General features: G+C 38.1%; 4 protein-coding genes across 11 annotated transcripts; 3 read left to right on the top strand and 1 right to left on the bottom strand.

The window, feature by feature from the left end:
• Positions 1 to 516: 516 nt before the first annotated feature.
• LOC121430730 lies at positions 517 to 25,705 on the top strand. Of its 5 annotated transcripts, none has more exons than XM_041628102.1 (16): positions 517 to 597; positions 2,573 to 2,678; positions 3,214 to 3,299; positions 4,503 to 4,621; positions 6,661 to 6,751; positions 7,618 to 7,779; positions 9,356 to 9,467; positions 11,251 to 13,074; positions 13,926 to 14,051; positions 15,996 to 16,127; positions 17,389 to 17,462; positions 20,297 to 20,334; positions 21,155 to 21,317; positions 23,273 to 23,350; positions 24,327 to 24,570; positions 25,230 to 25,705. In XM_041628102.1, the coding sequence occupies exons 2-16, from the start codon at positions 2,621 to 2,623 to the stop codon at positions 25,286 to 25,288; spliced, it is 3,366 nt and encodes a 1,121-aa protein (XP_041484036.1). In that variant the 5' UTR covers positions 517 to 597; positions 2,573 to 2,620; the 3' UTR covers positions 25,289 to 25,705. The 5 variants fall into 5 exon arrangements, with proteins under 5 accessions (XP_041484036.1, XP_041484033.1, XP_041484034.1 ...); XM_041628099.1 differs by having other exon boundaries at positions 546 to 628; XM_041628100.1 differs by having other exon boundaries at positions 546 to 628; positions 20,300 to 20,334.
• Positions 25,706 to 41,380: 15,675 nt separating this feature from the next.
• LOC121430842 (ATP-dependent RNA helicase DDX24-like) lies at positions 41,381 to 66,043 on the top strand. Of its 2 annotated transcripts, none has more exons than XM_041628262.1 (15): positions 41,381 to 41,648; positions 47,232 to 47,682; positions 48,638 to 48,792; positions 49,387 to 49,929; positions 50,716 to 50,826; positions 53,548 to 53,666; positions 54,481 to 54,602; positions 55,166 to 55,284; positions 55,795 to 55,964; positions 56,925 to 57,036; positions 60,848 to 60,965; positions 61,917 to 62,091; positions 63,338 to 63,402; positions 63,927 to 64,025; positions 65,681 to 66,043. In XM_041628262.1, the coding sequence occupies exons 1-15, from the start codon at positions 41,415 to 41,417 to the stop codon at positions 65,812 to 65,814; spliced, it is 2,727 nt and encodes a 908-aa protein (XP_041484196.1). In that variant the 5' UTR covers positions 41,381 to 41,414; the 3' UTR covers positions 65,815 to 66,043. The 2 variants fall into 2 exon arrangements, with proteins under 2 accessions (XP_041484196.1, XP_041484197.1); XM_041628263.1 differs by having other exon boundaries at positions 47,235 to 47,682.
• A 10,352-nt stretch (positions 66,044 to 76,395) lies between these two features.
• On the bottom strand, positions 76,396 to 93,136 carry LOC121430551 (p21-activated protein kinase-interacting protein 1-like). The gene is made up of 9 exons (XM_041627858.1): positions 93,050 to 93,136; positions 84,263 to 84,437; positions 82,679 to 82,799; positions 81,852 to 81,979; positions 81,386 to 81,531; positions 80,338 to 80,447; positions 78,777 to 78,894; positions 78,149 to 78,293; positions 76,396 to 77,047 (listed from the first exon to the last, which is right to left on the bottom strand). The coding sequence occupies exons 1-9, from the start codon at positions 93,134 to 93,136 to the stop codon at positions 77,007 to 77,009; spliced, it is 1,071 nt and encodes a 356-aa protein (XP_041483792.1). The 3' UTR covers positions 76,396 to 77,006.
• Positions 93,137 to 93,174: 38 nt separating this feature from the next.
• LOC121430552 (rRNA-processing protein UTP23 homolog) lies at positions 93,175 to 110,147 on the top strand. Of its 3 annotated transcripts, none has more exons than XM_041627859.1 (4): positions 93,175 to 93,263; positions 105,255 to 105,459; positions 106,476 to 106,664; positions 109,079 to 110,147. In XM_041627859.1, exons 2-4 carry the CDS (start codon positions 105,286 to 105,288, stop codon positions 109,478 to 109,480), a joined length of 765 nt encoding a protein of 254 aa, XP_041483793.1. In that variant the 5' UTR covers positions 93,175 to 93,263; positions 105,255 to 105,285; the 3' UTR covers positions 109,481 to 110,147. The 3 variants fall into 3 exon arrangements, with proteins under 3 accessions (XP_041483793.1, XP_041483795.1, XP_041483794.1); XM_041627861.1 differs by lacking the exon at positions 93,175 to 93,263 and adding an exon at positions 103,809 to 104,022; XM_041627860.1 differs by lacking the exon at positions 93,175 to 93,263 and adding an exon at positions 103,811 to 103,978.
• Positions 110,148 to 110,367: the final 220 nt, after the last annotated feature.

Raw genomic sequence — 110,367 nt, forward strand, 5'->3', positions numbered from 1 at the left:
AAGGGAAGTAATCCTGAGAACCGACAAGAGTCATCAATATGACTGATTTCAGTTAAAATTTTCAACAACAAAAAAATCAACTCGCGCTTCGCTTTCGCATTGTTGTTCCAGTTCATGTACCTAGTACCCAGTCTTGTTGTAGAAAAAAAATATCATGTATTAACTGCAGCATTCAGAACTATCCCATTACCCTGGCCCTGAAACCTGTGGGGCCGAGGAAAATAACTTATGGCATATCTATCAGAAATTATATGTTTTTAAATTAAAATTGTAAAAAGTGAGGCTCGCTCGCTTGCTTCGTCCGCTTAAATATTTTTTTGTCTTACTTTCCTCTTTACATCATGTCTGCCCCTCTAAACTGGGGCTTATTTTTTTAAGACTCACTACGCCACTGACCTCCACCCCCTTCAATAAAAAAATCCCCTCACAGAGAACCAAATCGGTATGTCAGTCATCCCGTCATCCCCACCCCTTCTCGATCTTGGACTGATCTAGTATAGCGCCATCTGCGCCTACAATCTGCCAACTTTTCGACCGCGGTACTGTATATTTCAAAAGTTGGACGAAATCGACTCGACGAACTAGTAATATCAGGCGGTAAGATTTGCTAGTAGCTACCATGATAAGAGTAAGATTAAGAAAAATTAAGAAATTCTCTCAACTTCTTCCTATGTCGATTTAATGAGGGGAGTAAAAGAACAAGTGTGCCGGAGGCGAGTGAGACTGAGAGTAAAAGGTTCGTTTCTTGATTCACCGTCACGGGGGTCTTCCTGCGGCTGCAGAGAACACAAGCTTGACCGTCGGGGATTTGCGGCGTCGGGGAGGACAGTTGGGTTGGTGCGGACCGGAGCTGAGGGAGAGGGCACCGGTGCTCTTTCGCATCCAGCACTCGGCAGTCGTGTTTAGCCAGGTGGCTTCTTGGGACTGAGAGTAAAAATAATTTACTGATCATGTAGGCTTACTCCCAATGAAGCCAGGGATACCTATCCATTCATCATGTTCATGTGCGTGTAGGCTGCCAAAACCTTAACCCAGGCCCGGGGGGGGGGGGGGGGGGGCACTCGACCAAAAGGCAAAAATGTGGTGGGGGTGTGCCACGGGCGAGACAAAAAACAGGGGCCTTGGATCGGGCTTATTGTAAAAAGGAGGGTCCTCGGAACGGGCTTCGGAACGACAAATGTTTGTGAAAACGGGGGTCCTTGGAACGGATTGCCAGCGTGTGACTGTGAGTGCGTAACTGCGTATGCATCCCTATGGAATTGGAACGGTCATGCGTGCGCGTGCATGATGCAGCTAGCGCGGCCTCCGCCGGGGGAGCTCTGCGGCCGCTTTTCACCAAAATTCGACTCATTCAATGCGATCGGAGCGGCGTAACGAAAAATATGCGAAGCTTTGGAGCGGATTTCCCTCTTCTTTTTTCTCGATAAGAAGAAAATGCTATGCCTTGGAGCGGCTTTCTTTGTTCTTTTTCTCAACAAGGCAAAAATGCTATGCCTTGGAACGGAAATTTGAGTGTGAAAATGGGAGTCCCCTCCGCGGCACATACCCACTATGCATTATATACTGAGTGCCCCCCCCCCCCCCCCCCGGGCCCAGGGAACTCCCGCCCGCTATGCGGGCGGGAGCCCAGGATCGTACGTGCAATTTGGCATACTCACCTGACAAGCGTGAAGTATGGTCAAAATAATTCTCCGAATAAATAGTTAAAACAGAAATCAAGCACTTACCACGATTATATGGATGAAGGTCTAACGAGTGGCAGTTTCCTGACATCTGGGCACAAACTGGAACCTCAAAAAAACGAAAAGTTCTCTCCTACCCCCGTCTCGATCGGCCATTTTTGTTATGAATTGCAACAAAATGGCCGATCGAGACTGGGGTAGAAGGAGAGAACTTTTCGTTTTTTGAGCATGTTGAGGTCCAGTCTGTGCCCAGATGTCAGGAAAACTGCCACTCGTTAGACCTTCATCCATACAATCGTGGTAAGTGCATAATTTCTCTTTTCACAATTCATTTGGAGAAATATTTAGACCATAAATCATGCTAGTCCCGACTGTCCCGTGAGTATGGTCAAATACACGGTAAGCCCCTGGGCTCCCGCCTGCGCAGCGGGCGGGAGCTCCCTGGGACTGGGTTACTCTAGGCCTAGATCTAGCCCTAAAAATCATGTACATGGGATGCAACTTCATTTCCGACATTTCTGCGCCATCGATTTTATTTTTAAACAAGAATTCATTAAAAAAATGAGAAAAATATCATGACAAGATGGAAGAGACTTGTCCGATGTTAACGCCGCCATCTTGTTTCCTATTGACTATTGTTCTTCACCAACGTTACAGACGTGTGTGTCACGTAACGTGGGTGAAGAACAATAGAAAACAAGATGGCAGCGTAAACATCGGCCCATGGTCTTGAAGTGAAACAATCGCCCAAACCAAGTCTATTGTCGATTTCATAAAATTGAGAGGCATACCAGGGCAATTCTTTGAAATATTGCAACGACTGGTCAGTGGTCAGCCAAATTTGAAAACTGCATTGTTTCTGTTCAAAAAGATCTGATACTCTATTTCAGGGAGGAAGGAAGATTTCTGTTGAGACCTTTGCTGACGATGCATTTGTGATGGAGAGAGAGGATGACATCCCCAATACGCAGCAGGTTGATGATCGGGTGCTCAAAGGTATGAAGACTTTATTCGATTGTTGGCATTTGATATGTGCTTCTGCTGTACGCTCCCTCTAGTCGATCTTTGATGAGTCGGATACTCAATCAAGTCAAAGCAATTTTTTGTAGACCAGGGGCCCGTTGCAGAAAGAGTTGCGTTTAAACGCAAGTCAAAAAATCAATCGCAAGTCCCAAATGCGCGCTGTTGATTGGTTGAAAATCAAGTTGCGCATGATTTTTAGAGTTGCGATTGATTGCAACTCTTTCTGCAACGGGCCCCAGGGGTCCTTTTCATAAAATGTTACAACAGTTGTAACTTTGTCATGTCAACTACCATGGTAGCAGGGCTCAGCAGCCAATCATAATGGCAAAGTTACAACAGTTGTAACTCTTTATGAAACGGGCCCCAGATCGTGCAAAACACATTATAAAAAGTTATAAACCTCTTCTATAAAGTTGAATTTCTTCTAAGTCGAAGAGTACACTATGAATATTGTATATAGTCTTATCTTAAAAAGCAAAGATTTTTTTTTATTCACTTTTTCTTGAAGATGTTGTTGCGTATATTGAAGTGAGAACAAAGACGGAGAACCGATCCAAGGGAGTCTCTAAGCAATTAGAGATTTTGGGTGCAAAGGTGAGTTAAAAAATCCTGTTATATTTTGTGTAACTGCCATAGTCATACCAGAAAAAAACAGTCCAGGGGGGTGATTCACTAAGATTTAAGTATGACTTAGAGTCTCACTTAAATGTCTAGTTGGGAGCAGTATAAAAGGCATGACATCATTGGTCAGATCATGCCAAGATGACGCGCACTACTGCGTATTGATAAATAAGATTGCGCGTTGCATATCATGTACGCGTCGACATTTAAATGCGACCTAAGTCATACTTAAATCTTTGTGAAACACCCCCCGGGTGGGTGTTTCATAAAGCTGTTCGTAAGTTAAGAGCAACTTTAAGAACGACTGGTGATACTTTCTTGTGGTAAATGGTATTGAATTGACGATTGTTTAGCGCGTATGAGAAGGGTTCGCCAGTCGTTCTTAAAGTCGCTCTTAACTTAAGAACAGCTTTATGAAACGGCTCCCTGTTGAGTGTTTCATAAAGCTATTTGTAAGTTAAGATTGACTTTAAGAATGACTGGTGATCTCTTCTTGTAGTAAATGGTATATTCATTGGCGATGGTTTAACACATAAGAAAGGATCACCAGTCACTCTTAAACGATGTCACATTATTACCAACGGTACAGGAAGTAGACTATCGGTTGGTTTTAAGACTTTCGTAGTGTGACTGTGGCATCAGATTTCATCTCAACAGGGTGCTAAATAAGCACTTGCCCGATTGCCCGGGGGCAAGTAAAAGTTTAGATTCAGGCAAGTGTTTTGAAGTAAAGACCAACACTAATGACCAAATTAGGGTCGATATGATATGATATTGACCCTAATTTTGGTCATGGCAGGCAAATCACTTTGGAAGAAGAAATGCAATAACAAGGTAGATCAGTTCCCGCCAAAAGAGAGAAAGAAAATCAATGGTTTATAAAACCACAAACCTTTCTTTTCAAGAGGTAAATGTTTTTTTTTTACAAGGATTTTTTCAGGCAAGTGAAATATATTTTTGGGTAAGTGTATTCCAAGTATTTATAAATTTACTTGCCTGTCCGGGCAAGTGCTTCTAAAAAGTTATGTAGCACCCTGCTCAATTTTTTTTCTCATTTTTTTTGAGGCAGAAGGTTTTATCAGACAACGACCGGGATATGTACTTATCTGTCAATGTGGAGGAAATTAATTTGTATGTCGGTACATGTTTGTATTCTTTGTTTCCTCTTCTCATTAGATTGAGAAAAAGTTCACCAACGATGTCACTCACGTGGTATGGAAAGACGGGAAGAAGTCCACAAGAGACAAGGCAGTCAAGAAGGGTGTCAGACTTGTGTCTGTACTCTGGGTTGACAGGTAAGAAATGGTGCAGTCACATTTCCTTTACAGCGGCCGTACGGCGAGTCGAAAACAACCGTTTTGACATTTTTTGTACTTGCTACATACATAGGCGGTGGGGGGGGGACAGGTCCCCCCAAAAAAATTTGAGGTGGGGGGACCTAAATTTTTTGTTGTGAACCTTTATTTTTAAATTAAAAAAAAATAAATTTTTTTTTGCTTGTCAATTTTTTTCCTGCATCCCCCCAAATTCAGGTGGACCCCCCTGAATTTGTTGTGGACCCCCTAAAATGTAGCTTGATAACCTTTTTTTTTTCTTGTCAAAATTTTTTGGTGGTTCCTCCTGAAATTTTGGTTGATAACTTTTTTTGGGGGGCTAGTCAATTTTTTTACCTGTCTCCATCCCAAATTTCAGGTGGACCCCCCTAAATTTTTTGCCTTCCGCAGCCAATGGCTACATATAGGTGGTTTGAATGAAAATGAATGAAACAGCTGTTTCTGACTCACTGTATGGCCTCCGTAGGGGAAATGTGACTGCAACATAAGGGGGGGGGGGGGGTTCCATGACATGTGCTCCTTCCACAATTGCTCTGATTGGAAGTCTGCACATTCAGCCAAACATTAAACCAAACTCTAAGCCAAACTCTAAAACTGAATTTAGCCAAACTCTAAAACTGAATAAACCCTAATCTTTATCTTTACATCATTGTGAACCAAAAACTCTATTACAATCCTAACTCTGACCCCATGCCCTCTGAGAAATTAAAGGGGAAGTTCACCCTGACAAAAGGTTTATTGCAAAAATAGTAGAAAAAAAATAATAAAAAAAATGCTGAAGGTTTGAGAAAAATTCATCAAAGAATTAAAAAGTTATTCGAATTTCAATTACTTGATTTGTGACGTCATATGCGAGCCGCATTCCTACATAGCGAATGGTAAAAAATCAATGAAATGTCATTTTCTCAGAAAATTGAAAATGGTTTTCACTGTACCTTTTGTATATCAATAGACAAATCATTTCACACCCGGTCATGAATAGAAAACAAAATTAAGTCATCAGGAACCATACAAAATTTGAAATTCATGCATTTTATATTACATAACATATGGGGCAGCTGCTCGTTTATGACGTCACAAATACAAAACTTTGAACTATAATAACCTTCTTAATCTTTAACAGATTTTCCTCAAACCTTCACCGCTGTTTTTTATTATTTTTTCTGCTATTTTTACAACAAAGTTTTCTTCAGGGTGAACTTCCCCTTGAAGACCGGAGCAAATTTCACAGAGCAAATGTTGTGTCACTAGAAAGGAAACCAGGGCCCTGTAGCACAATGCTTAGCAATCGATCATAGAGCAGTGTTGTACCTGCTTGATTGCATTGATCATAATTTGCAAGCGATTGTAGTAATCTTCTGATCAATCAATGAAGGCATATGACAAGCCTCCACACTAACTTTTTTTCTTTGTGGCCAGAATGATCCACCAAAATTATCAATTTCACATTTTTGGTGGCCTGCAAGGTACATTTGGTGGCCCTTAATATAAAACATTTATCAAAATTTTGGTAGCCCAACTGGACCAACAAGTGTGGGCTTTTGCAGAATTTTGGTGGTCCTACTCTCAGTTTTGGTTGTCCCGGGCCCCTGCTAATGTCGAGCCCTGCATATGATTTAGAAGCTATACAAAAATGCATAGCAAATTGGGATTCGTAGCTGATTCGAATCCCAAGCTAAGCCAGGGTTATAAAAATAACAGGGCCCACAGCAGTTGGGAGACCAGTTTTCGGAACTAAAGTGGCTTTCCTGGGTAGATGTACCATTATTGTTATTATTCAATATTAGGAAATTTAATTATTCTTTTATAAATCAAGTATGATTAGAATTATTTGGAAGAATGTTTTGCTTAGCAGTTACACAAAAAGTGTCTCGCAAATTGTGATTCAATCTTGTGAATTTTGTTCCCTTTATTCCACTATGATCAGGAAAACAACATTTTGAGCAAGCATATATTTTGTCAATTGATGTGATTGTCTTTTTTTCTTCTCATCCTGGTAGTTGTAAGCAGAATCAAGAACATGTTGCGGAATCTCTCTTCCCCATCTCTGCCCCCGATGATAAAGATATCATTCAGATCGGCAAGTTAAAGGTAAACAAAAATATCAGATTTAAGTCCCCCCCCCATCTTCTGAGATATCAGTCCCAGTTTGCATGGTCATGACAAAAAATGGCATGATGGTATAAAATGATCTAATGTAAGGGGTTACACATCTAAATTTAAAAAAATCTATTAATTTTCCTGAATTAGATATTTATAGTTTATGCATGATTATAATTTAGCTGTAATAACATAGCCCTTAAACTGATTTTGCTTTTTGTATGGTTAGGAATTCTTTTTGGGATTCTGATCAAATACATGTACCCCACAAATGGCACTTATATGATTCTTATGTACTTCATTGAACTATGTTATCTATGCATGATTATAATATTATCGCAATAGAATATTTCTAGATAGATGGCGCTATATAAATGCCTATTATTGTAATTTAGCTGTAAAATCTATCAATAATTCCCTTTGTATGTTTAGAGATTATTTGTGGGATTCTGACATATTTGATTGTAATCATGTCTCAATTTCAAAGAAAAACAGTGCAAAAATTATTAACAAGGTCTATAAATGAAAAAAGAGTAGCAATGAACACCAAGGGAGTGTTGTCATGGGTTCGAGTCTTAGCCATGGCGTGTTTTTCTTCAGCGAGAAATTTTTCCACACTGTGCTGCACTCGACCCAGGTGAGGTAAATGGGTACCGGCAGGAAGTAATTCCTCTTAAAGCTGTGCGCACCAGAATTGGTAGACTAGCTTAGCCGGTGTAACATAGGAGAGCCTTGAGCACCTAGCAAGATAGATACGTGCGCTATAAGAATCCTATATTATTTCATATGGTTTCTTATTTACTTCATGTGTTTTTGTTTGGTTGTTATGTTTTACTTTGTTACTTTGTTTCTTTCAGCGAATGAAATCCATGCAGCCGAAGGATGTTGAGGAGGACATCCAGAGGAGTGCTGGTTGGGGTACAAGGAAGCGACGGGCGAGGGTACCCCACCCATCACCAGCGCCCCTGACTATCGTCAACCCGGCTATCCTGGTAGCAGAAACACAGCCAATGACACCAGTGAGTGCTCATTTTTTTCTTAGTGAATCAATAATTTCTTTTTATTAGAGTGCAGAGCTATTTGTAAGTTAAGGTGACTTTAAGAAATACTGGTCAAGCTTTCTTATGCCCGGAGTAATTACCAATGAACATTTAAAGGTCAAGTCCACCACATAAAAATGTTGATTTGAATAATTAGAGAAAAATCAAACTAGTATAACACTGAAAATTTCATCAAAATCGGATGTAAAATAAGAAAGTTATGACAATTTAAAGTTTCGCTTATTTTTCACAAAACAGTGATATGCACAACTCAGTGACATGCAAATGAGACAGTCAATGATGTCCCTCACTATTTCTTTAGTTTTTGTCTCACCTGCATAGCAGAGTGAGACTATAGGCGCCGCTTTTCCGACGGCGACGTCAACATCAAATCTTAACCTGAGGTTAAGTTTTTGAAATGACATCATAACTTAGAAAGTATATGGACCTAGTTCATGAAACTTGGCCATAAGGTTAATCAAGTATTACTGAACATCCTTTTAGAGTTTCATTTTTTTGGATCTGATTCATGAAACTTGGACATAATAGTAATCAAGTATCACTCAACATCCTATGCAAGTTTCAGGTCACATGATCAAGGTCAAAGGTCATGTGAGGTCAATGAATTTTGGCAACATTGGGGGTATTTGTTGAATTACCATCATAACTGTCCGGGCTGAAAATATTTATATCTTAATACATAGAGTAGAATTCACTGAGCAAAATGCCGAAAATTTCATCAAAATCGGATAACAAATAATAAAGTTATTGAAGACAAGTTTAAAGTTTAGCAATATTTTGTGAAAACAGTCGTCATGAATATTCATTAGGTGGGCTGATGATGTCAAATCCCCACTTTCAGTTTTCTTATGTCATTACATAAAATCATAATTTTTTCATTATTTCATACTTGTGTGAATAATATGTCTCCCTTATAATGAAATAAGTTGCAGCAATAAATATCTAATGCACTAAATCAGTTGTCAATTCAATTTTTCGAGTTCTTGGAGGGAAAAATTTGAATAAACCTAATTTCAATACAGAAGAACAAGTTTGGATGTGACATCATCAGCCCACCTTGTCTCTTAACCCCATCTCTTCCCCTCCCTCGCTTTCCTCTGTAATCCTTATATTTATCTCCCTTTATCTCCCTCCACTCCTCTCTGTGTCCCAACTCTTTCTCTCCCCACCCCCTTATCTCTACATCTCTTCCCCTCCCTCGCTTTCCTCTGTAATCCTTATATTTATCTCCCTTTATCTCCCTCCACTCCTCTCTGTGTCCCAACTCTTTCTCTCCCCACCCCCTTATCTCTACATCTCTTCCCCTCCCTCGCTTTCCTCTATAATCCTTATATTTATCTCCCTTTATCTCCCTCCACTCCTCTCTGTGTCCCAACTCTTTCTCTCCCCACCCCCTTATCTCTACATCTCTTCCCCTCCCTCGCTTTCCTCTATAATCCTTATATTTATCTCCCTCCACTCCTCTCTGTCCCAACTCTTTCTCTCCCCACCCCCTTATCTCTACATCTCTACCCCTTTCCCCACCCCCTCTCAGGTAACCAATGAGGTTCCTCACACCCCATCCCTCATCCCTGAGACGCCCTCTTCCATGAAGCAGTGTCTGGATCTCTTGGATAGTATCAAGAAAGGAAAGGGATCGGCACAAAGTAAGTAGGAATAGCAATGTCATCAGCCCCGCTCCTCCTCTATTTTTTTCGAACAAAATGGCATTTTATTCCTATCTTAGAAGGTAAATTGATATTGAATGATGATTATAAGTAATGATAAAAACAACAATGATTGTTTAAATGGGGGAGGGGTGAATTCTCGGAACCACTGTAAATAACAACGGGATAACTTCACCACGCTAAAACCTCCTTTGCTCTAAAAACATAGTAATAGCAGCGGGACAGTCGCCCAACTGTCCGGGTCTGCGTTAAGTGTGAAGGTACACCACTACAACACCAACTAAACCAATCATTATTTGTTAATTTACCAATGTTTTTCCACATTGGGATGTATAACGTGGAAAAAAGCAACCAATAGATCCAAGTCAATTTTATCATTATGTGAACATTAAATTTGATGAAATTGCATTTTGTACTTCAAAAAATAATGCAATTCTGAATAGATGCCTCCCCCAAAATGAATAAAACATTTTAACCCTATCTAGGCCGGGGGGGGCCTCGGAGGCCCCCCTCAACAAATTGCGCGATATTTTCGCCGTGCAAAATTTTTTGACCGCGCCGCTCTCTGAGTTTTTACTTTCAAGACTTGCGCAACTTTTGAGACCAATTTTTCGTCACCCGGCGTACGTGGTTCCGAATTGACGCAACATTATGTAAGTGCATGTCAGACCGAAAATTGCTCAAAAACGTGATTTCGTGTACAAAGTCAATGCAAATTGTGTTTTCAACCAAACTTCATAAATGTATGATTATTTTTAGTTTTGCTAGTCTTAATTTATTCATGTTATGATTTTTATGATCACAGAAGAGTCCCCAACAAATTTCATTGAAAAAACAATGAAAAACAAAAGGTCAAAAAAACAAAGAAATACATAAGAAATTGCATAAAACAATATAATACATAAGAAAATGATTTGATATCACAATTTTTTTTCATGTATTCTTGCTAAGGACACCACAAAGAGTTTCTATACCAAAAATTAGTACATTTGGTGCTTTATTTAGGGAGTTAGAGGAAAAAGTATGATTTCGCATACTAATTACGCATAAATTAGCATAATCACTTAATAGCGATTCGCATGAAATAAATTACTATACAATCTTGTAGAGTATGTCCCAGACAACCCGCGTGCCAATTTTCGGCACGATCGCGCGGTCAACGGCCGAGATCTTAGGTGGGGACCTGGGAGGCCCCCCCCCCCGGCCATAGGAACTCCCAAAATACCCCGGCCTAGATAGGGTTAAAAGGAGTTAAGATCGAGTGAAGGTCCAGCGTGCAGAGATGTGATCCTGGCATTGATCTGTATGTAAATATTTTTCAAAAGGAGTTAAGATCAAGGATCAGGCGAGCAGAGATGTGTTTCTGGCATTGATCTGTATATTATGATCAGTGGTTTTTGGTCATATTGGGGTAAATAATGGGTCACAAGCTTTTGTGTTTGTGATGGAGATCATTATAATCGCCCTCTGCAGTGTGAATTGATACATGAAAATATCCCGGGACTGGACCAAGGTTACTCTTCTACTGTGAATGCATCTATAGGGGGTTTATCGTGGTGTCGCTGTCTTGCGACAGCACTGGGATAAATTTGATAACCGCTGTGAAGATGGTTCATGTATAAGTGTCATTCTGTCTGCTTACCTCTATCTCTGTCTCTCTCATTTTCTTTGTAGGTCTCTCTCCCCTCCCTCTCCAATGCTATACTTATTTGAATGTCATATCTATTGTAAACTTGTGAAATTTTTTTTTTTATCATCCAAGTATTTATTAATGAATCCGCAGGGCGTGTGTCCATCACCGACTCGCCCAACATCTCTCCATCCACGCCCCTCCGTCAAAGACTGTTCCAGTGCTTTACCGAGGAAGCCAACTCCCTCACGGAATCTCCCAGTACTAGCGTGAAGCTCCACAAGTCAGGACCAGTGCGACGGCCAGCATCCAGAAGGAATTTTTTGGAGGAAGGCATTGAGATGGATTCTGATACCCCGTCTGTGGAATCGGAAGCGAAAAGGACAATCAGAGGTCGTAGAAGTACAATCACAAATGATATTGTGAAATTTCCAGAGGGAGGAGAAACTAAGGTTGGAACTGCAAGTAGCGCAGAAGCAGCGAGAAGCAGTAGGAGAAGAAGTTGTGTGAGTGAAGCCACTCCAAGTAGTGAAGAAACAAAGTCTGGTTTGTCTCATCCAGAAGTAGTAGAAAGCAGAAGGAGCAGAGGACGGAAGAGTACTCCAAGAGGTATGAATCACCTTGAAGTTCCAGAAGAGACACTCTTCAAGCTTAGAGGGGAAGAAGCAGAGATTGACCTGAATGGTGGTGATGCAAGTCATAGCCAAGGAGGAGTAGGTGAGCCTAAGGTGCAGATTAGCTCATCCGGTCCAGGAAGTGGGGAGGAAATAGACTCTAGGAAGAAGGGAAAAGGAAAGAGAGACATTTCTCTAAAGCGTAAGCTTTCGCTAGATGACGAGGCACGCACTTCAAAAGAAATATCTTTGGCTCCAAAGAAAAAGAGATCCAGTGGGTGCACAACTAGAAATGAGTCAGTCATTGTACTCACAGATGAAAGTGATCTGGATATAACTGATGAGAGTATGATCTCCTCTGGTATTTGTGCCATTGATGGTGGAACAAGGTCTGCATTACACAGGAAAGAATTAGCGAGATTGCAAGAGGATGGCAAAAGTTCTAGGAAAGGAGTATTGTCTCGAAAGAAACAGAAACAAACTTGCACTAAGAAGTCAACAGAGAAGAATGGTGATTCTGAAATAGGCAATGTAGCAATTGCTTCAATTAGTTCTTGTGGTACTGGGACTACTCGAATGTCTACCAGACGACGGTCGTGCTTACCTGCATTTCCTGTGGAGCCTTCCTCTGAAAATGGAGAAGTAGATCAGACTAGAAGGAGAAGCAATCGGAGGAAGAGTGTAACTCCACTCATCAACTCACCATCTATCGCTGATCATCTGAAACCTTTAAGAATACAGTCAACCAGAGTCTCGGGTGAAATACAAGATTTCCCGGTGGAGCATTCCACTGAAATTGGACAGATGGATCAGACGAGGAGAAGCAACAGGAGGAAGAGTACAACTCCACTCATGAACCCACCATCTATCGCTGATCTCCTAAAACCTTTAAGAATACAGTCAACCAGAGTCTCGGGAGAAATACCAGATTTTCCGGTGGAGCCTTCCACTGAAATTAGACAGATGGATCAGACAAGAAGAAGCAATAGGAGGAAGAGCGTAACTCCTCTTGTCAACTCACCATCTATAGCTGATCACCTGAAACCTTTGGTAATACATTCAACGAAAGTCTCTGGTGAAAAGTCTTCAAGACAAAGGACAAGAGATGTTTCTGAAGGGACATCTCCTTGTGGCAATGCTACAAATGAAGAGGAGGAATGTGGTCCAAAGATGGAAAGGAAACAGAAGGCAAGCTCGAGTGGAAATTTGAGGAAGTCACTTTCTTCTGGAGGATCACAGAAGTCCACCTTGGTGGAGTTGAAGGAGGAACCATCAAAGACTAAAGAGAAAGAAAATCTGGATAAAGAGAATGCCTCACCTATGGCTTTGGGCCAAAGAATAGGTAAGACTACAAGTTATTTATGTCACTTAGACATTCTCATTATACTTTCTAAAACTGGTTTACTGTAAACCGGTTCAGGAAACCAGTTTGGAAGATCGCTTTGCTAGCGTTCCCACTTGATCACCCGAAAGTGGTTTTCAAAACCACTTCATGTAAGCGGTCATGTTGCTATAGAAACACTACCATTGGGGTGACATGTTTCGCGCAAAATTTGAAACCGCAGCATATGCATTCCACATACAGTGTGGGGAGAAGCGCGCTCGAAATGTGCGAAAATCGCTTCCAGAAGAACGGTTGTGTCCTCACTCTATAACCAGTTTAATGAGGCAAAGCGATCTTCAAAACTACCTCACAAGGTGGTTTTATGAACCGGTTTGGAAGATCGCTTCCAAGACCGCTGTGACTGTTCTCATTACACGTTAAACTAGTTGTAGGAAGCTTGTGAGAATGGTGTCTTATTTGTGGTTCCTCTCTGTTTCTTAATAATTCCTTTAAAAAAATCATAAAACAGGGTTTTGATTGGGTAGAATTTACACACAGTTGAGCCTGTTTTACCACCATTCCCTAGAATGCAGTGACACTAGCTTTCTGTGATTGGGGTATTGTCCTTGAATCATTGGAATAATCACTACTACAGTTTGCTTTTCACACCCTGCAAAAACTGATATTAGCAATATTTCCCAGAATAGCACTTACCCTACTTGACATGGGTTTTTTTATCTGAATTTGCCACTCTCTATCAATAATCAATGGGTACCAGTGAGTCTGCAGGTCCCTATGCAAATGAGCAAGATTTATTAGAGTCCTCTAGTGGCTGAAGTCATATCTGTATTATCATTTTATTTAAACAGGAATTCCGAGTGAAGATGAGGAAAGAAAGAGGAAGCTATTGTCCCCACTTGATTTGACTTGCTCATCTATCCTTTCATCAATTGAGGTGCAGAACAGACCTAGCCTAGAAGAATTCAAACCAGAAGGTAAATTGATTTAAAAAAAAAAAAGAAGCATTAAAAAATTTTGCAGAGCTATCAATTGCTATTTTCCATGCTTTCAAAAGGCAACCTTCGGGCGAAATTGTGAGCTTTGAATTAACTTATTCAGATGGATTATTATTATCATTTATGTACTGTGCTTTTCCCAAAATGGGCACAAAGCGCGGACAACAAGAAAATGAAGACATCAAGTATGAAATGACATTTGCAATCCTAAAAAAAAACTCTGGACTAGACAAAAGAAAAGTCTCAAGTCCCTTTATAAATGAAGATGATTGTCTGAGTGAAAGAGGTAAATTCCTGTATTCCAATATTTGGAAGCAGTTACAGTAAAAGTCCTATCCCCAGCCAGTTTCTGTGTAATTTTGTACTTTAGCCGAAGTGGGTCACTGGAGGCTCGTACATTCCTGCGATGGGGTGTAGAGGGTCAAACAATCATTCTGGGGAGCGTTTCATTAATATTTTCATCCGACAAGTTGTCAGATCTGACATCTTTCCATGATTTTGATTGGCCGAGAGGCACTGTTCCTTGGTAACTGTCGGATAAAATGGGACTTGTCGGATAAAACGTCTGACAAGTCCTCTCATGAAACGCCCCCCAGATGTTGAGGTACCTGTTTATGCAGAGTTAAAGACAAGACAAAGACAACACAGGTTAAAAGAACCTGTATAAGGTTGCTTTGCGAAATAAAAATCACTTCTGTACATGTGTGTTTGTGGTACATTGCAGTGATTACAGTGCCTTGTGTTTCACTCCAATTCAGTTACTAATGGAGCCTATCAGATTTTAAGGTAGCCGTTCTAATGATAACATTATCATGTTAAGAAGGGCCCGCTGGGAAAGCATTTTTCGAAACTGAAGTGGCTATTCTGGGAAAAATATGACATTATTATTATGTGGAGGTTTACAGTTCACCATGTGTAATATGAAGAAGGGAAAGAAAATACAGGCAGAAAAATTGAAATGAAAGACGAGAAAGGATGAAAAGAGGAAATTAGAGGTATCCTTTTCTCGAAAGTGAGTGAAGTCCTGAAAAGGACTGTAAAGCAGATGAGATTAGCTGAATATGGCTTGAGTAACAATGGTTTGAGTAGTAGCAGGATGAAGTGAAGAGAGGTTACTCGAAGTTTGGGGCAGTTCGACTGTCCGTCTTCAGGAATGAAGGATGCTAAACGAGCGCGGACGTCGGAGGAATCGGTGGCGCTGTGACTTTGTAGAGTTGTGTGGGCGTGAGTGCGGACGTCGAATGGATTGGTAGCAGGTCGCCTGTGAAGTTCCTTGGTGTATGTTTGGTAGGGATTGGCATAGATTATAGCGGCATAGTTGCGTCGGCGGAGCAGCGGGTGTGGTTGTCTGCGGTAGTGTGGCATGGGTGGATAAAGAAGGATTGGTGCCTAGGTGAAGTATTGGGTGCCAGATGTTGTTAAGGTGAAGTCCCGTGTCCTGGGGTACTGTGTCGTGTCGCTGTAGCTCAATGGCTTCTCTTACTCGTATGGTGTGCCAATGCTTGACGTTGGTGATGAGTTTGCTGTCCAGTCAATGCAGTGATCTTCTTGTTGTGTACATGCGTAACGATGGCTGACATGTCCCAGTCGCTGAGTTGTTGGCAGGACTTGTGTTCCTTGTGTCGAAGTTGCTGCCTGTTTCCCTGATGTAGACTTTACCGCAGTCGCATTGTATTTTGTAGACACCTGGTTGCTTGTTGGGAGGGTTCTTGTGTGAGTGCAGGATTGGTATTATTTAGAAATTATGAGCTTGGTCTTTTATACAGAAATGATTGGGAAGGTGCTTCAAAAACAAATTGAGACGTATGTGTCTGTAAAATGGTAAATTTTGGAGAGTGCTTCCATAATTGTATAAATGTTGCATGTTTCAGCTCCCATACCTTTGCATCTTTGTAAAACTTTGATTTGTATGGTTTTTCATAGGATCAACGAGGTCTAAATCTAAGAGGTCAGCCTTGAAGTTGAAGAGTTCTGCAGAGGTTCTGTGCCCAAGCAGTGAAGGGAGTGTGGTATCGTCCTCTGATGATTTAGATGACGCAAGGAAAGAGAACAAAAGTAAGAATAAAAATAGTCAAACTCTATGGCACTGTCGCATCGTCAGGTGCAAACCCTGCTCGTGAGTTGCGAGTGATTGCCCGCAACTCACCTGCGACAAAGTTTTGAGCATGTTCAAAGCTTTTCTGTGTGCAAAACAGACTTGCGTGCGCTTCTGCGGGCAACTGCGTGTGAGCTGCGTGCGAGATTCTGTCAATGCGGGTGACCTGCGGGGTATCAAAAATAGTTACCCGCAAGTCACACGCAAGGCCTTCACGGAACAATGTGACAGAGCCTTTAAAGCAATACCGGCAGTTTCACCACCTGAAGCCTTCAAATTTGACCAGTTTCCTATTAAATCCATAATACAATACCCTGAGCTGTGTGGTCTTGTAATATACATGTAGACCCACTTGGATGATATACACCTCCATGTAATTCACTACTCAAATTTTTTTTATCTCGATGAGTAAACATATAATAAAAGCATATCTTAGGAACCGTATTCCTGGTCCCTGCAAATTTGATGTTGAAAGATGCAGGAGACTCGAAGGAAATAAATCCTGAAACAGCGCAGCAAGAATTAATTGTGTTGCGAAAATTTCGTGTTGGGTGGTGGGCTCCATTTACCCCCCTGTGCAATATTTTGACAACCCGTTTTTACACATAGGTCTGATAAAATAATCTGTCGTGAAACACTTTCACAAGGACTTGTCAGATGTTTTATCTGACAATTGCCATTGTAACAATGTTTCTCAGCCAATTAAAATCAAGGAAAGTAGTCAGATCTGGGTCCCGTAACATGAAAGATTAATGATTGATCATGCGCTTGATTTCTGCGATTGATTGTACATTGTAGCCAATGGAATCAATTGTAGAAAAATGTTCTATGATCATAAAGCTTTGTGTTAACTTATCAGATGACAAATGATGATGAAATGCTCACCTGGGCTCCCGTCTTACAAAGAGTTACGATTGAATCCAATCAACCACAACTATGGAAAGCCAGCAACATCACCATCTAAAATACATGTTTGTTCAAAATATTTTCTAGATAGGATGTATATTCATACATTCCTAGTTTCCTTGACAATTCAGTACGCTTCTCTTGGTTTCCCAAGGACGTTGTGCAAATTTCCGAAAGAAAAAATTATGACACTGATGGATTTCCATATACTTGAGATTGATCTGATCAATCGTATCTCTTTGTAAGACGGGGCCCAGGACCCAAGCTGATGATTATACAATGTCAGTGATGCATATTGCTGTTATTTTTTTCCAGGTGGAGCAACTTCAGTGAAAGAAAAGAAAAAGAGAAAGAAAGTGACAATGTCTGACAGCCTGCCAAGTAGAAAGGTGAGGATGATTGTAAAGCTCTTAGAAACAAACTGCCTTAAAGAGAAATGCCAGTAAACACTGATTTCATGAGAAAGTCTGTAAAACCAGGCTTGTCAGTATATCATCGAGGATCTAGATTTGGTACAGTTACATAAACTGAACTTTGTGAAATCTTGAAATCTACGCCGAAAAATGTTCACACTGAAGATCACCAACACAGATTTGCACACGCGGGACAGTGTATTATTATTGATGGAATAAAGACCCGACGGAAGTGACCGAATCCGCGCTTATTTTGCTTATTTCTCAGCAATTACACAATTTCTTCCAGAATCCTTTGGAACATATTTTTTATTCATACAAACAGACACTTGGGTGGTCATTATATTAGATTCTGTAAAAAGTCATTTTGAGATCGTTACCAATACTGGAATTTATCTTTAAGGCCACGGCACACCTTACGACTGTTTGCGATCCGATTTTGGAACAAATAGCATTTTGCTCATTTTCTGAAAATGTGAATGGAACATATTTTATTTCAGGTTTAAATTAATTGAAAGAATACTAATATAACCATTTTGAAAGACTGCAAGCCTTTATTTCGGGGTAAAGGAAAAAATTAGTTTCAAATTGTAGCCAATCATACGACTGCTATGACGTCATTAGACTAGATATTAAATTTGCTTTTATTCTAAGAAGGATGATGGCATAGTAACAGATTTGAACATAGGTATTCTTACAATGATTTAGAACATTACACAGTAAGATATTCCAAGTCTCATTGTTAGCATCAAATCCTACTACATTTTATTCTGAATTCGGGTCGCAATCGTAAGGTGTGCGGTCGCCTTTACTTGACGGTGATAACACATTTGCTCCAGCGACAATTGCTCCGGGCTTTATTTCGTCTAAGATACAGGATGAGGGTTGCAATAGGGTTTTATGTTAGGTTTGCGGTTTAGGTTTTGGGTAGGGTATAGTGTTAAGTCCAGGGTTGAAGTTGGTCATTCCATTAGTGTATGGAGTTTACTGAGGAGCGATTGTCGCCAGAGCAAATGTCATGGAACTTACTTGACAAAATGAGTAGAAGAGGCCTGGGAATGATTTGAAAGAGGGGGTGTTAGTTGGTTAACAAGCAAACCAACCCCACAAAGCCAACGATGATGCTAAACATGTGCCCTTTAGTTTTTTTTTATACCCTTGCAAATAAGACTCTAATCATGTAGGTTACTGTCCTTTTTTTTAGCATTTTTATGTTTTTGAAGCTGTTATTACGAATAGGTACATTTAAATTGCCATTTCTTGAAATGTATGATTATTACAGGGATGCCACTTTTCCGTATTTATATGGAATTCCGGCTTTTTTCCTGCTATCCGTCTTATTTCCGTATTTCCGACTTTTCCTGTTTTTGTGTACATATTTTAAAAAAATTGGAAAGTCCTCCTTTTTTCCCCCTATCTCGATTGCGATGCATGTCGATCGACCGAGTGAGAGATATTTCCCCGAGATATTTATTTTTATGCAGTACATACATAATATATAAACGCGCGCACTGCCCACTACGTTCATTGACTTATGCTTTTATTTGAATTCTCGATATCCTTCCAAACGCACACGCACATAGACAAGTGCAAAGCAGAGGTACGAATCCCGATATAATAGCGACTGGTAAATACGTCTGTAAAGATGATGACGTCACCCATGATGGCAACTTACTATTACCAATGGAAAAATCGAGGATGACTAAGTTTTTATCATAGTTTGAAAGGAATTAGCGGTAACTGCGGTCTAAGGTACGATTTTTCTGAAGTTTATAGATTTTCTCGTAAGTTTGGATGTATTTATTTTTTATAATGTGACATTTTATGTACCAAAAAATTGGGTTTCCGCTGAATGTTAGATCTAGTTAACGTTACTGCTGCATGCTGATACGGAACCTAGGGAGCTCCGGCCCGGGAAGCGGGCTGGAGCTCCTTGGGTTACGTACCTGTATCAGCTAGCCATGGCCCAGGGAGCTCCGTCCCGCTTTGCGAGCCAGATCTCCCTGGGTTAGCTGATACGTTGTCTTTACGTAAGGGCCAACAACTCTTCAGTCTTTGTATTGGTTCGTGAGCCAACGCAGTTCAACTGAACAACCAAAATACAGAGACTGAAGCTTTTGGTCTAGCGTTCTATGAGAAACACACAAGAACTAACTACCGTCAGTTTTTCAAACCTCGACTTGAAGGTCATCGATCACAAACAGGTAAGAAGTCACTTGGTCCTCAACCCCCTAAATTAGAGGTGGGGGCGGACCCCCCCCCAAAAAAATATTTTACCTGTGTCCATCCCAAAATTTAAGGTGGACCCCCCTTAATTTTGTTTTCTTGACCACTGTCCCGGCCCGCGATAAGTTTCAGTATTTTTGGAGGACACCTAGTGGCATCCCTGTTATTATCTGTTGGCGTCACCTGTGCCTGGGAGGTGGAAAGCGAACTGAATTACTATGACCCGCAGGTCTCATCGCGATATAACTGGTGTATAGCCTTTTTACGATTTTTTGGACATGTATGATTTCCACTTGTCAATGGAGTCAAACTGTTTTCATGATGAAGTGATTATTATTGTGTGTCCCTTCTTTTGAATGAACAAATTATTAAAAATGGATGGAAATTCTTTGTCTTCAGATGTGCAGTTTATGTATTTTGAAAACTGTTTCAGTATATCAACCATATACATGTAGATCTACACCTGCATGCTAACAAACTTGTCGACATGTGATTTTTGTCTTTCAACTGAATATTAAAAGCATTTTAATAACCAGTGTTAAGTCTTATTAATTTATGAAATGGGATTCCATTTTATCTTGCAGAAGAAATCAACAATTGTCATGACAAGTTTGCATAGGAGGTAAGTGTGGTTTTGTAAATTTTTCAATATTTCATTCATTCGTTCGTCCATCCATCCATTTCTGATACAAATTGTTGACCGTTTAAAATCTCAAAATCAGAAAAAAAAATAACTGATAAAACCTTGATTGCAGGGTTTATTCGTTTTATACACAGATTGCAAGTAATGTTAGTGGTACTACATGTAATATTGCACCTCTGAATAGATCATATCTAGATAGACAGCACTTTATATGACACATAAATGTATATACCCATCATCATTGTTATCATATTGTGGAGCGTTGTGGCCCAGTGGATTAATGTTCTTACTTTGAAACAAGGGATCATGGGTTCAAATCCCAGCCATGGCATAATTTCCTTCTGCAAGGAATTCATCCACATTGTGCTGCACTTAATCCAGGTGAGATGAATTGGTACCTGGCAGGAATTTATTCCTTGAAATGCCACCGCACTGTAAAAGGCTGCGGGGCTACAGACGGACATTATGACATAATGTGATATGCGCTATACAAGAACTGCGATATTATTACCATATTATGATATTATTCTCATTGTCATCATCATCATAACCATTATTATATGATTATCATTCTTTTACTCTCCCTTTCTGCCCCCTCTCCCCTCTCCCTCTCTCTTCTTCAATCGCCTCACTCCCTCCTCTTTACTTTGTCTCACTCTACCCCTGTCCCCCTCCCTTCTTTGCCCTCTTATCCCCTCACTTCCCCCTCCCCTCCTTCCTCTTCTCACCCCCTCCCTTCATGTATCTCTATCCCTCACCTCCCTCCCCCCTTCCTCCTCATCTCCACTCTGTCCCGTAGTGACCAAGAGATTGTCATGGCTGTTGTAAAGGACCTAGGAAGGTTTTCAGTGACTGATACGGTGTGTGACACCACTACCCACGTGGTGATGGGAGAGAACCGGAGGACCCTCAACGTCCTCTCTGGCATCGCAAGGGGGTGCTGGATCCTTTCCATGGACTGGGTGAGTGTCTTCATTTCTCATCGTAATAGATGATTTCAGTGTTGGTGTTTGTGTTGAATGCACAATTCAGATTGCCATGCTGAGCTACAACACTTAAAGGGGAATGAAACCTTTGGAACAAATAGGCTTGTGTAGAAACAGAAAAAATCAAAGAATAAGAATAAAGAAAGTTTGAGAAAAATCGGACAAATAATGAGAAAGTTATGAGCATTTGAATATTGCAATCACTATTGCTATGGAGATCCTCCTATTGGCAATGCGACAAGGATGTGTGATGTCACTGATGAACAACTTTACCTTTGGTGGACTATAAAATACCCTCAAAATGTCTCTTTTTGCTTTTTCTTATGATGATACAAACTCTTTATCCATGATGTATCCTTAAAAAATATGTATTACATGCCCTCATGTAGAAAGAACACATGATCTATGGATAGATGTGATAAAAGAGGCAATTCAAGGGAAATATATACTAAAGTAATGGGGAGAGTTGTTCACAAGTGACATCATACATCTATGTCGCATTGCCAATTTGCTATCTCCATAGCATTAGTGATCGCAATATTCAAATGCTCATAACTTTCTCATTATTTGTCCGATTTTTCTCAAACTTTTGTTGATCTGTTTCTTTGATTTTTCTGTTTTCACACAAGCTATCTTGTTCCAATGGTTTCATTCTCCTTTAAATCAATTTAAAAAATCAAGTTTTTTGACAAATTTTTGTCTTACATGCACTTACAAATTATTTTGTAACTTTGCATAGAACCGTATGTATACCCCACGTAATGAATTGGTAAAAGTTGTGAATGATTTTGAGGTAAGAAGTCATGAAACATTGCTGTCCGATCTTTTCACATTATTCCAAAATAAGTCCAGGGAAGGGGCTGAAAAGGCACCCCACGGGCTAGATGGGTTAATATGTGTTTACAGAGTTTTTAAAATTGATTTTAATTTTCAATGAATTTTATACATGTTCTTATCTAAAATTTTGCAATGGCACAAGATTTGGCATTAAGTGGAAGATATACATTTAATTCATCTTTGTTTGGTCTTGTTGAATAGATCAATCAGTTTTTGATAAACCCATCAACATAGTTTTCCCCTTACTCTTAACCCTAAAAAGACCGGGGGGGGGCTGATTCAGCCCCCCCTCGACATTTTTTGCGATATATCCGCCACGCGAAATTTTTTGACCGCGTCGCTCACTGACATTTTACTTTCAAGTCTCGCGCAACTTCTGAGACCAAAATTGTGACCCCCTGGTACGCGGTTCGCAAAATTACGCAACATTTTGTAAGTGCATGCAGACCCAAAATTACTCATAAACGTGAATTTGTGTACAAATCCAATGCAAATAGTGTTCTTAGCCAAAATTCATAAATGTATCATTATTTTTCCTTTTACTGCTTAAAATCAATCAATTTTATCTTTTTTATGGTCAAAATAAATTCCCCGACAATTTCCATTGAAAAAACAATAAAAAACAAAAAGTCAAAATACAGAGAAATACATAAGAAATTTAGAAAACAATAGAATACATAAGAAAATAAATGTGATTTTGAAATTAAAAAAAATCAATTTGATCAGATGCCTATCTAGAGAATGTGAAACAAAAATTAGTATTTCAGGGGCAATCTTTTAGTAATTAGAGCAAACTTATGATTTTACGCATAAATTAGCATAATTAATGAGACATGAGATTTTTTGCAGAATTTGATGTTATAGTTTTGTAGATAATGCCATGGGTAACGCGTGTGCCAATTTTCGTCGCGATCGCGCGATCGACGGCCGAGATCATAAGGGGGGGCTGATTCAGCCCCCCCCAGTCTTCTTAGGGGTCGAAATAGCCCAGTCTATTTAGGCTTAAGTGTATTTGCTCTTTGCACATCTTTACATTTGATATAGAATTTAAATGTGCTATATTTTCATGTTTCCTTTATGATTTTATTCCCTAGGTATATCGATCAATAGAGGCGGGCTCATGGCTCCCTGAGGAACCCCATGAAATGAACATCCACTTTCCTGGTGCAATGGTAAGTGGCAGAAAAGAAATTACACGGGGTGCGGGCGAGATCACCCACGATCCCTGGAATTCCCAATCACTTCAATGTTAACCATATCCAATGTTGTAGAGTTATGCCTTAGATTGTGAAAGTAGCCCCCAAGTATATTTGTTTTTCTCCCGGTAAGCTGACTGACTTCATAAAAACTGTAGGATTATGCTTACGATGAAAAGTAGTAATTGAATTTTTATGTATACAGTGCACCAGTAGAAAAACGTTGCAATTTCAAGGGTTGAATGAACATTTTTCCAAGTAAAAAAAATGTGCACCTGACGGAGTGAGAGGTATACCCTCTTTTCCAAGGATATAATAAACTAAATCTGAAGGTTTTTTTTTTTAGTTGAAATGAATGTCAGTTATGGTAACTTTGCCATTATAGTTGGTTAATCGTTGTTGTATGTCTACTTAGTTTGTTGTACACGAGCAAATGGGAGGCTGAATGTCAAACATTCGTACCGTTGCACAAAAGGCATACCATCCAAAATGTACCCTTGCACAATACGACTTAATTCATTGCGCTCAGTAAAAACGAAGATGCAATATGTGTATAAGCCTGCTGGCTAAATGCGCAATGCTGCCCAAGGTCATGTGTGCTTGTGGGATTTTGCTTTCAATATTTTTGCTCCCTTTTCATAGATTACTGCAGGGAAAAACTCCTTTTTTTCATATTTTCACTAAATTCCGAGGCATTAAACAACATAAATAGCGAATATTCTTATTTGTGCAATGGTGCAAGATTTTGCATTCGGTGAAAGAAACGCTCTATTCAACTTGGCTAATGCCTCATTGAATAGAGCATCTTTCACCTCATGCGTAATCCCGCATCATCACACTCATGCCATAATGGCAAAGTTACCACAAATGAGAGTCCTTTATGAAAGGGACCCTCTTCAGCTATCTCTAGCTATGGAAAAGTTTTATCAGAAATGCGCTTTCTCAACGACAGGTATCAAGGCTAGCCCATGGGGCAGGATCGGACACCGAAACTTCGCCGGTGGAGATTTTCACATCGTGTGACGCCCTCTATGTTCCGCCGGAGAGCAATCCTCCTAGGGAGAGGTTGGTGGAGCTGATCGAGCTATGTGGTGGTCACATCTCTAGGAAAGCCTCTGATGCTAAGCTGTGTGTCGGAGGGAATGGAAGGGGGAAGAGGGGATCAACACCAGTTATAGCTGAGAAATGGATTCTTGGTGAGTTGTTGACTTTGCCTTTTTGTTCATGATTTAAGTTTTATTGAGTTTACATGATTTTGCGTAACAATTTTCAGATAATCAATACAAGAAATTGCGGCAAAAAATATGTCTGTAAATAAAACAAAGCAGCTTCCAAGTTATGATTATAATTTGGAAACAATACAGCATATCGACAAGTATGTAACAGGTAGTCAAGGCTATCACTTTTATCTATTTATCTGTCACTTTTTAATCTTTTCTTCATACTCATAGTATTAAGACAAGCATGAATTTAGTGGATAAATATAAATTTGCAAATTTTTTTTATTTGCAATTTTACTTAAAAGTAGATGTATTCTGGACAAAGTATATTTTCATCCGCAGAGGGCCACACTAAGTAATTTAGTTACAGAAATTAATATAGATAGAATTACTTACAACTTCAATATCTATTTCCAAAAATGAATTGAAAGTTTATCATTTTCTCAGCAATCTGATATTCAATATCTTTGTTTATGATTTATAGATAAAAATGTCAAAAGTTAGTGGTTTGTTTTGGAATTTTGTGGCAGGATATGCCTGCAACACATTTATGCATATTGATCATTTTGTTGCAAATTGATGTGATGCTAATCTCTTTCTGTTCATTTTTCTGTCTCTGATTCTCCCTCTTTTAGACTGTATCACAAGTTTCAAGCTACTTCCATGGGATCCATACAGGCTGAATAAAACATGAGCAGACTGGTTTCTACAGGGTGCCCAGAAAAAAGAAGAAGAATACCGTAAGGAGTAATAATCAACAGTGTCATACACAAGTACCAGTGTTTATTCAATCAATTCTTCATCAGAAAAAAAGAAAAAGATTTTTTTTTTAGTTGTGGCATGTTGTCTCTCGTGAGGTATATTGCGCACACGATGAGGGGGAAATATATGAAATATTGAAGTAATTTGGTATTTATTGAGAAGGATGTGTTAAAATCTAGATTTGTTCTGATACCAGGTGCAGAGCTGTCACATGCAACTTCACAACAGCTTTATGAAATACCCACCAGCGCTAGACTCCAACTACTCATAGAATCTCTGGATGCTTACCATGGATGCAGCATTATGATATGTACGACTACTACTACTACTACAACTACTACTACTACTAATGATAATATTAGTCGTAATTATAATAATAATAATAATAATAACAACAACAATGATAATAATAATAGTGAGGCTTGTGCTTGCATTTGGAGCACTCTTTTCCATAGGCTGGGCAATTATCACAACTTTTTTTGTGCTTGAGCCCACAATACTTGCAAGCATTGCTGTTCTGAGCTGAGTTCTTTGTGCTATCAGGTCTGCCTTTCCATTTGCCTTTCAACTTCTGTTGGTGTCGGCCTTAATTTTTGGCAGGCTTCCTTTTGGTGAAGTTGACTTCCTGAAGGGATTGCTCTCCATTAGACATCATTTTCAGCTGATGCGTGGTCGCCTCACTGATTTTTAGAGTGTCAAATGCTTTATATAGGGTGCACTCTTCCTCCTGGAAAAGTCTGACCCTGGCCCCTCGGTCACGGCTGCCCATCACCAGGCGATCCTGGATCATTTCCTCCTCCAGTGCGGCGTCACGAAACTTGCACGTGCTGGCAAGCTGTCTCAATCGCTCAAGAAATTGTGTCACCGTTTCATGAGGTTGCTGCTCTGCTGCAGTGAACATAAATCTTTCATACAGCACATTCCTCTTTGCTACAAAATGTTTCTCCAGAGCGTCCAATATCATTTGACAAGTAAGGGCTTAACCTTCTGGTACACACACTTTGAGACCAGCCAACACGCTTCTACGATCTTGCCCCATTACTGTCTCTAATGTGGCCACCTGGACTTTATTCTCCTTTCTCTCCAGTTCTGTCGCCGTGAAATAACGTGATTGCTCACTCCTCTTACTCTTATCTTCTTGCGATAGTGAGATAGTGGAACTGGTAAGTAAATTCTCTTGTACAGCGTCGACATCTACATCTGTGTCTTTGGGTGATTCACGTGATTGTTTACCTCTCTTGCACAGTGTAAACATCTACATCTGGTTTTTTTTTGGTGGTTCATGTGATTGCTTATCCCTCTTACTCTCATTATCTTCTTGCAGACTTAGTGAAATAGGCAAGCTGGTAATAGACTTTCTTGTACAGTGTCTATGTCTTCATCTACATCTGTGTCTTTGGGCGATTCACGTGATTGCTTTCTCCTCTTAATCTCATCTTCTCGAAGACTTAGTGAAATAGGAAGCTTTTAAGTAAAATTTCTTGTACAGCTTCGACAGTTTCATCTGTGTCTTTGGGCAATACATGTGATTGCTTTCCCCTCTTAATAGTCTCATTTTCTTCTTGCGATAGTGAGATAGTGGAACTGGTAAGTAAATTCTCTTGTACAGCTTCGACATCTACATCTGTGTCTTTGGGTGATTCACGTGATTGCTTACCCCTCTTGCTCTCATAATCTTCTTGCAGTAGTGAGATAGGCAAGCTGGTAATTAAACTCTCTTGCACAGTGTAAACATCTACATCTGGTTTTTTTTGGTGGTTCATGTGATTGCTTATCCCTCTTACTCTCATTATCTTCTTGCAGACTTAGTGAAATAGGCAAGCTGGTAATAGACTTTCTTGTACAGTGTCTATGTCTTCGTCTACATCTGTGTCTTTGGGCGATTCACGTGATTGCTTTCTCCTCTTAATCTCATCTTCTCGAAGACTTAGTGAAATTGGAAAGCTGGTAATAGACTTTCTTGTACAGTGTCTATGTCTTCGTCTACATCTGTGTCTTTGGGCGATTCACGTGATTGCTTTCTCCTCTTAATCTCATCTTCTCGAAGACTTAGTGAAATTGGAAAGCTTTTAAGTAGAATTTTTCTTGTACAGCTTCGACAGTTTCATCTGTGTCTTTGGGCAATACATGTGATTGCTTTCCCCTCTTAGTCTCATTTTCTTCTTGCGGTAGTGAACTAGCGGAGCTGGTAAGTGAACTCTCTTGAACGGTGTCAACATCCATGTCTTTGTCTTGGGGGTGATTCACGTGATTGCTTACCCCTCTTACTCTCCTATTCTTGTGGTAGTGAAATAGCCACGCTGGTAAGTAAACTCTTGGTCTCCTGTATTGCTTTGACATGGTAGGGTAGTAAAAACGTAAAAGTAAAAAAAAAAAAACGTAAAAGTGACAAACCATCTACACCTAATAAGAATGTGTTCAGGTCAGGCAAGCAATTCTGACCACCTACAGGAATCATTAACATGTCAATCATTACACATTTCATGGCTGCGTGAAAATGATATGGTGACGGGTTGTCTCTAACCCTTCTCTTGGCTCGAACCTGCGAAAATAGGTTTTCGATACAATCTTGATTCAGCCTGTTAAAAAAAAAAGATATTTGAATGAAGCCTCTTCTTTCAAAAACTGCCACCAAAGATGAATTACAGATGATAGGGTTGTAATCCATCCATCCAGAAACCACACTTTGCTTCTGTTTCCTATTTTCAAGCTTCTCGACCAAGAAATCATTTCCTCCCACAACTGTAAGTGGCATTAACCTTCTTTAACTGGTCTTCTACAATCTCTACTGGCCCTCGACGATCTTAAATTCAATGAATCAAATAACTTATCCATTTTTTTTGCAAAATTCTGCTGTGTACACAGCTTCGGGAGGCATACTGCCTAATGAGCAATGAGTTAGAATGCCTTCCATTCCCTCCGACACACAGCTTAGCATCAGAGGCTTTCCTTGAGATGTGACCACCACACAGCTCTATCAGCTCCACCAACCTCTCCCTAGGAGGATTGCTGTCCGACTGCGTACCTGCACAGCATAAGAAACTCGCATTTTGCTGAAAGATGAAATCTCGAAGTGTCAGTTTGTCAACTTTGGAGCATACCTAATATCAAGGATTTGGTCTTTATCAAAAGAAGTCATGATATGTGACCACACTGCCTTTTTCTCACCTTCAACACAATGTCATACTTCATCAGGTTGTTACGTGTGCTTTTCATGAGGTGAGGCAAATCATTTATACAAAATATTTCATGATTGTACTAGTAGTTGAAAGACGTCTTCTCTTTTGTAACACCCAAATTTTTGAACAAGGACCGGTTGTTCGGACCTTGATCACACACTAGACAAACGGGATGTAAGCCAAGGTTATTATATTGGCTAGACAATCTTTATTTATCCTTTCTAGTAAACCTGCCCTGGGGGGTGTTTCACAAAGATTTAAGTATGACTTAGAGTCGCACTTAAATACCGAGTTGCGTACGGTATGAAAGGCTTGACCGTATTGGTCAGATCGTGTCATGAGGACGCGCACTAATGCGTATCTATCAATAAGATCGCGCGTTGCATATCATGTACGCGTCGGCATTTAAGTGCGACTTAAGTCATGCTTAAATCTTTGTGAAACACCCCCCTGATCCGATTGTTTGTGAGAAGAAATATCCCAATGGCTGCTTCCATTGGGATGCCACACCACGTATCCTGACAACGAGCGCTTGATTCGCAACTTGGGGGGTTCCCCCAAATTTTCCAAAGTTTTCTAGTCCAGAAACAATGTCATTTTTCTCATCGAAGTGTAAATGTTCTTTTACACTCATCTCGTCAATAAGGATAGAACAGTACCTATCTCTTTCTGATTATGTTTGAACCTTTTTTTTCAACGCTTCCAAAATAGCAGCAGAGAAGCCAGGCTGGACCTGTAGGTCACCAAGTATTCTTTTAATACAAGTCACAGATGGAAGTGCAATTATCTTTCGCATTAATTTTATACCCTTTGGCACTTGCATGGTACAAAGACACAGCAAAAGACTTGTCTTTTCAAAGACCACCTCCTTGCTTTCCTTTTTCATTTTCCAACTCTTAGTTGCGATCGGAAAATTGTAAGAATAGGTTCTTCTAGGCACTTTGATGCCATTGAAATCACATCTTTTGTAGTACTGATTTCTTGTGTTTTGGTTATCTTTTCGAGATCACTTGTAAGTAATTTAATTTTAGCATTTAACCTTTTCACCTTCTGATTCATTCTTTTGCGCAATTTTAGATTTTCTCTCCTTAATTTTCTGTTCATCTCCTCTTGAGGAGTTGGTACATGTATTTCTTCTTTTTCTTTCCCCAGTCCTATCGCCTTTCTCTTCTGTGGCTTGCTGAGTTCTTCTTCTTCCTTTTCTCCTAGTTCTACTGTCCATTCTTCCTCCTCTTCATCTATTTTTTTCTTCTTCCACTTCATCTGTCTGCTTTTATATCTCCTCTTCACTTTTCTCTTCTTCCTCTTTATTTGTCTTCTTTTCTGTCATTTCTTCCTTCTCTTAATCTGTATTTTATGATTTGTCTTCAACTGTTCTTGTTTCTTCTTCATCTTTTTGTTGTACATCCTCTTCACCAACCCTTTCCTCTTTCTGTTTACCTGCACTTTCCTCTTTGTCTGTACCTGACTTTTCTTCTTTTTTGAATTTTACCTCATCTTGCTTTTTACCATCTTCTTTCTTCTGTTCATTTATCTCTTCTGTCTCTTCCTCTATTAGGCGAGTGAATGCCCCAAACTATCCGCATAGTTGTGCTCTAAATGTTAGATATATATATATATAAGCAGAGAAATAAAAAATATTTTTGTGTGTTGCTGCCCTCTACGTTCATTGGTTACAACTCACGGTTATCACAAATGTGGAGCGTTTTGAGGGTCGTGGGTTTGAATCCCAGCCATGGCGTAATTTCCCTCAGCAAGAAACTGATCCACAATGTGCTGCACTCAACCCAGGTGAGGTAAATGGGTACCGGTAGGAGGTAATTCCTTAAGAAGCTGTGTGTGCTCTGAATGCGCAGCTCAGCCGGGTAATATAGGAGCGCCTTGAGCACCTAACAAGGTGGATATGTGCGCAATATAAATACCCTATATTGTACAACGCCTACTTAGCTAGTTGTACGCGATCAAATGGGAGGCTGAACGTCACACATTCGTACCGTTGCACACAAGACGTACCATCCAAAATGTACCGTCCAAAATGTACCATTGCACTGCTTTAGGAGGTGACGTCACAATGCGATTTAATTGAATAAGGTGACAATGCGCGTACAGCTCGCTGGCTGGCTAAATGCGCAACGCTGTCCAAGGTCATGTGCGCTTGTGGGCCCGGCTTGTGGGATTTTGCTTTTCGCTTTCAATATTTTTGCTCCCTTTTCATAGATTACTGGAGGGAAAAACTCTTGTTTTTTCATATTTTCGCTAGATTCCGAGGCGTTGTACAACACAAATAGCGAATATTCTTATTCGTGCAATGGTGCGAGATTTCGCATTCGGTGAAAGAAAGAAAGCTCTATTCAACTCGGCTAACGCCTCGTTGAATAGAGCATCTTTCTTTCACCTCATGCGAAATCTCGCACCATCGCACTCATGCCTATTCGCTATTTGTATATTATTATTATTATTACTGATGGAACAACACAGAGACAACGACTTATACTCACCTGACACTTGTACAAAGGGTTCCAGACGGTATATAACAACAGATAACAATATCAGGTTTCTTCTACTGACATCTAATAACAGGTTGACCATGGCGCTTGGTGGGGAGCTGCTGGGTTGCGTGCGTCCACACTCATTGTGTGTGCAATATAAATACCCTATATTATTATTATTATTACTGATGGAACAACACAGAGACAATGACTTATACTCACCTGACACTTGTACAAAGGGTTCCACACGGTATATAACAACAGATAACAATATCAGATTTCTTCTAAGACTTGACCATGGCGCCTGGTGGGGAGCTGCTGGGTTGCGTGCGTCAACACTCGTTGGCATCTCGGGTTCTTCTCTCTCTGTTGTCTCTCTCCAATCTCTCGCTGATACCGACCAGGCACCAACTTGTGTGCGTGCTGTGCGACGCACGCACGTAGCAGGCAATGTGGGAGCATACATCAAAGCTGCTTCAATCAGAGCTCTCCTCACATACACATATCATACACACAAACTTAATATACATGAACATAGATTAATACATAGACTAATGCACAGACTAATACGTATAGGGTACTACAGTTCGGTACATGGCCCAGTTATTACATTCCTCCCGGTTCCATCAGATTGCGACATATATTGACAAATCTATGAATTGGCGATATTGTGCAATCTCAGTAGAAAACCCACAGATACGAAGAACTCTGACAGAAGAATGCAATATATGCCAATATGATTAAAACTGATTGAAACATGACATCAATGAAATACCTCAAATGTTCCTTTACTATATAAATATCCAGTGTAATCATTCTATTTATGATGATTGATTTCTCTAAATATTCATATACAGTCATACGTACTTTGTTTTCCATGACCCTCGGATAAATACCCGTTTTCTATCATTTAGGCTAAGAATCTGTAGAATGTTGTTTCTTGCCAGATATTTATACAAATACAAGTCAAAATGAGTCACTCTTGGTTTGTAATTCAAAGTCTATTAAAAACATGTACAGCACATTCCGGAATAAAGGAAATCATGATTCCTGATGGTTTTTGTTTTTAAACATCAAATAATTTTAATATGGTGTTTCATTTTATCACACATATATAATTCTTTTTATTGTTCCTTGATTTTGATAGTGATAGGAAAGGCTCATGCATAAGAACAGTTTGAAATGTTATGTTAAAGCCAAGTTGTGCAGCAAAATGGGCCAAGATATCATATTAAAGGGGAAGTTCACCCTGAAGAAAACTTTGTTGTAAAAATAGCAGAAAAAATAGTAAAAAATATCGGTGAAGGTTTGAGGAAAATCCGTTTAAGAGTAAGAAAGTTATTAGAGTTCAAATTTTTGGATTTGTGACGTCATAAACGAGCAGCTGCCCCATGTGTTATGTAATATAAAATGCATGAATTTCAAATTTTGTATGGTTCCTGATGTCTTAATTTTGTTTTCTTTTCATGATCGGGTGTGAAATGATTTGTCTATTGATATACAAAAGTTACAGTGAAAACCATTTTCAATTTTCTGAGAAAATGACATTTCATTGATTTTTTACCACTAGCTATGTAAGAATGCTGCTCGCATATGACGTCACTAATAAAATAATTGAAATTCTAATAACTTTTTAATTATTTGATGAATTTTTCTCAAACCTTCGGCAATATTTTTTATTATTTTTTCTGCTATTTTTACAATAAACTTTTTGTCAGGGTGAACTTCCCCTTTAAAATGTGGCGTAAGAAGGGGATGCCTGAGTTGTTTTTTCTTTTCTTCTGTAAACTTTAATTTTGAAATCAGAGTGGATTCAGATTCACACATGAATTACTGTAGAAATTGTTTATAACATGTAGTATTTATTATTTGTAATCTGTCGTTTCTACATGATTCACTGAGTATTTTGAAATCAAATCATATTCAACAATTTTTGTGATATTAATCTTTGAAAACAGGTTTCCTGTTTTTTCTGGGATGCACTATATGTTGTATACTATATGTGGTTAGTTTTGTTGTGTTGAAACAAAATTGTACATAATTAGATGTGCTAATTAATGATGTGCTAGAAAAAAGATAATATACATGTATGGACATTTTCCTTTGTTCCAACATTTGTTTGATTTTGAGATAACTTTTCAATGTAACAATATCCATTTTATATTAGCATTGCATCTATACCTTATCTCATTTCTGATATGTGCAACATGTATATGAATATGAATTTAGTGAAAAATTTCAATATATTGTTATGTGATGATAAGACATATCTCACATATTCAATATTATATCTATACATAATCAATATTTAATCAATACTTCTAAAGGAAGTATACCAGCTCCAACTTTCATTAGAAAGTATTACTCATTCTTCTTCCAGCTAAACATCTGACGCACACACATTTTATGGGTTTCTTATTCACTACATTTCATGTTCTCCCTAAAAGGTCAACTCCCCCAATTCAGAGTAAAGTTATGACGTACAGATTGTTTTGGTCAAGCGTCCAAGGTTGACCAACACCTGTTTGATCGTAAAGAGTCTAGACCAGACCAATATAAAAGGAGTTCACTTCTGAACCCAAATGAGAAATCAGATTACTTCAGAGATTGTAAGAGATTGTTAGATTGGTTGCAGATTACTTTACAGATTGTTCCAGCATACAGACAGCTACAGAAGAGTTTATATTTCAACTACATGCTACGCTTACAATTCATTCTCCTCAGCTCAATTAGGGAATCATAGCCCATACGAGTTAGTGTTCGGACGGGAACCTCCCAACTTGACTAACTTGACTTTCAATCCTATGAAAGGATTATCCCAGACCTATGAGGAATATGTAGATCATCTTAAGAAGAAATTCCAACATATTTCTAGAACCATACTTTCGTTGCAAAGGAAGCAACAAGATAGACAGAACTCAAACATTTCACAGAAGCTAAGTAAGAGCCCAATCTACTCAGTAGGACAATTAGTCTATTTGTACAAACCAAGCTCTTCTTCCCTGACAGCAAACTCCAAGAAGATTGCTGCTGAATGGTGTGGACCTTTGGTAATCCATGAGGTACTAGACAGAACTCATTATATTCTGGCCACACTAAAGGGAGAAATCCTAAGAGATGTGTTCAATTACAATAGGCTTAAACCCTGCTTTGTAAGAGCATCTAATGAAAGGAAAAATATCACTCATATCCAAAAGTTGAAACAAGCACTAGGTGAAAACAACCAAACACAGAATGACAAAGAAAGCTCTGAAAAAGAGACAGTACAATTCATCAATGAAAATGATGAAACTTTGTCAAAGTTTGATTGTGAACAAATCATGTGCTATCAACAAGCAGAACCAATTGATGAGAGTCTCTATACTTCATCTATGATAGATAACCAAGGTATAGCTTCCCCTAGGAAACTGACACAGGACGAGTTAAGGAAACAAATTGACTTATTGTTGACTGCCCCTACCAGTGAAATTATGACTCTTCATAGAGGACGATTTAAGTCAGGACACTTGCAAATTTTGGTTTCATTTGACAAACCACAGGTTGATAACAAACCTAGTAGACAAGTGAATTTTTGGTGGAATATAGATATGTACCCAGATCATGAACAGTTGATTCATAGGATTTTGTTTGATAGAATTATACCAGTAACAGGCACTCCTAAGAGGATGTTGCAGACTTTGTTTATGTAATTTGATGTGTGAAATTGATAAAGGTTTATATATCATGTCTGATTTTTAGAGTTTTTCTCTTATTAACATACAATTGTATTTAGTATGTATTGTATCAAGACGTTGATAATTTGGCAGATGTGATAATTTGCTTTTAGATCATTTCATAATGATTGTTAACAAGTTTAAAAGCACTTGTTGAAGAACCGTTTAGATATTTATGACGTAGGAAAATTTGTCTTATATGACGTTAACTTATACGAGTAAGGTTTGGATTATACAATATTCTGTGTTTACACTTCTTTTATATGAAGTAAAATTGGTCTAGATTTGCATTGAGTATATCCAATATCTTGAGCGCCCTCGTTTTATTTCCGAAATCATAAATTGTGAGATTTTTATTGATTGGATAGAAGATTATGGATATATCTTCTGATAGAAAAGTGAATTTGATATCTTGTGTTTAATGATTGCTGAATTTTTGCTATGTCGCCTATAATAATTGTTCTTATGAACTTTTGATCTTGTTGAATTTACGTGTATTCTATTGTATGTAAGATAGTTTGTACAGTGTAAATATGTGATATAGTTTTTCAGGAATAGTGCATACATGTAAGTCTGCACATTATTGGAAACGGTTTTCTTTTATCGATGTATTTTCATACTGGATTGTGTGAGAGTTTGAGAGAAAGAGGAGGTAGAAGATAAATTAAAAAGTTTCACAATATTATTTTGTTTTACATGAAATTCAATTGTTTAACTATGTTGGACTTGGACCATTAGTTCAATATATTTTTTTAAACAAATGTGGGAAAGCCACATTTTCTAACAAAAGGGGATGTTATGTGATGATAAGACATATCTCACATATTCAATATTATATCTATACATAATCAATACTTAATCAATACTTCTACAGGAAGTATACCAGCTCCAACTTTCATTAGAAAGTATTACTCATTCTTCTTCCAGCTAAACATCTGACGCACACACATTTTATGGGTTTCTTATTCACTACATTTCATGTTCTCCCTAAAAGGTCAACTCCCCCAATTCAGAGTAAAGTTATGACGTACAGATTGTTTTGGTCAAGCGTCCAAGGTTGACCAACACCTGTTTGATCGTAAAGAGTCTAGACCAGACCAATATAAAAGGAGTTCACTTCTGAACCCAAATGAGAAATCAGATTACTTCAGAGATTGTAAGAGATTGTTAGATTGGTTGCAGATTACTTTACAGATTGTTCCAGCATACAGACAGCTACAGAAGAGTTTATATTTCATACTGCAGAGTATAGTCACCATCAGACTTACTCATGTTCTTGTATTATTTGTCATCATCATCATCACCTTAGTTATCATATTTAATAAATGTATATATGGACTGTATAGGCTTTGTATTGCTTCGTCTCATTTTAAGTCTGGTTGAAAGTTAAAGTGCAATCGATCCAACCCCAACGCAACAATATATACATACTTGTATTGCATTTATGTTTTATTCCATATAACACAGAATTGCCTTTTATCTATGAATGCTATATCTCTGAGAATTACTGTTATGTACTGAATTATGCTAGATTATTATAAGAAATATCAAAGTCAGTATGATTTAATAAATATTGATTTATATATATTAAATCATATGTTATAGACATTTACACAATATATTTTAGAAGAGAAAAAGAAAGAAATCAAGGCCGTGAGTCTTTGACAAATGATATCTATAATATTTTCCATTCTTTTATTGTGATTAACTACTGAAAATATCAATGGTCTGATTACCTGAAGTATGTTAGTTATATGAAAAAAACAATGGAGGATGTGATACATATTTTTATGCAATTTACCGCTGGAGACTGAGCTTGCATTTGTGGGCTAGAGGTTATTGAAAATGTGTGTTAGAGAAAATTATTCATTCTCTAACAGGTTAACATGCATGTTTATGGTTACATTTATGTAGATGATAATCTTTCTTTTAAAAGGGGTCATTCCGTCATCCAGGCGTGTCAAATTGTTTTGAGCTGAAACAAGGTATATATGATCTGTATCATCTTTTTCGCAAAATATTCAAATTTCTGTAGAGTTTGAATACCACAGAATGCTATGTCGGAAAAGCTAAATACGAAATCTTCATTTGAAAAGTTTTAGTGGTTGTCCTAATGAAAAAGGGGAAAGGTCATTGAGAAAAAGTGCTATCAACTGTCTCATTGGGTGATTTCAAGTTCAGTGTTGATCTTTTGGTGTTGGTGTTTGGTCAATTTTTACACGATTATAACACCAAACATAAAATGAAGCTGGTGTTAGGTGATTAATTCATTGGGTGATTTCAGGTTCAGTGTTGACCTTTTGGTGTTGGTGTTGGGTCAATTTTTACACGATTATAACACCAAACATAAAATGAAGCTGGTGTTAGGTGATTAATTCATTGGGTGATTTCAGGTTCAGTGTTGACCTTTTGGTGTTGGTGTTGGGTCAATTTTTACACGATTATAACACCAAACATAAAATGAAGCTGGTGTTAGGTGATTAATTCATTGGGTGATTTCAAGTTCAGTGTTGACCTTTTGGTGTTGGTGTTGGGTCAATTTTTACACGATTATAACACCAAACATAAAATGAGGATGGTCCCAAAAAGTCACTCACTAGTTGCAGAGATGTCAATAATGTGAACTGGATCAGTTTTACAAACTCTTAATAAGTTTTGGAGCTAGGGGAAGCAATCGAAATTTCAACACTAACACCAACATCAAGGCCAACACCGAACTTGAAATCACCCATTGAGGTGGTTATTCATGCATGCCCACTACGAGCAACCCCTGGGGCCCGTTGCATAAAACTTTTTACCTGAGAAAACTCAGGTTGTTTTTACCAGAGTTTTTGCCCTGTATTAAGGTCAATGGCAGATATGAGACTAACCTTAGTTTTCAATTTTACCAGAGTTTTCTCAGGTAAAAAGTTTTATGCAACAGGCCCCTGGTGGGCCCGTCTTACAAAGAGTTGCGATTGATCTGATCAACTACAAATATGGACGGCCAGCAACGTCAACATCTTAAACGCAACTTTGTTTAAAATATTTTCTAGATATGATGTATATACTCATACATTCATCGCTTTGACAATTTTATGTGTTTGCCTTTGTTTACAAAGGACATTTTGCGAATTTCCTGTAGAAAAAAATTATGACACTGATGGATGGATATAATACATATATATCTAGAACTTTTTTTGAACAAACATGCATTTTATATGTTGACTTTGCTGGCTTTCCATAGTTAAGATTGATTGGATCAATCGTGACTCTTTGTAAGACGGGGCCCTGATCTCTGTTGTAATATTTCTCTCTCACATTCCTTATCCTGTTTATGTTTGTACGAGTTTCCTGTAGAAAAAAAAATTATGACACTGATGGATGGATATAATACATTTATCTAGAACTTTTTTTGAACAAACATGCATTTTATATGTTGACTTTGCTGGCTTTCCATAGTTAAGATTGATTGGATCAATCGTGACTCTTTGTAAGACGGGGCCCTGATCTCTGTTGTAATATTTCTCTCTCACATTCCTTATCCTGTTTATGTTTGTACGAGTTTCCTGTAGAAAAAAAAATTATGACACTGATGGATGGATATAATACATATATATCTAGAACTTTTTTTGAACAAACATGCATTTTATATGTTGACTTTGCTGGCTTTCCATAGTTAAGATTGATTGGATCAATCGTGACTCTTTGTACGACGGGGCCCTGATCTCTGTTGTAATATTTCTCTCTCACATTCCTTAACCTGTTTATGTTTGTACTTTTACATTTCACAAATATCTCTTTATTTCCAAAGTTGGAGAACTCATTGAATTTGAATTTTGATTTGCATTTGTCTAGGAATTGGAATATGAATTTGGAGTATACATCTTCAGGAATTGGGCATTTTATTTTGTGTGAAAATGTTTACAATGATGAGGCTGACACGTACTTGTTTCAAGTCTACTTTTATCTGAGAAAGTTTACACAAAATGTTCTGTATTACAGGTAATTACAGAATTTATTATTTTTCATGTGAACCATTATTATCAGTACAGTGAAAATATTGAATAACTTTCTTTTTGATATTTTTTTCTCAGAATTATATGAGATTCACTTTGTTGCAGTGTGTTGAAAATATATTTCATATCTTATGAGTCTTTATCAGTTATTCTTCAACTTTTAATAAAATTCAGTAATATAAAGAAAATAGAAAATATGAACTTGTGTTTAGTAATTGTACTTTCAATTTTGTAATAGTTGAGAGTTGGCCTTTTTAATCATCATATAAATCTTAGAACTGTGTCACTTATATTCAAAGGTGATATCATTCTAAATGTAATGGAAAAGTGGGTAAGTATTTTTTCAGCATTTCTGTGAACATAGAATTGAAGTGGTTTGGAAAATATATTTATTTGAGCTCGTACTTATTACACTAAATTTCAAAAGGGTTAATTTTTTTTAGCTTGCACAGGAAAGACGGGTGATCCCGGCCCATCCTGTTTTTTTTTTTGGGGGGGGGGAGGGTGGAGTGCAAATTTCAATGTTTTTCTTTCATAATTTCACATAACTGTCATTTTTAAGGTAATAGAAATTTGACTTGGAATACAAAATATTTTGTTTACCCCGGACAAGTCTGCCCCAACAAAAAGTTGATTTTAATGAAAAGAGAAAAATCCAACAAGCATAACACTGAAAATTTCATCATAATCGGATGTAAAATAAGAAAATTATGACATTTTCAAGTTTTGCTTGATTCCATTGAATAGTTTCTGACATCCTGGTCGGTATGCAAATAAGGGAACTGATGACATCACTCACTCAATTTTTCTTTTGTATTTTATTATTTAAATTAGGAAATATTCGAATTTTCTCCTCATTGTCCTGTGAAACAAGTGGACTTACCATTGCTTAACATATGGTTCAGTCAAGTTGGTCCCTAATGTCAACTCTGTAAAAATTGAAATATTGCCTAATTCAAACAATAAAAAACAAAAGAACTAGTGAGTGAGTGACATCACTGATTCTCTCATATGCATGTGACTAAATTGAGCAAAATAAGTGAACATTTCGTGAAAAATAAGTGAAAATTTCAAAATGTCATAAATTATTTTACATCCGATTTTGATGAAGTGTTCAGCATTATGCTTGTCTGATTTTTCTCTGTTGATTCAAAACAACTTTTTTTCTGAGGTGGACTAGCCAGAGCTAACGTTAGAATGTACCTGTCAGGTGCTTGATTATTACTCTTATAAAAAGCAGAATTTTATATTTATTTCTTAAAATGTCATAATCTGAGTAATGTTGAAGATAAGGATGTCAATTGTGAAGATAAGGCGATGGAGATCGATGATGGCAATGATATTGATGATAATTAAATCAAAGTATGGAGTGATCGAGATTGGGAACATTTACTTGAAGGTCAAGTCAACCTCAGAAAAATGTTGATTTGAATCAATAGAAAAAAATCAGACAAGCACAATGCTGAAAATTTCATCAAAATCGGATGAAAAACAAGAAAGTTATGACATTTCAAAGTTTCGCTTATTTTCAACAAAATAGTTATATGAACGAGCCAGTTACATCCAAATTAGAGAGTCGATGATGTCACTCACTCACTATTTCTTTTGTTTTTTATTGTTTGAATTATACAATATTTCATTTTTACGAATTTGGCGATTAGGACCTCCTTGCCTGAAGCACAAATTTATGTTAAAATAATGGAATTCCACGTGTTCAGGGAGGAATGAAACTTCATTTCACATGACAATGACGAGAAAATAACAATATTTCATATAATAAAATGCCAAAGAAATAGTGAGTGATGTCATCAACTCTCTCATTTGGATGTAACTGGCTCACTCATATAACTATTTTGTTGAAAATAAGCGAAACTTTAAAATGCCATAACTTTCTTATTTTACATCCGATTTTGATGAAATTTTCAGTGTTATGCTTGTTGAATTTTTCTTTTTTTATTCAAATCGAGTTTTTGTTGGGGTGGACTTGTCCTTTAAATCACCCCTCTTACGATCCTCCCCTCTTGATAATCTTCCCACTTTCTCAGGTCTGCTCTCTCTCACTCTTGAAATATATATCTTTCTTGAGAAATATATATCTTTCTTTTCTTTCTGACATTTTCTATATAGAGTTTCATTAAAAATTGAAAAATAGATCAATGCACTTCAGCTCTGATCTATATTTTCAACAAATTTGACAAGCATAAAAAAAAGTGTTTTTAACCAAAAATAGAGGATATTGCATCCCCCCAACAAAAGTTGACAACCAAAACACACACACACACACAAACCCAAGCACAAAAGGTCTTCACTGACTTTCAAGGGGGGGGGGGTACACTTCTGTTTTAATGCAATTTTCATGTACATTATTATAAATTTTGATTTAAAAGGGGGCATGGGCCAGCCAGTTTTTTGCTTTTTGTTTCTTTATTCTTTCTCTAAACTACATTAGGGGCAGTCCCACCCCCCCCCCCCCCGATTCCACAATCTAGGACCTATCTATTCTATATTTCCAACTTTTCCTCGTGCAAATAAATTTAAAATTTGGTTTGATTGCTAATGGAAATTGTTAATCATCATTATTGTAATAATGATGTGAATTAATATTGGCCCCTCCTATTCAAATCTACAACAAATTTCATGGTGAGAGACGGCGCATGGAGGCAAGGTTATCAAATCAAGATGGCGACTTCCAGTCGACACGTGAAGCGGCGAGAGCGCTTGAAGAAATACAACAAAATGAAGAGAGAATCACGAAAACAGCCCGCTTTTCTAGATGATCAGAATTGGAAACCATTCGAAGTGGATATGTCAGCGTTTGCTGACGAAGAGATGGGTGGATTCGTCGGAATGGAGGTTTTAACTGATTACGATCCAAACATGCTTAGAAAACTTACGAGTGGGACTGTGGGAAAGGTAAGCATGCGCATGCAGAGTGAAGCCAGGTGCTCCGCTCCGCCGCTTACTGCCCGCTGAGCTGCGGCAGCTAGAAAAAGACGCCGCCGATGGTTGAGGCGGAGCTGGAGCTTGGCAAACCCAGGGACCTCCCGCCCGCTCCCTGGGTTAGGGCTCAGCTAGCTTGGAGGCTTCATTGTTCTGGGGAGTAAAAGTGATCTACTAGCTAGCCTACTGATTAACGTAGGTTTACTCCCCATGCATGAAGCCTGGGACAGGCCATACCTGGCTGTAGCAATAGACTAGTAGTAGCAGGGCTCTCGCAAAGTAAGGAATTTACGTGTGGCGCATTTTAAAAAATTGATAATATTTCCAACACCCAAATTTAGCACCCCGCCAGTGGGTTACTCAAGATACATACGCGTGCGTGCGCTCTGCTTAAACGGACAATCGGGAACATTTCAAAATTGAATTGAGGTGCTAATAAATGAAAAAATTACTCTGTATGTATACCTTCCATTGTGAAATCCCATCCTAAAAGAATGGAGGAAAGGAAAATAAAACAAAAATTGAAATATCAACAGACTAAACATGCATATATTTTCTTATTTTTTTCTTCAGGTGTGAACCATTCATTCATTATGAAAGGAAATATTTGCATATTCTTTCACATTAATATGCTTGGGTTTTTTGTCTCACCTGCGAAGCAAAGTGAGACTATAGGCGCCGCTTTTCCGACGGCGACGGCGGCGGCGGCGTCAACATCAAATCTTAACCTGAGGTTAAGTTTTTGAAATGACGTCATAACTTAGAAAGTATATGGACCTAGTTAATAAAACTTGGCCATAAGGTTAATCAAGTTTTACTGAACATCCTATTAGAGTTTCATGTCACATGACCAAGGTCAAAGGTCATTTAGGGTCAATGAACTTAGACCATGTTGGAGGAATCAACATCGAAATCTTAACCTGAGGTTAAGTTTTTGAAATGTCATCATAACTTAGAAAATATATGGACCTAGTTCATGAAACTTGGACATAAGGTTAATCAAGTATCACTGAACATCCTGCATGAGTTTCACGTCACATGACCAAGGTCAAAGGTCATTTAGGGTCAATGAACTTTGGCCGAATTGGGGATATCTGTTGAATTCCCATCATAACTTTGAAAGTTTATGGATCTGATTCATGATACTTGGACTCAATAGTAATCAAGCATCACTGAAAATTTTGTGCAAGTTTCAGGTCTCGTGATTAAGGTCAAAGGTCATTTAGGGTCAATGAACTTTTGCCGAATCGGGGGTATCTATTGAATTACCATCATAACTTTGAAAGTTTATTGGTCTAGTTCATTAAACTTGGACATTAGAGTAATCAAGTATCACTGAACATCCTGTGCGCGTTTCAGGTCACATGACCAAGGTCAAAGGTCAATGAACTATGGCCGAATTGGGTGTATCTGTTGAATTACCATCATGACTTTGAAAGTTTATGGATCTGATTCATGAAACTTGTACATAAGAGTAATCAAGTATCACTGAACATCCTGTTCGAGTTTCAGGTCACATGATCAAGGTCAAAGGTCATGTAAGGTCAATGAACTTTGGCCATGTTGGGTTTTTTTGTTGAATAACCATCATATCTCTGTAAGTTTATTGGTCTAGTTCATAAAAAGTGGACATAAGAGTAACCATGTATCACTGAACATCTTGTGCGAGTTAGAGTAGTATTCAAAGTCAGCACTGCTGCTATATTGAACCGCGTGATGCAGGTGAGACGGCCAGAGGCATTCCACTTGTTTGCAGGAGTTTCTGCATTTATTATAAAGTCAAAAATAAATTTACAATACATAAACATCGTAGTATGACATTAAAAGTACATTGCAATGTGACAAATTTATAAAAGTGTCATAACAAAATTTAGACATGAATACAATTTAAGGATAAGACAAAGTAGTGAAAAACAAATGCAATGGCAAACTATGTAAGCAAAATAAATGCTTGAGTAATAGCAGCCAAAAGGGAAAAGGGCTATATGGAAAACAATTATATTCCATACATTGTACATGTAGGTCTGGAAGAAAAATCTGACATCACAGATCATCAGAAAAGGAGTTATTTCAATAAGTAATCTTTCAAACTTGTTCGAAAATAATTCCAAACCTCATGATTCATCAGCATCAGGAAGCAAGTTGCCACACTTTCAAGGTGCATAGCTTGTTTTCCATACGTAAGTTGTTACCGATTGATAAACTGTTATTCAGACAATATGCTTGGAATAATAATATCAAAGCAATTGTAAAATATTGTATTACATTACATGCACACCATTTGTGTTCCCACTAGCATTACGTTTTTCTTTTTATAGTAGGATATGGTCTTGCATGTACAAGTCTGTTAAGAATTCTGAAAGTGTCATGAAGTAGAGCTCATCCTGGTCATCATAAAGTATCTTGAGCTCCCCGCTGTCAAGTGCCACCACTCTACCTTTATATCAGATGTCTCTGCCATCTTCATCCCATCGATGGTGGAATTTATGGTGAATTGAATTAATTAGAATGTGTCACTGATATTCGTCAATATTTTGTTCAAAACAAGGAGTGCAAAATAATAAAAAGAAACATACAATTCAAGGAATATAAGCAGATAAACAAAAACAAAATAGTATTTCGTCAAAAAGAAGATCAACTTATGTCTACTTATATCTATATAGTAAATGCATAATGGCATAAATAATAGAAGGGAGTGGTAAGCGTACAGGTGACATACATACATATACATACACACATACATACACATATATACATACACACATATTGGTGTAGAATGCTAGATGGATCAGTAATGAATGACGGGTACAAGTGATGGTGATCTTCAGCTTCATGTGGGGAGACTGCATGTAGTTCTTTCAAGCTCCTCTCTCGAGCATTTGGAGAAGGCATCCTTTTCAACACCTTGTTGCAAAAGTTTGGTGCGAAGGCTGATTCGCTTCCGGAGGACATTACAGGCTCTTGTCCTGGACATACGCTTAAGTTTCTCACCAAGGTTGTCCTTTGCAATAAGCCCATGCGTTATTACACACTCCATTATCTTCTCCAATCTTTCTCGTTCTCTGGCATCTTTTACGTTCATTTTATGCTTGCTTCTGACCCTGTTCCTGACTGCTTCAACATATGCTTGTCCATCTGCTCTGTCCTCAGTCCTGATTTTTGTGGATTGGGTGACTGCCTCTTCAATGAGGCTCCTTTTCTTCTGTGGACTTGACGTTTCCAACCACTTTCTTGTCTTATTGACAGAGAACATTACCTTTCCCTCCAATTTGGAGATCTTAGTATTTGGTGCTCTTTGAAGTCTAGAATCAAGCATCGCGAAATTCCTCTCACCACTAATATGTTAGTGGGAGAACACGACATCGCAGCTTCCTTAAAAGTTCATCAGATGGATCCTAGAACTCTCCTCCAGGAAGCCGCGATTTCAATTGCCGTTTTATTACTTCAACAAAACCATTCAGGATGTGGGAGAGAGTGGAGTGCATTTGAGGGGTAGGATCTGTACGTTCCCTGTTCTGACCTCTTCCCCAATAAGCCCATGTGTTATTACACACTCCATTATCTTCTCCAATCTTTCTTGTTCTCTGGCATCTTTTACGTTCATTTTATGCTTGCTTCTGACCCTGTTCCTGACTGCTTCAACATATGCTTGTCCATCTGCTCTAGTGATTTTTGTGGATTGGGTGACTGCCTCTTCAATGAGGTTCCTTTTCTTCTGTGGACTTGACGTTTCCAACCACTTTCTTGTTTTATTGAAAGAGAACATTTTCTTTCCCTCCAATTTGGAGATCTTAGTATTTGGTGCTCTTTGAAGTCTAGAATCAAGCATCGCAAAATTCCTCTCACCACTAATATGTTAGTGGGAGAACACGACATTGCAGCTTCCTTAAAAGTTCATCAGATGGATCCCAATACTTTCCTCCAGGAAGCCGCAATTTCAATTTCCGTTTTATTCAACAAAACTATTCGGGATGTGAGAGAATGGAGTGCATTTGAGGGGTAGGATCTGTATGTTCCCTATTATGACCTCTTCCCAGTGGGCCATTTCATAAAGCTGTTTGTAATTTAAGAGTGACTGGTGATCCTTTCTTGTAAATAACATTCACCATTAAATGTTATTTGGTGATTATTAATCATGCAAGAAAAGTTCACCAGTCGTTCTTAAAGTCCCCCAGGTCCACTGTACATGCAGATCTCTCAAATATTGTGCCCAGGTGCAATCGGTGGTATAGTCGATGACTCCTGTTTGAGCACATACTGTAAGTAGGCAGCCATCAAGAAAGTTTGTGATAAATATTAGGACGTCTGGTTTAGTGTGGCGCATTTTTTTTAAGATGATAAAATGATATCAAAATTTATATTTCTATAAAGCACTTTTGACAACAGTTTCAAAGCGCTGTTTATATATAAAAATTATACAGAACGAAAGAAACGTACATAAGAAAACAAGACACAATGATATATTAAAGAAAACACATACTATATAATTAAACAATCCACAAAATGACAAGATACAGTGTACATTGATAAAAATAGATTGTATTTGCTGTGACTGGGAAAAGTGAGTCTTAACTCTTCTTAAATATGACAGTGTCAGGTGCATCCTGAATGTGTGCAGGGAGAGCGTTAAAAAAAAACAAAAAAAAAACGGTGCATGAAAGGTGCACAATAAGGAAATGGTTTGTTGCCACCCGAACCAATGTCTTGTGATTCTGATGTTGTATGCACCACCATGTCGTACCATCAAGACCTTTTCTTGGCCAAAGCACACTGTGCTTTGCATAGAGTTGCATACCCATTTGACCTCACTTCAGTTGAGTCGGCAAAATGTTGTTGAAGAGAGTAGCGCATCTTTGTGTGGAATGACCTAATGAAATTGTTTTAGTTTTAATTCATATGTCTCAAAGGGAAGGGCAATTAACAATCGAGGAGGTTATTCCAGTACTTTGTCGTGTTTACATAGAAGGAATCTTGAAAGAAAGCCTTATGGTGAATCTGGAGGAATCCCCCTTGTATGTCTCGCGTTCTGTTGGACAAACTCACTTATCTTGATATTGACGAGACCGTTGTTCAACTTGTTTAGCTTACAAAGTCTGTGTTTTTTTTTCTTGTCAGAAGAGATTCCCAGCCAAGATCACTAAGTGCTTTAGTGATGGAGCCCTCCTCCCTGTGATAGTTACCGGTACAAAATAGAAATGGTTTATTGAACAGAAATCATTTGCGGCCAAAAGGCCGAATTAAAGATTTTCAAACATAAAAGCAAAAACACAAATATGCATCAATATCACAACAACATAATGAAAGACGGAAAGGGAAAACATAATTAAAAATATGTTAAAAAATAATAATCACATACCCAAGGTAAATAATACATACATGTGTTATTGTGAAATCAATCACCATTGTAATATAGTCATTTTTACAACCATTTATTAATTAAAAAAAATGACCTAACACCAACACCAAAAGGTCAACACTGAACTTGAAATCCCCCACTGTATTCAGTATTGCCAGTTTAATTTCTGCATCCCTTTTCCATTTTGTTATCCCCTGCAGCAGGAGTCCAAATCACTCAAGAAGGTTCAAGACGTCCAGAAACCCCTAGCCAGTAAAACATCCATTGAGAAGAAGGTGAAAGGGAATCAAAAGAACAAGAAGAAAGGCACGACCACAAACAGTTCGATCACAAACCCCAAGAAAAGCACCTCATCAAAAGACAAGCAACGCAAATCTGCCGATGTGAATGCTAGGACTAAGCAGGAAACTGCCGTTGAAAGCAAAGATGTGGAAGATGCTTTGAAGAGTAAGGAGAAAGAAGCAAGCCCCGGAAAGTCAGGAGTAAGGAAGAGAAAATCGGGAAGAGAGCGACTTGAAGAGCTTCGAGCGAAGAGGAAGAGGAGAAAGAGTGAGCAAGCAGAAGGAGAGGACTTGGGAGTTAAGGAAGAGAAGAAGGAACCAAAGAATAGCAAGGAAGAAGATAATAATGGAAGGGAGATACCTAGTACTGGTGAGTACCGTTGTAAATGATTGGTTGAAAATATTTCAGGGTCTCATCATAAAGACTTACCTGAATGAAAACAAGTGCATGAATTACTATGACAAGTTTACTATCAGCCAATCAAATTGACTGATTTCAATAGCTTAAAACTGTTGTTGCATTTTTTTTTTAATGAGTTTTATGAAATGGTCCCTGGGCTCCATTGCGTAAAAGTTGTAATTCTTGATTCTGATTGGCTGTTGATCAGCATTACCATGGTTGTTAACATTGATGACAAAGTAACTTTTACGGAATAGTAACTTTTATGCAACAGGCTTGCAAAAAAGAGGGCACAAAAATATCCAAGGCCAATGAGAGGAGGTTTGAGGCCAATCAGTAGGGCATCTGTAGCCTTTGACTCTGATGAAAATTTGATTAATTCAAGCACTGAAATATAGATGCCAGCCCCACCACATTCATGCATCCCTAATAGTGATTGTACTTGATATAAATGTGTTCTTATTAGAAGTTTCCATGTCCAAGTGCGACACCCTATCTTTCCTGAACCATCTATCCCCACCCTAATGCATTAATCTCTTCAATCATTGGGAATCACCCTCCCCACCCCCATTCAAGCATCCCCACCCCAGAGCTGCCAAGTAGCACGGATTTTCAGTATTTAGTACTGAAGAATAAGAAGAATACTGAAGGTTTCATGCAAAATACTGATTTCTAAAGTTTCCGTTTTATGTGTTGTCTTATGGTATTTCATTGAAAATACTGATATCATCATCAAAATACTGATTTTCAGCTTTAAAATTACTGAAATGTTCTTTTTCAGGTTGGCAGCTCTGCCACCCTAGTGCATCAATCTCTGCAGTCCATGGGATTCATCGCCCCACCCCAATATAACCCTTTCTTTTTCATGTCTTCAATGATAATTCAATTCAACTAATGCTGAATTTCAATCTCTATTTTAATCCAGAAGTTGCTATGTCCAAGTGGGACAGCCTATCTGTCCCCACCGTAGTGCATCAATCCCTGCAGTCCATGGGTTTCACCCGCCCCACTCCGATTCAAGCTGGTTGCATACCTGCTGCTATCAACGAAGGCAAAGACATAGTGGGAGCAGCTGAAACGGTGAGATTGTGAGAAAAAAATAAGTCTATTAACCACTAAAATCTTAACTTCGAATATTGTTAAGGTGTTTGAAACAAAATCGTCTCAGATTGAAGTATTACTAAGGATTATACAGAATTTCAATCTAGAGTATTCTTGGAATGGGAGTATATTTTGTGACTTTATAAAATTTCATTATTAGTTGATATATTTCTAGAAAGAAATAAGACACATTTCACATGCTGAGCATATTTGGTGACTCTTAATATTGAAGTGCAGTATCCTATCTTGTTCATCTTGTGATTTCTCAGAGGGAAAATGAAGAAATTATGATAATAATAGAACAGTTTTTGTATAGTGCATTACACCGTACAAAGGTCTCAATGGGCGATAGGAAAAAGAAGAAAAGATGAGGTGTTTTCTAGCTTTCTAGGTCTCTGTGTCAAAAATATCACAAAGGTTAATGATTGATCGCAGTTATGAAAGAACATTCCTTATTGGTCCATAATCATTGTTCACTTTTAATCAGAAATTACCATTTATAGCGAATGATTGCATGATTGCTCTGTGATATAAAGCCCTGATATCAGCTCCAATTCTTCTGTGCACATTTAGGGCAGCGGAAAGACACTCGCCTTTGGGATACCTCTAATATACAAGTTACTGCAGCATCGAGCAGCAAGGTCTTCTGACTCGACCTCAAAGACAAAGCCTAACCCAAGTAACAATGGGACTGATATCACAAGAATTAGACAAAGTCCATCGAATCACGAAAGGACAAACGAACATAAAGACCAGGATGCAGATTTGATGGAAGAGGTTGCGAGCGATGGTGATATTAATGATGATCTAAGTGACAATAGCTCTGATGATGATGTCGAGGAACCTGACAGCAATGACGACATTGATTCTGAGGTTGATGATGTCGAAGGACGGGTTGACATGCAGAGGCTCAAGTCACAAATGAAGTGTGTGGATGTCATCGATAACATCGCGGATGAGGACTGGGTAAAGGCCGGGCTACCGTTGACCAGCACACCGGCCGGAGGGCTTGACCAGGAGCAGAAGCTCTTTGGACTGGTCCTGACACCCACCAGGGAACTGGCTGTGCAGGTCAAGAATCACCTGGTTGCTGCAGCAAAGATGACAGATATCAAGGTAATGAATATACAATAACGTCTAAAGATGCCACGTAAGTCTGAATTAAGACACAACACATTTTCAGCCATAGGAAATGAACTTTTTATGTAAGAAAGCTCTGTAGTTCTAGATGATTTTCAGACTTTTTTAACAAATCTAAGTGGCATCCCTGAATGTCTTTTTTCTTCTGCGATATTGTGGTAAGAGTACCACAGTACCGTGATGAATTCTTCCAGCAGTTCTAATATCTGTGTGTTGCATGCCTCTCTTCTGGGCCACCCATGAGGTCTACCTGTTGGGTGCCCTTATACATGATATATGGCAATAATTCTATTATTTGACACCTTTTCAATAGTTGACTTTCATTTTGGGTGAGTTTATGCACATCCATTAAAATGGATGTACACGTAGGAGGGTGATTGTGGTTTGTGAGGTGCATCCGGTCCACCCTCGCAGGCGGGGAATAAACCAGATTTAAAACATGGACTACTAATGGTTCATTGACATTTGCTCCCTCTGCTATAAATTTCACACAATAATCAAATAACCTTCAACCTTGGATTAAACACTACACCCGACCATTAACCATGAACCCTAAACCTTACATAAAACCTTTTTGAATCCCTAAGTACGTCTTAGATGAAACTATGTTTGGGGCAATTGTCGCAAGAGCAAATGTCGTGTCACCATACTGCTTCATCTTAAAACTTCAGTATTGTTGATTAAAACACTATGAAGAGATACAAGTACAATTTATCTCTTATTCCAGCTGAAAAGTTGATTAGTTCCTTCAATTTATTCCAGGTTGCCGTGGTGGTTGGAGGAATGTCTGCCGAGAAGCAAAAGAGAGTTCTGAAGAAAAGACCAGATATCATAGTGGGTACCCCTGGAAGGTTATGGGAGCTTTATAAACTGGTAAGACATAGTTGTGATTGATCTGATCAATTGCTTTTTCTATTGCTTTGCTCTCCCATATTTGTGCCCCATCTTACAAAGAGTTGCGATTGATCTGATCAATCGCATTTATGGACAGCCAGCAAACTAAATGCATGTTTGTTCAAAAATTTTCTAGATATTATGTATATTCATAAGTTCATTGATTTCTGGACAGTATGGTGTGTTCTCCTTTGTTTACAAAGGGCATTTTGCACATTTCCTGTAGAAAAAATTATGACACTGATGGATTTCCATAGAGATATGATTGATTGGATCAATCATATCTATTTGTAAGACGGGGCCCTGGTGGGTGTTCCATAGATCTGTTTGTAAGTTAAAGGTCAAGTCCACCTCAGAAAAATGTTGATTCAAATCAATAGAGAAAAATCAGACAAGTACAATGCTAAAAATTTCATCAAAATTGGATGTAAAATAAGAAAGTTATGACATTTCAAAGTTTCGCTTATTTTTAACAAAATAGTTATATGAACGAGCCAGTTACGGTACATCCAAATGAGAGAGTCGATGATGTCACTCACTCACTATTTCTTTTGTTTTTTATTGTTTGAATTATACAATATTTTAATTTTTACAAATTTGACCATTAGGACCTTCTTGCCTGAAGCACAAAATGTTAAAATAATGGAATTCCACGTGTTCAGGGAGGAATGAAACTTCATTTCACATGACAATGACTAGAAAATAAAGATATTTCATATTTCATATAATAAATTACAAAAGAAATAGTGAGTGAGTGATGTCATCAGTTCCTCATTTGCATACCGACCGAGATGTGCATATAACTGTTTTGTGAAATGAAGCGAAACTTTAAAATACCATAACTTATTTTACATCCGAATTTGATGAAATTTTCAGTGTTATGCTTATTGGATTTTTCTCTTTTTATTCAAATCAAGTTTGTGTTAGGGTGGACTTGTCCTTTAAGAGCAACTTTGAGAGTGACTGATGATTCTTACTTGTGGTAAATGGTATACACCAAAATGTTCATTGGCGATGGGTTAGTGCGTAAGAAAGGATCACCAGTCGTTCTGAAAGTAGCTCTTATCTTATGACCTGGGGGCCGTTTCATAAGGCTGTTCGTAAGTTAAGAGCGACTCTAAGAACGACTGGTGAACTTTATGACCCGGGGGCCGTTGCATAAAGCTGTTCGTAAGTTAAGAGCGACTTTAAGAATGACTGATGAACCTTTCTTACGCGCATAACCATCGCCAATGAATAAACCATTTACCACAAGAAAGGATCACCTGTCGTTCTTAAGGTCATTCGTATCTTACGAACAGCTTTATGAAACACCCCCCCCCCCCCCTCCCTATCTGGTACCCCCTTGAAGAAATATTGGTGATAGTTTTCATGGGGAACGGGTGAAAAGCATTGGAAGAATATGCAATAGAGACCTCTTTAGAGGAGATCAGTGAGAAATGTTTTGGCTAAGCATGCTGAGCATCAGGCAACCCAGGGGTCAGGGAAAGTTGAGATAATTTCTAGTGGCATTATATAATATCTGCTGTTCATAATTCTTGTTTGAGTCAAGATGATTTTTTCCAACTTAATAATTAATATGCAACATTTATATAACGCGTTTTAACCCTAAATCTCCCGGGGTATTTTTATTCTTGTCATTCCCGGGGGGGGGGGGCCATTATGGCCCCCCCTTAAGATCTCGGCCGCCGATCGCGCGAGCGACGCAAAAAATTTGCACGCTGGTAGTGTGCGATGTAATCTACAAGGCTGTATGGTAAAATATTCCAAAATAATGAGATTTTATTTTATATGAATTAATTATGCTAATTTATGCATAAATCATACTTTTTGCTCTAATTCACTAAATAAAGCTCCTAGAATGCTAATTTTTGGTAAAAATTTTCTTTTTAGCATTCTTAACAATCGTAATTCAAAAAAACTTTGGTTTGGAAATAAATTTCTTATGTATTTTATTGTTTTATGAATTTCTTATGTATTTCTTTGTTTTTTTACTTTTTGTTTTTTATTGTTTTTTCAATGGAAATTGTTCCAGACATAATTCTGATCATAAACAAGGCAAAATTAATTAAGTTTAATCAGTAAAAGTAGAAATAATGATACATTTATGAATTTTGGCTAAATACGCAATTTGCATTGGATTTGTACATGAAATCACGTTTATGAGCAATTTTGGGTCTGACATGCACTTGCATAATGTTGCGTAATGTCGTAACTGCGTACCCGGGCGTCACAACTTTGGTCTCAAAATTTGTGCGAGACTTGAATGTAAAAAGTCAGTGAGCTGCGAGGTGAAAAAATTTCGCGCAGCAGATATATCACGAAAATTGTTGAGGGGAAAATTGAACCCGGGAGAATTAGGGTTAATACAAATCTCCCTGAGTGCTACATACTATTACACCGACTTTAGCATGGCTATCCTGATCGGACGCTTAAGCATTCAAGGATTTTCTTCCTACCGGGTTCCCATTTTACACCTGGTTGGAGAGTGGGAAATGTAGATAAACGCCTTGCCAAAGGACGTGAGTGGTGCGGTGGGATTTGAATCCCGGACCTTGTGATTCAAAGTCTGGCGACTTATCTAGTGAGCCACAACACCTCTGTCCCATGAAACATGATAATGTGTCTTGAATGCCTTCCCCCTGTGAACACCACATACAACTCTTCACTCAATTCTTCCTTGTGTCACCATCCACGCAGGGCGAACCTCATCTTGCCAGCCTGCCTGACATACAATGCCTGGTCATGGACGAGGCTGACCGCATGGTTGAGAAGGGTCACTATGCAGAGCTGTCAGAGATACTGGACCTTCTAAACAGGTTAGAAAACAATTAATAGTAATAATAATTAGACTTGCATTGCTCCAAATCCACTCTGTAGAGTGCTCAATGCGCTTTTTAGGAAATTATAAAGGAAATTAAGAATTGTAGTGGAAACATGAAAATTCTTAAACTCCCATAGGCTTTGCACATGGACCATCTGCTTGCATCTAGTCTGCAGGCACTGACCATATTTGCAATTTCTATGATGATGATGATGATTATGATTAGCATTTTTATGGTGCCATTTATCTGTGAAGAATCATTCAAAGGCACTGGCTCCCCAATATGTTACATATTCACAAAGTTGCTGTAAAAAATGGGTCTTTAGTTCAGATTTCAAGGTCTCAATGTAACAATTACGAAGTTGGATTAGTAGAGAATGCCATCTATCAACAAGGAGGTCTTCATAAAAGACTAGCAATAATAAATCTTGCTGTGTAAATTTCCTGACTGAAAGGGACCTTCTGTACACAATTTGATGGCAGGGACCACACATCAAAATTTTGTTCAGATCAACTGTATCTTTAAACGGATTTCTTTCCCCATGCATTAATGATACTAAAGAAAACCTATTTAGTCATTCCCAGACAGGTATGAGTGAATTGAGCACCAAATGTGCTGAGGAACCGAACCTCTGCTGTTAGAGATCTATGTGACAAAATTTAGATCATGATTTCAGAATATAGACCATAATTATTATTTATAATTGAAAATGTCTACTCTGCAAAACTAAAGACTAAGCTCTGTATTATTTGATTTTCATTTATTTAATTTTTGATATTTTCTTGATTTTGTCTGATGAAATATTCAGTTCGGAGCAGAAGTCATCGCGACAGACCTTTGTGTTCTCAGCGACGCTAAGTCTGATCCATCTGGGGCCACTCAGGAAATCACTCAAGAAGGCTTACAAACAAGACAAGAAGGATAAACTAGGTGAGTCAATGATCAAAATGATATTATGGGATTGTCCCAAAAAGATGTGCACAAATGCAGATACACAAATCAAGGCTCAGTCATTATGCCTATTTTACTTGATTTTTTGTTGTTTTACTATTTTATTTGATCAGTCAAATGATTGATATATTACTTAATTAGATCATTTGTGTGTTGATATACTTTGATTCTGTAATAGTCAAGGTTAAAGACTTCAAGGTGGTAGATCAAACATAAAATGAAAGCATGGCCTCTGCCTTACTCAATTTATCACTGCATTGATTGATTGATTCATCCATCCTTTATTTGATTGATTAATTAATTTATTTATTCATTCACTAATGCATGCATCCATTCATTGGTTCATTTCTTAAGAAATTTATTTATTCATTCATACATTCATCCATCCATCCATTCATTCATCCATCCATTCATCCATTCATTCATTCATTCATCCATCCATTCATCCATCCATCCATCATTCATATACTGAATCTTAACACCAGTTAAAGATTAATTTATGAATTAATCAATTCAGTTACTTGTTTCTATTTGTGTTTTAGATTCTGTAATGGCCAAAGTTGGAATCCGAGAAGACGCAGAGGTGGTAGATCTCACCAAACGAGAAGGCACTGCTTCCACTCTACTGGAGAGCAAGATTGTTTGTGCTGTCGAAGAAAAGGTGATTGCTATTCCTGGTGTATCTCTCTTTATACCTCTTACCCACTGTTGAGTGATCCTTTACAAAAGCCGCGATTGACCTTTCGTACCTGATAGCGAAAATTTGTGTTACCATTCAAAAATTTTCTATATTCAATACAATTACCATGACTGACTAATACGATCTTATAAGATCACCATGATTACTCCACGATCAATTGTGTTGCGAATCGTGACTGTGGGAACATAGACTGTACCAGCGGACTGGTATGTAACATTTCTTTGCTGGAATAAACTGCTATTTCTGATATCCCATTCTGAGCCATTCCATATAATATAATATTGTATTTCTTGCAGGATATCTATCTCTTCTACTTCCTGAGGCAGTATCCAGGCCGTACATTAGTCTTTACTAACAGCATAGACTGTACCAGTGGACTGGTGTCTATCCCTTCGCTGCTGAATGCGCTGTACTATTTTTTATATCCCATTCTGAGCAATTCAATATAATATAATATTGTATTCCTTGCAGGATATCTACCTCTTCTACTTCCTGAGGCAGTATCCCGGCCGTACATTAGTCTTTACTAACAGCATAGACTGTATAAGAAGACTGGTGTCTATCCTTTCTCTGCTTGAATGCACGCCGCTTCCACTACACTCCTCTATGATTCAAAAGCAGCGCCTTAAAAATCTAGAAAGGTAAGATTTCACACACTTCAAACTTTGCAAGATTCTTCCAAAGGGAATTTCAATAGGAGGAAGCCAAAAGGAATCCAAAATAGAGAAAAATATAAAAATCCATATTTTGTTCTAAATGAAATCAGGAAATAGAAATACTCCGAAAATTCCTTTTGCCCCAATTGATCATGGGCCCGGCAGCCTCTGTGCAGCGCCAGATCAACGTAGCTCTATTCCTTGAATTGTTGAATGCCAAACAGGGTAGCTGCAACTCTCATCTTTTTATGTCTTTTGATCTGATGCGGCCAGGGCTTGAACTCTCGACCTTCTGGTTTTTACACGGGCACTCTACTAACTAAGCCAACACACCAGTTACAGTTGTAAAGACCTTGTTCTCCTAAAATAAAAAAATATGGTTAACATAGTAGATTGATGGCTAATGTCAATTATTCATTGAATATACAGGGCAGACAGTACATTACCATTTAAAAATCTCTGAATGTCAAGTAGAGGTGCAATTAGATGGTGATATTGTAATGAAAATTATTGATCTCAGTTACATTTTACATCTTTTTTTCAGTATTTATAAATAAATGATATAGGATTTGTATAGCGCACGTATCCACCTTGCTGGTTGCTCAAGGCGCGCTTGTCTACCGATTCCGATGCACACAGCTTTTTGAGGAATTACTTCCTGCCGGTACCCATTTACCTCACCTGTGTTGAGTGCAGCACAATGCGGGTCAATTTCTTGCTGAAGGAAAACACGCCATGGCTGGGAATCAAACCAACGTCCTTCAGATTGAAAGACGGGAGTCATGACCACTAGACCATGACACCCCCACATTTGTTATTTGTGTATTTAAAGTTGAAGTCTGAAAAATTTTCAAGAAATTTGGTGTTTGATATGATTTTATGCATGAAAAGTGTTTGATAATCGGATATACCTCCATATATTACCCCCCCATACTTGTTTCCCAGATTTACGAAGAATCCCAAAGGGCTACTCCTGGCTACTGACGTCGCTGCCAGAGGCTTGGATATTCCAGATATAGAGCATGTGATACACTACCAAGTCCCTAGAACGTCAGAGGTAAGACTGATTCTAAAAAAAAATCATATTTCATCTTTAGCAGCATTGCCAGATGTACAATGATTATTGTATTTTTCAATAATTTTCCCTTAAAGTAAAAAAAAAAAAATGGGAGTGACAATGCTCTTCGTTTGGGGGTATCAATTTTCACAGGTCATAATAAGAAAAGTGATAGTAATGATGATGATTGCATTGTAATAATGAAAATAATGATAATAACTAGAATTTAATTCGTCATGCGGACGAATTAGGTGGTCTGTCATGATTTGTCATTCAGTGTCGGCTGATGTATGAAATGAATCATTTAGATATCATTGATAATCTTGATCGTAGACATCCTAAGAATAAGTTTTGACCATTGCTAAATGTGATTATTGATGCGGTGATGACAATCGTCAGACATACATCTTCAAACAGATACATACAAGATAGATGATTATACCTCACGGATCAACACGGCAATGCCGGCATGATCCGGGGAGGTCCGGGATAGTTTTGCCCCAGATGACTGTGAACACGGCATCAACGCGGCAGCTTCACACGGATCTACACGGATCATGCCGGAAGAGCACGTCGTCAACACGGACCAATACGTCAGCAGCACGGACCTACACGTCAGCTACACGGACCACCACGTCAGCAACACGTACCTACACGTTAGCAATACGGACGAACAAGTCAAATGCGTTATCCATTGAGCTAGCATATTCCCCATAGAGATTACACGTAAGCAAATTTGAGAATTACAATTCCAATTTTGCAAGCGAAAGACGGGCATGATTCCGGCGTCTGATAAAAAAATGGAGGGCACACGGGCGAAGGCTTAGAATCTCAGCTACAACATATTAAAAGCTCAGGGAAAACCGACAACAAAAAATGGAGATATGGCTCACGAAATAGAGGATTGTCGAATCTAGTTTTGAGAAAAAGTCATGTCCCATAGAGATTACACGCAAAATGAGGAAAAATGACATGCCTCTTTTCATCACTGTTTTACGCAATGATGCGTTTCTCAAAACGATATTTCATGTCATTGACAAGAAAGGGTACATTCTAAACTACAACATATCGAAATCTGGGCGAAAAACGATTTATATTCGAGAAGTTACAACCAAATTTGCGTAAATTTGATGACGTCATTTTTGAGAAAATGAAATTTTTAGTTTAGGCGCCATTTTGATGACGTCATGATCAAATTGAGGGACAATGGTGACATGAAATCAAATCTACAACTCACACTCTATCGATATATATAAAAAAAATTGGGGGTCAATGGACTATTTAAAGAGCTATAGTGATTTTTCAATAGGCATGTTTTTGCCCATATACGGCATATAGTGAGAGCTCGCGCGCACACGTGCTGCAAACTTTAGCGGGTGTTAATTTCGTTATCATTGGTCATAGAGAGCTAAATTGGGTATCAAATTGTTCAAAATTATATAATCGATGCAATCATGTAATAAAAACGGTGTTTTTGCACTGCGTTAAGGCATTACGCGCGGAAACGCGCGCGCACACGTGTGCGCGCGCAAATTTTTGAAATGCTTAGAATGACCTAAAACGTACTCTATTTTGGTCAAAAAGTGATTTTGAGCGTTTTTTAATTTTGACGCACGCGTACGCAAGCGTCGTGACCTCCAGGTGACCTTTGATGTCATGACTTGATGACCCTTGACCTTAAGTTGGTATGATGTTAATTTGATTGATTTTTGAAGATTGATAATGGAGATATGATTGATAATGTGATTTTACAAAATGGCGCCTAGATGACGTCATCATGACCTGATGACCTTGAAAAGCTTATTCTGACGTGTCCATGACAGATCCTATGTATGACGAAAAATTCAGCAAAATTGATTCAGCCGATTCGGAGAAAAGTTGGCGACAAACATAGGTGCGAAAAATAAATCAATGAAATGCTAACAATTACAATTAAAATACTAGAATTTAATTCGTCATGCGGACGAATTAGGTGGTCTGTCATGATTTGTCATTCAGTGTCGGCTGATGTATGAAATAAATCATTTAGATATCATTGATAATCTTGATCGTAGACATCCTAAGAATAAGTTTTGACCATTACTAAATGTGATTATTGATGTGGTGATGACAATCGTCAGACATACATCTTCAAACAGATACAAGATTATACCTCACGGATCAACACGGCAATGCCGGCATGATCCGGGGAGGTCCGGGATAGTTTTGCCCCAGATGACTGTGAACACAGCATCAACACGGCAGCTTCACACGGATCTACACGGATCATGCCGGCAGAGCACGTCGTCAACACGGACCAATACGTCAGCAACACGGACCTACACGTCAGCAATACGGACGAACACGTCAAATGCGTTATCCATTGAGCCACGATATTCCCCATAGAGAATACACGTAAGCAATTTTGAGAATTACAAGTCCAATTTTGCAAGTGAAATACGGGCATGATCCCGGCATCTGATCAAAAAATGAAGGGCACACTTGCGAAAGCTTAGAATCTCAGCTACAACATACTAAAAGCTTAAAGAAAACTGACCAGAAAAAATGGAGATATGGCTCACGAAATAGAGGAATGTCGAATCTGGTTTTGAGAAAAAGTCATGTCCCATAGAGATTACACGCAAAATGAGGAAAAATGACATGCCTCTTTTCATCGCTGTTTTACGCAATGATGCGTTTCTCAAAACGAATATTCATGTTAACTGAGGAGAAAGAGTACATTCTAAACTACAACATATCGAAATGTGGGCGAAAAAAGATCTATATTCGAGAAGTTACAACCAAATTTGCATAAATTTGATGACGTCATTTTTGAAAAAATGAAATTTTTAGTTTAGGCGCCATTTTGATGACGTCATGATCAAATTGAGGGACAATGGTGACATGAAATCAAATCTACAACTCATACTCTATCGATATATCAAAAAAAAATTGGGGGTCAACGGACTATTTAAAGAGCTACAGTGAATTTACAATAGGCATGTTTTTGCCCGTATATGGCCTGTAGTGAGAGCTCGCGCGCACACGTGCTGCAAACTTTAACGTGATTTAATTTCGTTATTAATGGTCGTAGAAGGTTGATCAAGGTATCAAATTGTTCAGAATTTTATTATCAATGAAATGATGTAAAAAAACGGTGTTTCTGCGTTTCGTTATGGCGTTACGCGCGGAAACGCGCACGCATGCGTGCGCGCGCGCAAATTTTTGAAATGCTTAGAATTACCTGAAACGTACTCTCGTTTGGTCAAAAATAGATTTTGAGCATTTTGAAATTTTGACGCGCGCGTACGCGCCCGTCGTGACCTCTAGGTGACCTTTAATGACATGACCTGATGACCCTTGACCTGAAATTGATGTGATGTAAATTTGATTGATTTTTGATAATTGATAATGGAGATGTGATTGATAATGTGATTTTACAAAATGGCGCCTAGATGACGTCATCATGACCTGTTGACCTTGAAAAGCTTCACTGCACGTGTCCATGACAGAACCTATAGATGACATGAAATTCAATGAAATTGACCATGTCCATTTTGAGAAAACTTGGCGACAAGAAAATCCGTAAAAATAAATAAATAAATAAATAAATAAGAAAATTCTGACGAAATTAATAGGTGATCTGTCAACGACAGACCACCTAATAATGATGATAATGATAATAATGATAATAATAATAATGATAATAATGATGAAAATTATAATAATAATGATAATAATGCAATTTTGTTTTGATCTTGCTCACTGTTTACCCATTCTTTAATGCAGCTGTATTCTTTCTCTACAATAAATTTTTCCTGTTTATTTGTAGTCTTATGTTCACCGTAGTGGCCGTACAGCGAGACAGGCCAAGTCTGGTCTAAGTGTTACCCTGGTATCCCCCAACGAGATGAACTTCTACAGGAGATTATGCAAGACACTCAACAGAGGTATGTATATATTCAAACCTGTGTTAGTGATTACTGGGGAGCGTTTCATCAACATTTTCGTCCGACAAGTTGTCAGATCTGACAACTTTCCTTGATAATGATTGGTTGAGAGGCACTGTTACCATAGTAACTGTCGGATAAAACAGTACTTGTCGGATAAAATGTCTGACAAGTCCTTTCATGAAACGCTCCCCAGGTATCTCTGTAGCAGCCACTTGCCTATAGTGACCTCTAAAACTGATTCTCATGGATACAGATTGGCCTGTATTCTCAAGTCAAGTTTAATTTAAACTCTGGTTTTAAGTTTTGGTCTAACTATGGAAAGCCAGTTGTTACATAAATCTCTAACAGTAGAGGTTCAATGTATCAGCTCATTTGACTCCCAAAACATTATAAACTGGCTGGGAAGGATAAGTATGACAGTTGTGTAGTAGATTTCACGGTACACCATGTATCTTTCTTGGGCAAATGTTGGTCCTGAAAAGGACCACCCAATCTCGACGTTTCGACAAGTGTGTTCTTGTCGTCCTCAGGAGAATGAGCAAAGTTTGTAAAGTTTGTATTCACCATTAACGAATTATAAAGAGCACAGTGAACATGAGAAGCATTTACCATAAACAAAATTTTGAAACATTTGGCTTCCCATAATTTTAGTGCAGAGTTAGACCATTGTCTATAAAGTTGAACCCGACTTCAGAATATGGGCCATTGTGTGTATAAGAACCTGTCTATAGCAGCCGCCTGTATAGAGCAAGCTTTTAGGTTGCCTAGAACAACTCTTGTTTGAAAGATACATATATGTTCAGAATTTGAGTACATTACTGAAGTGATAGTTACATATTGAGTCATGGAATTTGCCTCGTCAAGAGGGAAATTTTACATGCTATACACGTCCTCGTTTAATCTTTTAGATGTGTGTAAACAAGGGTTTCGTTGCATTTCGTTTTACAGAGGAGATTCCCAGCTTTCCGGTGGAGCATAGTTACTACCAAGCTGTGAAGGAGAGGGTAGATCTAGCTAGGGAGATTGATAAACTTGAGCATGTCCATTCTAAGAAGAAACATCAGAACGATTGGTTTGTCAGGGCTGCCAAGGAGCTGGATGTGGACGTAGATGAGCACTTGAAGTATCCTTGACTGGTAGTGGTGGTGCCTGTTTGGTCATGATGATGATGATGATAATGGTGATAGTGATGGTGAAAATAGTGATGGTGATGATTATGATGGTGGTGGTGATGGTGGTGGATGCAATGATGGTGGTAGTGGTGGTGGTGATGATGATGATGATAATGGTGATGATGATGGTGATGATAATGATGGTGATGATTGGTGATGATGATTATGATGGTGGTGATGATGATTATGATGGTGGTGATGATGATGGTGATGATGATTATGATGGTGGTGGTGATGGTGGTGGATGCAATGATGGTGGTAGTGGTGGTGGTGATGATGATGATGATAATGGTGATGATAATGATGGTGATGATTGGTGGTGATGATGATTATGATGGTGGTGATGATGATGGTGGTGATGATTATGATGGTGGTGGTGATGGTGGTGGATGCAATGATGGTGGTAGTGGTGGTGGTGATGATGATGATGATAATGGTGATGATGATGGTGATGATTGGTGATGATGATTATGATGGTGGTGATGATGATTATGATGGTGGTGATATTGATGATGATTATGATGGTGGTGGTGATGGTGGTGGATGCAATGATGGTGGTAGTGGTGGTGGTGATGATGATGATGATGATAATGGTGATGATGATGGTGATGATAATGATGGTGATGATTGGTGATGATGATTATGATGGTGGTGATGATGATTATGATGGTGGTGATGATGATGGTGATGATGATTATGATGGTGGTGGTGATGGTGGTGGATGCAATGATGGTGGTAGTGGTGGTGGTGATGATGATGGTGATGATAATGATGGTGATGATTGGTGATGATGATTATGATGGTGGTGATGATGATTATGATGGTGGTGATGATGATGGTGATGATGATTATGATGGTGGTGGTGATGGTGGTGGATGCAATGATGGTGGTAGTGGTGGTGGTGATGATGATGATGATAATGGTGATGATGATGGTGATGATGGTGATGATAATGATGGTGATGATTGGTGATGATGATTATGATGGTGGTGATGATGATTATGATGATGGTGGTGGATGTGATGATAGTGGTGATAATGATCATAAATTTATTTCCAACTAACTATTGAGTTAGTTATGGAGGTGATGATGATGAAGATAATGATGTGTTGGTCGTGATGATGGTGATGAAGGTCATTATCATTATATCAAAGTTGTTGAAATTTCTTGATATCCTTAATTACATCACCCCTACAGTCTTCATGACATGGGAGATTCTTCAGAGCAAAAACAATTCAACAAAAAAATGAGGATGATGCGAGGTGAGATAATTCTCTAACAAACTGTACACACCATCTCCCTCCCGTCTCATTCCCATTACCCATTGCATCCTGAAAATAGATCGCCCCTGTACAAAGCCTATGAGAATTACAGAATTTAGTAGTCAACAGGTTAAGATGTATTTCCTTATTAACTTCCTGAACTCCTCTTAATGATTTGGCCATGATTTATATCTGCATCATCTATTGCCCTTTTCTTGTCTCCTATTCCTGCCATTTTTTCAACACCCTTTCATTTATCTTTTGAATATAACAAAAAATACACAAATATAAATGTGTTTGTAGCGATGCACTGCACACAAAGTTACTTACATGTACAACGGTGCAAAATGGTTTAGGCTTCCAGGGGCTTTTCAACCACAACACCAGATATGACTGTGTAGCAACTCCTGTCACATACTTAAATTAAACCTGTGCATTATTTGTCTTATTAGATAATATGAATAGATGGCAGGGATGTTAAGAAGCTCGCAGTCAATTAAGCAGTTATCATTTTGACTTTACAGGTCACCTGAAGGCATTGTTGAAGAGGAGAATCTTTGCGGCTGGTTACTCGCAACGCTACCTGACCTCTCAAGGGAAACTGATCACTCCTTTCTCTCAAGGTAATAATGCCATAGTAATCAAATTTGTGAAAGCAGCTTCTTATTTAACCACTGTCTTTAGTGCGTAAAATGACACCAGGGGTGTGTTTCACAAAATTTAAGTGTGACGTAAAGAGTCACAAGAGTCACACTAACTATTTGTGAAACATCCCCCAGTGGCCTGTTGCAGGAAGAGTTGCAATCAAACGCAGTTCCAAAATCCAATGAAATGTGAGTAATAAGGATTCCCGCTTGATATTCTTAATTGTGTTTAAATGCATCGGTTTCAGTAAAAAAAATTATTATTTCTTTCTAATTTACCTTTTAGAGACTAAAACATGTTTTGGGACTTAATTTATTCAAATTGGATATTTCTTGGCATATCTCTGTTTTCAGTGTTTTCAGGTTTTAACCCTAAAAAGACTGGGGGGGCTGATTCAGCCCCCGACATTTTTCGCGATAAATCTGCCGCACAAAATTGTTTGACCGCGTCGCTCACTGACTTTTTACTTTCAAGTCTCGCGCAACTTTTGAGACCACAATTGTGACCCCCGGTACGGGGTTCCAAAATTACGCAACATTTCGTAAGTGTATGCAGACCCCAAATTACTCAAAAACATGAATTTGTGTACAAATCCAATGCAAATAGTGTTCTTAGCCAAAATTCATAAATGTATCATTATTTATCATGTTACTGCTTAAAATCAATTAATTTTATCTTGTTTATGGTCAAAATAAGGTCCCCGACAATTTCCATTGAAAAAAACAAAAACAAAAAGTCGAAAAACATAGAAATACATAAGAAATTTAGAAAACAATAGAATACATAAGAAAATAAATGTGATTTTGATTTTTTTTTTATATCGATTTGATCAGATGCCTATCTAGAGTATGTGAAACAAAAATAATTATTTCAGGGGCATTATTTTATTAATTAGAGCAAACTTATGATTTTACGCATAAATTAGCATAATTAATGAGACATGAGATTTTTTGCAGAATTTGTTATAGTTTTGTAGATAATGCCATGGGTAACGCGTGTGCCAATTTTCGTAGCGATCGCGCTATCGACAGCCGAGATCATAAGGGGGGCTGAATCAGCCCCCCCCCCCCGTCTTCTTAGGCGTCGAAATAGCCCAGTCTATTTAGGTGTTAAGTGTCAAAATATATTGTTTTGAGGTATCATCAGAGATTCTGTATGAGCTTGTTAAACTGGGGGCTTGTCTGGAGTTAAACCCAGGACCTTGTGCAACCCAAACGACAATCATACTATATGTACTAAGTCTGCTACGATACTCATTTTGCAACAACTCCCAGCCATTCCGTGAGAATTCAATATTAACTTGGTTCCAGCACCATGGTTCTCGCAAACTTTATCTCCCACAATAGAAAAAGCAAAATAAAAACAGTTGGCCTCAGAATCCTATATTGATACCACTTCCATCACTGTTATTTGAAAACATGAAAAATCTCTCTCCATTTTCTTTGTTTTAGATTACAAATGTTACCAAACTATATATTGTCTCTGCATTTGTACAACATAATTAAAATCATACCAGAATTACGATGAATGAAACAAAATCAGATTCCATAGTGGAATCCTGAAAATATTTTGCAGGCTCTAAAAACATCTTACTCTCTCCCTAAATTATTTTTGTTTTTTTGTTATTTCACAGCCACTGTTGGATCTCACGAAGCATTTTCCAAGCTGAAAGCTCGTATCAAGAAGGACAAGGAGGATGATGGTAAAGAGAAGGAAAAGAAAAGGAAGAAGTTCAAGCGGATGGGCAGATATCAGAAAAGGAAATGAAGGACAATAAAAAAATAATTACTTATTTTGTTCTTAGAATATAGGCTATGTGAACACAAATTATTCAGATTTTTCTTCTCAGAAGTACTTTTCTTTTGATTTTTATTCCTCATCATAGTCATCACATTTCGGCCATTCTCGGAAAACATTTCATTGTCCCTAACATTTTTCAGTCTACTTTTTTGATATCTTGCATTCTTTTCAGTGGCATTATGTTAGAATAATGTGTGGATAGCCATCTCACATGAGCTTGAAATCCAGTGATGCTCTAGCTTGACTTTGTCAGCATCCATAGCATCAGCAATCATTGGCAATTATTTAGTTTCACCACATTATCATCACCATATCCACCATCATTACTGCCATCATCATCGTTACCGTCAACATCGCTATCACCACCATATCCACCGTCATCATTACCACCACAACGGTCATCATCATCACCACCACGGTCATCATCACCACAACCATTATCACCGCCACCATCAACACAATCGCCACCACCATCATTACCACCACCACCATCATCTTAATCACCAGCACCATGACAACCACCATCGCCACCATTACCAACCATCATCATCACTATCACATGTTTTTTTTTTTTTATTTATGCTTGCAATAAAATAATCTAGCAAAGAAATGACATGAAGGATGAGAATGCTTCAAAATTTTGCTTGTATGATGCAGGTACTGTCACATGGGCGGACTCCAAATAAAATTCAAGTAAAACTCAATATATACCAAATCACAATTTACAATTTATTTCAGTATACAAAACTCCAATATCAACATATCTCTCTTTGACGTTCAAAAGGGGAAATAAAACTAACACCTCCAACTGATAAAGTGTTCTGAAAAGTACTCTGATTCACAAGTTTACAACCATAAAATAAGCAAAGGATCCTGATTTGATCCAATCTATAACTTCCTAACTCTCGACCTGTTTCTTACTCCAGTATCCCTGAAAAGACCCTGTACTGATCTAATCAACAACTTACGTTTCAGTATATTACACTTTCACTTGTAACAATACCTTCAAAAAAAAATATCAATTGAACCTTTAACTTTGTTTCATTCTTTTCACAATCATAACTACCAAACATTCATAATTATGAAAGGATCCTGCATTAATCCACCTTCATATATAATTCTACTTTCACCATTTTGTATCTCTGACCTAATATATTTTTCTGATCACATTTTATCTTCTAACACCTGAAACTTGAGCTGTTCTCCAAACTCTAGCTCAAGACTATCATCCGACATATCTTACAAGGATCCAAATTCAAATCAATACTTCTATCAATCAACTGTTCAGTCATAATTAATGTCTGTATCTTCAATCTCAAATCTCCAATCGTTAGACTTTCTGATATTCAGAAATCGAGTTCACATTTAAAGAAAAGTCCTCCTGCTTTCTCTCTCACTGTTCTTTATAATAACTTATCTGTTGGCCGAAAACCTCCATCTAAGACGGCGCTTTATATTCTCAGCTTACTAATAATTCACCAGTCTCCTAAACGACCCGACCTTGGGAAATGTCCCGATCCTGGAAATTATCCGGTGTTGGAAAATATCCCGATCTTGGAACCATCTAAAATTAAAGACAAAACCAAGAATCTCTCTACGATATATCCTAACAAGTACATCGGAAGTTATTTTCATTTTTCATGTCATACTATAATTGATGAAAACTTGTTTGAAAATTCTATAACTCTGAGGTTCAAATCACATTCATAAATATTATTTTATAAAGTTTGAATTAACTGTCACATAAACTTGTAAAATAACATCCTTTTATGATACTGATATTCTTCCTCACAAGTGCATAACTATTTCATAAAGTTTATACAAATTTACATCAACAGTTCAAATCATCTCTGAAGTCTTTCAAGGTTTTTTCTTTTTTTGTTTAGTTTTTATTTTTTTTTTGTAAAAGAATTAGAAGAAATCACAGATAAACTTACCGATGGCTTCTTCTATTCAGGCATAAAATAACAGCATATATTCTGCTAAATCTGACCTCATACAGGTATTTATAAGTTCCAGCCAATATCAAACAAGTAAGGCTGCTTTTCTGCTTAAAGTTGAAATTCAAAAATTATCAAGATGGCAGATAAAATGGCGACTGCCCCAAAATTGCATAGGTGTGTGTTACACAAAGTCTCCAAGATGCAATGCCAGAAAACTAGTGGAAAGCTACTGGGGTCTCCTCCCAATTTTGCAATTTCCCCAAAAGTATTTTAAGCAGCTGTTTAAAAAGAAAGGCTCACTGAGCTCACTAAAAGGGACCTATACAAGTCTACCACCCTAGACACAACACACAATAGAAATGCAATTCAATTCTAGCAAAAGGAATCTCACACACACTTCTCTCATCTCCTACTCACTCTTGCATAAGATCTACTCCTTGTCTCTTAGCAACCTTGCTGTGGAGTGAAACTTAGATAAATAAGCAAGCTTTGCTGAGGAAAATAAATAAAATAAAATAAATGCATTTTTAATGTGACATTTTACTCCCCTCTTCGAGAAAATGCTTTTACTTTTACTTTTTTTTTTACAACCTACTCAATACGTCTGCTCCGACATTGTCGCTGCCGCGAATCGCTTCTACGCGAAATCTGTAAGGTTGCAATGCTAAGATCCAGCGCATCAGTCTCCCATTGGCTGGGTTAACACTATTCATGTAGGTCAATGGTTGATGATCAGTTTCGAGCACAAATTGTCTACCATATAAGTATGGCTCGAACTTTCTTACAGCCCAAATTATGGCTAAACACTCACGTTCAATGGTGGAATATGCTTGTTCTCTTCGAAGTAACTTACGACTTGCATATGCTACTGGGAATCGTTCCTCTTCGTGTGTCTGAAGCAGGACTGCTCCAATTCCAACATTTGATGCATCTGTTCTGAGTATGAAATCTGTTGACAAGTCTGGTAGATGAAGGATGGGTGGATTGGTTAGTTTGTCTTTGAGTGTGTTGAAGGCCTGTTCCTGATTGGTTTCCCATCTGATTTGATTTGGTTCATCTTTCCGAGTCCTATCTGTCAGTGGAGCGGAAATGGCAGAATAATTGGGTATGAACTTCCTATAGTAGTTGGTCATGCCGAGAAATGATCGAAGCTCTCGTTTGGTATGAGGTCTGCTGATTTCTTGGATGGCTTTGAGTTTCTCTGGTCGAGGACTTACTGTTCCATCTTCGATTACGTGTCCCAGAAATTCAACCTTCGAATGTCCCACGAAGCATTTACTGGGTCTGGCTGTCAGTTTTGCTGCTCGTAGCCTGCTAAGCAACTCGGTGAGTGTGGCAAGATGCTGATCCCACGTGGTTGAGTGTATCAGGATATCGTCTATATAGTTTACAGCTCCATCAAGTCCTTTTAGTAGTCTTCTCATCATTCGGCTGAAGGAGGCAGGCGCATTCACCAAGCCGAAGGGCATGACTGTAAACTGAAAAAGGCCATCAGGAGTGAGGAAGGCAGTTAGTGGTTTTGATTTGTGTGACATAGGAACTTGCCAATAGCCTTTACTTAAGTCTATCTTAGTAAAGTATTTGGCATGTGCGACTTTTGTGAATAATTCATCTTGATCGGGTATGGGTTCAGCGTCGAATACAGTGACTTTGTTGAGCTTCCTATAATCAACGCAAAAACGGTTACTACCATCAGGCTTTTTGACTAAGACAATTGGGGAAGCAATGGGGCTATCTGAAGGTTCTATAACTCCCATAGACAACATGGTTTTCACTTCATCTCTGACAGTGTCCCTAAGAGAATGAGGAATGGGATAAGGTTTACTCTTTAACTGTCTGTGATCACCGTCTTTCAGTAAGATGTTGTGTTCGCCAAGTGATGTGCGGTTCGGCAGATCTGACATGACATCTTGGTAGTTGTTGAGAAGTGCATTGACCTGTTCATTCTGTAAGAGAGAAAGATCTGGATTAATGGTAACATCAGCAAGTGATTCCTTGGCCTGTAATGGAAATGGCTGTAAGAGAGATTTGTTTGTTAGTGGGGGTGGAGGTAGTGTGTCTTCGTCTTCAGCGTTGTTATCCTCGCATTCAATCACTGCAGAGCAAGCTGTCTCACTATCTGAAAGAGAAGGAGAAGTGTTATTTCTGTCATGATATTTCTTTAGGAGATTGATATGGAATACCTTGAGTTTACCATTCAAATCGATTCTGTAGTCTGTTGAGCTTACTTTGGAGACAACTTCAAAAGGGCCCTTCCATTGCAGAAGAAGCTTGTTTCGGTCTGTTGGCAGTAGAAGGAGTACTCTGTCTCCAATTTGGAATTCTCTGTGTTTGGCTTTCTGATTGTAGTACCTTGCGTATCTCTCTGAAGATTTCTGTAGTTGAGTATGAGCGTTGCGACAAGTCTCGTCGATTCTATTCCGAAGATCCAAGATATAGTGGTAGGTAGACTTGGTTTCCGCCGTCTCAGCTTCGCCTGTCCAGAGTTCTTTGAGGATGTCGAGGGGTCCACGAACTTTCCTTCCGTAGAGAAGTTCAAATGGGGAAAATCCCATGCTTTCCTGAGGTGCCTCTCTGACTGCAAATAGAAGTGGGGTGATATACCTGTCCCAGTCCTTTGGGTTCTCGGCACACATACGTTTAAGCATCTGCTTTAAGCTTCCATTGAATCTTTCAACAAGACCGTTTGCAGCTGGGTGATATGGCGAGGTCGTGAAGTGGCGTATAGACAATAGCTTGCTTACTTCTTTCATGAGGTCCGATGTAAATTGTGTTCCTTGATCTGTCAGCATTTCCTTTGGAATCCCGACCCTAGTGAAGACGCTTACAAGAGCCTCTGCTACCCTCTCTGTTTCGATGCTGGGGAGTGGAATCGCCTCAGGATACCTAGTGGCATAATCAACAATTGTGAGAATGTAACGATTTTTGTTTTCTGTCATGGGATGTATTGGTCCAACGATATCTATAGCTATACGTTCAAAGGGGACTTCAATGATTGGCATCTTTCCTAATGGGACTTTTGTTACTCTGCCTCTAGCTAAAGTGCGTTGACATATGTCACATGATCGGACATATCGGGTAATGTCAGAATTCATACCGGGCCAGAAGAAATTGGTAAGAATTTTTTCTGTGGTTTTCTTTGCTCCTTGGTGGCCTCCTAGAAGATTCTCATGAGCTGTCTGCATTACTTGCTTACGGTATTGTTTTGGAACAACAACTTGTGTGACTACTGTATCTGAATCCTTGGAAGAAAGGAAGGATCTGTATAGAATCCCGTCTTTATAGAAGAAGGAAGACTTATTATGATGACGACTTACTTTCTCTGTTCCAGCATCAGCCAGTTCTCTCAGTCGATGTAGAGTCTCATCCTTCTGTTGTGTTTCCTTGAGAACTGATGGGATGACAACTTCTTCCATTGGATGTGGAGTCTTGAGTGGACGAAATGGCTTGCCTTCTCGTTGGACTTGTGCTCTTGTCTGTACTGCGCAGACTGGAATGACGGTCTCTGGTAGAGTCCATTGTGGATCTGGTTGCTCTGCTGGTCTCACACCTGGAATATTTCCTAAGATAAGGTCATAGAGAGGAGTTTTCATACATACAGCACTAACTTTACCTACATAGAAAGGTGTGTTGATATCGATCACTGCAATGGGGAGAGTTCTAATTGATCGATCAATTAGCAAACAAGTACAAACTTCACCTGTCAATTGACTTTGTTTTACAAGATCTTGTTTAATGATGATACCACTGCTTCCGCTGTCTCTGAGAACGGAAATTACATTGTTATTTACAAGTCCCTTGGTAACAGGCATACGTTTGACAAAATTTTCATTTGAGCATGCTGCACTCATTAGGGGCAAACTGTTATCATAACCAAATTTGTCATAATCTGTCATAGATTTAAGGTGAGGGGTATCGTTTGGCATTCGGACCATAATGCATGAAGCTTCAAGTCTGACCTGTGTATTACAAGAGATACATCGACATGGGTTATGGGGAATATACCCTGGGTTATCAGATTGTAAATGAGTAGGGTCAGCTTCCGTTGCAGGTCTATCCTCTGGTTCCTCTGGTTCTTCCGAGATCACGAATCCTGCAGATTTAACTGGAGAGAAAGGACATGAGTTAGCAAAGTGTCCTGGCCTGTGACAGATAAAACAAGTCTTGGTCATTTGTGGTTTTTGTGATTGTTTTGGACAGTTACGAGAAATGTGACCTTCTTGATGACAGTTGTAACATGTCTTTGGGAATGACTTAGAATGTATTTGAGGGGTATTTGTTTTACCTTCATGTCTTGTATTGATCCGCTGTGCTTGTCCTGTAGGGATGTTCCTCTGTGGTGGTGGCGCTCTGAATACACCTCCTCGTGCTTCTAGGTATTGTTCTGTGAACTTCATGGCATCCTTTGTAGTCTTTGGCTGTCGTTCTCGTAGGAAGATTGACAAGTCACGATGGCATCCGTTGATGAAATGTTCTCGAAGAAGAAGATCCTTTAGGTCATCAAAATCATGCTTGACGCCCGAGAGTTCAATCCATCTGTTAAGGTAGTTCTCTAATCTGTTTGAATATTGTGATGCGGTTTCCCCATTAACTGGTTTACCTGTATAAAACTTTGAACGAAATCCTTCTGAGGTAAGTTGAAAAGCTTTCAAAAGAGCAGTTTTCAAAGTCTTATAATCTTTAGCTTCGTCACTGGTTAATCTAGAATGAACATCAAGAGCTTTTCCTGTGAGCAAAGCGCTTAGATTAATTGCCCAATCAGTGCGCGGCCAACTTTGGGTTTCTGCATAACGCTCAAATCGCTGCAAGTAAGCATCAATATTATCTTTGTCCTCATGAAATGGTGGTAGTTTGGGAGTGCGGGCTTTCTGGCCTACAGATTTTGATTCACCTTTTACATTCTTTTCACGCTCTATTTCTAGCTGTATTTCTGCTGTTTCTTTTTCTCGTTTCTTTAACTCCAACAACTCCGCTCTCTCATCTCTTTGCTTTTTCTGTTCATCTGATACAAACTTTTTAAGAGCCTCACCAGTTAACCCAAACTCTTTACCAGCTGCCATAAGACCTGCTAAATCCATGTTTGAAAATACATGTAGGGTCTCTATCAATTTGCAAAAACCTACTTCACCCAAATGAGGTCAAATGTACATTACTATTTACACATATATATTTACAAACATCTGCATTAAACAAATAACTCCATCATTATTGTCTTGAATTGTTTTGTTCTTAATTTTTTGATCAATATACCCATGTGACTGCGAGAGGTCCTATAAATTACTTAAGAAAAACCTCTCTCTTTTTGGACAAGCCCCCAGAAAATGTCACATGGGCGGACTCCAAATAAAATTCAAGTAAAACTCAATATATACCAAATCACAATTTACAATTTATTTCAGTATACAAAACTCCAATATCAACATATCTCTCTTTGACGTTCAAAAGGGGAAATAAAACTAACACCTCCAACTGATAAAGTGTTCTGAAAAGTACTCTGATTCACAAGTTTACAACCATAAAATAAGCAAAGGATCCTGATTTGATCCAATCTATAACTTCCTAACTCTCGACCTGTTTCTTACTCCAGTATCCCTGAAAAGACCCTGTACTGATCTAATCAACAACTTACGTTTCAGTATATTACACTTTCACTTGTAACAATACCTTCAAAAAAAAATATCAATTGAACCTTTAACTTTGTTTCATTCTTTTCACAATCATAACTACCAAACATTCATAATTATGAAAGGATCCTGCATTAATCCACCTTCATATATAATTCTACTTTCACCATTTTGTATCTCTGACCTAATATATTTTTCTGATCACATTTTATCTTCTAACACCTGAAACTTGAGCTGTTCTCCAAACTCTAGCTCAAGACTATCATCCGACATATCTTACAAGGATCCAAATTCAAATCAATACTTCTATCAATCAACTGTTCAGTCATAATTAATGTCTGTATCTTCAATCTCAAATCTCCAATCGTTAGACTTTCTGATATTCAGAAATCGAGTTCACATTTAAAGAAAAGTCCTCCTGCTTTCTCTCTCACTGTTCTTTATAATAACTTATCTGTTGGCCGAAAACCTCCATCTAAGACGGCGCTTTATATTCTCAGCTTACTAATAATTCACCAGTCTCCTAAACGACCCGACCTTGGGAAATGTCCCGATCCTGGAAATTATCCGGTGTTGGAAAATATCCCGATCTTGGAACCATCTAAAATTAAAGACAAAACCAAGAATCTCTCTACGATATATCCTAACAAGTACATCGGAAGTTATTTTCATTTTTCATGTCATACTATAATTGATGAAAACTTGTTTGAAAATTCTATAACTCTGAGGTTCAAATCACATTCATAAATATTATTTTATAAAGTTTGAATTAACTGTCACATAAACTTGTAAAATAACATCCTTTTATGATACTGATATTCTTCCTCACAAGTGCATAACTATTTCATAAAGTTTATACAAATTTACATCAACAGTTCAAATCATCTCTGAAGTCTTTCAAGGTTTTTTCTTTTTTTGTTTAGTTTTTATTTTTTTTTTGTAAAAGAATTAGAAGAAATCACAGATAAACTTACCGATGGCTTCTTCTATTCAGGCATAAAATAACAGCATATATTCTGCTAAATCTGACCTCATACAGGTATTTATAAGTTCCAGCCAATATCAAACAAGTAAGGCTGCTTTTCTGCTTAAAGTTGAAATTCAAAAATTATCAAGATGGCAGATAAAATGGCGACTGCCCCAAAATTGCATAGGTGTGTGTTACACAAAGTCTCCAAGATGCAATGCCAGAAAACTAGTGGAAAGCTACTGGGGTCTCCTCCCAATTTTGCAATTTCCCCAAAAGTATTTTAAGCAGCTGTTTAAAAAGAAAGGCTCACTGAGCTCACTAAAAGGGACCTATACAAGTCTACCACCCTAGACACAACACACAATAGAAATGCAATTCAATTCTAGCAAAAGGAATCTCACACACACTTCTCTCATCTCCTACTCACTCTTGCATAAGATCTACTCCTTGTCTCTTAGCAACCTTGCTGTGGAGTGAAACTTAGATAAATAAGCAAGCTTTGCTGAGGAAAATAAATAAAATAAAATAAATGCATTTTTAATGTGACAGGTACATTGCAGCATCATTTATTTTGGATTAATTATAAAAGAACATACATGTAGGTACAGACATCTTTTTTCTTTCCTTGGCAACATCCTCTACGTGAGAGGACTTTGAATCACGTAATACACATGATGTAAAAAGTTATTTAAAAAGGGCTTTATTTGAAATATTTTTGTTGCAATCTTAATTTTTGTGTGATTTTAGAACAAACAAGTAAAAGAAACCATATCTGTTTATTTTGATACATGGTATTACACAAATAAGCAAAATACCAATATATCTGATGTTTTATTATCATGTAAACATATTGCAGGTTTATCCAGGATGATGCAGTATGAACTGCCAAGATAAAGATGTGACAAGTGTATTAAATTTCTCAGAAATTACCTTGATCTGCATATTCACTATTTTTACATTATTTTTCCTAATTATTGAAAAACCTTCACCAATATGTGTCCATAGAATTTTCTAGACCTAGGGATCCAAATGTCGTCCGTCCATCACATAACTATGACACATAACTCCACAACCATAATTCACTTTTCAACCAAACTTGGATGGTAGATGGACTTGGGGGACCTGCATGTTATGCTGCAGTCGGAGGTCACATGGTAAGGTCAAAGGTCATTTTCAGGTCAACGTTAAAGTTTACATGCAGGACTCTCTTATGACACCTAACTCTGCAACCGTAAGTCACTTTTCAACCAAACTTGGATGGTAGATGAAGTTGGGGAACATGCATCTTATGCTGCAGTTGGAGGTCACATGGTAAGGTCAAAGGTCATTTTCAGGTCAACGTTAAAGTTTACATGCAAGACTCTTATGACACCTAACCTCGCAACCGTAAGTCACTTTTCAACCAAACTTGGATGGTAGATGGACTTGGGGGACGTGCATGTTATACTGCAGTCTGAGGTCACGTAAGGTCAAAGGTAATGTTCAGGTCAACGTTAAAGTTTACATGCAAGACTTTCTTATGACACCTAACTCCACAACCGTAAGTCACTTTTCATCAAAACTTGAATGGTAGATGTACTTAGGTACATTAAAGTTTGAAACTGTAAATAAAACCATACAGATTATGAATTAAATAGCTTTCCTTGTGTATAGATCCAGCTGTGACGTGCGTGTGTGTGTTGAGTTTTGTCAGATGAGTGTCAATCAGATATGATCATTTATGTCTGGGACAGACCATTAACGTCTTTATCCGAAAGACGTGATCAGGACTCGGACCTCTGCATCATTAACTTCCCCACGTAGACAGGCATTTGCCACAACGCCCATCCATTCTTGTATGGTAAATTGCCTACCTTCATTCCATCCGTCAACGTTTCGTCTATCAACCATTTGGTCCAATAACCATTTGGTCCGATCATCACTTTGTCTTATCACCACATCATCTGACCACATCGCCTCCTACCCAGTTGATCTAATAACCATTTTTTACTTTGCCCAATTAGACCAAATGCTACATGGACTAAATGGCTATTGGACCAACTGGTTATTAGACAAAATGGTGAGTGGACAAAATGGCAATTAGACCATAAGGAAATTGGATGAACTGATCAAATGATAATAGAGGAGATGGCAATTGGATCAATTGACATTGGACTAAATGAAAATAAACTAATTATTTTATTCGCTTTCCTAAAAAGAAAACAAACGTATGTAATCACCAACCATTGAAAAGTTGAGATTTATGCATACTATCTTACATATGGGGCAGCTGCTCGTTTACGATGTCACAAATAAAAAACCTCATAATTTTAATAACTTTCTTAATCTCTAATGGTTTTTCCTCGAATACCAATACTTATTATTTTTTCTGCTATTTTTACAAAAGTTTTCTTTAGGGTGAACTTCCCTTTTAAGATGCTGGAATCAGAAAATTGTTGGACCAATCATCATTGAGTAGACCATTCAAGTATATCTGGACACAAATCAGCATTTTTGAGCATACAACTGACCATGCAAATGTGCATGTTGGACACAATATTAGTGACTTTAGCTCCAAAAGGTTATCTGTTATTGTAAATAAGAGATATTTTTACACAAGGGGATCCAGACAAGCATGGTTTATCAAGGTTTACTCTTCTTTTTCTTCTTGACCACAGGGTCATCTGTAATACAAATGATAAAAAAAAAATAGATTGATTACTCAAAACTATCATTTCAAAAGTGTAAAGAAAAACTGAATCTGCAAAACAAAACAATGTCAACTTAAAAATTATTGACAGGAAAAACTGATATACATGTAGAACAGATAAACACCAGCCCAGCAAATAGATACTCTTGGTCTGCGGCCATTTCGGCACCATGGCCCGTATTCTGAAGTCGGGTTTAACTTGGACTCGGGTTTAAAGTTGTGGTTTAAGTATGACGAGCCAATTGTCACAAATCACTAACAGTAGAGATATCATACTTCAGCTCATTTGGCTCTTAAATCATTCATAATTGTCTAGGAAGTATAAAAAAATTATTGGCTTCACCATCGATGAATCAGGAAAGAGCACAGAAAACATAAGAAACATACAACTTAATAACAAATTTGATGCGTTTGGCTTTCCATACTTAAACCACAACTTTAAACCCGAGTTTAACTTGAACCCGTCTTCAGAATACGGGCCCATGAGTGTAACCCTCCTCCCCTCAATCATGAATAGGTTCAATAAAAAACATATATTCCAAATCAAAAGAACAGTCACCGCCTATATACTCTGGTCCTGCATTAGTTCTTGTTTTTTTATCGATTGTATGTCCGACGTGGCATTTATCTAAAAAAAAAAAACATTCACCGAATCCTACCAAGAAAACAAACAGAACTAAGACTAGGGTGTATAGGCATGGCTGCTTTGCAGTCACGCTTCCTAGTCGTCCGTATAAGATGAATTTCTGACGTTTCGCGTAATAGCATCAGACTCGTAAAGACTGTAGGCTACCCCCCTTGCAGTTTAAATGTACTTAAGTAAATGCGTTGACTGTAACTGACATGGATGGGGGGAGGAACAATGCGACTGTTGTGAGTCTATGTTAGGCTTTGAGGAAAGTATATTATTCTCTCTCATACAGGGCCAAACAGGACCTGGACTAGTGCCACGGCTGCTTGTAAAGACTCTTACATGTACTTCAAAGAGGTCAATTTAATGGTTCTGTGGACTTTGTTACACTCGGGTATCAACTATCTTTTGCATTAACAGAATTAATAGAATCCCTTTTCTCACCAGAATTGCTTTCCGTGGAGCGTTTTGTTGCTTGCTGCGTTGTCTCTTTCTCTCCATCAACTGCAGAGGGCGCATTCCTTATTGCTAAGCATGTCAGTCGAGCTTTGGAATTCACCTCCGAGAGTAAGACTGGACAACCTGTGATCTGCATATGGATAAACATCACAAGATACCCTGTTTGAATATGAACTATTTCAACAAAAGCACAACTCGTATTATTTGGCAAAAAGAAGAGAGAACAGTCAACTACCATTTCTACCTTTAAAAGGCAACTTAACACTGAACAACTATACTGCAATTAGATTTCAGAAAAGATGGAATTATGCATATTTCTTGACAGTATATGTATAAACAAATTTATAGAACACATAATAGATCCTTGACAGCTGATTGGATGAATGTGCATCACATGACATTTAGAGGAACCAGCTGTAACATGCGAATACAGGACAACTGTGCAACAGACAGCTTTTGAACACTTGACTTTCAACTTGTAATGTTAAAAAAGATTTGTATGCTATTTGCTGTTTATGTATAAAAGGGTATTAACATGAAAATGTTGGTTACAGGTTTGACATAAATGCCAAACCAGCTTTAAATGTTTTAATTGAACAAAAACATGACCTACCTTTTCAGTATCTATACACCATATTTTGAGAAAACCATCACTGGATGCTGACAGAAGCCACTTCTCAGTCTGGCTAGATTGGCTACCTTTAGCATTCACACATCTCAAAGACTTTATTCTGCCGAAGGAAATAGAAAGACAGAAACAGGCGTGATAGCTCAGTCAGTAGATTGGGGGTTTCAGATTCTGGTGACCCGGGTTCGATTCCCAAGTGGTGTGCTAGTTTCCCTTTGGTAAGGCATCTATCCTCATTACCAGGTCCCTCGGAGATGACCTTAAGCCGTTGGTCCCCTGGTTGCTTGCTCACAAGCATTTGTGCTTTCTTAGCAGTCAGGTAAAAAATCTTGGTAAAACCTGTAAAATTGTTTGGGTTTCCATTATGAAACTGCATTTTCTGCTTTATTTTCACGGCTCTTGTTTTGCTATTTTCTTCTTCACCCCATTTTATCCCCCCCCCCCTATTTGGTGTTTCTCAAAGCTATTTGTCAATTTTGCATGATTGAAACATGTTCTCAGGTGCTAGGTCAGATACATAGAGATATACATACTATAGGTCACTTAGTACAAGATCAGGTTACCAATTGTGTGATGCTTATACAGTAAATTGCCAATTGTCTTCTGCCACCTAGTCCACTCACCATATGGTCTACCTTCATTTAGTCTAATGCCATTCCATCCATCAACATTTCGTCTAACAAAAATTTGGTCCAATCATCACTTCGTCTAATCACCGGTTCGTCTATTACCATTTTGTCTAATAACCAATTGGTCTAATACCCATTTTCTTTTCATTCATTTTGCACAATTAACACTTTAGTTTAATGGTATATGGACTTAATGACTATTGGACCAACTGGTTATTAGACAGAATGGCATTAGACTACATGAAAGTAGACCACGTGGTGAGTAGACGAACTGATGGTAGACCAAATGATAGTAGACAAGTTGACAATTGGATGAATTGGAAATAAACAGCTTATACATGTGAAACAGCAACATGGGAATAATGAAATGACTTATCAGATGTTTTATCTGAAAAGTCCTGTTTTATTGGACAGTTATCATAGTACATAACAGCGCTTATCAGCCAATTAGAATCAAAGAAAGTTGTAAGATCCGACAAATTGTTGAACAAAAAATGTTGAAATGCTCTACTGGTTATATCTACATTATATTCCTCCCACCTCTTCTGGTATTTTCCCTAATTTTTAATACTTATAATGATAATAATGATGGCTCTCAAAGCATTACAGGAATTTTTTCCTACTGGGTACCCATTTACTACACCTGGGTGGAGAGTGGCAAATGTAGATAAACACCTTGCCAAAGGACGAGAGTGGTGTATCTTTCTTCCCCCCCCCCCCACCTCATCTCCTCCGTTTTTTTCTTGCCCCTTTTTTCTGACAGTCGTCCCTCCCTCTTTCTACACCAATGCCATTTTCATTTTAATTGCCTTTTTCCCCCTCTAGCATTTTTTTTCTTTCCATTTTTAAGAAGGATGTGATAGTTAACTGCTAAGCATCTATCAATTGCACACATAGAATGTCCATATTATACCCACCTCTTTTCGTGAGCTTTGAATTCTGTAAGCTGAGACAACTTGGTTTTCTTTTCATTCACTTTGAGAAGTGATATCATTTCCCCTTCACCTGCAGTGACAAGAACTCTATCCTGAAAATAAAATGAAAAAAATACCAAGATTATATAGTTTGTATTCACGTGGTCTACAAGCACTTGATCATCCCCACGATCATCATCATCATCTCCATCATCATTATCACCATCATCATCAGCAGCAGCAGCAAAATCATCATCATCTCCATTATCATCATCATAATCATCATCTCCATCATCATCGTCATCATCATCCCCATCATCTCCATCATCACCATCACCATCATCATCATCATCATCTCCATCATCATCATCATCATCACCATCATCTCCATCATCATCAACATAATCACCATCATCACCATCATCATCATCATCACCACCATCATCATCAATCATCATCTACCGATAAACTTCATCACCATCTTCATCATCATCACCATCATCACCACCATCATCATCATCACCATCATCACCACCATCATCATCATCACCATCATCACCACCATCACCATCATCACCATCACCATCATCACCACCATCATCATCATCACCATCATCACCACCATCATCATCATCACCATCATCACCACCATCATCATCATCACCATCATCACCACCATCATCATCATCACCATCATCACCACCATCACCATCATCACCATCACCATCATCACCACCATCATCATCATCACCATCATCACCACCATCACCATCATCACCATCACCATCATCACCACCATCATCATCATCACCATCATCACCACCATCATCATCATCACCATCATCACCACCATCATCATCATCACCATCATCACCACCATCATCATCATCACCATCATCACCACCATCATCATCATCACCATCATCACCACCATCATCATCATCACCATCATCACCACCATCACCATCATCATCATCACCATCATCATCATCATCACCATCATCACCATCATCACCATCATCATCAACCGATATAAACATGGTCTACTTACTGTAAGAAAACATGCTGATAATATCTTGACATTGCTTTTGCACGAGCAGCAAACGGAAGCAGTAGTGATGTCATAAATCTCAACAAGATCGTTGGTGATGACCGCATATAACTGGCCATCGGGGGACCATAGCACAATGTCCGACACTAAAAGAATGTAGAGGGAATGATATGATTAGTTTCAAATATTGAGTTTGGAAGATCAATGGACATCTTTGCTAATTTCTTCATAAACCCCTAAAAACACTGGATTCCTTATACTTGGAATGGGAGTTTAAGTTAAAAAATTTAGAGCTAAAATAGTTAAAACTAAAAGGCACATATTCTTAGGTCAGGTGAAAGTTAAACACTGGTCTTAAGTTGTGATTTTGCTAGTGCCAATAATGACACCTAGTATCTACTGGCAGAGATTTAATTTGTCAGCTCCTATTTCACCCCGTATCATTTCTTACAATTTGTCAACTTACCTTTCTTAATATTAGTGGTGTAAGCTGCCCTGCCTTTCAGTAAGTTCCATGTTCGTAACGTCTTGTCTTTGCTGACCGAGAGGGCCAGCTTGCCAGAAGGATGGACGGCTACTGAATTTATGGCATCCCTAGAAAAAAGAAATATGAAGTGGAGACGTAGAAGATGAATGTTTATCTATTCATTCTTTTGCAGTTAAAGATAAACTCTGGTAATGGCTGCGTCCGAAAATAAAAAGTTCACAGAATCAATTCCTCTCCCTAAAAACTCCACCCACTTTTCCTCGTCTGCAAGCACACACTCATATTTGACACTTTAACCAATAACAGGTCTAGAGTAATAAAGACTAGATGCCAAAGGCTCTGTCTGTGCCAATAGCCAGCCACAGTAGAAAGTGAATCTAGTCTCACTACTTCAGACTCTGTCTTACATGAATTGCGAAAACCAAGAGTCTGTTCCTGCAGACTACACTTCTCCCCTCTTCTTTCCCCCAATATCCTCCTTTGCTCTTCATCCTGCATCGTCATTCCTCCCTCCCCCTCTCCTCGCCACCCACTCCCTCTCCCCGCTATCCTCCTCCTCCCCTCTTCTTCCTCCTTTCCCACTCCCCGTCCACCTCCCTCCCCCTGCTCCTTACCTCCTCCTTTCCCCCTCCTCACCTTTTCTATTCCTCCTCCTCCCTTCCTCCTGCTCCTTCCCCTTTTTCCTCTACCCCCCCTCTCCATTCATTATGAAAAGGACATTAGGATGTCAATTCACTTAGGTTACAGTAGTATGCAGGAGGGAGGGATCGTGCATTACTTGACGGTTATAAATATTCTCAACTTACTTGTGGCCTTTGAGAATCTTCATACATTCCCATGTCTTAGTACCCCATATGCAAATTACACCATCTTCTCCACTGCTAATCATGTGACCGTCTTCATGAAAACTGAGCGATGCCACAGAGCCTGAAAATACAATATCAAGGTTAAACAAAAAAAATTCTGAACAAATTTAGCAATCAGGAGGAAAATGAGAGAAATAAATGGGCTTTAATTTTCATCAGGATTAGAGGGAACAACAAACCATTTCCAAATAAAGCATTTGCTATCAAGATGCCTGAAAATAGTGATGGTGTCATTGCATTTTGAGGCATAAAAATCAAATGATTTTCAATTTTAAAAAGAAAAAAAATCATCATGCTCCATCCAATCTACATGTAGGTATTTACAAACCATTCTCTGCTATTCAAGAAGTCATCAAAGTTACATCATTAAAAACATTTTGACCTCCATATCAATTTGTCCTTACAACATTATTAGCCACATCATCAAAAAACAGCCTCCACATTTGGTGGTTATGGAAGTGGTTTTACCCCTACTAAACAAGTGTACAACAAAAAATTGTTGATAAGCAACCAAGGGACTGACAGCTTAAAGTCCTTTCTAAGGTACCACCCCGTATTAATAAGGAAAAATGGTATGTTGTGAGACCATCGCTCTATAGGCCGAGTTATTAGCATACACATACGTAACCAAAAATGAATTAAAATCTAAACAGCAGGGCACATGACTGAGATTTTTTTAAAAACATTTGATCATACTTTCAACCTCATTCAAATTTATTAGCAGACAAACTAAAGCAATGACTAAACCTCTACTATGGGGGCATGATGGTCTAGTGGTTATGACTGTTGTCTTTCAGGTAGAAGGACATGGGTTTGAATCCAAGCCATGGCATGTTTTACTTCGCAATAAGATTACCCTCATTACGCTGCACTCCACCGAAGTGAGGTGAATGGGTACCCAGCAGGATTAATTCCTTGAATGCACCAAGCACTGGAAGGCAGCTTAAGCCTTGAGCTAAAGCTGGGGTAATGATAATAATTTATTCTGATGTGCAATATTATCATTACTCAAGCTTTGGCTGAAGCAACCTCCAGCACTCAATGCATTCAAGGAATTAATCCTGCTGGGTACTCATCATCATCTGTTACAGGAAGAAGGCGGTGGCCTGTAAATATGGTCACTCCATCTATGGTTTTAGTCTGGTGAATTTATTACTGTACGTATGCTGAGGAGTGGGAGTCATGGTAGATCAAAGTGATGATCCCACCAGGGAGTACAAGTTCAATTCTTTGAGTCTGTCTTGATATGGGACGTTCTTTAGCTCTCTGACCAGCTTGGTTGCCCTTCTTCGGACCCTTTCGATCCTCCTTGCATCTTCTTTGACTCTGCTATACCAGAGGATACTCCCATATTCAAGGTGGGGTCTTATTAGGATTCTGAAGAGCAGAGTCAGAGATGTCCTTGTGAGTTAAGTGAATGTCCTTTTCACTAATTCACCTCTCTTGGGTTGAGCACAACGAGGATAAACTTCTTGTGAAGGAAAACATGTTTAATGAATGTATGTAAACACTTATCATCATTACCATTGTGTTGTAGAAGAGATCCTAGTTCCACATTCTCCTCTAGATCATAAAGATTGATGATTTCATCTGTGCTCCCCGAGGCTAGGTGACGGCTGCTTGCTGCAAGCGCCTTGATGCATCCAGTATGGGCATTGTTTGTGAACCTCACTTTGAAGGCAAAGTCCGGGGAACCATCCTTGAACCGGGAAATTATAAAAAATTGATTAGTCTTATTAGTCGTGACCATATTGGCACTTTAGTTCCTGTGTCTCTTCAAAGTCTGTCGACATATACAGGAGGGAGGAGGACATGGCGAAGAAATTAGGAGGAAGAACTTGATATTTAACCATGATTATTTTACCTTTATACCACATCTACTGGAGAAATACAGTTGTTCATGTAGTCAAGTTTTCAGGTCTATCTTGTTGTCTTCCTAACTTGGAATTTGTCAAACAGTCGAAATATTTAATGCCACCATGGTCATCACACTGTGAAAAGATGCTTGATTAATCCTCAGTATCAGGGGCAGATTCTGGATCTCCAAAAAACATTGGAGTCATATTTCTTGCGAAAAATAAGCAAAAGATGATAATACACCTATCAATTGTAAGACGCACCCCTCGATCCCCGGGATGGTGTGTCACTTGTCAGATGTGAGTCGGATTTTCATGTACCATGACGCACCTGTGTGTCTCGACTGTGACGGACCTTTTCTTACGATGACTGTGCCTGGACGAAAAAATATGACGCACCAGTGCTGGATTTTGACTGACCATCGACTGTCTCTATGACGCACTCCGTCAAGTAAATCTCCGCGGGCACGAACGTGCCGCTGTATTGTACGTACATCTCTCGCGAAGGAACCTTGCAAAGTACTATGGAATAATACCCATTCAGCGGGCGAATGCACGAGAGGGTCTTTGAAAGGACTGTCTTTGGTATCGCATTTTAATCATGAACTACCGTATTTGCCGGCGTCTATAGTATAGGCAGCACTATTTTTTTATGAGAAAAAGAAGCAAAGTCGGGGTGCGGCCTATACGTGACGATAGTCAAAAGCCGTGTCCCGCGAACGCTGAATACCGTGATGTTGCCAGTACTAGGTCCGAGCTGAATAAAATCCCCAAATGGCACTCGAAAAATCCCCAAATTGGAACCTAAATCCCCAAATTATTTAAATCACAATAATTTATGAAAAAGTGAGGATATTTATCATGCATATTGCCCCAAATTAGTTGATGTGTTCATACAACACACAGCAGATTTTTTTCTTTTTTTTTTAGGTTTCGATTCAAAGTAGATTGGCAACCCCACCATTTACCGCATATTTTCAACCAATGAAGTTCAATGTAAAATGAATTCATCGGTTGAATTGCGGATGATCTACATATTTTAGCATAAGAGAGTGATATATCTCATGTATTTTAGCATCATATTACTGAAAAATAACGAATCGGTGCTTTTCATCAAAACCTTCAAAAATCCCCTAAACTGCATGAAAAATCCCCAAATTTCTTTTAATCCCAAATAATTCTTTTCATCCTCAAAGGCTTCTCAAAATCCCCAAATATTCAAAATTTGGGGATGGAGATCCCCAAATGGCAACACTGAATACGTGGTCAAAACAGCACGTATGCGTACGTTTGGGACTACAGTGACGCTTCCATTGTAATGGTAGTTAAAACAGCGCGTTTATAGGATGAAATAGTAAAAAGCATGATTTAACTAAGAAAACATTTCAGTACCGGTACGTGATAACTTACTTTTCAAATTAAATTCTATTTAGGTCTAAATTTGTTTCCATATAACGTAGCAGAGCTCAGAGACCGTGCAACTCAAGCGATCTGACTCTGTCTGGGGGTCTGGGGCCGGCATTCCCCGGCAATAGCATGTGTAATAGTACGTTTGCAATATGTATTGGTAGACTTATGACAACAACCCATCTAATTGAAATGAATGTCATTACTATTTATGAACTTATGTGGAACATTGATTTAACATGTTATCATTTTTATCTTCCTTGCAGGAGCCAGGAAGATTAGCAGCACCTCGCTCTACATTTTTAAATTTATTTTTACATCGTCATCGATCGTAATGGAAAATAAAATGAAAATATTTACCTTTTGATCTTTTCTTTTGTTTTGCATCTCCAAGTCTCATCGGCCAATAAATAATAATAAAAACCTACCTTGCGATGTGTGCTGTGGTCTGCTGCGGGAAATGGCGGTAGTGGTGATGATTGGCTGGTTGGTTGTGAATACAAATATTTTGGATGAATTATGTGATGATAATGCAAATGGTGACAATAATGATATTGTGTCAACGAATTGCCATAAAATGATAATTAAAGTTACAACATTGAGATGAGTGATTTAGATTTTTACTTGTTAGGCATAATGGATTATTATGATGGCGACGAGGATGATGATGATAGAGCACGTTTATGTTGACAATAGTAAATGATGATGATAGTAGATACACGATTTTTTTTGCGACGATAAAGATGACGCGGTGATACACGAAGTTTGCATGCAATTTAATATTCTATTGCAGGTGGAAAAATAGCGTAAGTATTAAAAAGAATCATGCCGCCTTCAATATTTTCCCGCTGAAAGAGACCGAGGGAACATGACAAGGTATGTCAATTACAATTGCTTTGTGCGTGAATTAATAACGGTCTTTTTCAAGGCCACGTAAACTTCCAAGAAAGAATCAGTGTTCATCTCCGGGGGGGGGGGGCACTTCCATTCATGAGTTGATACCATGCGCGACCATGGGGTTTCGAAAAGCACCCTAAACACCGTAATTTCCATATTCTGAAAATGCACAAGTATTGGCGTGTGAAACCCTACCCTTAACAAGTATTGGAAACAAACAATACTCTTGGCAAATATTCCCTGAAATGAACCCTTAAACAATTAAGTACAGGAATGTTTTATTGTTACGGGTTCTTTGGTCGTCGGCTTTACCTAATGTACGACCCCACCTCCTACACCTCGCGCAAATCAGACTCTAAACACGAAGTGTTGGGGCAAAAAGGACATCCTTTACAAAGCATTTTAATTTTGTTTTATCATCCCCGCAAATTCGACCCTAAACACGTATTTTTCCTAGCGAAATAGATACCCTTTTTCCTTATTTTTGTGTTTTTGACACCCTTATCACGTTACGTACGTAACGTGCCCTATCGTGAAAAAGAAATCCTTTTTACGTTTTTTTTTTGGTCGCGCATGGTATCCACTCGTCAATGTAAGTGGCCCCCCGGGGTTCATCTTTTTTATTCATAGGCGGGGGGCAGGTCCCCAAAAAAATTGAGATGGGGGACGATCCCCCTAAATTTTTAGTTGATAACTTTTTTTTTTGCTTGTCAATTTTGTTTCCTGCATCCCCCTCCTCTAAATTCTGGTGGACCCCCCTAAAATGTCTCTTATCCTCCCCCCCCCTAAAATTTAGGTTGATGACCTTTTTTTTTGCTTGTGAAATTATTTTACTTACATTTGTCCATCACTAAGGTAGACCCCCTCTAATTCTTTGGGTTCCGCCGCCAATGTCTTTATTTCACTTGGTCTTTACCTCTCTCTCACTCTATTTATTCAATTCAATTCAATTCAATTCTGGTTTTATTGTGAAAATGGTACATGACAAAAGTCCGAAGACTCATATTATCATATTTACAAAGTAAAGATGTACATGTATATTATTAACTCTTCATGCGTTCACCTGTAAACCCCCTGTGTGTTGCATTATTTTAGGGTCTCATTCACATTCGTGCCATGAGTCACAGACTCCTAACAATAAACCTGGCCATGGTATTGTTTGTGAGGAGGGTTTTATTGATTTTATCCTATCTTTTTTCAATGAACTTCCTGGCTGTGATCAGGATGTATTGATTTTTGGGGAAAACTTAACGTTTCTGTAATTTGTAAACTGCGATAATCCGTCGAACGCTAAACTAATGTCGCACGCGCGATCGATCGGTACACATGTATGGTATACAAAAACGCCAGGCTATACATTGTTCGAAAAACAATGGGACAGGGGACGTCTATGGGAAATGTGTGGTTGTGCAAAAATGCGAACGAAACACGCCTACGGATGTGTAATAATGCGAACGTAACGCATGAAGAGTTAAAAGATTACATCACAATTCTAGTGCTTGACAAATAATCAACAAATAAAGCCAGAGAAAATGATTTGGACAATCTCAAAAAAAAGATTATTGATTGAAATTATAACATTGTAAAACTATCATCGTCAAAATCACATCAGCAAAGTTGCAAGTATTAAAAACATATATAAATTAAGTTACACTTTTAAAATATATTTAAAACAAGAAAAATATGTACATGTATACAAAAAATTGTAAATAGCAAGACAAATTAAATAATATATAAGTCCTATAAAAATATAAACCAAATCAATGTTGTGAATAATTGCAATTTCCAATTAGTTTGAGCCTTGTATGACAGTCATAAAACAAAAGCGAAATAAATACGATGTTACAATAAATTGGTATGAACTTCTGGAATGAACCATGTGATATGCTGTAGATAGTACACCACCAGTCACAATCCCTTGACCACCCGTTTACCATGTTTACCTGCCTAAACCAGAGAACAGCAAATTCAGTGCAATGAATCCAATTTTCTCCGGCCGAAACAGGCAAATAGGTAGTCAAAGAAATGTGACTGGTACAGTATATGCTTTATAGTAAAAAAAAATAAATAAATGAACCAAAAAATCATTGAAGTTGGGCAGAATCACATATCGAATAGTCAGGATAGTCGTATTACATGTAGGTGGAACTCAAGTAAGTAAAAAAAAGAACATTGGAATAAAAAGGTGACAAACATAAAATAAAATCAATAAGATTAAAGATAAACAAAGTGGAGTACAAAAAGTGTTACAGTTGCTAAAAAAAATAAAGCTGCATATAAAATTACATTATATTACAGAGTTCAACAATTGCACAAAGTGGGGGATTGGCGACTGTTGGTATCTTTTTGTTCTAGTCCGAGGAATCTCAAGATGATGTGCATTTCTTATGGAAAGACCAGTTCTAACCCTACGGGTTTCAGGCAAGAAGTGGTGATGTCGTTTCGATTTTAGCAACGAGCGTGCAAATCCTTCAAGAAGTTCACTCCGTCTGTCTTTAAGAGATGACACATTCATACTTTGTAGAAGTTCAATGTATGTCAAGACATTTGGCCAGGCAATGATACGCAGAGCCCTCTTCTGAACCCACTCAATGCTAGCGGATTGTTGGCAGGTAATGCTAAATGCCCAAACGGGCACGGCAAACTCAATCAATGGCATGTCAGTACATCTTGTAGATTATTTATCTCATGTGACATCACCGACTTCAATAAAAAAAAACATTGAAACACTGCCCGTGCTTGCGTATTTATTTAAAGGACAAGTCCACCCCCCAAAAAAACTTTGATTTGAATAAAAAGAGAAAAATTCAACAAGCATAACACTGAAAATTTCATCAAAATCGGATGTAAAATAAGAAAGTTAATATGACATTTCAAAGTTTCGCTTCATTTCACAATAAAGTTATATGAACAGCCAGCTACATCCAAATGAGAGAGTCCATGATGTTATTCACTCACTATTTCTTTTGTTTTTTATTGTTTGAAATATGAAATATTTTTATTTTCTCGTCATTGTCATGTGAAATGAAGTTTCATTCCTCCCCGAACACGTGGAATTCCATTATTTTAACATTTTGTGTTTCAGGCAAGGAAGTCCTAATCGTCAAATTCGTAAAAATTGAAATATTGTATAATTCAAACAATACAAAACAAAAGAAATAATGAGTGAGTGACATCATCAACTCTCTCATTTGGATGTAACTGGCTCGTTCATATAACTGTTTTGTTAAAAATAAGCGAAACTTTGAAATGTCATAACTTTCTTATTTTACATCCAATTTTGATGAAATCTTCAGCATTGTGCTTGTCTGATTTTTCTCTATTGATTCAAATCAACATTTTCTGAGGTGGACTTGACCTTCAACTTTATTTGTACGAAAAGAAGACGTTAATTGAAAGAAATAAAATATATTCGCCGAGCTTGTTTACCGTCGCAGCGCTTGTTTATCTCCGCCACTCTTGTTTACCTCCGCAGCGCTTGTTTACCTCCGCAGCTCGTTTTCATCCGCAGCGCTTGATTACCTCGATCGGCCGTTTCTTCACGTCGATGGTGGATTATTTTCCTTGCGTCGCCTTCCGAAAAAGATGAAACAGTAAGAAGAATTACAGCATGCGTGTTTATTATTTCCCATTCCGCGGCGATTGTTGAACAATATTCCAACCAAGATTTTTTCCGACTTCGCCGGGAATTCTGTCATGCATTTTTTTTTCAAAGATGATTCGCAAAATGGGGGTGGGGCCTTTACGCCGGCAAATACGGTATTATTAAGCAACAGTTTTTGTTCACCAACAAATGAATAAAATATGTTGGCAGGCATTAAAAAAAAAACAATGTCCTACGGCGCATCATAAATCCGCAACACGAAAGACGTCCTTTGCAAAGAACACCCCCCCCCATGATAATCAGTTTTTGATCTGAGAGGAACGACGTACGAGACGCGCGCTGCAAGAAAAACTTGTTTTTCATCCTAAGCCATCGTGCGGGCTTGCGGGCTGGATATATAAAAATGGATCTAAAGAAAAGTGAAATAACTTCTTATGCAAGGTGACAGAAAATTCAAGACCATTATGAAAAATACGAGACATTTGGCTTCCTCCTGCTCGTACGCACGGGCGTCCGTCGATATAACACATGATATTTTTATGAAAATATGCACCCTTTTTCTTAAAAGTTGATGGAGAGGGGGAAAAATTAATCGTATCAAGTCGGGGTATTCAGTAATGAGTACAGGAGAAACTATATTTCACTGATTTTCATGATTCATTCCATTTGATTAACTCATCTATTCGTGTTTTGGGGCTAATCTTTCCCTTACGCATTGCTTTTTGGCAGAAGTTCTATGGAAAATGCACCTTTTTTCACACAAACTTTGAGACACTCTGTATTCATTCCCCCATTGCTCGAGAATGAATGGGCAGTTAACGACGGGGTTAAAGATTTATTGAGGAACGGAATGTATATTTCATGAAAATGAAAGCCATTTTCCCATTGGATATCTTCAATACGTGTTTTTTACTAGATGAAGTTAGTTATCGAATAGGCTGTCCTGGCATTTGAGGTCTCTATCGGTGACGTCACTCAGGATCGTCATGCCTGAACCATCGGCCGGGCAGGGGTCGCAATGGTAGTATGATTTATGGATAATGCACTCGATATATACAATAATCTTGTCCTCCCGTTCAAATGAATGTGAAACTCATATAATTTTCATCAGAGCATTCAACAGGAGTACTGTAGTACACATTTCTTTGTTATAAGTGAATTAAAGTCCCTCCAGTGAGTTTGATCACACCTATTGCGAAAATGTATCACCCCTACGTTGTAACACAGTCAGCTGTTTGCACTCAGGGTCACTCCGTGACCTGTGTGTGCGTTCAAGAGTTGTACACGATTTTCTGTCTCATTTAGGCAGAAATCTTTCATAATGAGATTTTAATCCAAGGATGAGCATCCCGATGAGCATGCAGGGTTTAAATACAAACGCCCGACGACGTGAGTAAAGTGCGCGGACAGAGCCGTTCGTACCATGCTGAGGCTTTATGACGCACCCCGGTAAAATGACTGACTATGACGCACCTATTCTCCATGCTCTGACTGACCAATTGCCTCCATGACGGTACCCTGAGTCACTAATTTGTTGGTAAATGACCCACCCATGACGCACCATTCCCGGGGGTCGAGGGGTGCGTCTTACAATTGATAGGTGTATAAATGCCACACAATATCTGACAAGCAGAAAAAAGAGCCATTTTCCACAGGCACTCAATTTCTTCTTTTTTTTTGGGGGGGGGGCACCCATTCAGCAGTACTGGTGTCCCTTGAAAAATATTGTCACTTTTGGCTTCAGATTTGCTGGACTTGCTGCATGCTATGCCGCACTGCAGCCCGGGGGGGGGGGGGGGGGTGCTCTCAATTATACATGTATTTTGATTGGGGGGGTGTCCTCACTCACGAAAGCTGAAATGGGAGTCAAATGAACCACTGCACTCTGTCTGTTGGCTCCACTCACCAAATACAGACTAAGAGAGACCTTCTACAAGTTCTAGCTCGATCTGTACAACTGGCCATGTTTTTACTTTATGTATCATTGTATGAAGTTTGGATAAAATTGGGAAGTGAACTTACGCAACAGCCAAAGGAAGTCACTGTTTTTTTTCCCTTTTAAGTTTATTTTGCCCATTTTGGTGCATTTCATTTTCAAGCCAATTGGCAAAACTGAATAATCATCTTCATTTTGGTACTACAATCTTTTTATATATTTCTAATAATGGAATTAAGACAAAAAATTAAAAATCGATGAGCTCCGACATCAGGGGGATTTTGTATTGTTAACCCCCTAATGGTGGCTGCACCATAGCAAGCCGTCTGTGTACGAGGAGAAATTAAAAAAAACTGTTTAAAAACTCCTCGAAACGGACGGCGCGGCTGCCAGCTGTCTAGGCCAGGCTAATCCTGGGCCTAAGCTGAGCCTGAGCTGACGCGGTGCCGCACCGGTGGCGCTGCTACTCCCTGTCTACCATACCGCCATCATGTCCTTTAGGCTTTACTGCGCTGAGGAACGTTGGTTTCTTGGAAACTTTAAAAAATATTAATTAACTGACATGAAGCTGCAATTGTGCATTTTCTTGTAAGCCTAAGATTTAATCATACCTCCGCTTCATTTTCCAACAGATCGTATCCGAAAGTGGTCCTTTCATAGCAGCCAGCAAAAACTTGAAGACGCACGTGCTTCGCCATTTTTAAAAGTCTATGAATATTTATGTCCACCACACGTCACGTCACGTCACGTCACAGAATCAAAAGCACATGGTGGGTTGCTGTTGAAATGCAAGCCGACTCAGATCAGACCGTCTGAAATAACTGTGTGAGTACTTATGAAAAGACGTAGAGAGAGAGTGTGTGTATCTCTATCCTGTGACCAGCTTGATATCGTTTTTCAAACTCTAAAAATGATTTCAATTGTAAATTTTAAGCTTTCCACAGCCCCGATGCCGCGGTAATGATACCGAGCACTGGCAGCGCAGGTCGCCTGAACTTTCGGGCACACACGGCACGGCCGCGGCCCTACTGAAGACCACCCAGGCCAGGCAAGTGTTCATATCCTGCCTGTGGGGAATCTATACGTAGGCCTAGGATTATGGTATGCCAATGCTGTACACAGCACGCAATTTAAACAAATCATTAAAATATCACTTTTGTGACCAAAAATATGAATTTCCGTACAGTTGCGATTTATTTTTCATTAGTAACTTGGAAGTGGCTTATGTCGAAAGGGTGGGTGCTGTCGCGTTAGGGTGCGTCAACGCGAACGCGAAGATTCGTCCAAAGCCCCCCCAGTTTGGCCGAAAGGGTGCGTTGGGAGCGTTAGGGCGCGTCAGTGTCGACAACGCCCCCAAATGGCACAACCGGGGGGGCTTTTCCCGAACCTTCGCGTTCAGTACATTTTTATTTTACAAATCGTCTTGAACGAGGTTCGCTGACTAATTAGGCCACGCCCACTCCAAAGTTTTGATCAAAATGTAAAGTTTGTTTGATGTTTTCGCCGCGACGATTCGAAATGAAACGAAGAAATTAGCAGAAGTGAAGGTCACCGGAGAGGTGAATGAGGATTTTACCGTAAGTAAAACCATTCAAAATGTCGTTCATATTATATGTAAGGTGATGAATAATTTGTGGTGCGTAATTATCAATTGAATTACAAGAAAAGATAATCTTCTGGCAGGAACCCTGTCGATACGATCGACAAACTTGACAGTACATAATCCAGTCTAGTCCCATACCCGTGTTTCTGTGTCTGCAGAACTAAGTATCTGACTGAGGTCCACACAACGACCCATCGCGACCCTGACCTGTCCATACACGTTTTTATGATCCACACAGGGCTGTAATTTTGCTAAGAGATATCTTTATATTGTTTTACCTTTATGACATTCGGCATTATCGTGATATAGGGAACCACCGTTCACTTCATACAGCAGCGCTTTATTCAGTCACACGCTCACGCACTACCCTATTTCCACCTCCATTCACTTTGTACACAAGTGCGCGTACACAAATCTACGAGTGGTTCCCAAAACCACGATTTGGCCTGACATTCTATATTAAAAATCATAATTTTTCTTTTCCTTTGGTTTTGTATTAATTTTGTTGCTCGGTGTGGTCGGGGATATCCTCGATTACCAGCGTGTGCAATAGATGTACACAAATCCAATGTGGCCATCCAAGCATTGGAATTGGACAGGAGCTAAATCACATATTGATAGTGTGAGTGATAAATTGGATATTCTCAACTTATTTAGCATATAGGCTTAGCGAACACAAGTCAAACGAAATGGAGGCACTCGACAGCAGGCGAGGATTCAGGGGGGAGTTATGTGGCAGAGGTGCGTTCACACCCAATCAAAATCTAGATATTATAAGTTTTAAATGGTGCACCCGTGGCAGTAGACCAAAAGCTTCGGTCCCTGTTTTGCTGGTTGTTCAGCTGAACTCCGTTGGCTTCACTCACCAAATACAGAGACCGAAGTTCTAGCGCGATCTGTACAGGGGACTCAATGGCCATATGTTTACGTACTTAAGATCGGATAAAAAGGGGAAGTGAATTTGCGCGACAGCCGAGGTAAGTCACTGTTTTGTTCCTTTTAACTTCAATTTTCTCCGTTTTGGGGAATTATTGCCAAGAGGGAATATAAATTTGCATTTTGGTCGCGTTAATTTTCAAAATTGTTATTCATTAAAGACAAAATTGAAGAGCCCCGACGGGGGGATTTTGCATTGTAAGTCCCCTAATGGTGGCTGCACAATAGCAAGCCGTCTGTGTATGAGAAATAAAAAAAAATGTTTAAAAACTCCTCGAAACAGACAGCTGCCAGCTGTCTAGCTATCGTGCAGCCACCATTATGGGACTTACAATGCGAAATCCCCCAGTCGGGGCTCTTCAACTTTTCAATTTTATTTTTCATTGTTATAGTACCACATAAAGTTAGAGTCTAGATCTAGTCAAACCTAACCTTAAATAGCACGTAAAGGTACTTAAATGTCCATTCATTAAAACAAAAATAAAGGGGAATATGCAATGGATCTCATCAAGCCCAAGTATTTTTTTGCCTTTGAATCTCATAATAAAGTACTATTGAACAAAATCCAGTAAATTTAACCAGCAAGGTATCCATGTGCTATTGGGTTAGAAAAAACTTTTATTTTAATTCAAAAATATATTAATGACAAAAATGTTTTATTATTTGTATGATTAATATGTTAATGACTGTCTTGCTTATAATCAAGTGGAAATTATATGAATTAACTAGAATTAATTGTTGACCGATTGTTGGTCGATTCTAGAAATTTCAGGATAATACAACAAGAAAGAAAAATGATTGGTATATTTGAATCATTCCCCTTTATAAAATGTCAACAATATTCATAGAAAGTGCAATATTTTTCAATGATCACTGTGTCAGTCTACATATTTCTTTGTTATATCAATGTAATATTAATGTTCTAATTTCAGACTGGAACTAGAGAGCTTGGCTCTGACTGGTCTACTACAGCAAGGAATGTGCCAGGGGCCAATCTGATGAACATGTGGCAGAAGATTTGGCAATGGGTGAAGAAACACTGAGATTGAAATGCAACCACAGGTAACATGTAGACTAGTAAAATGCTATAATGATGACAAAAAATGAAGGATATTGTTTAGGTTGCAGAATGTTAAATCATTAAAACCCACATCAATGATAATGAAATCGCACTGTACCAGATTTTAAAGTCAGTTTGTAATGTAGACATTACATAGACATGAAAGACCATGACCATGCAAAAAATCATCCAGATGGTCATTTTTGTACATGGTTTTGGAAAACAGTGTGGGAGCTGAAAAACATAAAAATTACCATTTGGTCATGATTTTTTGCATGGTCGCTCACTTTAAAAACTCTACAGTTAACATGCGACCCCAGCCCCCCCCCCCCCTTCTGTTTGCGTAGCCCCTACTCACACCCCTCAATCCATTTTTCACTACTTGCTCATGTGTATGTACATACAAGCTACATTTCGAGGAATAATTTCTCTAAGTTTCTCGGCCAGAGCATATGTCATTTACTATTTTTATTTTTGATTAACATAATAAAAGCTTGAACCCTTTGTTTACCCCCTTCTATATGAATTCTGGTAATCAAAAGATGTTTTATTTCCTGTTTTTAGACATGTACATATACATGTGAGAAGAAATACAAGATTGTGGCAAATATTTTAATTAGTTCAATACTCTTTTTTCCTTCAGGTGGAGGCTTCACCCAAACTTTTCAGACGGATGCGAGATACAAAGTTACCCAAGTATAAATGGTTGAAGGTTTTGGAGAGCCAGACAAGAAGGCAGGAAATGTGATGTCACTTGTAAGTTAAAACACTCTTAAGTATGACTGCCTCACTTTGGCGAAGAAAGTAGTCACATTAAAAAAAATTAAATTGCCAGTACTGTTCTCTTCTTTATTTGGTCTTCTAGCAGTCAATATTTGAAAACAGTGACATCTATAAGTCTATAAGATAATAAGTACTTAGATGCTTAAATGATTATTGATGATATTTCTTGGACAGTTGTAAAACATCCAATATCAATCAATGCTAGATGCTGTGTCTTGCTTTCTATTGCCAAAGTAGTAAATGAATGTTCCATTGTTCTGCATTCCTATTAGACCCCCCACACACCATCACCCTCTGCTTTGTCAGCTAGGAACACTGCAAAATTACCCAAAAAAGAACACAATTTTTTTTATATCTCTTGTAGGCATGTATAAATCAGATAAATTTAATGACTACAAAAGCAGTCATTAAACCTCACTTATTCAAATGATCTTGGTAGGGGGGGGGGTGGCTCAGGATCTTGCCTGTAGATTGTGCACTCACTTCAGAAATCAGCAGGTTGGTTCTGAATCACGAAATAAAAAACAAATGTGATAATTTTGGATTTTGACTCCCTTTATTTTGTCATTAAAGTCATTAAAATCAATTATGTATACATGTACATTTTAATTTTTTTCTTATGCATTTTTTTTGGGTTGTTTAACCCTAAGAAGACGGGGGGGCTCGACATTTTTCGCGATAAATCAGCTGCTCAAAGTTTTTTTAATGTGTCGCTCGCTGACTTTTTACTTTCAAGACTCTCGCGCAACTTTTGAGACCAAAATTGTGACCCCCAGGTACGCGTTTCCGAAATTACGCAACATTTCGTAAGTGCATGCAGACCCAAAATTGCTCAAAAACATGAATTTGTGTACAAATCCAATGCAAATAGTGTTTTTAGCCAAAATTCATAAAATGTATCATTATTTTTCCTTTTACTGCTTAAAATCATTTAATTTTATCTTGTCTATGGTAAAAATAAAGTCCCTGAAAATTTCCATTGAAAACACAATGAAAAGCAAAAAGTCATAAAACAAAGAAATACATAAGAAATTTAGAAAACAATAGAATACATAAGAAAATAAATGTGATGTGTACATTTTTGAAAAATAAATTTGATCAGATGCCTATCTAGAGTATGTGAAACAAAAATGAGCATTTTAGGGGCTTTATTTTATTAATAAGCCAGTTCGTAGTTCCTTTCTGCGCATGATCAAAAGATTCTATGCATGATCAGAAGAAGGTCATTTGTACTAAAGTGACATGGTGCTTTAAAATCTAATGAGATAAGCACCGACTTTGATGTCTTGATTATTCATATATTCTTTTGAATTGTCATTTTCATTTTCATCCACAAAAAACAACAATGCTTCCACGAACGACTGGTATTTCACAGTTTGCAAAGTACATTGTGCAACATGCTAAGATATGCATTCAAAGTAGGAATGCAACAAATGCCTTCATTACGTGTTCATTTGTGTGCTATTCTAGTCACCTGGTCTATTCAATTTCTTCATCCTGCTATGTAAGGCAAGCTTACGTAATATCTTGCTTTGAAATCTGCCTATCATGATGAAAGAAATGAAAGGTCATTTGACCAAAATTGTCCACGAAGTAACTACGAACTGGTCTATTAGAGCAAACTTATGATTTTACGCATAAATTTTCATAATCAATGAGCAGTGAGATTTTTCGCAGAATTTTAACAGCGATAATTAAATTAGGAATAAATGACTTTGGTATCAATAATCATGGAAATTAATATCTTTATTAATAAAATATCACATGCTCTATAAATTAATTCCATTTCAGTTACTTCAATAAACATGAACAGCAGCAGGAGCAACAACAGCATCAGCAGCCGAAACCTCAACTGCAAGAAGAGATGCAGCAACCGCACCGACAACATCAAGAGCAACAGCAAAAATACCTACATGTATTACAGCAGAAATGCAACAATCACATTGGCAACATCAACAGTAGCAGGAGCTCCAACAACCATGCAGGGAACATCGCGCGCAACATGAATAACTTCATGAAGAGATGCAACAACCACAGTGGTAAACATCAACAGCAGTAGCGACAACGACAGTAGAAACAAAGCCAATGTCAAGGATTAAGCAATCATACAGGAAACAACACAAGCGGCAACATCAATAAATGCATCAGGGGATGCAACAGCCATACTTGTAAACAGCAGCAGTAGCAGCGATGACAAGAGCAACCACACAGGCAACACCTTGAGCAACATCAGTAGCAATGCACCAGCAATGAAACAATCACACCAACAACACCAAGAGCAGCAGCAAAAAGAAAATAAATTACAGCAACCATGATGACAACAGCAGCGGCAACACCAACAACACTAATGAATGTTGAAAAACTTGTACAAAAGTCAATGACACCACAGTTTTTTTTTAGAATTTATTGGACATTATTGATTAAAAAAATGCACAATGATTTATTCAGGTTGAAGAAAATTATGTGTGAAAAAATTGTGTACATTTGAAGATGTTTCCTGTGTATTGAATAATTTTTATGAAAATATAGTTTTATAGATGAAAATATGATTCTTGAAATGTCTACTTTTTATTTGTCATTGACTAAAGATAAATACATTTTCTTTGAATTTTCTTAATGAAATGAAAAAAAGGGAATTTATTCAAATGTTATCATTATTATCATTGTTCTTATCTTTATTATTATTATTATCACTATCATTATTACTATTATTATTATTATTGTTATTGATATTATTATTATTATCATTATTCTTATCATTATTGTTATTATTATTATTGTCATTAAGTATTATTTTTCTCATTATTATTATAATTATCATTATCATTATTTTTTTATTATTATTATGATCAATAGGACTAGTAACATGTTAGTATTTAGATTAATTATTATAATTATTGTAATTAAAATCATTCCTTCATTTTTGTCTCACCTGCGAAGCAAAGTGAGACTATAGGCGCCGCTTTTCCGACGGCGACGGCGGCGTCAACATCAAATCTTAACCTGAGGTTAAGTTTTTGAAATGATGTCATAACTTAGAAAATATATGGACCTAGTTCATGAAACTTAGACATAAGGTTAATCAAGTATTACTGAACATCCTATTACAGTTTCATGTCACATGACCAAGGTCAAAGGTCATTTAGGGTCAATGAACTTAGACCATGTTGGAGGAATCAACATCGAAATCTTAACCTGAGGTTAAGTTTTTGAAATGTCATCATAACTAAGAAAATATATGGACCTAGTTCATGAATCTTGGACATAAGGTTAATCAAGTATCACTGAACATCCTACATGAGTTTCACGTCACATGACCAAGGTCAAAGGTCATTTAGGGTCAATGAACTTTGGCCGAATCGGGTGTATCTGTTGAATTACCATCATAACTTTGAAAGTTTATGGATCTGATTCATGAAACTTGTACATAAGAGTAATTAAGTATCACTGAACATCCTGTTCGAGTTTCAGGTCACATGATCAAGGTCAAAGGTCATGTAAGGCCTATGAAATTTGGCCATGTTGGGTTTTTTTTGTTGAATAACCATCATATCTCTGTAAGTTTATTGGTCTAGTTCATAAAAAGTGGACATCAGAGTAACCATGTATCACTGAACATCTTGTGCGAGTTAGAGTAGTATTCAAAGTCAGCACTGCTGCTATATTGAACCTCGTGATGCCGGTGAGACTGCCAGAGGCATTCCACTTGTTTTCTTTTATTCTTTTTCTTCCTTTTCTTATTCCTCCTCTTCTTATCATTATTATTATTTTTATTATTATTATTATCATTAAGCATATTTTATCATTATTATAATTATTATAATTATTATTATTTTTATTTTTATGATCCATAGGAGAAGGAGCATGCTATTATTTAGATTATTATTATTGTAATTAAAATAATTCCTTCGTTTTTTATTTTCTTCTTTCTCTTCCTTTTGTTCTTCCTCGAACTTCTTCATCTTTTTCTTCTTCTTTTTCTTCTTCTCCTCTTCTTCTTCCTCTTATTATTATTCTTATTCTTCCGCTTCTACTTATTCCTCTCCTTCTTCTTCTGCTTCTTCTTCTTCCTCTTATTATTATTATTATTGTAATTAAAATAATTCCTTCGGTTTTTTGTCTCGCCTGCGTAGCGGAGCGAGACATAGGTATCACTATTTCCGGTGTCGGCGGCGTCGTCGTCAACAATTGTGTTGTACACCCAATAACTTTCTACAGCTTCGAGGTGGGATCACCAAATTCATACCAGAGGTCCATCTCGTGAAAGCACAGGTCAAGTTCGAATATGAGTTGAATTTGAATAAGGTCAAAGGTCAATGAACTTTCCATGACTGGCACTGTGCTATGTTGTACACCCAATAACTTTCTACAGCTTCGAGGTGGGATTGCCAAATTCATACAAGAGGTCCATCTTTTGAAGGTGCAGGTCAAGTTCGAATGTGAGTTGAATTTGATTAAGGTCAAAGGTCAATGAACATTTTACTTCAGAACTCAGTACTCTCTATAATTGAACCAGATTTTGTATTTTACTTGTTTATTCTTTAAAAGCTGTTGTTGTTATTTATTTAATGAGCTATAGTTCTTGACACCATTTATAATATTCACACAAATTTGCCAAAGGTACAATAGAAAAGCTGTCAAAGTTTTCACTCACATTGTTATGAATTACATTCTTTTTCACTAAAATTAATTTCCTTACTTCCATGGAAGTCATTATACATGTAGCTTCATAGTATTAACAGCATTCTTAGTGTTATCTCATTTCCTAGGGATAAAGTAGGCCTATAGCATTATTGCATATGTAAACTGTCAGAACCACAATTCACCCCCTAAACTGCTGACAGCCTCGGAAGTCATACAGCATAGTTTTGACATACATTCTCTTCATGACTGCAATATGCAGGCGAGACAACGCTTGGCGTTTGCCTTGTCTTCTTCTTTTTCTTCTTCCTCTGCATCCCTCTTCCTCTCCTTCATATTATTATAATTACTATCATTATAATTATTACTAAATTTGTATTTTCATAATTGTCTGTGATATTTTTTTGTTATTGTTGTTCTTCATCATTATCGTATACTCCTTTTTCTTCTACATCATTTTCTTCTTCTACTACTACTACCTCTTCTTTTTCTTCTTCTTCTTCGTCTCCTTCATATTGTAATTATTTTTTTACTATCATTATTAATCATTGTTGTTGGTGATATTATTTTTCTTGTAATTGTTGTTGTTTTTCATCATCATTATCTTATTCTCCTTCTCCTCCTCCTTCCGCTTCTTTTTCTTCTTATTGTTATTGTAATTATTATTATGATTATTAATATTACCATTATTATTATCATTATTATTGTAATTATTATTATTGTTAGTATTATTATTACTATTATTATTATTATTATTATTAAAAACAAAATAAAACGCACCCTTTCGGCACTTCCGGGGGGCTTTGGACGAATGGATGCGTTCCAGTGAACGCGACGTGACGTAACGCTCCAAGCGCACCCTTTCGGCCAAGCCGGGGGGCTTTGGACGAATCTTCGCGTTCGCGTTGACGCACCCTAACGCGACAGCACCCACCCTTTCGAAATAAGCCCTTGGAAGTTGGGGGTAATTTTTGTATTTACCAGAGAGCTCTCGAACGACAATACACCAGACGGTGGACTGTACTGTTTCCAGAAGAAAACTTAAATTTGGGCATATTTTTGTGTACGCCCTCTATTGGTGGAAAGTAAATATGGCAAAGACAATTGTAGATTTTCAATCTCTATTTTTAATTAAGAAGAAAATCATTTAAAGAATCAAATTTACTTAAGAGCCAAGTTATATGATGAATAGAGGTAATGGAACCTGACAGTGTCAAAAAATCAAGCATTTGTCCCAAAGAAAAAGAGGAAATAAGCCAAACATTGCCAATCTTATTTCACCACACAGGGAGGAGTAACTGAGAACAAGGTTATACCATCACCTTGTTCATAGAATGAGTGACTGAAGATGTAAAATCTAAAAAGCCGAGCACACGTGCACATACTGCTGCACGTTCCGGCAAGAGTTCCATGTACCCCCACTAATACTGAGAATGAAAGGCAATATGGAGAAGGTTCAAAATAATATATCTAGCCCTGTGTGATACCCCCTAAGAAGGGGCAAATTCGCAAATATGGCTTTTATTCTGTCAAATTTTCAGTGCATTTAAAAAGTTAATTGTTGAATTAGTCAAATAATACATATTGTAGTTGATCCTGAATAATACTTCATCATCATCATCATTTGCTGTAATCTTCAAAGGGTTCTGCAGCCTATCACGAAGATGAAATAAAACTTGGACGCACGTAATGAGGAGGAGTGAGGGATATTTTCAAGGTGATATTGCAGGAGCTTTTGGAAGCTGTCAAGCGAAACTGTATACAAATAATGCATGCAGCCGAGTGCGTTAGTGGAAATGCAGAGCACGCGAGGTTTCTTTAGATAGATGCCGCACTGTGCACGAGCCGTTTGCGGCGAGTGCCCAGTGTGCATCATCTGAAGAAACCGAGCTTTCTCTGAATTTACTTTTATGCACGACATGGATGGTTTATGTAACACATGTACCACCAAGTCCTTTTTTGCAGGAATATTTGGATTTTATCTCGATATCTTCATTTAAGTGAGATTAGTTTGTTAAGTTAAATGTTGAAGTTTTAAGTGGAGGTTTATTTTCTAAAAGTCTAGATAGGATCTATCCTCAATAAGACGGGGAGAAGTGTAGAGACAGGCACTAATTTTGTGTATCATGTGAACACTTCCGTTAATCTAGATTGTATGCTGTGTGAACACAGCCTCTACTATGACAATAGACATTCCCCTCTCTTGGCTCCAAGTGTGTTAATGACAATGCATCCCTTTCTATTATGAAAGCCTTAAGCTGCTGCATTGGGCAATTTATGGGTCTATTGTAATATCATGCCTTGCTAACTGATGCTTGGCAGGGACATAGCAGTACCTCCTAGTAAGGCACAGGGTATAAATAGGAAAACAGTTTGAGTTAGAGTCTTAGAGAGCAGTTGTTTGAGTTTGCTTCTAATGGATCTGTTGCTGTGAGCGTGTATCATCTGGCCTGCAGACATGACATACCCCGGCAGTATACATACTCCAGCTAGGACCTGACAGAGTGCTCCGCAACGGTAGCTTTGCATGCATATATAGGATAATTAATCATGCAATTTTGGTGAATCAAAGATTTATAAACGGAAGGTTTTGACGTGTGATTTTCGTTGTGAATATGACTGGAGGGCCAAGCTCTTTAAAAATCTGCCCCCTCTCTAGTTGTTGGATTGATTGGTCTTTGTAATCTGGCTCTTTACAGGGTTACAGTGATCATTTCACTTTGTTCTGTTTTTTTTTCAAAAATTTCATTTTGGTTCTTGGAAATGGGCTAAACATACTGTAAAGCTTAATGTAAAATACCAGTCCAAAAGTTTGAAAGAATAAAATCTTCAGGAACTATTTTAAAAGTTTGGAGATGTACAGTAAAGCAAAGCCAACAGACTTCTTGAATTTGAGTAAACTTGGCAACTAAATGCAGGCGTGTATCCAGCATCAGATCCTGCAAAGCATTTCATGGGTCCAATTGTCTGGGGTCAGTAGTGACTCTATTATCCTGGTGCATGGGCTCATACATTTCTTTATCATACATGTAGTTGATGCTGGATACGCTAGTGAAGTGCATTGTAGAGACAGTTATCACAGTCAGGAGTATAAATTTCTATTTGTGTCTAAATTCTAATTAATCATCCTACATCATAAATTGTCGTGTGTTTCAGGGTTTATAAGGACAAACACCGCCCATACTTGTTTCATCTTAGTTTGAGATTTTTTAAAAAATATGTTTTTTACATTATTTTGACAGTTTGTTGCTCTTTATCACTCATTCAATGAACAAGGTTATGATATAACCTTGTTCTCAGTTACATCTCTATGTGTGACAAAATAAGGTTGACAATGTTAGGATTATTTTCTCTTTTTCTATGGGACAAATGCTTGATTTTTTTACACTGTCAGTTTTCAATACAGCTATTCATCATATATCTTGGCTCTTATGTAAATTTGACTCTTTAAATTATTTTTTCTTAATTAAAAATAGAGATTGAAAAATGAAAATTTTCTTGCCATATTACTTTCCACCAATAGAGGGCGTACACAAAAATATGCCCAAAATTCAAGTTTTTGAGCGCTCTGGTGAATACAAAAGAATATTAATAAGTTACTAATGAAAAATAAATTGCAACTGTATGGAAATTAGTAATTTTGGTTGCAAAAGTGATATCTTAATGATTTTTTAAAGTGTGTGCTATGTTCAACATTGGCATACCATAGTCCTACCTGTAGATTCCCCACAGGCAGGATGGTTGCAGTGAACAAGTGCTCTTTATGCTTCATTATTTTATCTTTTGAATCCAGCATAGCTGCTCTTGAAGAGTAATCATCCAGCATGAAGGTAAAGAGATACAAGCACGCACGCAAATACCTCGGCTTCTACAAGCACAACTTCAACTTCCGAGAGCCGCATCAGGTCCTCGTAGACGGAACGTTCACACGCATGGCTCTCCAGAACAAGATCAACATCAAGGAGCAGCTGCCTAAATATCTAGGAGGAGAGGTTCAGGTGAGCATTATTCAAAATCGTTTGAAGAACATCTAAAATCTGAGTCTTCATTAGTTTGTACATTTGGGGCTGAGCGGGAAGGGGTCATGTGTCATGATGTTAGTGCCTAATTTTGTGTTACACAGTGATTTTTGCTGTTGTGTCCCCCTTTTAAATTCAAGTGTCTCTCTCTCACAAAATATGCAGCCTATGCTAGTAAACGTACCGGTGTGTATTTTCTGAAAGGAAATCGCTCAATGAACCAAATATGCACTCAGAAATAGCATTAGGTGTAACCATTTTGGTTTAAATCTCTCATATTTGCGATCATAATAATATGTATTGTGCCCCCATGACCAAGATAATCATATTTATGTACAGTTCATAGTCAGACCGTTCTTTAATTTGATTGTGTCTCTGGTCAAGTAATTACTTCAAAATTAACAAGAAGAAATGCAAATTCCCCCCCCCAAAAAAAGAAATGTACATGTGTATATTGTGTGCATTACTGTTTGCGAGTATATCCAGGCCCCGTCTTACGAGTTATGATTGATCCAATCAATCGTAACTCTATGGAAAACCATCAGTGTCATAATTTTTTCTACAGCAAATTTGCAAAATGTCCTTTGTAAACAAAAGAGAACACACCAAATTGTCAAAAAAATCATTGAATTTATGGATATACCTTCATATCTAGAATTTTATTTAAACAAACATGCATTTTATATGTTGACTTTGCTGGCTTTCCATAGTTGCAATTGATAGGATCAATCGCAACTTTTTGTCAGACAGGCCCCTGATGTGTTCATCTTGTTTAAAAGTCAAGTCCACCCCAGAAAAATTGTTAATTTGAATTTCTAAGCAATTATCACAATTCCCGAAACTTTTGGCACACATGTTATCATTTTATTGGATTCTGTACAAAGTCATTTTGAATCATGACCAAAACTGACATCTATCTTTAACCTATTTATTTGAGATTGTCATGTCTGATGTATTTGAACTCGTTCTTGAACCCCAAACTTCCTATCCTACAGTTGACGACAACAAACTGCATCCTAAAGGAAGCCGAAGCGTTGGGCAAGGCGGTGTACGGCGCCTACGTCATCCTGAAGAGATTCCAAGTGAGAAGATGCGGTCACAAGGATAAAGCGGTCTCTGCTTTCAAGTGTGTCATGAGCATGATAGCCGACTCCAACAAGAACCACTATTTTATTGCTACTCAGGCAAGTAAAGTATTAATATTTTTTAAAGGACAAGTCCACCCCAACAAGAAGTTGATTTGAATAAAAAGAAAAAAATACAGCAAGTAGAACACTGAAAATTTCATCAGAATTGGATGTATAATAAGAAACTTAAGACATTTTAAAGTTTCGCTTAATTTCACAAAACAGTTATATGCACATCCTGGTCGGTATGCTAATGAGGAGAATGATGACGTCGTCCACTCACTATTTCTTTTGTATTTTATTATATGAAATACAAAATATTTTAATTTTCACCTCATTGTCAAGTAAAACGAAAATTAATTTCTCCCTGAACAGGTGGAATTGTTTAATACTGGTCCTTATTGTCAGTTTTGTAAAAAATGAAATATTGTATAATTCAAACAATAGAAAACAAAAGAAATAGTGAGTGATGGACATCATCGGCCGACTCATTGGCATGTCACGGAGTTGTGCACATCACTGTTTTGTGTAAAATAAGGGAAACTCTAAGTTTAAAATGCCATAACTGTCTTATTCTACATCAGATTTTGATGAAATTTTCTGCGTTCTGCTAGTTTGATTTTTCAAATCAACATTTTTCTGGGGTGGACTTGACCTTCAATTGATTTGAATTTGCCCTGCTAATGGTGTGTAATTCCCAATTAGCTCCCAAGTAATTCCCAAATCCATATTTTTTTTTAGTTAGCATCTTGTATTGGTCTGCATGACAAGTAATTATCAGATTTGGGAATATTTTATTTTGCCATTTCAATACTTGTTTTAATGTGGTTTTCCTCTTTTGGTATGCCTTTCCTTCATAAATGTTGCAACTATTAATGAAATGACTCAAGTTTATGGATTTCACTGATGTGGGGACCTAATGTGATTCATTAGTCTGATGTTCATTTAAAAAAAAATCATTGAAGCCCAGTTTATGTACATTACTTGTTGCTATGTCTGGCAAGCTTTCTGATTGCCAATTAAAGGTAAATGCTAGTTTTGGTAACGATATCAAAATGAGTTCGTACAGAATCCAATGAAATGACCACTGAAGTGTCTGTTTGTATAAATAAAACGCATGTGCCAAAGGATTCTGGAAGAAATCGTGTAATTGCTGAGAAATCAGCAAATAAGCACGGGATTCGGGTAGGGCGTCGGGCCCGACTCCGTAAGCAATAATTATACATTGTCCCACGTGCGCTTATCTGTGTTGGGGATTTTCGGTGTGAACATTTTTCAGCGTAGATTTCAAGATTTCACAAAGTCCAGTTAATGTAACTGTACCAGGTCTAGATCCTCGATGATATACTGGCAATTAAGCCTTGTTTTACAGACTTTCTCATGAAATCAGTGTTAACTGCAACTACTGGAATTTCTCTTTAACAACCTTGGTTCAAAATCTGATGAGGGCATCTATAAAAGAATTTAATCTTTTTATGATATTCCTCCTAAATAACATGAAAGCTCACAAATAATTTCATCTTCGCAACATCCGGGGAGCGTTTCATCAATATTTTCATTTGACAAGTTGTCAGATCTGACATCTTTCCATGATTTTGATTGGCTGAGAGGCACTGTTCCTATGGTAACTGTCGGATAAAATGGGACTTGTCGGATAAAACGTCTGACAAGTCCGTTCATAAACCCCCCCCCTGGTTCCAGTTTCATAAAGACATCAAAACTATGATAACTTTGTCATTGTTGTAAATGATAATGATATAGGATTTGTTACATGTAAGTGCACCTATCCACATTGCTAGGTGCTCAAGGCGCTCCTTTATTACCCCGGCTAAGCTAGTCTACCGATTCTGGTGCGCACAACTTTTTTGAGGAATTCATTCCTGCCGCTACCCATTTACCTCACCTTGGTCGAGTGCAGCACAGTGTGGATAAATTTCTTGCTGAAGGAAAACACGCCATGGCTAGGATAAATGCCATCGAAGCCTTGACTGTTATTGGCTGCTGAGCCTTGGTAGTTGCCATAGTTGTAAATTTACCATAGTTGTAACCCTTATGAAATGGTGAAAAGACATATGCTCCTGCGACATTTGCTCTTGTGACATTTGCTCTTGTGACATTTGCTCTTGTGACATTTGCTCTGGTCTTGATATCTCAGAGGGAAAAGGGTTAGAGTTAGAATTGTAATCGAATTTTTGTTTCAGAATAATGTAAAGATGAGGACTAGGATTTATTTAATAGTATCGGAGGTTAAGTTTTATGTTTGGCTTAACATGGAGATTTCACATCGGAGCAATTGTCGCCAGAGCAAGTGTCATGGAACCTATGACACAAGGCCCTTATAAATTTTCCCTTTCTAAACTTATATTCTGTACTTCAATATCGTCGTGCAAGCTTTCACTGAAATAGTTGTTTATAGCGGTGATTGTCTCATAATTTATGTCGCTTTGCCTCTCATTTCCTTTTCTTCACAGGATCCAGATCTGAGTTCCCTTGTCCATAGAACTCCAGGAACTCCACTCCTGTACCTTCACTTCAGTGCAATAGTCCTAGAGAAACCCTCAGTCACCTCTACAGCAGCTGCTTCGTCTATGACGTCCAAGAAAATCAACCCTTCGGAGTTTGAGAAGAGCGCCTTGAAGAAACTCCAAGGAGCGGATGGGACCGATGAAGGGAAGAAGAAGAGGAAGAAGCGGAGAGGACCGAAACAGCCAAACCCTCTGTCCGTGAAAAAGAAAAAGAAGAAGAGTACTGAGCAGGGGTCGGTCGTGACAGGAGAGACGGAAGGAAAGAAAAAGAGGAGAAGGAGGAAGAAGGTGAAGATAGCATCACATGTGCAGGAGCAACTTCAAGTTCAGCAAGCTTTTGGATCGTGAAACGCTCTCCGTCTGTGAAACAAAGGAAAAGATTCAAAAGGTGTTGTCTGATTCAAGCGGTAAGAAGAAGAAGGTAAAGATGCCGTCTTAAAGCTATAGGGACTTCAAGACTCACATAGTCTCCATGAAAGAATCCCTTTTTACATCATAAGTGGAGGTCTTATGCAATGGTAATGTTGTGGAAACATTCATGTAGAACCCTGTTGGTGAATTTTCACTTAGAATGTGAAAAGCTATTGATATTCCTATACATGATTGGCCAAGATTTCACATTGATTTTCCCAATCCTCATGTGCAGGTGTTACAGGGCTGGAAGAGAAAAGATGCAAATTAATTTCTGCAAAAAGTTTGCTGCTAGTGGCTTAGATTTTTGGTCTGGCACCTAACCTAAAGCAAGAGTTGCATTTTTTTTCAGGAATACTGTGTTTCAGATGCTTAGCCTCAAATAAAGAGAGTTACATGAGGTTTGACTTATTTTCAACAAACTAGTCATTGGCAAATGTATCAGAGAGTTGATGATATCACTCGCTGTTTCTTTTAGGTTGGAAGAATGGCAAAGAGGATTCAAACCCTCTTTTACATCATCATGAGGAAAATATTAAGATGTTTCATATTTCACATAATGAATCAGTGAGTGTGTGATGTCAGTTCATTTGCATACCAACCCAGGGGTCCGTTTCATAAAGGACTTGCAACTGTTGTAACTTTGCCATTATGGCAACTACCATGAAAACCTTGATTATGATATGCTAAGCCCTGTTACCATGGTAGTTGCCATAATGGCAAAGTTAGAACAGTTGCAAGTCCTTTATGAAACGGGCCCCAAATGTGTGATTCTGTGTTTTGTAAAATTAAGCAAAAATTTTGAATGTATAACTGTTCTATTT

The sequence above is a fragment of the Lytechinus variegatus genome, chromosome 17 (assembly GCF_018143015.1).
Source record: "Lytechinus variegatus isolate NC3 chromosome 17, Lvar_3.0, whole genome shotgun sequence".
NCBI lineage: Eukaryota > Metazoa > Echinodermata > Echinoidea > Temnopleuroida > Toxopneustidae > Lytechinus > Lytechinus variegatus.

Coding starts and splice junctions, on each gene's coding strand:
- LOC121430730 (XM_041628099.1), top strand. Junction 4,622..6,660: donor TCTGTACTCTGGGTTGACAG/GTAAGAAATGGT, acceptor TCATCCTGGTAG/TTGTAAGCAGAATCAAGAAC. Junction 13,075..13,925: donor GGCTTTGGGCCAAAGAATAG/GTAAGACTACAA, acceptor TTATTTAAACAG/GAATTCCGAGTGAAGATGAG.
- LOC121430842 (XM_041628262.1), top strand. CDS start 41,415: ATGGCGACTTCCAGTCGACACGTGAAGCGGCGAGAGCGCTTGAAGAAA. Junction 41,649..47,231: donor CGAGTGGGACTGTGGGAAAG/GTAAGCATGCGC, acceptor TATCCCCTGCAG/CAGGAGTCCAAATCACTCAA. Junction 57,037..60,847: donor AAGTCCCTAGAACGTCAGAG/GTAAGACTGATT, acceptor GTTTATTTGTAG/TCTTATGTTCACCGTAGTGG.
- LOC121430551 (XM_041627858.1), bottom strand. CDS start 93,136: ATGGCGAAGCACGTGCGTCTTCAAGTTTTTGCTGGCTGCTATGAAAGG. Junction 82,800..84,262: donor ATCTCTTCTACAACACAATG/GTAATGATGATA, acceptor TTGTATTTTCAG/GCTCTGTGGCATCGCTCAGT. Junction 77,048..78,148: donor CTCCACGGAAAGCAATTCTG/GTGAGAAAAGGG, acceptor TTTGTATTACAG/ATGACCCTGTGGTCAAGAAG.
- LOC121430552 (XM_041627859.1), top strand. CDS start 105,286: ATGAAGGTAAAGAGATACAAGCACGCACGCAAATACCTCGGCTTCTAC. Junction 105,460..106,475: donor ATCTAGGAGGAGAGGTTCAG/GTGAGCATTATT, acceptor CCTATCCTACAG/TTGACGACAACAAACTGCAT. Junction 106,665..109,078: donor ACTATTTTATTGCTACTCAG/GCAAGTAAAGTA, acceptor TTTTCTTCACAG/GATCCAGATCTGAGTTCCCT.